The 102,269-nt window shown below is 41.3% G+C and overlaps 2 long non-coding RNA genes across 2 annotated transcripts; both read right to left on the bottom strand.

Annotated features, from left to right (window-relative positions):
- Nucleotides 1-36,142: 36,142 nt before the first annotated feature.
- LOC134640050 (uncharacterized) lies at nt 36,143-37,282 on the bottom strand. The gene is made up of 2 exons (XR_010095398.1): nt 37,210-37,282; nt 36,143-37,041 (listed from the first exon to the last, which is right to left on the bottom strand). It is a non-coding gene; the product is annotated as an uncharacterized LOC134640050 (long non-coding RNA).
- A 1-nt stretch (nt 37,283) lies between these two features.
- On the bottom strand, nt 37,284-84,408 carry LOC135933730 (uncharacterized). Its single transcript, XR_010573917.1, has 3 exons — nt 84,337-84,408; nt 37,722-37,990; nt 37,284-37,332 (listed from the first exon to the last, which is right to left on the bottom strand). It is a non-coding gene; the product is annotated as an uncharacterized LOC135933730 (long non-coding RNA).
- Between the last annotated feature and the right edge of the window lie 17,861 nt (nt 84,409-102,269).

Below are 102,269 nucleotides of genomic sequence, written 5' to 3'. Positions count from 1 at the left end.
ATTCCAAAAAAACTGATTCATGTTTGTGGCTGTAATGTGACAAAATGTGGAAAAGTTCAAGGGGGCCGAATACTTTTGCAAGCCACTGTATATCAGATGATACTGATAACCTAATGCTAATTGCAATAACTATGCAGAGGTCTCTAGGCCTCGACCTTTATGGAGCATGTGAAGTTTGGGGCAGAGTGGACAAAGAAAAGTTTCTCAGCAGGTTCAACAGCTTGCTACAACACAGGCCGATGAAGTATTGCACTCACTCATCCAAACTGGCAAACATGTAACATACACCCTAAGACTGATCCTGCTTTTTACTCCTTTGCTATGATTTCATTTGATATTATGTAGCCTTGGAGACAGTTTGCATAGATTAGAATGTTAGATTGCTGTGATGTCATCAATGCCCGATGTTTTGTTTTAATGTCTTGTGATAGTTCTAAGTGCAGACAAAGTCAGAGTTCAAGTGAGTTTAGTACAAGTTTGAACCAGTTTCTGACATGTGGTCAAAATCTTGGCCGACCTTTACCACACCACGTGCTGTGGGTGTGCGTAAATATCTAGGTGAGTAAAGTCTCCTTTACCTGTTAAATTCATCTTAATTTGGGGCTTTTACTTCAGGTGTTTTGATTCAGTAGTAACCAAGTGATCTTTGTACAAACTGCAGACCGCCACACTGATCCCTGGTTCCTCAGGATAGAGGACAGGACGTCAGATGGGCGAATCAAGAGCTCCAAACGCAAAGATTGTGCCACAGAAAGACTGGAAAAAGCTTCCAAAAGAAGCAAGGACAGCAAAAGTCCAACCCCCGGCCTCAGCCATCTTGTCTTGGAGAAGTGTAAGTGAGACATTCAGAGATTTTTTGTTTTACAGTTATTGATCATCTGTAGGCCTGTGTGGAGTTCAGAGGTCTAATTGGTTTTGGTTTTTGCAGCTGCTTTCAGAAAGAAGAGCAGCAAAGGAAAGTCAAGCAGCGATGGAACAAAACAACCACGCAGTAAAAAGAGCAAGACATCAAGCTCACAGGAGGAGGCCAGCTGCTCCGTCTACGAGTCAGATACACACAGCACATACAAAAGTCACACTAAAGGTAAGAAGTACATAGGTAAGTTCACACCACACCTGCAGTGATAGAGCCTCTTTCCCAAGCTCTCAGAGTTTAGCTGGTATCCATCTGCTAATCACTAGGAAGCTTCTAACAAAGACTGTATGAATGTGTACATTGAGGCAAAGTCAGCTTTCCTACATACAACTAATCACAACCCCTGTGTTAGTTTTGTCTCTCTGTAGAGGACTTTGAAGAAAAATACGAAGAGCAGGATAAGCTGGGTGAAGGAGGCTTTGGGACTGTCTTCTTTGGAAAACGCAGAGAAGACAATTTCCCAGTATGGCTTCTTATGTGTGCACTTTACAATTCTTCTAGTGGCAATCTTTAATGGATAATGTAAATCTGATTATTTGAACGTATTTTTCATTTGTCTGTCAGGTCATAATGAGACAGCTGGTACATGCAGCCGCTGAAATGCAATCCAAGGGTGTCTTCCATCGAGACATTAAGCCAGACAATATTGTGTTTGACACATCGCCTGATCATCCAGCATTTCTATGTGTCAAATTCATCGATTTTGGCATTGGAGTCCCTTTTAGAGCAGAAGCAGTCACACGAAGAAATGGTAGGTCGTCAGCCTCACTGTTTAAATGTCCTTGCCTGCCCACACGCTTAGTGTCCACATGAATTCCTTACCATGAATAATTACTCTCTGGATTTTAGGGACCAAATCAGCCGCTGTAAACTGGCAGGACTTTAATGCCACCACAGCAGATTGCGTCACAGTTTTGCAGCTGGGTGCGGTGATGGATTGGCTGGTACGTCACATCATCCCTGATGACAACAACACATCTGAGATGCACTCTGACATTTCAGAGGGTAAGCTGAATGTTAATTCTTTAACCTGTCACATTATAAAAACTTGAAAAAATCCCCCAAAGAAACCAAATTCCAAGAAATCCAATCATGGAAATGGTTGCACACACTTGTGATTATGCACAGAGGTCCACCCTACCAGCCAACCTCAGATCTCCACGCATGCACAAATGAATGCACATACATCGACACACATTCTGGTATTGATATTTGACATCACAGTAGAGACGCAAATCTGGCATAGCTCTGAGGTCTTTCAGTCCCATCTCTGGCTAACAGGCCAAAAATTAAGTCTACTAGGAGACGGGGGTGTCGACCATACAAGAGGTAGTGGGGTGAAAAGCCTGTTGCCTCATGCCTGGTGCAGTTGTATGCATGTACTATCTGAGGCAGATGCTCTTTCCAGCTGCTCTTTGCCTTCTCCTCCAGTGTCCTTAGCATTTGAAGAAATATCCAATTAAATGGCTCAGCTGGAAATGGGTTGCCATTTGGATGGTATGGTGTTGTCCTTGAGTGAGCATCTCCAGCCAGGTGTCCCCACTTTGCAGTTATTTATTTGTAAAAAATGTTTGGTATCATGTATGATTTTCGTTCCACTTCTCAAGTGTACACCACTTTGTATTGGTCTTTCACGTGGAATTCCAATAAAACTGATTCATGTTTGTGGCTGTAATGTGACAAAATGTGGAAAAGTTCAAGGGGGCCGAATACTTTTGCAAGCCACTGTATATCAGATGATACTGATAACCTAATGCTAATTGCAATAACTATGCAGAGGTCTCTAGGCCTCCACTTTTATGGAGCATGTGAAGTTTGGGGCAGAGTGGACAAAGAAAAGTTTCTCAGCAGGTTCAACAGGTTGCTACAACACAGGCCGATGAAGTATTGCACTCACTCATCCAAACTGGCAAACATGTAACATACACCCTAAGACTGATCCTGCTTTTTACTCCTTTGCTATGATTTAATTTGATATTATGTAGCCTTGGAGACAGTTTGCATAGATTAGAATGTTAGATTGCTGTGATGTCATCAATGCCCGATGTTTTGTTTTAATGTCTTGTGATAGTTCTAAGTGCAGACAAAGTCAGAGTTCAAGTGAGTTTAGTACAAGTTTGAACCAGTTTCTGACATGTGGTCAAAATCTTGGCCGACCTTTACCACACCACGTGCTGTGGGTGTGCGTAAATATCTAGGTGAGTAAAGTCTCCTTTACCTGTTAAATTCATCTTAATTTGGGGCTTTTACTTCAGGTGTTTTGATTCAGTAGTAACCAAGTGATCTTTGTACAAACTGCAGACCGCCACACTGATCCCTGGTTCCTCAGGATAGAGGACAGGACGTCAGATGGGCGAATCAAGAGCTCCAAACGCAAAGATTGTGCCACAGAAAGACTGGAAAAAGCTTCCAAAAGAAGCAAGGACAGCAAAAGTCCAACCCCAGGCCTCAGCCATCTTGTCTTGGAGAAGTGTAAGTGAGACATTCAGAGATTTTTTGTTTTACAGTTATTGATCATCTGTAGGCCTGTGTGGAGTTCAGAGGTCTAATTGGTTTTGGTTTTTGCAGCTGCTTTCAGAAAGAAGAGCAGCAAAGGAAAGTCAAGCAGCGATGGAACAAAACAACCATGCAGTAAAAAGAGCAAGACATCAAGCTCACAGGAGGAGGCCAGCTGCTCCGTCTACGAGTCAGATACACACAGCACATACAAAAGTCACACTAAAGGTAAGAAGTACATAGGTAAGTTCACACCACACCTGCAGTGATAGAGCCTCTTTCCCAAGCTCTCAGAGTTTAGCTGGTATCCATCTGCTAATCACTAGGAAGCTTCTAACAAAGACTGTATGAATGTGTACATTGAGGCAAAGTCAGCTTTCCTACATACAACTAATCACAACCCCTGTGTTAGTTTTGTCTCTCTGTAGAGGAGTTTGGAGAAAAATACGAAGAGCAGGATAAGCTGGGTGAAGGAGGCTTTGGGACTGTCTTCTTTGGAAAACGCAGAGAAGACAATTTCCCAGTATGGCTTCTTATGTGTGCACTTTACAATTCTTCTAGTGGCAATCTTTAATGGATAATGTAAATCTGATTATTTGAACGTATTTTTCATTTGTCTGTCAGGTCATAATGAGACAGCTGGTACATGCAGCCGCTGAAATGCAATCCAAGGGTGTCTTCCATCGAGACATTAAGCCAGACAATATTGTGTTTGACACATCGCCTGATCATCCAGCATTTCTATGTGTCAAATTCATCGATTTTGGCATTGGAGTCCCTTTTAGAGCACAAGCAGTCACACGAAGAAATGGTAGGTCGTCAGCCTCACTGTTTAAATGTCCTTGCCTGCCCACACGCTTAGTGTCCACATGAATTCCTTACCATGAATAATTACTCTCTGGATTTTAGGGACCAAATCAGCCGCTGTAAACTGGCAGGACTTTAATGCCACCACAGCAGATTGCGTCACAGTTTTGCAGCTGGGTGCGGTGATGGATTGGCTGGTACGTCACATCATCCCTGATGACAACAACACATCTGAGATGCACTCTGACATTTCAGAGGGTAAGCTGAATGTTAATTCTTTAACCTGTCACATTACAAGGCTTGAAAATTCTGTTTTCGGTGTTATCTGTCTTTATCTGTATCACTTATGCACACGCAGACTTATATAAACACCAACGTGATAAACTCAAACCCCTCTGTTGTATTTCTGAGCAGACTGCAAGTGTTTTCTGTTGGGTTGTTACTGTCAGAACCATGAAGACCGCCTCACCCTAGAGGAACTTCAGAATCATCCCTGGCTCAAATGACTTATTGATGTCAAGCAAAACAGGGTTACAGAGCAGAAGCTCTAACAGAGCCTGAGTCAGCCTGAGTTATGAATACAGTTGTGGTCTAATGTTTTGTCAGTGGTACAAAGTTTGCTTTTGTGCACTTTGCCACTTCAGTTTGTATTTAGAGCCACAACTGTATACACAACAGACCGAACATGCTCAGCTTTGCCAAAGCTTGCAGGAATTGGAGTTTAATTTGATCAATGAATTATTTCTGAATCAACAAAAAAATGGGCAAATGTAAAGAAATGTATCAATCAGGGAATTAGTAGCAACATTAATTGGACAATCTAAATTTGTTGGTTAATTATTAAATGAATCTGGATAACTCATCCTGCATCTCCTGTGATTTTAAGTCACTGATATTGATTTATTAACGATTATTTGTTTGTACTAATGTGTCACAATTTCCTTGAACGTTAAAGGGTCTGGATTTCTTCTCTTAAGCGCCTCAGGGTGATCATCCTGTCCTGTCAGACTAAGAAATGCAGTTGTGAGTTTTTCATTGCTTCGCCTGCACAAAATACCTAGGCACCAAAAATGGTCCAGCTCTCTCCTGCTGTCCTGTTGTATAAGGCGCACACAATTCACCGTGATGAGAGGATAACTTTTGTCACTGCTCCTGTCCTTGATCCTCTGAGCCACTTAAACACCAAACTACTTGTGCGCTGTAGGGGCTTTTCTAATGGTCGTGCTAAGGAGTCCTTTCCCTCCCATCAGTTGCAGAATGCACTCAGAGTTGTACAACACTGGTGTAAATATCAAGATGATGCAACTTTGAACATATTTAGGTCAACAGACTTTTGACTAAAGTAAGAAGAAAAGTGAATCTAACAAATAATATGAATTGGTGTTAAATAGTTACTAGTTACTAGACAGTAACTAGGCCAGGGGATGCTAATCACCTGCCAAGGGATATTAGTGACTGACTTATTGATGCTAGTTAATAGCTTAGGTATTCTATGTGGTAACCTGGCAAGTAATCACTTGCCTTAAAAGTCTCGCCAGTCCCCTAGGGACACTTGTTGGTGGTATTTATTTGTTCATGTTACAGGCCTTGCTGTAGTGGGCGTGACCACAGATTACAATCCTGTAAAACAGGAGAGATAATGAACAGAGGAAATTTGTTCTTGTTCAGTTTCCCTTTCAGGTGAGGTAACTCTGGGTTGCTCTGACATATAAAATGTGTATTTATTTTCTGGACTCTCTCTGGATTCCTCTGCAGCTGATATGTTGCTCTCAGATTCACTGTTTGATGCTGAGCTTGTGGTGAAATATGACATCATACTGTATGCCTATATGACATCATACTGTATGCCTATATGACATCATACTGTATGCCTATATGACATCAATCTGTATGCCTATATGACATCAATCTGAATGCATATACGATATCAAGCTGTCTCGTTCCAGGACTTCAAGCTGAGTGCATACATGAGACAAGGCTGTATGACATAAATGACACCAAGCTGTATGCCATATATGACATCTGTCACGGCCCAGCGGCACGAGGTAAATGGGATGGACACAAGTGCAAGATCCAAACCGGATTGTTGCTCTCATATTCACTGTTTGATGCTGAGCTTGTGGTGATACTCTAAGCCAGTACTGTACTCTGGCTGTTTCAGAGTTTTCACAGTCACTGGTTTCGTAGGGTTACTGATGTGTTTGACTGGTTTCTTTTGCTTAATGCAGGGGTGTTTTCTGGTCACATACGCCTCAATGTCCTTCTTCATAAAAGGCCAGTAGAAACGGTCCCGTGCCAAGTGAATGACCCTCTCTGCCCTGCGTGACCCAAGTCATCATGGAGATGTTTAAGCACTAGGAGATGATATTGTGCTGGCAGCACAAGCTGCCTTCGCTGAGCCGCTGTACGATGTTGCAGCTGATTTTCCATATGAAGCTTTCCCCACTCGTGCATAAGCTCTCTCACAGGGCCACTGGCTCTCCTTCTGCCATCATTAGTTATTACTGATTTTGTTTCTTTCAGTTTGATAAGTTAACTGATAGAGGGATCCTTCCTTTGGGATTTTACCAGGTCACTGTGACAGGCTGCAATGGTGACATGTTCACAGGTGTCTCTGGCTGGGCATGTTAGGCACAGGGCAGCGACATATGCAGCATCTTGTCTCTTTGCAGACTCACAACCCTCCCATGTAGCCTGAATGGCCTCTCTCGTCAGCTCTTCAGTACACTTTGTGAGGTAGGTGTCAATGTCAAGTGGAAACCGAGAGAATGAGTCTGCATCGATGTTCACCTTCCCCGGCCTGTATTTGACATCAAACCTGAAATCTGCCAGCTCACCTACCCAGCGGTGGCCTACTGCATTCAGCTTTGCAGTACTCATCACATATGTGAGGGGATTATTGTCTGTATAGACCAGGGGTGACCCAGCATTTTTCCAAATACAGCAGCGCTAACCAACATCATTTTTTCAAGTAATATAGAAACTATTTTATATATTACCTTTTTAAACATCCCATTTTTCTTTCTAATGTCATTAAAACAAGTTTGCACATTTGTATAACAACAGTCAGACCTCCAGATCTTTTAAGCGTTCAGTTTTTTTCTCAGTGTCACACATAGATTAGTTTTTGTCTCTTTTAATAAGAAAGTCAAATCTTCAAACCTTAAAGCAATCTTTGTTTCTTTCAATCATTCCAATATTTTTCATCTCCTGTAATATAATTGCAGTTAACCAGGGCTTAGCTACTCTGATCCACAGTGATTTTGGGGGTGTGGATACTTGTTTTTTTTCACAGGTGCAGAGCCTTTTTCTACAAAATTACGAATAAACTGCATTTTTTAAAAGTACCATTAACATTAATGTAGACTGACAAGTAACTCAACATTTAACACAGTGATCAGTAGAGAAGAAAGAAAATAACCCATTTTACAATTTCTAGTTCAGATCAAAATTATTGTTCTGATTAAGGAAACAGTAAATCTGGCCACATTATTGTCCCGATCCTCCAATTTTCCCTTTCCAATGTGACGAAATAAAATTCAACCTTTTTAAATAAAAGCAGATGCACACCCAGATATTTCTTACAGTAAGAATCCTCCAACAACCTTTCAAAAGAAACATTTTTTGTCTTTCCTTAATTTTTAGACCAACTGAATCCACAAACCTGAAGCTGCAGACCCCAAACTAACCAGATTTAATGTTTCCTTAATCAGCACAGTAATTTTTAACTCTTTGTGTGTTATGTTTACTCACAGTTTTGATGCTTGCTTCTTCGACTTGATCCATGATTGGCTCTGCACCATCGCTCTGCTGTTTTCTCTCTCCTCATGCTTCTCCTTTATGCATCCTGTCCTCAGATATAATCCAACCAGCTGCCTCCTTGTTTCCTTCTTGACTTGTATTCGCAAAATTTCCAGTTAAATTAAGAGAAATCCAGAAAAGTTTTCCTGCTTCAAAAGCTCTTCCAATTGCCTGTCTTCTTGTCCTCCTTTAAATGTGCATTTTTGTATATTTGTATTTATTTGACTTCATATTGCCATGACAACATAACACAGAGCATCTTGGTAGATTAAAGCAGGGAGTTCTGTCCTCTGCAGAAATGCTGGTGTTCCATAGTGATGTAAAAGTATGTTAATAATCTTTAAACAGACACTCACTGATCCTGTAAGAGCAGGAATTTAACTACAAACCCTCTTAGTCCCCATCAGTATCATTCATTCTGCTCTGCCGCAATGGTCACAGTGGCTGGTTTAAGTACGTTTGCCCCATAGAAAGCCACTGATGTTCAGTGAGCCCCTTTGATACATATTTAGACCTTCATAATTTTCAGGGTGCATGAGTGTTATATCTCCATCTCATCCTAAATATTTTGCCAACATGTAAAAGGCATACGTCCACAAGATTTTGATTTCTTTAATTTTAATTTAAACTTGTTTTATTCTGTGTTGCATGTTTTGAATAATCTTCTTCAGAGTAGACTTTTGGTGTAAGCTGATAGTGAATGAAAAAAACTATAAAAAGCTGCTGTGGTTTTAATTTTCCAAGAGAGGTAATGCACATAATGCAGAGACGAGCGCACGGGGGATATCCAAATTCTAGGAAGGCAGCCTGCTGCTGTACACAGGCACATCCTTCTCAGTCATAGTTCTTAACAACTTGACTGTTTTCTCAAACCACACAAAGAGTGCTGTTTCCATTCTGGGAAGTCTACTCATTGGTGTAGGCAGCTCTTCAAATTATAAGTAGCTATATATGAGCAGCTATATTAGCTTTGACTTAACATATGTTAAATAGTATACTTTCCTCTTTTAAAATTTATGATGGCTCAAAATTCAAACCTTACAAATTAAAACCCTGAATCATCACCACTTGTGTGAACTACAAGGGTGCCATCATTTTTCTTTTCAATCCATTAAGTACCACATTTTACACACTGAGCAAGAAAGGAAGTAAGCTCTTCATGGTGACCCCAGGAATTTTAATGTATCACTTTCTAGCATACGGCTGACACTGCTCGACATCTTACAGTGCAGTATAAGAGTCCCGCCACAAGGAGACACTGAAGGCTTTCAAACCAACAGTTTCTGCTTCCAAAGCGGCGCCAACCGTCACCACCGATCATCGTACTTATGTAACACAGACCATGGATGCATGTTTGAGTTGATACATCACTTAAAGCCACCACTGTTCAGGCATCACATCTGTCCATTAGGTTTCCCTTTCATACACAACATTTTTATCCCTGGGTACTAACTTTTTTGTTGTTGTTGACTGTTTATTTATTTGTTTGTTTGTTTGTCCGATGCTCCTTTTGCACTGCTAAATAGGCTGTAGCCAACATGATTTATAAAGGGATTATAAAACTAAGAAATTACTGCATTATTTTACCTACTCCTATTAAACTCACTTTCCTAAAAACTGATTGCAGCTTCTGCTTTGTGATGTCAATGTTATGTCTCTAAATGATTTCATATCATTCATGGGAGATATGCTTGACAAATGAGAAGTTAACAAGTCACTGCTACAAGCTGAATCAATTCATTGGGGCGACCTGCGTGTTGTGTTGCATTGTCTGATTTGGTCATAGTGTGTTTTTTTTTATTATTAGTAAAGATAACATACAAATAAAATGCACCATATATTATACATTCAGAGAATAAACATTCCTTACAAATTAACAACTTTCATACATAGGAAAAAATATATATATAAAGATGGGGTCACATAATTTAACAGATTATTAACTCACTAAATCAAAATCTTCCACAAAGGAGACAAAAAAAGCAGCCTTTTTCTTTTTAACTAAAGTCAAAGATTTAACCAACAGGTTTAAGTCGTTTTTCCAGTAAGCTAGTGTTGGTTTGGTCTTAAAAAAACGACATTTATGTATAAATTGCTTGCACAAGATTAATAACACATTAACACCATAATTAGCTTTCTTTTCTTTCAAAAACACTCCAAACATGATCATATTTAAGGTAAGTGGGGTAATTTGAATCCCACTGGAAAAAAGCCAGGTATGAAAATCCAACCAAAATATTTGTATAAAATTGCACAAAAAGAATAGATGGTCCAAATCCTCCTCTTCTGTTTCACAAAATACACAATTACCAGTTTCTATTTTGAATCTATCACCAAGGAGTCTATTTGTCGGGTAAATTTTATTCAAAATTTTAAATTGGACTTCTTTCCCTTTAGGAGGGATAGGGAAGGTGATATAATCAGTTCTTATTTTTTCAATTTCTTCCCTTTGGAAATCTTTTAATATGTAATTACGTCTAAGTAAATTTGGAGAATAAAGGCTCCTTAATGAAGATCTTAGAAACTTATTATTGCATTTAACATCACAAAATCGAATATCATCTATATATAAATGCCTTAACTTGGGGGATATGTCAGAATATATTATATCATTTACAACTATGTTTTTAAGTGACAATGGAATGGATTTTATAACCCGATTAAATTTACTTTTAGAACATTGGATATTAAACTTTTGGCAAAAATCTTGATGTTCTAGAACATGTCCTTCCTCATCTACAAAATGGGCAATTGCCCAAACACCTTTTGATAACCAATCTTGAATAAAAATAGATTTTCTGTTCATTGGTATATATCTATTGTTCCAAATTGGGCTATTATGTGGAGTGAAATTATGTTTAAATAACATTTTCCAATAAAGAAGGACCTGTTTATGGAATTCAGAGAGTTTAACAGGTAGCTTAGTAATTTCAAAGTCACACTTTAGGAGAAAATCGATACCCCCCAATGTGTTAAAGACCTTACTTCTTATAAAAAACCAAATGGAGTGTGGATTATTTAGGAAGGATTTTAACCATTTAAGTTTCAAAACACCATTCATTATATCGAAGTCAATTGCGTTTCCACCACCTTCAATGTATGGTTTAACCAAATCATCTTTAGATATATAATGGCACTTATTCCTCCAAATAAAATTAAAATTCAAGCTATTAATTGTTTTAATAACTTTATTTGATATTGATAAAGAGTAAGCTGGCTATATAAATCTAGATAAACTATCCATTTTGGTTAATAATATTCTTCCAAAAATTGTGATGTCTCTTTGTAACCACTTATTTAAGATTGTCTTACATTTGTCAACATTATCTGAAATATTTACTTTTTCTAAGACTTTGTGATCTTTTGAAATTGTGATGCCCAAATATTTTACCTCCTTCTTCACCTTTATATCGTACAGTAATTGTGAATGACACTCCTTTAACGCCAATAGTTCACATTTATTTAAATTTAACTTTAAGCCTGAAGCTTTTGAGAATGTAGTGATTATTTGTTTTACCAGGGGAATCTGATGTTCATTTTTTAAGAAAAGAGTAGTGTCATCCGCAAGTTGACTAATTATTAAAAAATTATCCATAATCTCAATTCCGGCAACGCTGCTGTTTTTAATTAAAATTGCGAGCATCTCCACAACCATTATGAATAACAGCGGAGAGCTTCCACACCCTTGCCTAATTCCTCTTTTGACGCTAAATCTTTTACCAGTGCCATAGCCTAACGACACAGAGCTATTTATATCATTATACAGTATATCTATTATCTTCCTAAATTTATCCCCAAATCCAAATCGAGTTAGTGTTTCTAAAATAAAAGGATGTTCTACTGAATCGAAAGCTTTATAAAAGTCCAAGAAAAGAATAAAACTGTCATCACTAATTAGATCATTGTAGTCCAGTAAGTCTAAAGCCAATCTGATATTATTATGAATGTTCCTGTCTTTCAAAAACCCTGATTGTGTCTCACTAATTATACTTGAAACCCCTTGTTTGAGCCTTGTCGCAATTGAGCTAGAGAAAATTTTATAATCTGTATTTAATAAAGTTATGGGCCTTAAGTTATCCAATTGTCGTTTATCTTTGTTTGGTTTAGGAATTAATGTAATTAATCCTTGTTTCATGCTAGACATCAATTCTCCCTTTTCAATACTGGCCAGTATAGCTTTGAATAAAATTTCCCTTAAGTCTTCCCAAAGAAATTGGAAGAAATTAACTGTAAGCCCATCTGGACCAGGGGATTTATTAAGCGCCATTTTCTTAACAGATGCATCTAACTCTTCAATTCTAAAGTCAGATTCACAAAATTCCTTAAACGATTCATCAATTTTAGGGATCAGATTATCTATTTGATCAAAAAAGACATCACAATCTGCTTGGGAGAACTGTGAGGAGTATAAATTGGAATAGAATGTATAAGTTTCATTCTCCAAAATTTTAGGGTCGTCACATTCAATGCCATCAATTAACAGGGAAGATATAAAATTTCTTTTCTGTCTGCTCTTTTCTAAATTAAAAAAATATGAGGAATTTCTTTCCCCCTCCTCAATCCACTTGGCGCGTGAACGCACAAAAGCTCCTTCTGCTTTATTTAGGTAGAGCTGATCTAATTTAGTTTGCAACTCCATAAGTTTACTCCTTTCTTGACTATTTAGATCATCTTTACTACAGCAATAAGTAATTTCTTGGAATAATTTACATTCATATTCTCTTTGCTTTCGACTTATGTTTTTACTGAATTGAATACTAAATTCTCTAATTTTGAATTTAATGAATTCCCATTTACTGATATATCCTACAATTAAATGGTCAGCCATAATATCTTTTATAATTTTTTTGACTATGTTGCAGTAATCTTCATTTTGTAAAAGTTTGGCATTGAACTTCCAATAAGTTCTTTTATTTGATTGTCTAATTTCCGATTCAAAGCATAGTTCAATAAAGCAATGATCAGAAAGAGGTACATTTGACATCACAACTTTTACAGTGTGGTTAAGAATGTTGTCACTTCCTAGCCAATAGTCTATTCTAGATTTACAAGCTCCATTTGGTTTAAACCAGGAAAAGCTTTTAATTCCTGGATTTCTTACTCTCCAAATATCTGTCAAATTGTTGTTTATCAAAAAATCTATAATTAGGTTATTTTTTTGTGGTCTACCTGTCCTTGAGGGCCATCTATCAGTCCATTCATCACGAGTCATTTTCCAATCACCACCCATTAAAATATATTCCGTAGGGTATCGATCTTTAAGTTCAAAAATATTTAAAGTTATATCTTCTAACATATTTTTATTCTGACTTTCATTATTATATCCATAAACGTTGACTAAAATGAAAAACAAACTTTCAACTCTCATTACAGCAATCAACCAATGACCATTCAAGTCAGTCCGTTGTATTACAAGATCCCCAGGAAAGTTATTGAATAAAATTGCTACAGCCCCCGACCTCGTTGAGCCATGGCTAAACAGGATTTTGCTACCCCATTGGTTTGACCAAAAAGATACATCACTATCAGATGAATGAGTCTCTTGTAGAAAAATACAGTTTGATTTTTTACCTTTGCAGTACAAAAATAAGGCTTTTCTTTTAACAGATTCTCTTAAACCCCTAACATTTAAAGAACCAAAACAAATGTTAACATTCAACATGAACTATAGACAGAATATCACTCACCACGTGAAAAAAACGAAAAAGAAAAAAAAGTACCACCGGCAGATAGCGGAGGTGGCTGATATCCAGAAATCCTACCAGTGGCTGGACAAAGCTGGTCTGAAAGACAGCACGGAGGCACTAATCATGGCAGCACAGGAACAAGCACTGAGCACAAGATCCATAGAGGCTGGGGTCTATCACACCAGGCAAGACCCCAGGTGCAGGCTGTGTAAAGATGCCCCAGAGACAATCCAGCACATAACAGCAGGGTGCAAGATGCTAGCAGGCAAGGCATACATGGAACGCCATAACCAAGTGGCCGGCATAGTGTACAGGAACATCTGTGCCGAGTATAACCTGGAAGTCCCGAGGTCAAAATGGGAGATGCCCCCAAGGGTGATGGAGAATGACCGAGCTAAGATCCTGTGGGACTTCCAGATACAGACGGACAAAATGGTGGTGGCTAACCAACCGGACATAGTGGTGGTAGACAAACAGAAGAAGACGGCTGTAGTGATCGATGTAGCTGTTCCGAATGACAGCAATACCAGGAAGAAGGAACACGAGAAGCTGGAGAAATACCAAGGGCTCAGAGAAGAGCTCAAGAGGATGTGGAGGGTGAAGGTAACGGTGGTCCCCGTGGTAATCGGAGCACTAGGTGCGGTGACTCCCAAGCTAGGCGAGTGGCTCCAGCAGATCCCGGGAACAACATCGGAGATCTCTGTCCAGAAGATCGCAGTCCTAGGAACAGCGAAGATACTGCGCAGGACCCTCAAGCTCCCAGGCCTCTGGTAGAGGACCCGAGCTTGAAGGATAAACCGCCCGCAGGGGCGTGCTGGGTGTTTTTTATATACACACATATACATATATACATACGCCCTGCCCGTGATCAGGTACCCTGCTGGGGTAATAGGCTGGCCAAAGGAGGAGATAGAAGCCACTGACATAAAGACAAGAAAGCCCCTTACCATGCATGGAGGGTTTCACCCCAAGTCCAGCATCCTGAGGCTGTACGCTAAGTGGAAGGAAGGAGGCCGGGGACTGGTGAGTGTCAGCACCACAGTCCAGGATGAGACAAGGAACATCCACAAATACATCACGAAGATGGCCCCAACTGACAGCGTGCTCAGTTCAATTCAATTCAATTCAATTCAATTTTATTTATATAGCGCCAAATCACAACAAAAGTCGCGTCAAGGCGCTTTATATTGTACAGTAAATTGCACAATAATAATATGAATACCTCAGGCAGCAGAAACCCAAGAAAGAGGAGGAAGGCGAGGAACCATCATGGAAGGACAGGCCCCTGCACGGTATGTACCACCGGCAGATAGCGGAGGTGGCTGATATCCAGAAATCCTACCAGTGGCTGGACAAAGCTGGTCTGAAAGACAGCACGGAGGCACTAATCATGGCAGCACAGGAACAAGCACTGAGCACAAGATCCATAGAGGCTGGGGTCTATCACACCAGGCAAGACCCCAGGCTGTGTAAAGATGCCCCTGAGACAATCCAGCACATAACAGCAGGGTGCAAGATGCTAGCAGGCAAGGCATACATGGAACGCCATAACCAAGTGGCCGGCATAGTGTACAGGAACATCTGTGCCGAGTATAACCTGGTAGTCCCGAGGTCAAAATGGGAGATGCCCCCAAGGGTGATGGAGAATGACCGAGCTAAGATCCTGTGGGACTTCCAGATACAGACAGACAAAATGGTAGCGGTCAGGAAGCAACATCAGGAAGAAGGAACAAAAAAAGCTGGAGAAATACCAAGGGCTCAGAGAAGAGCTCGAGAAGATGTGGAGGGTGAAGGTGACGGTGGTCCCCGTGGTAATCGGAGCACTAGGTGCGGTGACTCCCAAGCTAGGCGAGTGGCTCCAGCAGATCCCGGGAACAACATCGGAGATCTCTGTCCAGAAGAGCGCAGTCCTAGGAACAGCGAAGATACTGCGCAGGACCCTCAAGCTCCCAGGCCTCTGGTAGAGGACCCGAGCTTGAAGGATTAACCGCCCACAGGGGCGAGTGGGGAATTATTTATATATATATATATATATATATATATATATATACATATATATATATATATATATATATATATATATATATATATACACTCAGAAAAATAAAGGTGCCAACTGAAACCAAAAGTGGTTCTTTAGACTGATGCCATAGAAGAACCTTTTTTGGTGCCACAAAGAACCTTTCAAACAATGGTTCTTTGAAGAACCATTTCTTTCAGTCGTTCATTGAAGAACCTTTAATGGTTTTTCAAAGAACCTTTTTTAAAATGGTTCTTTAGAGAACCATTTTTAAAAGCTCCTTCAAATGGTTCTTTAAAAAAAACATTTTAAAGAACCATTTTAAATCTTTCAAAATAAAATGTATCATAAATTGAATTTAGGTAGGATAAAATAAATACGAGCACAGCATAGACATATATTAATGGTTTATTGTCATTTCATAATATACCAAAAGACAAAAAGGCATTTTAACCCTCAGCACCACATCACTACTAATACATGTTACATATTAGTCATTTAAACAGTAATAATTAAACATTTTTACTATACTTTAAATAAATATATATATGAATACTATATCTATAGATAACACAACAATTAATACATGTATTATTTAATTAATAAAACATCAGAAAGTGATAAAGACACATTAGAAATAGCAATTGCTTCATAACAGACGAATAAATCAACACATTTTCATCAGCAGATGTTTGCATAATCTGTAAAAATATTTCAACAAGTTTTTGATTAAAATTATCAATGAACTTCAGCCTTACGTTATGTAAGGTAAGTTTCATGTTGGACTCATGGTTCTTTGTTAGTCCAGTTTAGGACAATGTCTCTGACGTATGTATCATATCAAATATATGTCATATCAAAACAAGCCCACACCTGCAGTTGTTTCAGTTTTTCACATGTGTTTCCTGTCAGCTGGTCAACCGCACTCAGGTGGACATCCATATCAGCCAACCAAACGACAAGCTCCTCCCTTTGTGCTTCAAATCCCTCCCACTCTGAGACAAGGAGCTGAGAGAGAGAAAACAAGGGTCAATTATAAAGAAGAGAGAAAAGTGAAACCATCCTCAGAAGGTCTGACTCGCATACCTGCAGTCGACCTATGATGGACTCCAGTTTGGCGTCATCACAGCGGCGGCCGCACTCCCTCACCAATGCCAGCAGCCGAGTCTGCAGGGTGCCCTGGAAGAGCAGAGTTAATGTTCGACTCTTCCTGGTCAGTCTCTCCAGCTGGGTGAGCCGAGGTTTCCCCTCTCACCGCCGCCTCTGAACACACGAACACAAATTGCATGTGAAGCAGGAGGTGCAGATTTTTTTGCTATTCTTTTCTAAATCCAGGCTTGATAACGTGAAGGTATTTGGAAAACTTTTTTGGCCAGCGGACGACTGTTGCCTCGCAGAAAGTCAAATCAAATGTATGCGATACACAATCAATTCACAAGAACACATTATAAAAAACAAGTCCAGTTCTTGCCTGATTTCAAGTGAATTCTGCATCAAAACAGGGTAACAGAATTAAAATGAGTGTTTGCAGCAAATGTGAGCACAAAGCCTCACTTTGTACAAGCCTGCTATTAAAGTTCTCCTCTATGCAGACAACGTTCCTGTTTTCAAGGCACAACTTGGATCTGCTGTACAAATCTTATGGATACACTCTAAATGAAACAGAAGTTTGCACAACTCCAGATTCTGATCCCTCCACCTAATATGGTCCCAAAAGGCTAACAAATACCCACATAGCAATAGCAATAAAGCAAATGTTGAGGCTTCAAAATACAAAGTCCATAAACCAATGGCTGACATGGGTTTTATCATAAGGGTGATAAATATACAACATATGTTTTTAAGACTAAAAGTATAATACAGATTTTAGTCTGAGAGATTTGATGTTCATTTACCTGCAGATGCACTATACGTGCCTGCTCCGTGGTTTTCCACAACGTTTTGCACATCACTATTTAATACAGGAAGTAGGTGAACTAAAACAAGTCATCTTTCTTTGTGAGAGGACAATATTAATGAAACAAACCTCAATGACATCATAGAGATCCCTAAAGATGCTCCTGCTGCTTTTCTTCCTCCTCATCCTAAGCTTCCTTCTCCTTGTCCTCGACTTCCATCCAATTGTAATTCAATCTAATTGTTTTTCTCCCTCTCGTCTTCCTCATGTTGTTGGAGCTGTGAACAGAATTAATGTGAATCTGAATTGATTTTTGCAAACAAGAAAAATCTACAGCTTTTCGGTCAGAGGTGGTCTTGTGATTTAAGCCGGGTAGAGTAGACTTATGTGTTGATACTGCCTGCTTCAGCTCTACGACTGGCTGCTGAGTGATATTTACACCCTGGCTGGATTACAATCTTTAACCACGTGCTGAACTTTGGCCCAGCGTTGATTTGTCTTGTTAGTATAATGACCTCTCTTGGCTTAATGTATGATGGTGGATAAATGAAATGTACAAAGAAAATTTAACTACAGGGTGTGCCATTTATATGGATACACCGTACTAAAATGGGAATGGTTGGTGATATTAAAGTCCTGTTTGTGGCACATTAGTATGTGTGAGGGGGCAAACTCCTCAAGATGGGTGGTGACCATGATAACACTCAGTAGTCGCCTCATTGTTCTGACACACACAACAAAACTATTGACTACACTACACACTAACTACACAAGATTTGCACTAAACGTCGCAAATCTCTCGCATCTCAAAACACCGCCGTCACTCCTAAAACTTCCCCCTTCCTAAACAACTAAATGCCGCCATATCATTATTTGATTGGTCGACATGGTACATTTTTCGACCAATAGGAAAGGGTTTTTTTGGTTTTGGTTTTGGTTTTGCTCACAGGCGGAGAGTGCTTTCGAGTGTTTTCCTTATAAAACGCCGTTTCTACCGTTTCTTCCCGCAGTAAATATAAACAACGCTAGTATTCAGGAAGAAAACCAAACATTGCAGATATTTTTATCATAACTCTGGTTTTACGTGGCCTATCAACACAATTTAAAAACTGGTATAAAGTCCACACTTTTTCCATCAATTGTTCCGTCTGTCCTGCTCACATCTCCAATGGTTGTACACGTTGTCATTAACGTGGCTTCACTCCACATCAGCCACGCCGCTTTGCTAGCTAAAACACCGGTGCACATAAGGACGCTGTCATAGCCTGTCGACGACGTTCATTAGCAGCGTATATACGAATGTGAATCGCATTATTGGCTGGACTATGGGATAAGGCGGCATCGTTCTAATCCCATACGGGAGCAGCCAGTCACTTACTGACTAACACTGCAAAACAGAATTGTTAAAGTTTTGATTTTAATTTCAATTCAGGTTAGATTTTGTTTTTGTGTGCAGAGACCGTGCCAGCAGTGCGCGATTCCAAGAGAATGAGTCTGCATCAATGTTCACCTTCCCCGGCCTGTATTTGACATCAAACCTGAAATCTGCCAGCTCACCTACCCAGCGGTGGCCTACTGCATTCAGCTTTGCAGTACTCATCACATATGTGAGGGGATTATTGTCTGTATAGACCAGGGGTCGCATGTGGCTCTTTCATCCTTATACTGCGGCTCCGCGTGGCTTGGGACAATACACTTCCATTTAATACTTATCATTAAATTGATAAGTATTTAATGATAAGTATTAAGTTATATAATAAATATAATAAAATTATATTTTATTATTTTTGTTGCTCAAAATAAGCATCGCATAACGTGGAAGCCGGTGTACCCGCCAAAACGCCATGCATTTATCGAGACTTTCAACCTCGGGTAGGCCAAGTATGGAGAAATGTAAGAAAAGAAAAATATCAGAAGAAAATAGAACATTTAATGATGCCTGGGCAGATTCATTTGCATTTACTTCTGACGAGAGTGGCCTACCAGTATGCCTAATTTGTGGAGAGAGACTGGCTAACAATAAAAGGTCAAATGTCGAAATAAAAACACAGCCTTTGCTGAAAAATATCCAGAGGGAGAAGAGAGGAAAAAAGCCTTTTTGGAAGTGATTTGGAAGGCTGATCTGTGGAAACATCAATTCAAGAAGTGGATGAAGTCTGCATATGCAAGTTTTGTGGCCGCTCAGGAAATAGTCAGGCGTGGGAAGCCGTTGACGGACAGAGAATATATGAAGGAATCATTCATTAAGATTTCAGAACACCTATTCGCTGACTTTAAAAACCAGAGTGCACAATCTCCGTGCAGAAAATCAGAGCGATGCCTCTCTCTGCGAAGACTATCAAAGACAGAACCATCAAAATGGCAGAAAATATCACAAGACAGCAAATTAAAGACGTCAGTTCAGCTGCAGCGTACTCAATTGCCTGTGATGAGTCCAAAGACAAAAGTGACAGTGAACAAATAGCGCTGTTTTAGCAATATGTGAACTCTGCTGACCACAGCAAGAAATGATTGAGCTGATAGCACTAAAATGCCAGACACGGGGGAGGACATCTGTGAGGCTGTGATGATTGTTTAAGAGTCAAAGAAATAAAAACAAGCCACCTAGTGTCAGTAGCTACTGATGGGGCACCAAGTATGACTGGAGGGCACAGGGGCTTTGTGGCCTGGCTGCAGAAGTCACTGGATAGAAAGCTGCTGACGTTTCACTGCATCCTGCACCAAGAGGCATTGTGTGCGCAAACCTTTCCTCCAGAATGCACAGAGGCCATAAATGTTGTTATTCAGATCATCAATAAAATAATGGCAAAAGGTTTAAATCCAGAACTGTTCATTACTGGATGAGGTGGAGAGCATTTACCCTGATCTCCTGCTGTATAACAGAGTGTCCAGAGGAGAGGTGCTGAAACGCTTTGCTGCATGTCTGGGAGAGGTGAAAACTTTCATGAGCAGCAAAGGGCTCACCTTTTCTGAGCTGGAACAGCCAGAGTGGCTGAAAAAGCTGCACTTCGTGGACATTACAGCGAACCTGAAGAAGCTGAATACAACTCTGCAGGGGAGAGGAGGCACAGCGTTACACATGCTGGAGGAGGTGTTAGCGTTTGAGTGCAAACTGACAGTTTTAGCCAGAGATTCACAGAGAGGCACACTGTTTCACTTCCCCTCTTTATGGGAGTTCAAACAAGCTCACAAGGTGATAAATTCAGAGCATTTGCAGTCTGCAAACACCATAATTATTTGGGAAATAATTCCACGAGTTCAGAGAGGAAAAACCCACATTATCCTTCCCCGTCACTGCCCTGACCATCGATCCATCCCTGTTAAATGTGACTGGATTTTCAGGTATAAGTCAACCTGATCTGGAGCTGGAGCTGGCTGACATAGCTGACAAAGATATGAGGGTGTCCAAATTCAAACGCTTGACAGAGGATCTTGAAGATGTTGCCCATCAGAAGGCCACTCTTGTTCAGAATCACAAATGGAGTGATACTGAGAACCTTGTTTGAAACATTGAATGCCATCCCCGACACACAAACATGAAGAAATATGCATTTGGAGTCCTGTCGATCTTCAGATCCACATACGTATGTGAGCAGCTATTCTCCACCATGAACTGTGTTACAAACAAACACAACTCACGCCTCACAGACGACAGCTTACAGTCCTGCGTAGATGAAAGTGACTTCATGACGCCCTGATTTGCAGACGCTGTGCGCAGAGGTTCAGGAGCAGAAGTCCCATATTAAACTTACCACGGCAGACCCGACGATGTTTGCATGAACATGCTCTTCAGCATCTCTTTATTGACCACTTTAGTTCACTGAAACTTCAATGCCAGTTTAGTTTAAGACATTAAACTGGTCGCGCTTTGAATCCAATTGATAATTGGAGCTATGCTGGACATAAGCAACTGTGTTAGTGTGACGCCCTGCATATTTGAAGGATTACGATAAACTTCAGTTCTTACTGAATCTATAACATTGCCTTGATCTGCCTACATCATTTTAAAATGCATTTTTTAAAAATAGTTTGTGTTGTTAAATGAGTTTTGTGTCACTGTGCACAGTGAAAAACTCACCTGATGTAGTGGTAAGGCCATGTTCACCACTAGATGGTGACAACCTGGTACAGGTATTTTCTATACGCACTAAATTTCACACTAAAAAGCCTTGGTGGGAATTTTTGTTTGCATAGAAAGTAAAGGAAAAAATGTCTTGAGGTCTTTTTCCAGTGTTTTCAAGATTGTGTTTTTCAGATACACATCAAAGCTTCACACAGACAAACACACACACAAAACAACAAAATATGTCAAATTACATAAGATAAGATAAGATAACCTTTATTAGTCCCACGCGTGGGAAATTTGTTTTGTTACAGCGGTGGAAACTGCAAAGTTACATGGAGAATTAGAAAAAAGAAAAACACTGGAATGGAGTGTGATATCAATAGAAACTGTACACAATAGAATAGAATAAAATAAAATAAAATAAATATATATACAATCAAAAACAATAGAATAGAAATGCTATATACAATTGAGTATAATACAACGATGCCGGAAAAGAGTATTGCACTTACTGTTATTGCTATTGCACATGTGTGGATGGGTGTGTTTGATCAGTTGAAGTCTTTGTTGTGGAGTCTGACAGCAGTAGGGAGGAAAGACCTGCGAAATCTCTCCATCCCACATCGTGGGTGCCGCAGCCTGCCACTGAAGGAGCTGCTCAGTGTTGTCAGAGTCTCTTGCACGGGGTGGGAGATGTTGTCCAACAGGGATGACAGCTTAGCCACCATTCTCCTGTCACTCACCACCTCCACTGGGTCCAGAGGGCGTCCTAGAACACAGCTGGCCCTTCTGATCAGCCTGTTCAGTCTCTTCCTGTCCCCAGCAGAGATGCTGCTGCCCCAGCAGACCACACCCTAAAAGATGGCTGAGGCCGCCACAGAGTCATAGAAGGTCATGCACGTCTCATTCATTTTTTGAGAATCTCCCCACTTTTAGTTTTCATGGAAAATAACTTGTGTTATTCATGGCATGACATCATTTCCAATAACTTTGTCAGGTCAGTAAATAGCTGCCACATAAGTACAAATCTAAATCATACATGTGTATTATAGAAAAAAAAAGCAAAAACCGTTGTGCTGTTTGTTCATAATAAATGGGTAGGGGTGCATAGTCAGTAAAAGTCACCAAGGCTCTGCAGAGCTCCAAACCTCCTCTGCCACAAACAGAAGCATCAAAAATGTGCGCTGGGAGCTTCATGGCATGGTTTTCTACAGCCAAGCAAATCTATATGTATGTGGCCAAGAACCTTAGTCCATGTAGGGTATCTTAGCACAGTTTACTTGTGTCAGTTAGGTCAGCTAGTGGGAGGGCAGAGAGGGCAGCCTTTACATTATTTTATTGTAGAGTGACAGGAACTGCCTATGAGCTTCTAATCAGGCAGAAGTATTGACAGAAAATATATCAAAGGAAATACATTGATGAAAATCAAAGAAGAGAAATATTTATGTGATGTTCCATTTTCCTGAGAACTGATTGGCTGTGATGACTCCTTCAAGTACTACATGCTACTTTGTCCTGCTAGTTAAGCCTGCTGTCTGTTCTCAGGCCTCCTCCTGTTTCACTGACATATATCCATCACCAGAGGGCTCCACCGACCTGCCTGCTGACATCAGAGCACACCCCTGTGTCATGTGACCTGGCTGGAGTTGCAAAGCTGGACTCAGACCTCAGGAAGAGAGATTTTTATCAGTCAGCTGGCAGATGACACAGTGCTCTTCCTTAAAGATGTTTCTCAGGTTTCAGTTGCAATCAGCACCCTTGAGTCTTTCTCCAGAGCATCGGGCCTCTTCCTAAACCGCAATAAGTGTGAACTGCTACCAGTGAACAAGTGTACCGTGTCCTATGTTTCCGGTATCCCAGTGAAAAGTTGTGTAATATATTTGGGAATCGTTATTACCAAGGATATGAATTCTAGGAACGCTCTAAACGTTAACGCTATCATCAACAAAACTCAAAATGTCCTCAACTTTTAAAAAACATGAATCCAAACCCGACAATTAAAATATCTGACATTTATTTTTACACTACATGTTGTTTAGATGAGTTTTTCATATGTGTTTGGTAATATTTGACCTTTCTTCATTATGAAACAATAATCAGAGAAAGGTCTACACAGATTAGTCTTAATATGAAACATTAGAAAGCACAGCAGTGTTATTGCAGCCCCGCCCTCACATTGTGAGCAATGCTGTGACGTTTCTCAGTTACAATAATGTGACATAACTTCTGCCAAGCAGCTTCTGTGTTTGGTAGCGTTGGTGTCACTGTGTCTGTAAACATGATAACTGGAAACAGGCATGTAGAGCGGCCCAGTGTTAACAATCCAGTCAAAGTTTGCCTGACATCCACTGAGGTCATCAAAGTCCGTCCACCGTCTTTCACTTATCAGGGTCGTGGGGGGCTGGAGCCTATCACAGCTGTCATAGGGCGAGAGGCGGGGTCCACCCTGGTTCCACAGGTCGCCAGCCCGTGGCAGGGCTAACACACAGACAACCATTCACACCGATCCCCACTAACTGCATGTCTTTAGACTGTGGGAGGAAGCAGGAGAGAACATGCAAACTGCACGCAAAGACCCCGGCCTGATGAGGTTAGGGTTCTGAGTTCGATACCCTAACCCAGAACTGAACTCAGGACAGAGGAAGGGATGGGTGATGTTCATGTGTGCCCAGGTGTATGATGTGGCTCTTTGCGGTGACACAGTAAAAAATGTGGCTCTTTGTCTCTGACTGGTTGGCTGCCCCAGCCCTGGCCCTTCATGTATTTCAGTAATGTCTTTTTCTCCCGTCTCCTCCTCTTGTTTACATGTTTTCCCCTTGTGACCCATTCCTTCTGTCACGTGTGTTTTCCCCCCAGCCATCATGTTCTGTTTGTGCTTAGTTATGTCCATGTAAATGAAACTTAAAGAATCTTTGGCTCACGTCTTCATCTGGATGGTACAGCATAACCAGGTTAAGTCATCTCTAAAAAAAAAAAGATATTTTTGAGGGTTTTTCAGTGTTTTTAATTATTTGTTTTAATTTTGTTTATTTTTCATTGTTCAATGTGGCCTGGTAAGCATTTTGTCAATATATATTTCATAAGGTCATCGTTAAATATTTACAAGAAATCAGGCATTATACAGTGTGTAAACTTCAGTGCAGTGTGATTTGGATGCTCAGCAGAAAATGTAGCCAGACATCAGCTGGGTTTAGATACATTTCAGATAAGATAACCCTTGTTAGTCCCAGAGTTGGGAAATTCAAATTGTTACTGCAGCAGAGGACACAAGGCAGGAACAAATGAACACATGCAGCATACCTAACAGCAATAATGCTGTGCAAAAATAGAAGAAATATAGACCAAGAAATAGATATGTACTTATATATGTAAGTTTATATATCTATATCTATCTATCTATATATAGATCTATATACATACATATATATGATGCAATAATACAGATTACTAGTAGGAGAAGAATGAAACATTTCATAGTGCAGTGTTTGGGTGTTAATAGGTATTAACAGGTATTGCACACTGATATATGTAAAGACCCCAGTGTGTGCATATGTGGTGTACATTCACTGCTGTTGTGCAGTGTACAGTCTGACAGCAGCTGGAGGGAAAAGCCTCCAAAATCTCCCCTTTGCACACTGTGGGTGCAGCAGCCTATCACTGGAGGGAAAACAGGTTAGTGTTGTCAGGGTGGCCTGTATGGGGTGGGAGCTGTTATCTGACAGAGATAACTACCTCCACTGGGTCAAGAGGGCATCCAAGAACAGAGCTAGTTTTCTTGATCAACCTGTTCAGTTTCTTCCTATCCCCAGCAGACCACACCATAAAACATGGACAATACCACCACAGAGTCCTAGAAGGTCTTCAGGAGCTCTCCCTGCTCCCTTCCAAAAGACTTCTCTGTTGCAAATACAACCGTCTCTATCCTTTTGTGTAGATGGACTCTCTGTTGTTACTCCAGATCAGTTTATTGGTTAGATCACTTATATGAGTCAGCTATCTTAATGCCCATTCTCTGGATGTTCACTGGTGTAGGTGGAGTCCACTACCTGCTCGCTGGTTTTCGGAGTGTTGATCTGGAAGTGGTTCTGCTGGCACCAGTTGACAAAGTCCTCAGTCAGTTCTCTGTATTCCCTGTTGTCCTGTTGTCAGTAAAGTACACCGTGAGGAGATGCTCTCATTGCCCAGTCATTATTTTAAAATAGAGATAGCCTACATAGTTCATACATATGCAAGACTATTATGAGCCAATTAGGAGAAAGCGTTAAATGAGCTGTGGGCCACTGCTGGCACTGTCATCACATTGGAGGGTCACTTTAGTGTTTAAGTAGTATAAAAACAAACGAGAAAAACCCACAAATATTTCAGAAAATGTACGGTTTTGTTTGTTTGCCACTGAATAGTGTTGGAATAAAGTGTGAAAATTATGAAGGATTAAAATATTCCAAGAGCTCAAATTACTTCACCAAAACATGTTTCAATCATATTTTATCAACACAAATTGCACAAGTTTATTGAATATGAAGAACTTGTGTTAATTCAACTCAGTTGTTTAAGCTCCTGCCAAAGTAAAACATCTGTGTGCATTTAGTGTAATAAACTATTAAACCAGAATTACATATTAGGATTTAGCCAAGTGTTAGGATGTAATACAGAGTAGTATTTCTAGTAGGCTTGTTTTGATATGCCTGTTTTCATTTTATTTTCTAAATTTTAAAGAAGGCTTTAGAAAGGTCAAAATAAATCTTCTGTGAGGGCGTATCAGCTATTCTAACAGAATTCATTTTACCAATGCAAGGGTGCATTAGTACCTTGTAATACAACATATCTATTTCATAAAGGGCGAACACAAATTTCCAAAGAGACTTCCTGACAGCTGCCATTTTAAGTATAACCTCTGGTACGGGCACATTCAGTTTGCAGCAGCTATACAACAGTGGCCTCTAGACGTGTTTACACACTATGACCAAATCAGACAATGCAACACAACACGCAGGTCGCCCCAATGAATTGATTCAGCTTGTAGCAGTGACTTGTTAACTTCTCATTTGTCAAGCATATCTCCCATGAATGATATGAAATCATTTAGAGACATAACATTGACATCACAAAGCAGAAGCTGCAATCAGTTTTTAGGAAAGTGAGTTTAATAGGAGTAGGTAAAATAATGCAGTAATTTCTTAGTTTTATAATCCCTTTATAAATCATGTTGGCTACAGCCTATTTAGCAGTGCAAAAGGAGCATCGGACAAACAAACAAACAAATAAATAAACAGTCAACAACAACAAAAAAGTTAGTACCCAGGGATAAAAATGTTGTGTATGAAAGGGAAACCTAATGGACAGATGTGATGCCTGAACAGTGGTGGCTTTAAGTGATGTATCAACTCAAACATGCATCCATGGTCTGTGTTACATAAGTACGATGATCGGTGGTGACGGTTGGCGCCGCTTTGGAAGCAGAAACTGTTGGTTTGAAAGCCTTCAGTGTCTCCTTGTGGCGGGACTCTTATACTGCACTGTAAGATGTCGAGCAGTGTCAGCCGTATGCTAGAAAGTGATACATTAAAATTCCTGGGGTCACCATGAAGAGCTTACTTCCTTTCTTGCTCAATGTGGTACTTAATGGATTGAAAAGAAAAATGATGGCACCCTTGTAGTTCACACAAGTGGTGATGATTCAGGGTTTTAATTTGTAAGGTTTGAATTTTGAGCCATCATAAATTTTAAAAGAGGAAAGTATACTATTTAACATATGTTAAGTCAAAGCTAATATAGCTGCTCATATATAGCTACTTATAATTTGAAGAGCTGCCTACACCAATGAGTAGACTTCCCAGAATGGAAACAGCACTCTTTGTGTGGTTTGAGAAAACAGTCAAGTTGTTAAGAACTATGACTGAGAAGGATGTGCCTGTGTACAGCAGCAGGCTGCCTTCCTAGAATTTGGATATCCCCCGTGCGCTCGTCTCTGCATTATGTGCATTACCTCTCTTGGAAAATTAAAACCACAGCAGCTTTTTATAGTTTTTTTCATTCACTATCAGCTTACACCAAAAGTCTACTCTGAAGAAGATTATTCAAAACATGCAACACAGAATAAAACAAGTTTAAATTAAAATTAAAGAAATCAAAATCTTGTGGACGTATGCCTTTTACATGTTGGCAAAATATTTAGGATGAGATGGAGATATAACACTCATGCACCCTGAAAATTATGAAGGTCTAAATATGTATCAAAGGGGCTCACTGAACATCAGTGGCTTTCTATGGGGCAAACGTACTTAAACCAGCCACTGTGACCATTGCGGCAGAGCAGAATGAATGATACTGATGGGGACTAAGAGGGTTTGTAGTTAAATTCCTGCTCTTACAGGATCAGTGAGTGTCTGTTTAAAGATTATTAACATACTTTTACATCACTATGGAACACCAGCATTTCTGCAGAGGACAGAACTCCCTGCTTTAATCTACCAAGATGCTCTGTGTTATGTTGTCATGGCAATATGAAGTCAAATAAATACAAATATACAAAAATGCACATTTAAAGGAGGACAAGAAGACAGGCAATTGGAAGAGCTTTTGAAGCAGGAAAACTTTTCTGGATTTCTCTTAATTTAACTGGAAATTTTGCGAATACAAGTCAAGAAGGAAACAAGGAGGCAGCTGGTTGGATTATATCTGAGGACAGGATGCATAAAGGAGAAGCATGAGGAGAGAGAAAACAGCAGAGCGATGGTGCAGAGCCAATCATGGATCAAGTCGAAGAAGCAAGCATCAAAATTGTGAGTAAACATAACACACAAAGAGTTAAAAATTACTGTGCTGATTAAGGAAACATTAAATTTGGTTAGTTTGGGGTCTGCAGCTTCAGGTTTGTGGATTCAGTTGGTCTAAAAATTAAGGAAAGACAAAAAATGTTTCTTTTGAAAGGTTGTTGGAGGATTCTTACTATAAGAAATATCTGGGTGTGCATCTGCTTTTATTTAAAAAGGTTGAATTTTATTTCGTCACATTGGAAAGGGAAAATTGGAGGATCGGGACAATAATGTGGCCAAATTTACTGTTTCCTTAATCAGAACAATAACTTTGATCTGAACTAGAAATTGTAAAATGGGTTATTTTCTTTCTTCTCTACTGATCACTGTGTTAAATGTTGAGTTACTTGTCAGTCTACATTAATGTTAATGGTACTTTTAAAAAGTGCAGTTTATTCGTAATTTTGTAGAAAAAGGCTCTGCACCTGTGAAAAAAAACAAGTATCCACACCCCCAAAATCACTGTGGATCAGAGTAGCTAAGCCCTGGTTAACAGCAATTATATTACAGGAGATGAAAAATATTGGAATGATTGAAAGAAACAAAGATTGCTTTAGGGTTTGAAGATTTGACTTTCTTATTGAAAGAGACGAAAACTAATCTATGTGTGACACTGAGAAAAAAACTGAACGCTTAAAAGATCTGGAGGTCTGACTGTTGTTATACAAATGTGCAAACTTGTTTTAATGACATTAGAAAGAAAAATGGGATGTTTAAAAAGGTAATATATAAAATAGTTTCTATATTACTTGAAAAAATGATGTTGGTTAGCGCTGCTGTATTTGGAAAAATGCTGGGTCACCCCTGGTCTATACAGACAATAATCCCCTCACATATGTGATGAGTACTGCAAAGCTGAATGCAGTAGGCCACCGCTGGGTAGGTGAGCTGGCAGATTTCAGGTTTGATGTCAAATACAGGCCGGGGAAGGTGAACATCGATGCAGACTCATTCTCTCGGTTTCCACTTGACATTGACACCTACCTCACAAAGTGTACTGAAGAGCTGACGAGAGAGGCCATTCAGGCTACATGGGAGGGTTGTGAGTCTGCAAAGAGACAAGATGCTGCATATGTCGCTGCCCTGTGCCTAACATGCCCAGCCAGAGACACCTGTGAACATGTCACCATTGCAGCCTGTCACAGTGACCTGGTAAAATCCCAAAGGAAGGATCCCTCTATCAGTTAACTTATCAAACTGAAAGAAACAAAATCAGTAATAACTAATGATGGCAGAAGGAGAGCCAGTGGCCCTGTGAGAGAGCTTATGCACGAGTGGGGAAAGCTTCATATGGAAAATCAGCTGCAACATCGTACAGCGGCTCAGCGAAGGCAGCTTGTGCTGCCAGCACAATATCATCTCCTAGTGCTTAAACATCTCCATGATGACTTGGGTCACGCAGGGCAGAGAGGGTCATTCACTTGGCACGGGACCGTTTCTACTGGCCTTTTATGAAGAAGGACATTGAGGCGTATGTGACCAGAAAACACCCCTGCATTAAGCAAAAGAAACCAGTCAAACACATCAGTAACCCTACGACACCTGGCTGGAGCTGCTCACTCAAGGACAACACCATGCCATCCAAATGGCAACCCAGCTGAGCGATCTAATTGGACATTTCTTCAAATGCTAAGGACACTGGAGGAGAAGGCAAAGAGCAGCTGGAAAGAGCATCTGCCTCAGATACTACATGCATACAACTGCACCAGGCATGAGGAAACAGACTTTTCACCCCACTACCTCATGTTTGGTCGACACCCCCGTCTCCTAGTAGACTTCATTTTTGGCCTGTTAGCCAGAGATGGGACTGAAACACCTCAGAGCTATGCTAAAAAGTGGGTTTTGTGGATGGAAGAGGCTTATCGTATTGCAGCTGAGAACAGCCAGCACTCTAGTGCAAGGGTTAAGAAGAACTATGATCATCACACACAGAACACAGTCACTCTCCAACCTGGTGAGACAGTGTCCTAGTCTGTAACATGAGTGAGAGGGGAGGACCTGGAAAATTGAGACCTTACTGGGAGCAAACTGTGTATGTCGTCAAACAACAAGTGAGTGACAGTCCCATTTACAAAATGTGTTCAGAGACGTAATGTGTTTACTTCATAGAAATCTCCTACACCTCGTGAAAGACCTACCTGTTGACCACTGGGGGACCACTACCACGTAGAGGGAACCAAAAGAAAAGAAGTCATCGTGTTGGGAGACGTGACTGGTTGGAGACACCTGAAAGCAGTGACTGTGAAAACTCTGAAACAGCCAGAGTAGAATAGAATAGCCTTTATTGTCATTGTACAGGGTACAACGAAATTGGAGTGCCACTCCCTTGGTGCAAAATGCAATAATAAATATAATAAAAAAATAGTAAGATATAAAAGGTACAATAAAACAAACATAAGTACTCAACAAAAGTAAGTATGATATTTACAGGATAGCAGCATTAATATAATGACAGTATGACAGTATGAATAGCAGCATAATAATAATAGCATAATATAATGGCAGTGACAATATGGTATGGCTAAGCAGGTTCAATTGTTTTTGTGCTTATTTGCAATGGTGATAGCTCTGGGAAAGAAGCTATCCCTGAATCTGTTTGTTCTGGTTTTATGTGACCTGTACCGTCTGCCTGACGGTAATAGTTCAAACAGTTGATTGCTGGGGTGAGAATGGTCCTTGATGATATTGCCAGCTCTGCTGAGGTATCGAGAGTTTGCAATGACCTCCAGGCTGGGCAGAGAGCAGCCAGTGATCTTCTGGGCTGTGTTGATGACCCTCTGCAGTGCTTTCCTGTCTGCAGCTGAGCACCCTGCATACATGCATTGTTATGCTGTACGTTAGGATGCTCTCTATGGTGGCTCTGTAGAATGTCACCAGCAGCCTCTCCTCCAGGTTGTTCCTCCTGAGCACTCTCAGAAAGTGGAGACGCTGCTGGCTTAGAGTATCACCACAAGCTCAGCATCAAACAGTGAATATGAGAGCAACAATCCGGTTTGGATCTTGCACTTGTGTCCATCCCATTTACCTCGTGCCGCTGGGCCGTGACAGATGTCATATATGGCATACAGCTTGGTGTCATTTATGTCATACAGCCTTGTCTCATGTATGCACTCAGCTTGAAGTCCTGGAACGAGACAGCTTGATATCATATATGCATTCAGATTGATGTCATATAGGCATACAGATTGATGTCATATAGGCATACAGTATGATGTCATATATGCATACAAATTGATGTCAGGTCAGGCATACAGTGTGGTGTCATATAGGCATACAGTATGATGTCATATATGCATACGGTATGATGTCATATATGCATACAGTATGATGTCATATAGGCATACAGTATGATGTCATATATGCATACAGTATGATGTCATATAGGCATACAGATTGATGTCAGGTCAGGCATACAGTGTGATGTCATATATGCATGCAGATTGATGTCATATGTCACCACAAGCTCAGCATCAAACAGTGAATCTGAGAGCAACATATCAGCTGCAGAGGAATCCAGAGAGAGTCCAGAAAATAAATACACATTTTATATGTCAGAGCAACCCAGAGTTACCTCACCTGAAAGGGAAACTGAACAAGAACAAATTTCCTCTGTTCATTATCTCTCCTGTTTTACAGGATTGTAATCTGTGGTCACGCCCACTACAGCAAGGCCTGTAACATGAACAAATAAATACCACCAACAAGTGTCCCTAGGGGACTGGCGAGACTTTTAAGGCAAGTGATTACTTGCCAGGTTACCACATAGAATACCTAAGCTATTAACTAGCATCAATAAGTCAGTCACTAATATTCCTTGGCAGGTGATTAGCATCCCCTGGCCTAGTTACTGTCTACTAACTAGTAACTATTTAACACCAATTCATATTATTTGTTAGATTCACTTTTCTTCTTACTTTAGTCAAAAGTCTGTTGACCTAAATATGTTCAAAGTTGCATCATCTTGATATTTACACCAGTGTTGTACAACTCTGAGTGCATTCTGCAACTGATGGGAGGGAAAGGACTCCTTAGCACGACCATTAGAAAAGCCCCTACAGCGCACAAGTAGTTTGGTGTTTAAGTGGCTCAGAGGATCAAGGACAGGAGCAGTGACAAAAGTTATCCTCTCATCACGGTGAATTGTGTGCGCCTTATACAACAGGACAGCAGGAGAGAGCTGGACCATTTTTGGTGCCTAGGTATTTTGTGCAGGCGAAGCAATGAAAAACTCACAACTGCATTTCTTAGTCTGACAGGACAGGATGATCACCCTGAGGCGCTTAAGAGAAGAAATCCAGACCCTTTAACGTTCAAGGAAATTGTGACACATTAGTACAAACAAATAATCGTTAATAAATCAATATCAGTGACTTAAAATCACAGGAGATGCAGGATGAGTTATCCAGATTCATTTAATAATTAACCAACAAATTTAGATTGTCCAGTTAATGTTGCTACTAATTCCCTGATTGATACATTTCTTTACATTTGCCCATTTTTTTGTTGATTCGGAAATAATTCATTGATCAAATTAAACTCCAATTCCTGCAAGCTTTGGCAAAGCTGAGCATGTTCGGTCTGTTGTGTATACAGTTGTGGCTCTAAATACAAACTGAAGTGGCAAAGTGCACAAAAGCAAACTTTGTACCACTGACAAAACATTAGACCACAACTGTATTCATAACTCAGGCTGACTCAGGCTCTGTTAGAGCTTCTGCTCTGTGACCCTGTTTTGCTTGGCATCAATAAGTCATTTGAGCCAGGGATGATTCTGAAGTTCCTCTAGGGCAGTGGTTCCCAAACTTTTTTTCCTGGGCCCCCCTTTGTTTTACAAGAAAAATGTAATCTGCAATAAATTACAGGCAGTAATAAAATAAACTATTAACTCTTTTATGCTACGTCCACACGTAAACAGCGTTTCGAATCACCGAAAACAGAGATTTTTTAAAACTCCTTTTTTGCGTTTACGTGTGGACGAGGAATACAGAGTTCGTCACGCAACGTCAAAGGTTTGTGCCTTTTTTCACGTCACGCTGTGCGCCATGTTATTGTTTACATGAGATGAATTGCAGAATGGCAGATAGAGACGAAATACTGTTAATCTGACTATCTGCAGTTTTTACACGCAGTTACTGTCCCTCCATTTACAAAGGCAGAGGTGTCACGGTGTGATTATTTTACATGTAGTTGTTTTTTTTCCTGTGTAATAATATTCAACATTGCGATCAATACATTTTTCAAAAAATGCCTCTCTGTGCAAAATGGGTTTAAAAACATAAACAGCTGTGGGATACTGTTTGTCTGTGATTTGAACCAGGGGAACAAATCGTGGCAGGATCAGCCTGATATTATTTTTATCCCGCTGTAACTTTACTGTATAAAGAGCTAACATCTCCAAAATGTCAGGAGTAGTTAGTCATTACAACAAGTGTTTGTGAACTAAAAATCAAAAATGTGGGATACTGTTTGTCCGTGATTTGGAGAGCCCAGCGCGTGCTCCCGACAAAGGGAAAACCAATTCTGCAGGGGAGACCTACCTTGGCACTTGTGCAGGTGAAGCCAAAGGGAAGATATGCTTCACCATATTTTCTAGTCTTTGGCTTACAATGAAGTTGGTTTGGAAACATATTCAGCTATGCTTCATCTCCTGCTTTGCGTTTCTGTGGGCGCCCCGTGCTAGGAATAAGACACGCAGACTTAACATGACTGAACATGACGAACCGACGAGGAACACGTACACTGTGAATACATACAGAGGGAAAAGGGGACTGGAGATGAGACATGGACATAACTAAGCATAAATAGAACATGAAGGCTGGGGGGGAAACACACATGACAGAAGGAATGGGTCACAAAACATGTTTACAAAACATGTAAACAAGAGGAGGAGACGGGAGAAAAAGACTTTACTGAAATACATGAAGGGCCAGGGCTGGGGCAGCCAACCAGTCACAGACAAAGAGCCACATCATACACCTGGGCACACATGAACATCACCCATCCCTTCCTCTGTCCTGCGTTCAGTTTAGGGTATCGAACTCAGGACCCTAACCTCATCAGGCCGGGGTCTTTGTGTGGAGTCTGCATGTTCTCTCCAGCTTCCTCCCACAGTCTAAAGACATGCAGTTAGTGGGGGTCTTCTCGCGCCGTTCGCATTCACACAGAGATGCATTGAAGATCACCTTGTGGTTAGTGCCTTCTATTCGATGTACAGACTGAATAATAACACCTTCTAATTAGTATGCAGCCTGTTCTGTCTCCTATTGGTGCTTTTCCTACGAGTAATCAGTGCTTCATGGCTTACTAAGCTTAACTTTTTTCACAACATTGATAACAAACACACACAAAACAACAACAACAACATATCTTATCTAAAAAAAACTTGATTGGACCACAGTTTTGATGTTCATCCTACATGTTTATTGAGATTGTCTAATGTCTGCGACGGTATCTTCTCCCACGTCTGCGGACACCGGAGGCCTTGTGGGGTCTCCTGCGTCTGCGAACGGGGCGAGAAGACCTCGCATGTTTGCGTCTATACCTGCGTCGTGGCATTGTCCAAACGGCGGTACCTGCTCCACGTCACGGGTTCTATTTATGGACTCACCTGGCAACTTTAGTGATGTCACTGCTGATGTTGTCACTGTTGGTGTGACCTCATGACTCATTCATGCCATCTGAACTGTGGTGTAATTATGAGTCACAGGGGGACGTGAATTTATTCACAAAGTTGATAGATAGTTTGGGTCATAACTCAAAGACACAACGATGCAGTCAAATCATTTGGAATTAAATATCTGTAAATTACAAGATTTAGAGGGTTCTGACATCACATCCAGTCTCTCTGCTGTGATTTCAAATATCAATGCCCAAACCCCACCACCGACAAATAACACAGAACACACAGCCAGTGACGCACCAAACACACACCACGTTTAGTGACCAATAAATCAAGCGCCACAGGTGGTGTAAATGACAGATCAGGGATGGGTAATAATGTTGATTTTTTTTCTGTTCTTGTTCCTTTTTACCAAGCCGGGTTTGTTTGTCCTTGTTTCCCTCTCCTGCAGAGTTCCTCCTGACGGAGTTCATAAGCCAGTCAAAGATCTGCACGTCACAATGGACTGAGATGTCAACTTCCTCCCACCAAAAAAACAAAAAAAAGTAAAGTCGTCATGCAGCATGAGGACAAAAAGTCATACTACAGCTATTGCACCCTCTAATTTATTAGATTCTTTCAATTATGTTTCATAGGGGCCTCGGAGCACTTCTGCAAACTAAATGAGCTGTGCTGGAACTTACACCATCATGTAACCCAAAAAAGGAAATCTCTTATTCATAAAAAGAAAAAAATGTTTGCTTTGATTATTCCTTGAGAAACTGAATGTCACGGTCCTGGGTCGATGGCCCAGTGTTTTCTGTTTTGTTTTATTAATCTTTGATTTCTTGATGTGTCTTTGTTAGTTCTTAGGTTTTGGTTCCGTGTCCCCGCTGTTCTGTGTTGGTATTGTGCCTCTATATAAATAGCATCATAATTTCATATTTTGTCAGCACTTCCTAGTAGTATGTAACTACACCATAAATGTCAGGGTTTGCGTGTTGAGATATGAATGGAGGACCCAAGATGCAGGCACTGCTGATGTGAGTGAGCTTTATTCATGGAGAGTGACATACAAACAAAGGCGAGGGAGGCGAGAAACAAAACTAAGAAAACCTAAACTGGGAAAGCTGAGAACCAAATAACAAACCTGGACACGAGGGAATGGAGTTAAAACACGAAGGATGACAAGCAGGAAAAACAGCATGGAGGAGCACAGACGGACCAGTAACACACACAAGAGGACAAATGCTATAAATTAGTGAGGGCCCGCTTGAAGCTGACGCTCCGGCGCGTGTGTCAAAAAACACCAACACACCGCTTCAGAAGCACTCTGTCGATGCTTGATTCGTTTGGCCACAGTCACGTGATCAGTGATGTCCAATTGTGAATTGTGAATTCCACTGTGTAGAGTGGGCAATCATAATGACGCAGTTCAGTTTTTTTGTAGATTCAAGCTGCTCTTCATATTTTTGACCACCAGATGTCACCAGAGAGGACTGTGTTAAAAAGCTTCCAGTAATGAATCGTTTTTCAACACAAGCTTCAATGCTTCAGAAAGCTTTGTTTGGCCATCACTACTATAAATACACACAGAGGGAAACGAGGAAACTGCACACAGGAGGGGGACACAGCTGAGCCTAATGAATCTGACGAGACTGAGCTGAAAGACGAGATGGATCATTCAAGTACTGTACATGATGTGGGTAGATGCTGTACGTTTATGGGCTGCAGGAGAGGCACAGATTAGGGTATTTGTGCAGACGAGGTTGTTTGGGGTGCCTGCGTGTTTGCCTGCTGGGCCTGAGCGAGCCTCTCATATCTGTGGCCCGGCGGTCTCTTCTCTTGCTGAGGATCTTAACGTAGTTGGCTGGGACGAGCATGTGGTCTCACCGTCCACACTGGCCAGGAGCCAGCCACGCACACGGGGCTGTAGCTCTAAACACGAGGGAGAGGAAAACACTGTGATAGATGTAAACATGGGGCACGCTCACACAAAAGAAGAGCCCTCATCTGTTAGTTGTAAGATAAGGAAAACAAAAATAGAAGGTTTTGGGTCAAAGCACTCAGAATCAAATGTCCCGCAGCCAGTAAAAAGCTCATCACCTTTAGGAGCGAGGTTGAGCATCTCTCCAGCTCGCATAGAAAGCTCCTCCTGAGAAGCAGCTGTCAAGTCATAATCTCCTCTGGCCACCACGTGGTCGTCCTCCTCGCTCGCCCAGTTAGTGTCTAAACCAAGCAAGGAAACTGAATTAACGACATTCATAATTTTAACTGGTCTTAACCAAAAACAAGTCCTTCTGCTTTTCCTTACACTTGTAAAGTAACTAATGGCATATGGAGCTATGGTACCCAATTTATTTGCCACAGAGTTACACAAAGGCACATATGATGTCATACAAGCAGACTCATCTTTACACGTGTACTGCAGCCCTGAACATTACCAGGTTCAGATTCTATTATCAAACTTTACAACAGCAGCCTTAATTACTTTAACTCAAAACAATTAGCACCTGCAGCCACTGTCCTGTGTTGAGTACACCTCTCAAAACAACAAAATGTACTCATGTGAATATGTAAGTGCTTGCTGTTCCATCTCTTCCACCTGCTGCACAAACCTGCTGGGGGGGACGTCTTCAAGGTGAGGTGTGTGTCTGTATCCTCCCAGGCTGTAGCCACCACCATAGCCGCCACCATAGCTGTAGCTGTAAGGCCTGTAGCCACCACAGATGGAGCTCCCATAGAGGCTGTAAGAGGGGAGAAGGAGCTGTTGGATGGACGGTAGGACTGCTGGACCTGACGAGGGGGCACCAGGAGCGCCAACCTGGGCAGGACAGAAGAGCCAGCAGGGGTGGAGGAGCCTGTAGCTTATCCCAAATCTGTAGATCTGTTTGGTGACAACATAAAGATAGAATATCAGTAAAATCCACCCATAATTCATTGCAACATTAATTGAGCAAAGCATTAGTTCGAAACGTCATGGAGTCAAGCTAAACCACAAACTGAATGAACAGCTCATAGAGTGGCTCTCTTCCACAGCGTGTCCTTTGTCCTTTCTCCCTCCCCTCAACCCCAACCAGTCCTCAGAGGCTGCCCCTCCCTATACCTGGTTCTGCTGGAAGTTTCTTCCAGTTAAAATGGTGTTTTTCCTTCCCACAGTCACCAAGTGCTCACTCAAAAGGGTTTTTTTTGATCATTTAGTTTTCTCTGTATTACAATAGGGCCTCCACCTTGCAGTATAAAGTGTCTTGAGGTGACTGTTGTTGTGATTAACGCTATATAAATAAACTGAAATTGAATTGAGTCAACACTTCCTCCTGCCTCATCTCCAGCTCTGCTACTCTTCATCTGTACAGACTGTGGAAAATACACAATAAATTCACCATCAACCAGCAGCTAGTGGCAACTTTTAGCATGGGATGTTTTCTGACATGAGCTGACATTATGAACCAGTCAACACACCTTAAATATCATTATAACAGCTCTGATTGTTCAGCTTCTCCAATCTGATGACCATATTCTCTTAACCGTAAAAAGATATGTTGATATGTCCAAAAAAGATAAAGATGTGTCCAGATTTAATTCCATTTCCTCACTTAAAGCGGAAAAAAGTGTCAGGGTGGGGGGACTGATTGAACTGTGATTGTGGAATTTGCCTCACACAGGTGCGTTCACTATTGCTTGTTTGAGAATACTGCTGTATATATACAAATGCTGACTGTACAAACAAACTGTTGTACATATATTTTTAGAATTATCGGAAAATGTTGAGAAAAAGACAAGAAAAAACAATGACTTGCAGCATCAAGCGGAGGAGTTTAATCTTCTCTGGGTCTCGTTTAGGAGTTTGGGGACAGGTGAGCAGAGGACTGACAGATGAAAAAAAATGAGCTTTCTCTAAGGGTGTTGCCTCTCCCTTAAAGACAGGCTGAGGAGTTCAGCTACTCAAAAGGGGCTCAGAGTAGAACTGCTATTCCTTCACGTTGAAGAGAGGCTGATGAGAAAAGGAGAAAGAGGCCCCAGGGCAGACCCAGGACACTCTGGAGAGGCTATATCTCTCAGCTGGCCTGAGGATGTCTTGGTGTTATCCCAGAAGAAGTGGAGGAGGTGGCTGGGGAGAGGGAGATGTGGGCTTCTCTGCTTAGGCTGCTGCCCGGGTAAACCAGTCCTTGATAAGCAGAAGAAAATGGATGGATAACAATAATAAGCAGAAGAAGCTAAAAGACACAGACACAAATTTAAAATAAAACATTATTAGTTATGAATTGAAAGATATAATTATTCAGCTATATAATAACTCAGCTTATAAATATACATGTAGGCATTTTTTTAAAGTAAATTATCGGGCAAAGGAACTGAGTTTGTTGGCAAACAGCAACAGGAAGACAGCAGCTACATTTTCTTCTGAATTGACAGTTAGCAAGTACAGAACAAACAGAAATGCAATTACAATATTTATTTTATTAATTTAACTTATTACCCAGAACTGCAACAAAACAAACAAACAAAAAACGCTCAATTAACAGAAGAGAGAGAAATCTAGCGAGACACTCTGACTAGGACACGGCCTCAGAGGACCAAACTAGCAGTCAGCCACTTGTACGGCTGTGCAGATAAATAATTAGTTGCCGTTTTTGTTTTGGGGGCTTTTTTTATTCCTGGGACTTCTGATCCTCTCCAAATACACAGGGAAGTACCTGATGCAGCTAGTTTTGGGTACTACCATCACCAAGCATTTACAAAATCTATTAGAGGATAATAAAGTGTTTTCACCAACTTGGCCCAGAAGAAAAACATATTTTAGCATATAAAATAGCAGTCTCTTCCAAACAAGTCCTTTAGCATGCTGATGTTAAAAAATATCATGTAGAGTAAGACAGGCATAGAGAACAGCACTGACTGGGAGAGGCTTTGAACAGATGACATACTCAGTTCAATTCAACATATAAGACTTTAAGAATGCACAAGCATCTATCAAAAACCTATTTAATCTATCATCTGTGATATTATTATATACAATTATAATGTATTGTTCATCTCCCTTAGATAAACAGGCAGCCTTCAGGTATGAAATATTCATTTGTCTACTGTTTCAGTGGCTGATAGTGCCCCACAGGCCTCAATGTGAGTTTGAAGCCATTATAATGTTTAAGTTGTTTAACGATAAACAGATTTTGAATGAAAGCCACGAAACTTCGGTAGCACAAAAAAGTCTATATTCTTTGTGTCCATATGGATCAGTCATATTACCATTATTTCCCCCTAAGGTTGCCAAAAGCACCAAGTTAATACTTGAAAAAACTGCAGCAATACACAAAAATATAATCAATATTCTGTTTACTTGGTGACAACGCCGCTTTTAGCCTTCAATCAGAAAGCCTTAAGTTGGCTAGTTAAGCATCGGGCTAACGTTTAAAGCTTTCACTTTGGAGAAGTAACTCGCATTACTGCTACTGCTGTGTAATCTTGGTTAAATTCACAGCATATTCCATAAATTACCCTGCAATAACTAACTGTTATAATAGCGGCACCGTATTGCATCACACTGAGTGCATTTCAATCATTTATCCCGCGAGTTTGCTAGCTAGCAAAATAATAAAAACGATTTTAAAAATTAGCATGTGTAACGTACACACTCGAGAAAATGATTTACTAGGACTTACGCAAACTCCCCCATTGTGAAAACGTACAAATCCTTCTTGTATTTTTGGTTTTCCAGCAAACACTCATTAAAACGGCCTCCAGGCACGTTAGTGCACTCACCCCCGACTGTTCGGGGAGGGGGTGGGGGGTCACAAATTGAAACAGACTGACGTGCAGAGCTACAAGGCAGCCCAGGCAGAGAAATGTTGCTTTTAGACTTTTTATTTCTCTATCTGATAAGAAAACTATTCAATCAGATAGTTATTTGTGGTGAATGAAATACAGTTTCAAGACGTTTTAAGCACAAAATCCCAAATAGAAGAACTACAATATTAAAATCCAAGATTGTTCAAGGATTTCAAGCACCCGTACGAAACCTGCATATGAAGTTGATGATTGTTAAAATAAAATAGAACATTTTCATCAATTTCTTGTACGAAATGACTATATACAGAAAAGCTCGACATGTTATGCAAAAGAAAAAAAAAACAATTCTCGTAATTGTCAGTTTCGTAATTTCAAAATTCTTCAAAACTAACATTTTCTTTGATTGACTCATATTAAATTTCCTACGGTCAAATTCAGTGTGAACAATATTACACAAACAAACATGTGTGTGTGCGCCTGCGCATACATTAGAATCACTTTGATCCCTTGTGATGCGGTAACTTTGCTTTGATCCTGTATGACTGGTAGCTTTGCTTTGATCCCAAAACCCATAAATACCAGCGCTCACCTATTATACTTTATGGCATAACGGACGTTGACCTGACACCAACCCAAACCCTTTCGAGACGTTTTGAGAACATTTTAGGACAGAAACCAAAACAAGTTCAGTTTTGTTTCTAACCAATTCACAGAGCAAACAGACAGATCGTGGCTATTAAAGTCAACAAGAGCGACCCTGAAATTCTGCAACAGGCAAAACTGACCAAAGAACAATTTCAATACGAGACAGATTATCAGTCCAAGGAAAGTCGATATAAAACCTAAGCGTTTCGATGACCTCGAACATCGACTGAAGGTTAGGCGAGGACCTGAAAATGGCCAACCATTATTTGTTAGTCTAATCAAACAGATGTTGGTCATGTTTCTGAGGTCGGTTTTCTCCTTTTTTATGTTGCTCTTTCAGTTTTTCTCCTGAGATGAGGTATGAAGTGTCTGTGGTGCAGCTGATCTGGTCTGTCTCGAGACAGTCCAGGCTGCACTCACCTGCAGCAGGTGGAGACTCACCAGAACATTCAGACCTCACAAATTTTGTCTTTCTCAACTCTTCTATAAAGGGTTTCTCTCCGGAGGAGGTCCACCTTTATAATGGGTGGCCAGGCGGCCCAGTCTGGGTTTTTTCTGCTTTCTTTCACACGCCTGAGGGGTGGTGCCACACCATCACGAGGGCTGGCTAGGCTTTCGCAGCCTGTGTGAGTGTATGTGTCTGCACGACTGTGTTTATTGTGTTATATATTTCAAAAAGATGCACATCTGCAGTTTCTTTGGTGGATCTGGTCTCGTCTGTCTTGAGACAGTCCAGGTTGCACCCACCTGTAACAGGTGGAGACTCACCAGTACATTCAGAACTCTGAATGTGTGTGCAGTGTGCGCAAAATTTCCATGTTCGGATTTCTTTTGGGGAGTTTATCTCTGGATGTGTGTAAATGTATGTGCATTCATGTGTGCCTGCGTGGAGTCCTGAGGTTTGCTGGTAGGGTGGACGTCTACGCATAATCACAAGTGTGTGCAAACATTTCCATGTTTTAATTTCTGGGAATTTGGTTTCTTTGGGGGAGTTTATCTCTGGATGTGTGTAAATGTATGTGCATTCATGTGTGCATGCGTGGAGATCTGATGTTGGCTGGTAGGATGGACCTCTATGCATAATCACATGTGTGTGCAAGCATTTCCATGTTTGGATTTCTTTGGGGCGGTCCACCAATGTTAAGAGCGGTGAGGCGGCCCACTCCCGGTTTTTCCTGCTTTCTTTCCCGCACCTGGAGGGCGTCGCAACCTCCTCATGAGGGCTGGCTAGTTTTTGGGAGTGTGTGTGTGTGTATGTATAACTGTGCTTATTGTTTTGTTTATTTCAAACAGATGCGTGTCCTCACCTCTGCAGTGCTGCCGTCTCCTGTATCCCGGCATGTTTCTAAGGCAAGTTTTCTCATTTTTTATGTTGTTCTTTTGGTTTTTGTCCTGAGATGAGGTTTGAAGTGTCTGTGGTGCACCTGGTCTGGTCTGTCTTGAGACAGTCCAGGCAGCACCCACCTGTAACAGATGGAGACTCACCAGAACATTCAGATCTCACAAGTTTTGTGTTTCTCAACTCTTCTGTTGAGGGTTTCTCTGAGAAGGGGAGGGCAGTGTGGCCTGGGGGAGGTCCACCGATATAAAGGGTGGCCATGTGTGTGTATCTGTTAATGTCTAGATGTGTGCAGACTTATGTGCATTAAGCCTGCGTGTCTTATTCCATCATGTGTCATGTATCACTCCAAATCTCACTACCTTTAACTGATAATAACTGTTTGCTTAGTGTTATGTCTAAAAGGTATTACACAATCGCCTCTAGTAGAGGATCACGTTTGTTTTCCACTGATAATGGATTTTTACATGACTGACCAATGATTGTGGAGCACATCCATGTAGGAGCAAACTTAAATGTTTAAAAATGTTCAAAACTTAAGATATTACATTTCTGAAGTATGACGGAAGGAAAAAGTTACATTATTTCATATTTTAAAAAAATCCAATTTCATATGATCAAATTTATGTCAAAAAGTTCATATTTCTTCCCTCCTATGTCATGTGTGAGTACTGTACTGTAAATGTCATATATATCAGATGATACTGATAACCTAATGCTAATTGCAATAACTATGCAGAGGTCTCTAGGCCTCCACTTTTATGGAGCATGTGAAGTTTGGGGCAGAGTGGACAAAGAAAAGTTTCTCAGCAGGTTCAACAGCTTGCTACAACACAGGCCGATGAAGTATTGCACTCACTCATCCAAACTGGCAAACATGTAACATACACCCTAAGACTGATCCTGCTTTTTACTCCTTTGCTATGATTTAATTTGATATTATGTAGCCTTGGAGACAGTTTGCATAGATTAGAATGTTAGATTGCTGTGATGTCATCAATGCCCGATGTTTTGTTTTAATGTCTTGTGATAGTTCTAAGTGCATACAAAGTCAGAGTTCAAGTGAGTTTAGTACAATTTTGAACCAGTTTCTGACATGTGGTCAAAATCTTGGCCGACCTTTACCACACCACGTGCTGTGGGTGTGCGTAAATATCTAGGTGAGTAAAGTCTCCTTTACCTGTTAAATTCATCTTAATTTGGGGCTTTTACTTCAGGTGTTTTGATTCAGTAGTAACCAAGTGATCTTTGTACAAACTGCAGACCGCCACACTGATCCCTGGTTCCTCAGGATAGAGGACAGGACGTCAGATGGGCGAATCAAGAGCTCCAAACGCAAAGATTGTGCCACAGAAAGACTGGAAAAAGCTTCCAAAAGAAGCAAGGACAGCAAAAGTCCAACCCCAGGCCTCAGCCATCTTGTCTTGGAGAAGTGTAAGTGAGACATTCAGAGATTTTTTGTTTTACAGTTATTGATCATCTGTAGGCCTGTGTGGAGTTCAGAGGTCTAATTGGTTTTGGTTTTTGCAGCTGCTTTCAGAAAGAAGAGCAGCAAAGGAAAGTCAAGCAGCGATGGAACAAAACAACCACGCAGTAAAAAGAGCAAGACATCAAGCTCACAGGAGGAGGCCAGCTGCTCCGTCTACGAGTCAGATACACACAGCACATACAAAAGTCACACTAAAGGTAAGAAGTACATAGGTAAGTTCACACCACACCTGCAGTGATAGAGCCTCTTTCCCAAGCTCTCAGAGTTTAGCTGGTATCCATCTGCTAATCACTAGGAAGCTTCTAACAAAGACTGTATGAATGTGTACATTGAGGCAAAGTCAGCTTTCCTACATACAACTAATCACAACCCCTGTGTTAGTTTTGTCTCTCTGTAGAGGACTTTGAAGAAAAATACGAAGAGCAGGATAAGCTGGGTGAAGGAGGCTTTGGGACTGTCTTCTTTGGAAAACGCAGAGAAGACAATTTCCCAGTATGGCTTCTTATGTGTGCACTTTACAATTCTTCTAGTGGCAATCTTTAATGGATAATGTAAATCTGATTATTTGAACGTATTTTTCATTTGTCTGTCAGGTCATAATGAGACAGCTGGTACATGCAGCCGCTGAAATGCAATCCAAGGGTGTCTTCCATCGAGACATTAAGCCAGACAATATTGTGTTTGACACATCGCCTGATCATCCAGCATTTCTATGTGTCAAATTCATCGATTTTGGCATTGGAGTCCCTTTTAGAGCAGAAGCAGTCACACGAAGAAATGGTAGGTCGTCAGCCTCACTGTTTAAATGTCCTTGCCTGCCCACACGCTTAGTGTCCACATGAATTCCTTACCATGAATAATTACTCTCTGGATTTTAGGGACCAAATCAGCCGCTGTAAACTGGCAGGACTTTAATGCCACCACAGCAGATTGCGTCACAGTTTTGCAGCTGGGTGCGGTGATGGATTGGCTGGTACGTCACATCATCCCTGATGACAACAACACATCTGAGATGCACTCTGACATTTCAGAGGGGAAGCTGAATGTTAATTCTTTAACCTGTCACATTACAAAAACTTGAAAAAATCCCCCAAAGAAACCAAATTCCAAGAAATCCAATCATGGAAATGTTTGCACACACTTGTGATTATGCACAGAGGTCCACCCTACCAGCCAACCTCAGATCTCCACGCATGCACAAATGAATGCACATACATCGACACACATTCTGGTATTGATATTTGACATCACAGTAGAGACGCAAATCTGGCATAGCTCTGAGGTCTTTCAGTCCCATCTCTGGCTAACAGGCCAAAAATTAAGTCTACTAGGAGACGGGGGTGTCGACCATACAAGAGGTAGTGGGGTGAAAAGCCTGTTGCCTCATGCCTGGTGCAGTTGTATGCATGTACTATCTGAGGCAGATGCTCTTTCCAGCTGCTCTTTGCCTTCTCCTCCAGTGTCCTTAGCATTTGAAGAAATATCCAATTAAATGGCTCAGCTGGAAATGGGTTGCCATTTGGATGGTATGGTGTTGTCCTTGAGTGAGCATCTCCAGCCAGGTGTCCCCACTTTGCAGTTATTTATTTGTAAAAAATGTTTGGTATCATGTATGATTTTCGTTCCACTTCTCAAGTGTACACCACTTTGTATTGGTCTTTCACGTGGAATTCCAATAAAACTGATTCATGTTTGTGGCTGTAATGTGACAAAATGTGGAAAAGTTCAAGGGGGCCGAATACTTTTGCAAGCCACTGTATATCAGATGATACTGATAACCTAATGCTAATTGCAATAACTATGCAGAGGTCTCTAGGCCTCCACTTTTATGGAGCATGTGAAGTTTGGGGCAGAGTGGACAAAGAAAAGTTTCTCAGCAGGTTCAACAGGTTGCTACAACACAGGCCGATGAAGTATTGCACTCACTCATCCAAACTGGCAAACATGTAACATACACCCTAAGACTGATCCTGCTTTTTACTCCTTTGCTATGATTTCATTTGATATTATGTAGCCTTGGAGACAGTTTGCATAGATTAGAATGTTAGATTGCTGTGATGTCATCAATGCCCGATGTTTTGTTTTAATGTCTTGTGATAGTTCTAAGTGCAGACAAAGTCAGAGTTCAAGTGAGTTTAGTACAATTTTGAACCAGTTTCTGACATGTGGTCAAAATCTTGGCCGACCTTTACCACACCACGTGCTGTGGGTGTGCGTAAATATCTAGGTGAGTAAAGTCTCCTTTACCTGTTAAATTCATCTTAATTTGGGGCTTTTACTTCAGGTGTTTTGATTCAGTAGTAACCAAGTGATCTTTGTACAAACTGCAGACCGCCACACTGATCCCTGGTTCCTCAGGATAGAGGACAGGACGTCAGATGGGCGAATCAAGAGCTCCAAACGCAAAGATTGTGCCACAGAAAGACTGGAAAAAGCTTCCAAAAGAAGCAAGGACAGCAAAAGTCCAACCCCAGGCCTCAGCCATCTTGTCTTGGAGAAGTGTAAGTGAGACATTCAGAGATTTTTTGTTTTACAGTTATTGATCATCTGTAGGCCTGTGTGGAGTTCAGAGGTCTAATTGGTTTTGGTTTTTGCAGCTGCTTTCAGAAAGAAGAGCAGCAAAGGAAAGTCAAGCAGCGATGGAACAAAACAACCACGCAGTAAAAAGAGCAAGACATCAAGCTCACAGGAGGAGGCCAGCTGCTCCGTCTACGAGTCAGATACACACAGCACATACAAAAGTCACACTAAAGGTAAGAAGTACATAGGTAAGTTCACACCACACCTGCAGTGATAGAGCCTCTTTCCCAAGCTCTCAGAGTTTAGCTGGTATCCATCTGCTAATCACTAGGAAGCTTCTAACAAAGACTGTATGAATGTGTACATTGAGGCAAAGTCAGCTTTCCTACATACAACTAATCACAACCCCTGTGTTAGTTTTGTCTCTCTGTAGAGGACTTTGAAAAAAAATACGAAGAGCAGGATAAGCTGGGTGAAAGAGGCTTTGGGACTGTCTTCTTTGGAAAAAGCAGAGAAGACAATTTCCCAGTATGGCTTCTTATGTGTGCACTTTACAATTCTTCTAGTGGCAATCTTTAATGGATAATGTAAATCTGATTATTTGAACGTATTTTTCATTTGTCTGTCAGGTCATAATGAGACAGCTGGTACATGCAGCCGCTGAAATGCAATCCAAGGGTGTCTTCCATCGAGACATTAAGCCAGACAATATTGTGTTTGACACATCGCCTGATCATCCAGCATTTCTATGTGTCAAATTCATCGATTTTGGCATTGGAGTCCCTTTTAGAGCAGAAGCAGTCACACGAAGAAATGGTAGGTCGTCAGCCTCACTGTTTAAATGTCCTTGCCTGCCCACACGCTTAGTGTCCACATGAATTCCTTACCATGAATAATTACTCTCTGGATTTTAGGGACCAAATCAGCCGCTGTAAACTGGCAGGACTTTAATGCCACCACAGCAGATTGCGTCACAGTTTTGCAGCTGGGTGCGGTGATGGATTGGCTGGTACGTCACATCATCCCTGATGACAACAACACATCTGAGATGCACTCTGACATTTCAGAGGGGAAGCTGAATGTTAATTCTTTAACCTGTCACATTACAAAAACTTGAAAAAATCCCCCAAAGAAACCAAATTCCAAGAAATCCAATCATGGAAATGTTTGCACACACTTGTGATTATGCACAGAGGTCCACCCTACCAGCCAACCTCAGATCTCCACGCATGCACAAATGAATGCACATACATCGACACACATTCTGGTATTGATATTTGACATCACAGTAGAGACACAAATCTGGCATAGCTCTGAGGTCTTTCAGTCCCATCTCTGGCTAACAGGCCAAAAATTAAGTCTACTAGGAGACGGGGGTGTCGACCATACAAGAGGTAGTGGGGTGAAAAGCCTGTTGCCTCATGCCTGGTGCAGTTGTATGCATGTACTATCTGAGGCAGATGCTCTTTCCAGCTGCTCTTTGCCTTCTCCTCCAGTGTCCTTAGCATTTGAAGAAATATCCAATTAAATGGCTCAGCTGGAAATGGGTTGCCATTTGGATGGTATGGTGTTGTCCTTGAGTGAGCATCTCCAGCCAGGTGTCCCCACTTTGCAGTTATTTATTTGTAAAAAATGTTTGGTATCATGTATGATTTTCGTTCCACTTCTCAAGTGTACACCACTTTGTATTGGTCTTTCACGTGGAATTCCAATAAAATTGATTCATGTTTGTGGCTGTAATGTGACAAAATGTGGAAAAGTTCAAGGGGGCCGAATACTTTTGCAAGCCACTGTATATCAGATGATACTGATAACCTAATGCTAATTGCAATAACTATGCAGAGGTCTCTAGGCCTCGACCATTATGGAGCATGTGAAGTTTGGGGCAGAGTGGACAAAGAAAAGTTTCTCAGCAGGTTCAACAGGTTGCTACAACACAGGCCGATGAAGTATTGCACTCACTCATCCAAACTGGCAAACATGTAACATACACCCTAAGACTGATCCTGCTTTTTACTCCTTTGCTATGATTTAATTTGATATTATGTAGCCTTGGAGACAGTTTGCATAGATTAGAATGTTAGATTGCTGTGATGTCATCAATGCCCGATGTTTTGTTTTAATGTCTTGTGATAGTTCTAAGTGCAGACAAAGTCAGAGTTCAAGTGAGTTTAGTACAATTTTGAACCAGTTTCTGACATGTGGTCAAAATCTTGGCCGACCTTTACCACACCACGTGCTGTGGGTGTGCGTAAATATCTAGGTGAGTAAAGTCTCCTTTACCTGTTAAATTCATCTTAATTTGGGGCTTTTACTTCAGGTGTTTTGATTCAGTAGTAACCAAGTGATCTTTGTACAAACTGCAGACCGCCACACTGATCCCTGGTTCCTCAGGATAGAGGACAAGACGTCAGATGGGCGAATCAAGAGCTCCAAACGCAAAGATTGTGCCACAGAAAGACTGGAAAAAGCTTCCAAAAGAAGCAAGGACAGCAAAAGTCCAACCCCAGGCCTCAGCCATCTTGTCTTGGAGAAGTGTAAGTGAGACATTCAGAGATTTTTTGTTTTACAGTTATTGATCATCTGTAGGCCTGTGTGGAGTTCAGAGGTCTAATTGGTTTTGGTTTTTGCAGCTGCTTTCAGAAAGAAGAGCAGCAAAGGAAAGTCAAGCAGCGATGGAACAAAACAACCACGCAGTAAAAAGAGCAAGACATCAAGCTCACAGGAGGAGGCCAGCTGCTCCGTCTACGAGTCAGATACACACAGCACATACAAAAGTCACACTAAAGGTAAGAAGTACATAGGTAAGTTCACACCACACCTGCAGTGATAGAGCCTCTTTCCCAGGCTCTCAGAGTTTAGCTGGTATCCATCTGCTAATCACTAGGAAGCTTCTAACAAAGACTGTATGAATGTGTACATTGAGGCAAAGTCAGCTTTCCTACATACAACTAATCACAACCCCTGTGTTAGTTTTGTCTCTCTGTAGAGGACTTTGAAGAAAAATACGAAGAGCAGGATAAGCTGGGTGAAGGAGGCTTTGGGACTGTCTTCTTTGGAAAACGCAGAGAAGACAATTTCCCAGTATGGCTTCTTATGTGTGCACTTTACAATTCTTCTAGTGGCAATCTTTAATGGATAATGTAAATCTGATTATTTGAACGTATTTTTCATTTGTCTGTCAGGTCATAATGAGACAGCTGGTACATGCAGCCGCTGAAATGCAATCCAAGGGTGTCTTCCATCGAGACATTAAGCCAGACAATATTGTGTTTGACACATCGCCTGATCATCCAGCATTTCTATGTGTCAAATTCATCGATTTTGGCATTGGAGTCCCTTTTAGAGCAGAAGCAGTCACACGAAGAAATGGTAGGTCGTCAGCCTCACTGTTTAAATGTCCTTGCCTGCCCACACGCTTAGTGTCCACATGAATTCCTTACCATGAATAATTACTCTCTGGATTTTAGGGACCAAATCAGCCGCTGTAAACTGGCAGGACTTTAATGCCACCACAGCAGATTGCGTCACAGTTTTGCAGCTGGGTGCGGTGATGGATTGGCTGGTACGTCACATCATCCCTGATGACAACAACACATCTGAGATCCACACTGACATTTCCGAGGGTAAGCTGAATGTTAATTCTTTAACCTGTCACATTACAAAAACTTGAAAAAATCCCCCAAAGAAACCAAATTCCAAGAAATCCAATCATGGAAATGTTTGCACACACTTGTGATTATGCACAGAGGTCCACCCTACCAGCCAACCTCAGATCTCCACGCATGCACAAATGAATGCACATACATCGACACACATTCTGGTATTGATATTTGACATCACAGTAGAGACGCAAATCTGGCATAGCTCTGAGGTCTTTCAGTCCCATCTCTGGCTAACAGGCCAAAAATTAAGTCTACTAGGAGACGGGGGTGTCGACCATACAAGAGGTAGTGGGGTGAAAAGCCTGTTGCCTCATGCCTGGTGCAGTTGTATGCATGTACTATCTGAGGCAGATGCTCTTTCCAGCTGCTCTTTGCCTTCTCCTCCAGTGTCCTTAGCATTTGAAGAAATATCCAATTAAATGGCTCAGCTGGAAATGGGTTGCCATTTGGATGGTATGGTGTTGTCCTTGAGTGAGCATCTCCAGCCAGGTGTCCCCACTTTGCAGTTATTTATTTGTAAAAAATGTTTGGTATCATGTATGATTTTCGTTCCACTTCTCAAGTGTACACCACTTTGTATTGGTCTTTCACGTGGAATTCCAATAAAATTGATTCATGTTTGTGGCTGTAATGTGACAAAATGTGGAAAAGTTCAAGGGGGCCGAATACTTTTGCAAGCCACTGTATATCAGATGACACTGATAACCTAATGCTAATTGCAATAACTATGCAGAGGTCTCTAGGCCTCCACTTTTATGGAGCATGTGAAGTTTGGGGCAGAGTGGACAAAGAAAAGTTTCTCAGCAGGTTCAACAGGTTGCTACAACACAGGCCGATGAAGTATTGCACTCACTCATCCAAACTGGCAAACATGTAACATACACCCTAAGACTGATCCTGCTTTTTACTCCTTTGCTATGATTTAATTTGATATTATGTAGCCTTGGAGACAGTTTGCATAGATTAGAATGTTAGATTGCTGTGATGTCATCAATGCCCGATGTTTTGTTTTAATGTCTTGTGATAGTTCTAAGTGCAGACAAAGTCAGAGTTCAAGTGAGTTTAGTACAATTTTGAACCAGTTTCTGACATGTGGTCAAAATCTTGGCCGACCTTTACCACACCACGTGCTGTGGGTGTGCGTAAATATCTAGGTGAGTAAAGTCTCCTTTACCTGTTAAATTCATCTTAATTTGGGGCTTTTACTTCAGGTGTTTTGATTCAGTAGTAACCAAGTGATCTTTGTACAAACTGCAGACCGCCACACTGATCCCTGGTTCCTCAGGATAGAGGACAAGACGTCAGATGGGCGAATCAAGAGCTCCAAACGCAAAGATTGTGCCACAGAAAGACTGGAAAAAGCTTCCAAAAGAAGCAAGGACAGCAAAAGTCCAACCCCAGGCCTCAGCCATCTTGTCTTGGAGAAGTGTAAGTGAGACATTCAGAGATTTTTTGTTTTACAGTTATTGATCATCTGTAGGCCTGTGTGGAGTTCAGAGGTCTAATTGGTTTTGGTTTTTGCAGCTGCTTTCAGAAAGAAGAGCAGCAAAGGAAAGTCAAGCAGCGATGGAACAAAACAACCACGCAGTAAAAAGAGCAAGACATCAAGCTCACAGGAGGAGGCCAGCTGCTCCGTCTACGAGTCAGATACACACAGCACATACAAAAGTCACACTAAAGGTAAGAAGTACATAGGTAAGTTCACACCACACCTGCAGTGATAGAGCCTCTTTCCCAGGCTCTCAGAGTTTAGCTGGTATCCATCTGCTAATCACTAGGAAGCTTCTAACAAAGACTGTATGAATGTGTACATTGAGGCAAAGTCAGCTTTCCTACATACAACTAATCACAACCCCTGTGTTAGTTTTGTCTCTCTGTAGAGGACTTTGAAGAAAAATACGAAGAGCAGGATAAGCTGGGTGAAGGAGGCTTTGGGACGGTCTTCTTTGGAAAACGCAGAGAAGACAATTTCCCAGTATGGCTTCTTACGTGTGCACTTTACAATTCTTCTAGTGGCAATCTTTAATGGATAATGTAAATCTGATTATTTGAACGTATTTTTCATTTGTCTGTCAGGTCATAATGAGACAGCTGGTACATGCAGCCGCTGAAATGCAATCCAAGGGTGTCTTCCATCGAGACATTAAGCCAGACAATATTGTGTTTGACACATCGCCTGATCATCCAGCATTTCTATGTGTCAAATTCATCGATTTTGGCATTGGAGTCCCTTTTAGAGCAAAAGCAGTCACACGAAGAAATGGTAGGTCGTCAGCCTCACTGTTTAAATGTCCTTGCCTGCCCACACGCTTAGTGTCCACATGAATTCCTTACCATGAATAATTACTCTCTGGATTTTAGGGACCAAATCAGCCGCTGTAAACTGGCAGGACTTTAATGCCACCACAGCAGATTGCGTCACAGTTTTGCAGTTGGGTGCGGTGATGGATTGGCTGGTACGTCACATCATCCCTGATGACAACAACACATCTGAGATGCACACTGACATTTCAGAGGGTAAGCTGAATGTTAATTCTTTAACCTGTCACATTACAAAAACTTGAAAAAATCCCCCAAAGAAACCAAATTCCAAGAAATCCAATCATGGAAATGTTTGCACACACTTGTGACTATGCACAGAGGTCCACCCTACCAGCCAACCTCAGATCTCCACGCATGCACAAATGAATGCACATACATCGACACACATTCTGGTATTGATATTTGACATCACAGTAGAGACGCAAATCTGGCATAGCTCTGAGGTCTTTCAGTCGGATATCTGGCTAACAGGCCAAAAATTAAGTCTACTAGGAGACGGGGGTGTCGACCATACAAGAGGTAGTGGGGTGAAAAGCCTGTTGCCTCATGCCTGGTGCAGTTGTATGCATGTACTATCTGAGGCAGATGCTCTTTCCAGCTGCTCTTTGCCTTCTCCTCCAGTGTCCTTAGCATTTGAAGAAATATCCAATTAAATGGCTCAGCTGGAAATGGGTTGCCATTTGGATGGTATGGTGTTGTCCTTGAGTGAGCATCTCCAGCCAGGTGTCCCCACTTTGCAGTTATTTATTTGTAAAAAATGTTTGGTATCATGTATGATTTTCGTTCCACTTCTCAAGTGTACACCACTTTGTATTGGTCTTTCACGTGGAATTCCAATAAAATTGATTCATGTTTGTGGCTGTAATGTGACAAAATGTGGAAAAGTTCAAGGGGGCCGAATACTTTTGCAAGCCACTGTATATCAGATGATACTGATAACCTAATGCTAATTGCAATAACTATGCAGAGGTCTCTAGGCCTCCACTTTTATGGAGCATGTGAAGTTTGGGGCAGAGTGGACAAAGAAAAGTTTCTCAGCAGGTTCAACAGGTTGCTACAACACAGGCCGATGAAGTATTGCACTCACTCATCCAAACTGGCAAACATGTAACATACACCCTAAGACTGATCCTGCTTTTTACTCCTTTGCTATGATTTCATTTGATATTATGTAGCCTTGGAGACAGTTTACATAGATTAGAATGTTAGATTGCTGTGATGTCATCAATGCCCGATGTTTTGTTTTAATGTCTTGTGATAGTTCTAAGTGCATACAAAGTCAGAGTTCAAGTGAGTTTAGTACAATTTTGAACCAGTTTCTGACATGTGGTCAAAATCTTGGCCGACCTTTACCACACCACGTGCTGTGGGTGTGCGTAAATATCTAGGTGAGTAAAGTCTCCTTTACCTGTTAAATTCATCTTAATTTGGGGCTTTTACTTCAGGTGTTTTGATTCAGTAGTAACCAAGTGATCTTTGTACAAACTGCAGACCGCCACACTGATCCCTGGTTCCTCAGGATAGAGGACAGGACGTCAGATGGGCGAATCAAGAGCTCCAAACGCAAAGATTGTGCCACAGAAAGACTGGAAAAAGCTTCCAAAAGAAGCAAGGACAGCAAAAGTCCAACCCCAGGCCTCAGCCATCTTGTCTTGGAGAAGTGTAAGTGAGACATTCAGAGATTTTTTGTTTTACAGTTATTGATCATCTGTAGGCCTGTGTGGAGTTCAGAGGTCTAATTGGTTTTGGTTTTTGCAGCTGCTTTCAGAAAGAAGAGCAGCAAAGGAAAGTCAAGCAGCGATGGAACAAAACAACCACGCAGTAAAAAGAGCAAGACATCAAGCTCACAGGAGGAGGCCAGCTGCTCCGTCTACGAGTCAGATACACACAGCACATACAAAAGTCACACTAAAGGTAAGAAGTACATAGGTAAGTTCACACCACACCTGCAGTGATAGAGCCTCTTTCCCAAGCTCTCAGAGTTTAGCTGGTATCCATCTGCTAATCACTAGGAAGCTTCTAACAAAGACTGTATGAATGTGTACATTGAGGCAAAGTCAGCTTTCCTACATACAACTAATCACAACCCCTGTGTTTGTTTTGTCTCTCTGTAGAGGACTATGTAGAAAAATACGAAGAGCAGGATAAGCTGGGTGAAGGAGGCTTTGGGACGGTCTTCTTTGGAAAACGCAGAGAAGACAATTTCCCAGTATGGCTTCTTATGTGTGCACTTTACAATTCTTCTAGTGGCAATCTTTAATGGATAATGTAAATCTGATTATTTGAACGTATTTTTCATTTGTCTGTCAGGTCATAATGAGACAGCTGGTACATGCAGCCGCTGAAATGCAATCCAAGGGTGTCTTCCATCGAGACATTAAGCCAGACAATATTGTGTTTGACACATCGCCTGATCATCCAGCATTTCTATGTGTCAAATTCATCGATTTTGGCATTGGAGTCCCTTTTAGAGCAGAAGCAGTCACACGAAGAAATGGTAGGTCGTCAGCCTCACTGTTTAAATGTCCTTGCCTGCCCACACGCTTAGTGTCCACATGAATTCCTTACCATGAATAATTACTCTCTGGATTTTAGGGACCAAATCAGCCGCTGTAAACTGGCAGGACTTTAATGCCACCACAGCAGATTGCGTCACAGTTTTGCAGCTGGGTGCGGTGATGGATTGGCTGGTACGTCACATCATCCCTGATGACAACAACACATCTGAGATGCACACTGATTTTTCAGAGGGGAAGCTGAATGTTAATTCTTTAACCTGTCACATTACAAAAACTTGAAAAAAATCCCCCAAAGAAACCAAATTCCAAGAAATCCAATCATGGAAATGTTTGCACACACTTGTGATTATGCACAGAGGTCCACCCTACCAGCCAACCTCAGATCTCCACGCATGCACAAATGAATGCACATACATCGACACACATTCTGGTATTGATATTTGACATCACAGTAGAGACGCAAATCTGGCATAGCTCTGAGGTCTTTCAGTCGGATATCTGGCTAACAGGCCAAAAATTAAGTCTACTAGGAGACGGGGGTGTCGACCATACAAGAGGTAGTGGGGTGAAAAGCCTGTTGCCTCATGCCTGGTGCAGTTGTATGCATGTACTATCTGAGGCAGATGCTCTTTCCAGCTGCTCTTTGCCTTCTCCTCCAGTGTCCTTAGCATATGAAGAAATATCCAATTAAATGGCTCAGCTGGAAATGGGTTGCCATTTGGATGGTATGGTGTTGTCCTTGAGTGAGCATCTCCAGCCAGGTGTCCCCACTTTGCAGTTATTTATTTGTAAAAAATGTTTGGTATCATGTGTGATTTTCGTTCCACTTCTCAAGTGTACACCACTTTGTATTGGTCTTTCACGTGGAATTCCAATAAAATTGATTCATGTTTGTGGCTGTAATGTGACAAAATGTGGAAAAGTTCAAGGGGGCCGAATACTTTTGCAAGCCACTGTATATCAGATGACACTGATAACCTAATGCTAATTGCAATAACTATGCAGAGGTCTCTAGGCCTCGACCTTTATGGAGCATGTGAAGTTTGGGGCAGAGTGGACAAAGAAAAGTTTCTCAGCAGGTTCAACAGGTTGCTACAACACAGGCCGATGAAGTATTGCACTCACTCATCCAAACTGGCAAACATGTAACATACACCCTAAGACTGATCCTGCTTTTTACTCCTTTGCTATGATTTCATTTGATATTATGTAGCCTTGGAGACAGTTTGCATAGATTAGAATGTTAGATTGCTGTGATGTCATCAATGCCCGATGTTTTGTTTTAATGTCTTGTGATAGTTCTAAGTGCAGACAAAGTCAGAGTTCAAGTGAGTTTAGTACAATTTTGAACCAGTTTCTGACATGTGGTCAAAATCTTGGCCGACCTTTACCACACCACGTGCTGTGGGTGTGCGTAAATATCTAGGTGAGTAAAGTCTCCTTTACCTGTTAAATTCATCTTAATTTGGGGCTTTTACTTCAGGTGTTTTGATTCAGTAGTAACCAAGTGATCTTTGTACAAACTGCAGACCGCCACACTGATCCCTGGTTCCTCAGGATAGAGGACAGGACGTCAGATGGGCGAATCAAGAGCTCCAAACGCAAAGATTGTGCCACAGAAAGACTGGAAAAAGCTTCCAAAAGAAGCAAGGACAGCAAAAGTCCAACCCCAGGCCTCAGCCATCTTGTCTTGGAGAAGTGTAAGTGAGACATTCAGAGATTTTTTGTTTTACAGTTATTGATCATCTGTAGGCCTGTGTGGAGTTCAGAGGTCTAATTGGTTTTGGTTTTTGCAGCTGCTTTCAGAAAGAAGAGCAGCAAAGGAAAGTCAAGCAGCGATGGAACAAAACAACCACGCAGTAAAAAGAGCAAGACATCAAGCTCACAGGAGGAGGCCAGCTGCTCCGTCTACGAGTCAGATACACACAGCACATACAAAAGTCACACTAAAGGTAAGAAGTACATAGGTAAGTTCACACCACACCTGCAGTGATAGAGCCTCTTTCCCAAGCTCTTAGAGTTTAGCTGGTATCCATCTGCTAATCACTAGGAAGCTTCTAACAAAGACTGTATGAATGTGTACATTGAGGCAAAGTCAGCTTTCCTACATACAACTAATCACAACCCCTGTGTTAGTTTTGTCTCTCTGTAGAGGACTTTGAAGAAAAATACGAAGAGCAGGATAAGCTGGGTGAAGGAGGCTTTGGGACTGTCTTCTTTGGAAAACGCAGAGAAGACAATTTCCCAGTATGGCTTCTTATGTGTGCACTTAACAATTCTTCTAGTGGCAATCTTTAATGGATAATGTAAATCTGATTATTTGAACGTATTTTTCATTTGTCTGTCAGGTCATAATGAGACAGCTGGTACATGCAGCCGCTGAAATGCAATCCAAGGGTGTCTTCCATCGAGACATTAAGCCAGACAATATTGTGTTTGACACATCGCCTGATCATCCAGCATTTCTATGTGTCAAATTCATCGATTTTGGCATTGGAGTCCCTTTTAGAGCAGAAGCAGTCACACGAAGAAATGGTAGGTCGTCAGCCTCACTGTTTAAATGTCCTTGCCTGCCCACACGCTTAGTGTCCACATGAATTCCTTACCATGAATAATTACTCTCTGGATTTTAGGGACCAAATCAGCCGCTGTAAACTGGCAGGACTTTAATGCCACCACAGCAGATTGCGTCACAGTTTTGCAGCTGGGTGCGGTGATGGATTGGCTGGTACGTCACATCATCCCTGATGACAACAACACATCTGAGATGCACACTGACATTTCAGAGGGTAAGCTGAATGTTAATTCTTTAACCTGTCGCATTACAAGGCTTGAAAATTCTGTTTTCGGTGTTATCTGTCTTTATCTGTATCACTAATGCACACGCAGACTTATATAAACACCAACGTGATAAACTCAAACCCCTCTGTTGTATTTCTGAACAGACTTCAAGTGTTTTCTGTTGGGTTGTTACTGTCAGAACCATGAAGACCGCCTCACCCTAGAGGAACTTCAGAATCATCCCTGGCTCAAATGACTTATTGATGCCAAGCAAAACAGGGTCACAGAGCAGAAGCTCTAACAGAGCCTGAGTCAGCCTGAGTTATGAATACAGTTGTGGTCTAATGTTTTGTCAGTGGTACAAAGTTTGCTTTTGTGCACTTTGCCACTTCAGTTTGTATTTAGAGCCACAACTGTATACACAACAGACCGAACATGCTCAGCTTTGCCAAAGCTTGCAGGAATTGGAGTTTAATTTGATCAATGAATTATTTCTGAATCAACAAAAAAATGGGCAAATGTAAAGAAATGTATCAATCAGGGAATTAGTAGCAACATTAATTGGACAATCTAAATTTGTTGGTTAATTATTAAATGAATCTGGATAACTCATCCTGCATCTCCTGTGATTTTAAGTCACTGATATTGATTTATTAACGATTATTTGTTTGTACTAATGTGTCACAATTTCCTTGAACGTTAAAGGGTCTGGATTTCTTCTCTTAAGCGCCTCAGGGTGATCATCCTGTCCTGTCAGACTAAGAAATGCAGTTGTGAGTTTTTCATTGCTTCGCCTGCACAAAATACCTAGGCACCAAAAATGGTCCAGCTCTCTCCTGCTGTCCTGTTGTATAAGGCGCACACAATTCACCGTGATGAGAGGATAACTTTTGTCACTGCTCCTGTCCTTGATCCTCTGAGCCACTTAAACACCAAACTACTTGTGCGCTGTAGGGGCTTTTCTAATGGTCGTGCTAAGGAGTCCTTTCCCTCCCATCAGTTGCAGAATGCACTCAGAGTTGTACAACACTGGTGTAAATATCAAGATGATGCAACTTTGAACATATTTAGGTCAACAGACTTTTGACTAAAGTAAGAAGAAAAGTGAATCTAACAAATAATATGAATTGGTGTTAAATAGTTACTAGTTACTAGACAGTAACTAGGCCAGGGGATGCTAATCACCTGCCAAGGGATATTAGTGACTGACTTATTGATGCTAGTTAATAGCTTAGGTATTCTATGTGGTAACCTGGCAAGTAATCACTTGCCTTAAAAGTCTCGCCAGTCCCCTAGGGACACTTGTTGGTGGTATTTATTTGTTCATGTTACAGGCCTTGCTGTAGTGGGCGTGACCACAGATTACAATCCTGTAAAACAGGAGAGATAATGAACAGAGGAAATTTGTTCTTGTTCAGTTTCCCTTTCAGGTGAGGTAACTCTGGGTTGCTCTGACATATAAAATGTGTATTTATTTTCTGGACTCTCTCTGGATTCCTCTGCAGCTGATATGTTGCTCTCAGATTCACTGTTTGATGCTGAGCTTGTGGTGAAATATGACATCATACTGTATGCCTATATGACATCAATCTGTATGCCTATATGACATCAATCTGAATGCATATACGATATCAAGCTGTCTCGTTCCAGGACTTCAAGCTGAGTGCATACATGAGACAAGGCTGTATGACATAAATGACACCAAGCTGTATGCCATATATGACATCTGTCACGGCCCAGCGGCACGAGGTAAATGGGATGGACACAAGTGCAAGATCCAAACCGGATTGTTGCTCTCATATTCACTGTTTGATGCTGAGCTTGTGGTGATACTCTAAGCCAGTACTGTACTCTGGCTGTTTCAGAGTTTTCACAGTCACTGGTTTCGTAGGGTTACTGATGTGTTTGACTGGTTTCTTTTGCTTAATGCAGGGGTGTTTTCTGGTCACATACACCTCAATGTCCTTCTTCATAAAAGGCCAGTAGAAACGGTCCCGTGCCAAGTGAATGACCCTCTCTGCCCTGCGTGACCCAAGTCATCATGGAGATGTTTAAGCACTAGGAGATGATATTGTGCTGGCAGCACAAGCTGCCTTCGCTGAGCCGCTGTACGATGTTGCAGCTGATTTTCCATATGAAGCTTTCCCCACTCGTGCATAAGCTCTCTCACAGGGCCACTGGCTCTCCTTCTGCCATCATTAGTTATTACTGATTTTGTTTCTTTCAGTTTGATAAGTTAACTGATAGAGGGATCCTTCCTTTGGGATTTTACCAGGTCACTGTGACAGGCTGCAATGGTGACATGTTCACAGGTGTCTCTGGCTGGGCATGTTAGGCACAGGGCAGCGACATATGCAGCATCTTGTCTCTTTGCAGACTCACAACCCTCCCATGTAGCCTGAATGGCCTCTCTCGTCAGCTCTTCAGTACACTTTGTGAGGTAGGTGTCAATGTCAAGTGGAAACCGAGAGAATGAGTCTGCATCGATGTTCACCTTCCCCGGCCTGTATTTGACATCAAACCTGAAATCTGCCAGCTCACCTACCCAGCAGTGGCCTACTGCATTCAGCTTTGCAGTACTCATCACATATGTGAGGGGATTATTGTCTGTATAGACCAGGGGTGACCCAGCATTTTTCCAAATACAGCAGCGCTAACCAACATCATTTTTTCAAGTAATATAGAAACTATTTTATATATTACCTTTTTAAACATCCCATTTTTCTTTCTAATGTCATTAAAACAAGTTTGCACATTTGTATAACAACAGTCAGACCTCCAGATCTTTTAAGCGTTCAGTTTTTTTCTCAGTGTCACACATAGATTAGTTTTCGTCTCTTTCAATAAGAAAGTCAAATCTTCAAACCCTAAAGCAATCTTTGTTTCTTTCAATCATTCCAATATTTTTCATCTCCTGTAATATAATTGCTGTTAACCAGGGCTTAGCTACTCTGATCCACAGTGATTTTGGGGGTGTGGATACTTGTTTTTTTTCACAGGTGCAGAGCCTTTTTCTACAAAATTACGAATAAACTGCACTTTTTAAAAGTACCATTAACATTAATGTAGACTGACAAGTAACTCAACATTTAACACAGTGATCAGTAGAGAAGAAAGAAAATAACCCATTTTACAATTTCTAGTTCAGATCAAAGGTATTGTTTGATCTTGTTTGATCTTAATACTGATTAGTCCCCATCAGTATTAAGGAAACAGTAAATTTGGCCACATTATTGTCCCGATCCTCCAATTTTCCCTTTCCAATGTGACGAAATAAAATTCAACCTTTTTAAATAAAAGCAGATGCACACCCAGATATTTCTTACAGTAAGAATCCTCCAACAACCTTTCAAAAGAAACATTTTTTGTCTTTCCTTAATTTTTAGACCAACTGAATCCACAAACCTGAAGCTGCAGACCCCAAACTAACCAAATTTAATGTTTCCTTAATCAGCACAGTAATTTTTAACTCTTTGTGTGTTATGTTTACTCACAGTTTTGATGCTTGCTTCTTCGACTTGATCCATGATTGGCTCTGCACCATCGCTCTGCTGTTTTCTCTCTCCTCATGCTTCTCCTTCATGCATCCTGTCCTCAGATATAATCCAACCAGCTGCCTCCTTGTTTCCTTCTTGACTTGTATTCGCAAAATTTCCAGTTAAATTAAGAGAAATCCAGAAAAGTTTTCCTGCTTCAAAAGCTCTTCCAATTGCCTGTCTTCTTGTCCTCCTTTAAATGTGCATTTTTGTATATTTGTATTTATTTGACTTCATATTGCCATGACAACATAACACAGAGCATCTTGGTAGATTAAAGCAGGGAGTTCTGTCCTCTGCAGAAATGCTGGTGTTCCATAGTGATGTAAAAGTATGTTAATAATCTTTAAACAGACACTCACTGATCCTGTAAGAGCAGGAATTTAACTACAAACCCTCTTAGTCCCCATCAGTATCATTCATTCTGCTCTGCCGCAATGGTCACAGTGGCTGGTTTAAGTACGTTTGCCCCATAGAAAGCCACTGATGTTCAGTGAGCCCCTTTGATACATATTTAGACCTTCATAATTTTCAGGGTGCATGAGTGTTATATCTCCATCTCATCCTAAATATTTTGCCAACATGTAAAAGGCATACGTCCACAAGATTTTGATTTCTTTAATTTTAATTTAAACTTGTTTTATTCTGTGTTGCATGTTTTGAATAATCTTCTTCAGAGTAGACTTTTGGTGTAAGCTGATAGTGAATGAAAAAAACTATAAAAAGCTGCTGTGGTTTTAATTTTCCAAGAGAGGTAATGCACATAATGCAGAGACGAGCGCACGGGGGATATCCAAATTCTAGGAAGGCAGCCTGCTGCTGTACACAGGCACATCCTTCTCAGTCATAGTTCTTAACAACTTGACTGTTTTCTCAAACCACACAAAGAGTGCTGTTTCCATTCTGGGAAGTCTACTCATTGGTGTAGGCAGCTCTTCAAATTATAAGTAGCTATATATGAGCAGCTATATTAGCTTTGACTTAACATATGTTAAATAGTATACTTTCCTCTTTTAAAATTTATGATGGCTCAAAATTCAAACCTTACAAATTAAAACCCTGAATCATCACCACTTGTGTGAACTACAAGGGTGCCATCATTTTTCTTTTCAATCCATTAAGTACCACATTTTACACACTGAGCAAGAAAGGAAGTAAGCTCTTCATGGTGACCCCAGGAATTTTAATGTATCACTTTCTAGCATACGGCTGACACTGCTCGACATCTTACAGTGCAGTATAAGAGTCCCGCCACAAGGAGACACTGAAGGCTTTCAAACCAACAGTTTCTGCTTCCAAAGCGGCGCCAACCGTCACCACCGATCATCGTACTTATGTAACACAGACCATGGATGCATGTTTGAGTTGATACATCACTTAAAGCCACCACTGTTCAGGCATCACATCTGTCCATTAGGTTTCCCTTTAATACACAACATTTTTATCCCTGGGTACTAACTTTTTTGTTGTTGTTGACTGTTTATTTATTTGTTTGTTTGTTTGTCCGATGCTCCTTTTGCACTGCTAAATAGGCTGTAGCCAACATGATTTATAAAGGGATTATAAAACTAAGAAATTACTGCATTATTTTACCTACTCCTATTAAACTCACTTTCCTAAAAACTGATTGCAGCTTCTGCTTTGTGATGTCAATGTTATGTCTCTAAATGATTTCATATCATTCATGGGAGATATGCTTGACAAATGAGAAGTTAACAAGTCACTGCTACAAGCTGAATCAATTCATTGGGGCGACCTGCGTGTTGTGTTGCATTGTCTGATTTAGTCATAGTGTGTAAACACCTCTAGAGGCCACTGTTGTATAGCTGCTGCAAACTTTTTTATTTTTTTTTATTTTTTATTTTTTATTATTAGTAAAGATAACATACAAATAAAATGCACCATATATTATACATTCAGAGAATAAACATTCCTTACATATTAACAACTTTCATACATAGGAAAAAAAAATATATATAAAGATGGGGTCACATAAATATTCCATCTATTATTATGGGGAATGTGAGATCTCTCCCCAAAAAAGTAGACGAACTGGCAGCCCTTACCCGACATCAGAGGAGCTACAGGGAGTGCAGCCTGATGTGCTTCACAGAGTCGTGGCTAACTGCGCTAACTCCGGACTCACACGTAAACATGGATGGTTTTCATCTGATCCGGGCCGACAGAACAACGGAGAGCGGTAAGAAGAGAGGAGGGGGTCTGGCTGTGTTTGTGAACGATAGATGGTGTAACTCTGGGCATTTATCTATCAAAGAGACGCTATGCTGTAAGGACATTGAGCTGCTAGCGGTTAGCATGAGACCGTACTATCTACCGCGAGAGTTTACACACGTGATTATGATAGCTGTGTATGTCCCGCCCTCTGCTAGCGCTGCAGCAGCCTGTGAGGTCCTGCACACCGTAACAAGCAGACTCCAAACACAGCACCCTCAGGCCCTTTTCCTGATCTCTGGGGACTTTAATCACATCTCCCTGTCCTCCACTCTCCCCACCTTCACCCAGTATGTTACCTGCCACACCAGAGACAATAAAACATTGGACTTATTGTATGCCAACACCAAGGAGGCATACAGCTCATCACCTCTCCCTCCCCTGGGGGGCTCAGATCACAATCTGGTTCATCTCCAGCCTGTGTATAAACCTCTAGTACACAGAGAACCAGTAGTGAAACGCACAGTTAGGAAATGGTCGGCAGAGACTGAAGAGGCCCTGAGGGACTGTTTCCGTTCTACTGTGTGGGACAACCTCTGCAGCCCCCTGGAGGATGACCTCAACAGCATCACAGACTGCATTACGGATTACATGAACTTCTGTGTGGACAACACCGTACCCATCAAAAAGGTACGGTGTTTTTCTAACAACAAGCCATGGATAAATCCTGAAATTAAGGCTCTCCTCAAGGAGAAGAAGAGAGTCTTTAGAGCTGGAGACAAACAGGAGCTGAGAGTTGTTCAGAAGAAGCTGAAATGGAAGATAAGGCAGGGGAAGGAAAACTACAGGAGGAAGATGGAAGAGCAGCTGCAACAGGACAACATCAGAGGGGTTTGGAACAGCCTGAAGACAATCTCAGGACAAAAACCAACCCCCCAGGCTGCAGGAGACTTGGGGTGGGTGAATGACCTAAATAAATATTTTAATAGGTTTGATCAACCACCCACCCCTCCCACAGCATCGTCCCCCCTGCTGCAATCTCCTTCATCTTCAGGGACTGCCTGTCCTTCATCTCAGGACTTCACACCTCTCAGCTTCACACCTCCCAGCTCCCAGTCATTACACCCACCCCCGGCTTCTGTGGACTCCAACATACACACCCCTCCCCCAAAACCCCCTCTCTCCATCTCAGCACTTCAAGTGAGGAACGAGCTTCGCAAGATCAAGGTGCGGAAGGCTGCAGGTCCAGATGGCGTCAGCTCCAGGCTCCTGAGGTGCTGCGCAGATGAACTGTGTGGCATCCTAGGTTATCTGTTCAACCTGAGCCTGTCACTGGGGAAAGTACCACAGCTGTGGAAGACCTCCTGTGTGGTACCGGTACCAAAGACCTCCCATCCCAAGGACCTCAGCAGCTACAGGCCGGTAGCCCTCACATCGCATCTGATGAAGACCCTCGAGAGGTTGGTTCTAAACCGTCTGCGCCCCCTGGTGAGGTCTTCATTGGATCCGCTGCAGTTTGCTTACCAGCCTGGCATTGGGGTGGAGGACGCCATCATCTACCTCCTGCACCGAGCTCTGACTCACCTGGAGAAGCCTGGAAGCACTGTGAGGATCATGTTCTTTGATTTCTCCAGTGCTTTCAACACCATCCAGCCACGACTTCTGAGGGACAAGCTGGAGCTATCGGGAGTGGACCACCACATGTCCCAGTGGATACTGGACTACCTCACAGAACGTCCACAGTATGTGAGGTCACAGGGCTGTGTCTCTGACACGCTGGTCTGCAGTACGGGGGCCCCACAGGGAACTGTGTTGGCACCGTTCCTCTTCACCCTCTACACTGCAGACTTCTCCATCAACTCCCCACGCTGCCACCTACAGAAGTTCTCTGACGACTCTGCCATAGTCGGCCTCATCACAGGTGAGGACGACTCAGAGTACAGACAGTGGACTCTGGACTTTGTGGACTGGTGTCAGCAGAACCAGCTGCTGATCAACGCCGGGAAAACCAAGGAGTTGGTGGTGGACTTCCGGAGACGCAGACCCACCACACTGACACCGGTGAACATCCAGGGAGTGGACATTGAGATAGTGGACTCGTATAGGTACCTGGGTGTTCACCTGAATAATAAACTGGACTGGAGCCACAACACTGATGCTCTTTACAGGAAGGGTCAGAGCAGACTCTACCTGCTGAGGCGGCTGAGGTCATTTGGAGTCCAGGGAGCGCTTTTAAAGACCTTCTATGACTCTGTGGTGGCATCTGTCATTTTTTACAGTGTGGTATGTTGGAGCAGCGGTTTATCGGCAGCTGAAAGGAAGAGGTTGGATAAACTCATCAGGAAGGCCAGCTCTGTTCTGGGATGCACCCTGGACCCAGTGCAGGTGGTGGGAGACAGAAGGACTCTGGCCAAAATAACATCTCTGATGGACAGAGTCTCCCACCCCATGCATGTAAATGTTGCTGAACTGCAGAGCTCCTTCAGTGACAGACTGCTGCATCCTAGATGCATGAAGGAGCGTTTCCGCAGGTCCTTCCTCCCTGCAGCTGTCAGACTGTACAATCAGAACTGCTCCCAACAAACATAGATGTTTACATCAGCACTGTAACTGCAATAAGTTAATTAACCGAGTTGCACTACAACCTGGTTTGCCTCTTATCTGTAGTTATTTTTATTTAATTTAATAACTGTACAATACTCTGTATATAGTAACCATTGTCCTTAATGTAAATATTTAAGAAAAATTGTGTATGTTTCTGTTCTGTGTCCTGTGTACTGTTTGTTTGTATATGTGTCTTTTTGCTGCTGTTACAACCAAATTTCCCCTTGTGGGACAATTAAAGGATTATTCTATTCTAATTTAACAGATTACTAACTCACTAAATCAAAATCTTCCACAAAGGAGACAAAAAAAGCAGCCTTTTTCTTTTTAACTAAAGTCAAAGATTTAACCAACAGGTTTAAGTCGTTTTTCCAGTAAGCTAGTGTTGGTTTGGTCTTAAAAAAACGACATTTATGTATAAATTGCTTGCACAAGATTAATAACACATTAACACCATAATTAGCTTTCTTTTCTTTCAAAAACACTCCAAACATGATCATATTTAAGGTAAGTGGGGTAATTTGAATCCCACTGGAAAAAAGCCAGGTATGAAAATCCAACCAAAATATTTGTATAAAATTGCACAAAAAGAATAGATGGTCCAAATCCTCCTCTTCTGTTTCACAAAATACACAATTACCAGTTTCTATTTTGAATCTATCACCAAGGAGTCTATTTGTCGGGTAAATTTTATTCAAAATTTTAAATTGGACTTCTTTCCCTTTAGGAGGGATAGGGAAGGTGATATAATCAGTTCTTATTTTTTCAATTTCTTCCCTTTGGAAATCTTTTAATATGTAATTACGTCTAAGTAAATTTGGAGAATAAAGACTCCTTAATGAAGATCTTAGAAACTTATTATTGCATTTAACATCACAAAATCGAATATCATCTATATATAAATGCCTTAACTTGGGGGATATGTCAGAATATATTATATCATTTACAACTATGTTTTTAAGTGACAATGGAATGGATTTTATAACCCGATTAAATTTACTTTTAGAACATTGGATATTAAACTTTTGGCAAAAATCTTGATGTTCTAGAACATGTCCTTCCTCATCTACAAAATGGGCAATTGCCCAAACACCTTTTGATAACCAATCTTGAATAAAAATAGATTTTCTGTTCATTAGTATATATCTATTGTTCCAAATTGGGCTATTATGTGGAGTGAAATTATGTTTAAATAACATTTTCCAATAAAGAAGGACCTGTTTATGGAATTCAGAGAGTTTAACAGGTAGCTTAGTAATTTCAAAGTCACACTTTAGGAGAAAATCGATACCCCCCAATGTGTTAAAGACCTTACTTGGTATAAAAAACCAAATGGAGTGTGGATTATTTAGGAAGGATTTTAACCATTTAAGTTTCAAAACACCATTCATTATATCGAAGTCAATTGCGTTTCCACCACCTTCAATGTATGGTTTAACCAAATCATCTTTAGATATATAATGGCACTTATTCCTCCAAATAAAATTAAAATTCAAGCTATTAATTGTTTTAATAACTTTATTTGATATTGATAAAGAGTAAGCTGGCTATATAAATCTAGATAAACTATCCATTTTGGTTAATAATATTCTTCCAAAAATTGTGATGTCTCTTTGTAACCACTTATTTAAGATTGTCTTACATTTGTCAACATTATCTGAAATATTTACTTTTTCTAAGACTTTGTGATCTTTTGAAATTGTGATGCCCAAATATTTTACCTCCTTCTTCACCTTTATATCGTACAGTAATTGTGAATGACACTCCTTTAACGCCAATAGTTCACATTTATTTAAATTTAACTTTAAGCCTGAAGCTTTTGAGAATGTAGTGATTATTTGTTTTACCAGGGGAATCTGATGTTCATTTTTTAAGAAAAGAGTAGTGTCATCCGCAAGTTGACTAATTATTAAAAAATTATCCATAATCTCAATTCCGGCAACGCTGCTGTTTTTAATTAAAATTGCGAGCATCTCCACAACCATTATGAATAACAGCGGAGAGCTTCCACACCCTTGCCTAATTCCTCTTTTGACGCTAAATCTTTTACCAGTGCCATAGCCTAACGACACAGAGCTATTTATATCATTATACAGTATATCTATTATCTTCCTAAATTTATCCCCAAATCCAAATCGAGTTAGTGTTTCTAAAATAAAAGGATGTTCTACTGAATCGAAAGCTTTATAAAAGTCCAAGAAAAGAATAAAACTGTCATCACTAATTAGATCATTGTAGTCCAGTAAGTCTAAAGCCAATCTGATATTATTATGAATGTTCCTGTCTTTCAAAAACCCTGATTGTGTCTCACTAATTATACTTGAAACCCCTTGTTTGAGCCTTGTCGCAATTGAGCTAGAGAAAATTTTATAATCTGTATTTAATAAAGTTATGGGCCTTAAGTTATCCAATTGTCGTTTATCTTTGTTTGGTTTAGGAATTAATGTAATTAATCCTTGTTTCATGCTAGACATCAATTCTCCCTTTTCAATACTGGCCAGTATAGCTTTGAATAAAATTTCCCTTAAGTCTTCCCAAAGAAATTGGAAGAAATTAACTGTAAGCCCATCTGGACCAGGGGATTTATTAAGCGCCATTTTCTTAACAGATGCATCTAACTCTTCAATTCTAAAGTCAGATTCACAAAATTCCTTAAACGATTCATCAATTTTAGGGATCAGATTATCTATTTGATCAAAAAAGACATCACAATCTGCTTGGGAGAACTGTGAGGAGTATAAATTGGAATAGAATGTATAAGTTTCATTCTCCAAAATTTTAGGGTCGTCACATTCAATGCCATCAATTAACAGGGAAGATATAAAATTTCTTTTCTGTCTGCTCTTTTCTAAATTAAAAAAATATGAGGAATTTCTTTCCCCCTCCTCAATCCACTTGGCGCGTGAACGCACAAAAGCTCCTTCTGCTTTATTTAGGTAGAGCTGATCTAATTTAGTTTGCAACTCCATAAGTTTACTCCTTTCTTGACTATTTAGATCATCTTTACTACAGCAATAAGTAATTTCTTGGAATAATTTACATTCATATTCTCTTTGCTTTCGACTTATGTTTTTACTGAATTGAATACTAAATTCTCTAATTTTGAATTTAATGAATTCCCACTTACTGATATATCCTACAATTAAATGGTCAGCCATAATATCTTTTATAATTTTTTTGACTATGTTGCAGTAATCTTCATTTTGTAAAAGTTTGGCATTGAACTTCCAATAAGTTCTTTTATTTGATTGTCTAATTTCCGATTCTAAGCATAGTTCAATAAAGCAATGATCAGAAAGAGGTGCATTTGACATCACAACTTTTACAGTGTGGTTAAGAATGTTGTCACTTCCTAGCCAATAGTCTATTCTAGATTTACAAGCTCCATTTGGTTTAAACCAGGAAAAGCTTTTAATTCCTGGATTTCTTACTCTCCAAATATCTGTCAAATTGTTGTTTATCAAAAAATCTATAATTAGGTTATTTTTTTGTGGTCTACCTGTCCTTGAGGGCCATCTATCAGTCCATTCATCAGGAGTCATATTCCAATCACCACCCATTAAAATATATTCCGTAGGGTATCGATCTTTAAGTTCAAAAATATTTAAAGTTATATCTTCTAACATATTTTTATTCTGACTTTCATTATTATATCCATAAACGTTGACTAAAATGAAAAACAAACTTTCAACTCTCATTACAGCAATCAACCAATGACCATTCAAGTCAGTCCGTTGTATTACAAGATCCCCAGGAAAGTTATTGAATAAAATTGCTACACCCCCCGACCTCGTTGAGCCATGGCTAAACAGGATTTTGCTACCCCATTGGTTTGACCAAAAAGATACATCACTATCAGATGAATGAGTCTCTTGTAGAAAAATACAGTTTGATTTTTTACCTTTGCAGTACAAAAATAAGGCTTTTCTTTTAACAGATTCTCTTAAACCCCTAACATTTAAAGAACCAAAACAAATGTTAACATTCAACATGAACTATAGACAGAATATCACTCACCACGTGAAAAAAAGAAAAAAGAAAAAAAAGTACTACATGCTGAGCTCCTCAGACCGCGAACAAGTTTCCACTATTTCAGTTTTTGTCATTTTTAGTTCTCCTGTGTTTCTTCAACTTTGCGTCCATCAATGAAGGCATGTGGACCACGAAAGTAGGCTCGTTTACCCGCACGTCTTGCCTCCTCCACCAGAGGCCATAGGCGCTGTCGATCTTGTATGTCCTCCTGCGGCAACATCTCTGCAAAGCTGATGCCTTCTTGTTTGCAGATTGAAGAATCTTTGGTGCGCCTCCACAATTCTTCTTTGATTCGCCTTTGTGTGAATAAAATAATGATGTTTCTGTTTCTGCCATCAACTCGTTTCCCTAAGCGATGAACAATATCAACGGCCTCTTCTAAGTTCAAGTCAGGGGCAATCTTCTGAAGCGTTTGCAAAACCTTCACTCTAATGTTTTCGTCTTTGTCTTCCTTCACCCCTTTCAGCTTTAAGCACCACCTCATTCGGTAGCGCTCTTGTTCTCTCACTCTTCTTTTCAAGTCTTCGTTTTCTTTAAGCAGCTGTTCATTCGCATTTGCCAGTTTAACAACTTTCAGTTTGCAATCAACTATCTCTGCAGCATTAAACTCCACAGCCTTAGCCAAGCTGGCAACCATAGCTGCACTTTGTCTGTTTTGTTCCTTGATATCTTCCAGTTGTACTTCAAATTTCTTCTCAAGTCCCAGAATGGCTTCAAAAATAGTTTTATTGGAGATATCATCTTCCTTCTCTGAAGATTTTGTTCTTTTCTCCTCCGGCGGTTGTTTTGATGGAGTTGGCGGCGCAGAGTCTGCTCCCCGTTCTCGCTTGTTTAGGCTCACGTTGGCAGCTTCAGTGCTAGCATAGCCATGGTCACTGACTTTAGCATGCGAAGACGTCTTAACATTGGGGTTTGACGGCACAAATTGCAGCTTTGCATTCTTAATAACCTTTTGGGCATCCATAGTTGTAATTCGAGTGGAAAGAGAATAAAGTTCCTTAGCAAATTTTGCGGTCTTTCGGAGCTCCTGAAAAAACACGGCCGTTCAAGCTGCCATCTTGGTGCCACCGCTGCTGCAAACTGAATGTGCCCGTACCAGAGGTTATACTTAAAATGGCAGCTGTCAGGAAGTCTCTTTGGAAATTTGTGTTCGCCCTTTATGAAATAGATATGTTGTATTACAAGGTACTAATGCACCCTTGCATTGGTAAAATGAATTCTGTTAGAATAGCTGATACGCCCTCACAGAAGATTTATTTTGACCTTTCTAAAGCCTTCTTTAAAATTTAGAAAATAAAATGAAAACAGGCATATCAAAACAAGCCTACTAGAAATACTACTCTGTATTACATCCTAACACTTGGCTAAATCCTAATATGTAATTCTGGTTTAATAGTTTATTACACTAAATGCACACAGATGTTTTACTTTGGCAGGAGCTTAAACAACTGAGTTGAATTAACACAAGTTATTCATATTCAATAAACCTGTGCAATTTGTGTTGATAAAATATGATTGAAACATGTTTTGGTGAAGTAATTTGAGCTCTTGGAATATTTTAATCCTTCATAATTTTCACACTTTATTCCAACACTATTCAGTGGCAAACAAACAAAACCGTACATTTTCTGAAATATTTGTGGGTTTTTCTCGTTTGTTTTTATACTACTTAAACACTAAAGTGACCCTCCAATGTGATGACAGTGCCAGCAGTGGCCCACAGCTCATTTAATGCTTTCTCCTAATTGGCTCATAATAGTCTTGCATATGTATGAACTATGTAGGCTATCTCTATTTTAAAATAATGACTGGGCAATGAGAGCATCTCCTCACGGTGTACTTTACTGACAACAGGACAACAGGGAATACAGAGAACTGACTGAGGACTTTGTCAACTGGTGCCAGCAGAACCACTTCCAGATCAACACTCCGAAAACCAGCGAGCAGGTAGTGGACTCCACCTACACCAGTGAACATCCAGAGAATGGGCATTAAGATAGCTGACTCATATAAGTGATCTAACCAATAAACTGATCTGGAGTAACAACAGAGAGTCCATCTACACAAAAGGATAGAGACGGTTGTATTTGCAACAGAGAAGTCTTTTGGAAGGGAGCAGGGAGAGCTCCTGAAGACCTTCTAGGACTCTGTGGTGGTATTGTCCATGTTTTATGGTGTGGTCTGCTGGGGATAGGAAGAAACTGAACAGGTTGATCAAGAAAACTAGCTCTGTTCTTGGATGCCCTCTTGACCCAGTGGAGGTAGTTATCTCTGTCAGATAACAGCTCCCACCCCATACAGGCCACCCTGACAACACTAACCTGTTTTCCCTCCAGTGATAGGCTGCTGGCCCCAACTGACCGAGTGCTCAGTGAATACCTCAGGCAGCAGAAACCCAAGAAAGAGGAGGGAGACGAGGAACCATCATGGAAGGACAGGCCCCTGCACGGTATGTACCACCAGCAGATAGAGGAGGTGGCTGATATCCAGAAATCCTACCAGTGGCTGGACAAAGCTGGACTGAAAGACAGCACAGAGGCACTAATCATGGCAGCACAAGAACAAGCTCTGAGTACAAGATCCATAGAGGCTGGGGTCTATCACACCAGGCAAGACCCCAGGTGCAGGCTGTGTAAAGATGCCCCAGAGACAATCCAGCACATAACAGCAGGGTGCAAGATGCTAGCAGGCAAGGCATACATGGAACGCCATAACCAAGTGGCCGGCATAGTGTACAGGAACATCTGTGCCGAGTATAACCTGGAAGTCCCGAGGTCAAAATGGGAGATGCCCCCAAGGGTGATGGAGAATGACCGAGCTAAGATCCTGTGGGACTTCCAGATACAGACGGACAAAATGGTGGTGGCTAACCAACCGGACATAGTGGTGGTAGACAAACAGAAGAAGACGGCTGTAGTGATCGATGTAGCGGTTCCGAATGACAGCAATATCAGGAAGAAGGAACACGAGAAGCTGGAGAAAGACCAAGGGCTCAGAGAAGAGCTCGAGAGGATGTGGAGGGTGAAGGTAACAGTGGTCCCCGTGGTAATCGGAGCACTAGGTGCGGTGACTCCCAAGCTAGGCGAGTGGCTCCAGCAGATCCCGGGAACAACATCGGAGATCTCTGTCCAGAAGAGCGCAGTCCTGGGAACAGCTAAGATACTGCGCAGGACCCTCAAGCTCCCAGGCCTCTGGTAGAGGACCCGAGCTTGAAGGATAAACCGCCCGCAGGGGCGTGCTGGGTGTTTTTTATATACACACACACGCCCTGCCTGTGATCAGGTACCCTGCTGGGGTAATAGGCTGGCCAAAGGAGGAGATAGAAGCCACTGACATAAAGACAAGAAAGCTCCTTACCATGCATGGAGGGTTTCACCCCAAGTCCAGCATCCTGAGGCTGTACGCTAAGTGGAAGGAAGGAGGCCGGGGACTGGTGAGTGTCAGCACCACAGTCCAGGATGAGACAAGGAACATCCACAAATACATCACGAAGATGGCCCCAACTGACAGCGTGCTCAGTGAATACCTCAGGCAGCAGAAACCCAAGAAAGAGGAGGAAGGCAAGGAACCATCATGGAAGGACAGGCCCCTGCACGGTATGTACCACCGGCAGATAGCGGAGGTGGCTGATATCCAGAAATCCAACCAGTGGCTGGACAAAGCTGGTCTGAAAGACAGCACGGAGGCACTAATCATGGCAGCACAGGAACAAGCACTGAGCACAAGATCCATAGAGGCTGGGGTCTATCACACCAGGCAAGACCCCAGGCTGTGTAAAGATGCCCCTGAGACAATCCAGCACATAACAGCAGGGTGCAAGATGCTAGCAGGCAAGGCATACATGGAACGCCATAACCAAGTGGCCGGCATAGTGTACAGGAACATCTGTGCCGAGTATAACCTGGTAGTCCCGAGGTCAAAATGGGAGATGCCCCCAAGGGTGATGGAGAATGACCGAGCTAAGATCCTGTGGGACTTCCAGATACAGACGGACAAAATGGTGGTGGCTAACCAACCGGACATAGTGGTGGTAGACAAACAGAAGAAGACGGCTGTAGTGATCGATGTAGCGGTTCCGAATGACAGCAATATCAGGAAGAAGGAACACGAAAAGCTGGAGAAATACGAAGGGCTCAGAGAAGAGCTCGAGAAGATGTGGAGGGTGAAGGTGACGGTGGTCCCCGTGGTAATCGGAGCACTAGGTGCGGTGACTCCCAAGCTAGGCGAGTGGCTCCAGCAGATCCCGGGAACAACATCGGAGATCTCTGTCCAGAAGAGCGCAGTCCTGGGAACAGCTAAGATACTGCGCAGGACCCTCAAGCTCCCAGGCCTCTGGTAGAGGACCCGAGCTTGAAGGATTAACCGCCCACAGGGGCGAGTGGGGAATTATTTTTATATATGTAATACTCTGATAAATATCAGTGGTATTTATTTTGTATTTTTTTTTCATGGGAATAAGTTAAAGATAAAATTACAGTTCATGGTGAAGCTAAAATTTGCATAAATATTTGATATAAATAAATGTATTAAAATGCATAAATAGTTGTGTTTGAAATCAGTTACTTTAAAACATAATTTCATGGAATGTGAATGTCTTTAAAAAGAGAAGAGGTTTAAAAATTATTTTCTTACGCTACGTTATGTGAGTTCATGACCTTGAGTTTTTTTTCACTTCTGGGGGGAAAGACTCGAGAACAAGAGAGGAAAAAGGGAGTAATGTGAAAATGGTGTAGACAGAGCAAAGACTCCGGGACTGCGTATGTCACCAATGTTGAGGTTGTTCAGCAACAACAAACCAACAGACTGTGGACTTCCCGGTATTTACTCGGAGCGTTTGAGCTGGGCTTTCCGTATCCATTTGTGCTTGGTGAACACGAGGCAAGTTTGGTTACGTTAGCTAGCCGGAGCTAGGCTAACGCCACGGTCCTTGCTGAAGGAGATACCGCCTGAACGGACAGCAGGAGTTTTGAGAGTCGTCTCGGGAGAGAGTCGTTGACGGAGGACGATTCGCTACTACCGAGGGAACCGGAGATTCGTTGCTAGCTGCTGCGAGCGGAGACGGTTGCTACCGCAACGAGCGAGTGATTCATCGGGTGCGGCCAAGACTTCATGGATACACGGAGGTATCGTTATTAAAAAGAGCTCCAACTAAAGCGCGCCAACAAAAACAGACTAAGAGTGCACTCAAAATAAAATTAGACAGTTTGAGAAAAGAGAGATTAAAACCTATCCCCCGGGGTTCTATTTTATTTTCTATATTCGTTCTTCTTCATAAAAAAAAAGGGTTTGAATGTGAGTTTCCTGCAAATGTTTAATACATTTTCTAAAACTGAGATCTCGTGTTGGTTTTATTGCATGGTGTTTTAACATTTAAGTATTCAGATACATAAGCGTTTACAGGCCAAGTGTATTTCCCATAGCCTCCAATTGATTATTTAGACGTGAGAATCATACGATACCCTAGACTGATATTTACTTTTCGAGATGTATCTTTTATCACAGAATGTTTAACCAGGGTTAAGACTTCACCCGAAGGCATAAGGTGGGTTTTATTACACGAGCCGGTGGTAAAAGTGTTACATTTTTGGGGGCTCGTCCGGGATAGATGTATTTTTGTTATGACTGACCTGGTTTTCCTTTATTCAACAAAGAGAGGGAATTAATTTTTTTTTTTGAGATTGCTAAGGTAATTATTTTCATTGCTAATAACAGGGAATTGTCAAGTGTGGTTACATTTATTGTGAGATCTTTTACTGTTTGAGCTAAAAAGAAAAATGGAAGCCGTTGAAATTGAAGCCTGGTGCAAAAAGAAGCAGTTAGCTTATGAACATGCAGTTGTCTTTAGTGATGTGGACCCAGATGTCACAGATGCAGTTCTGCTATCAGCTTTGAGTCAGGTCAAAGTATTTGGGAAATCCGAGATAGTTGACCGTTGTCTTGACGTAGCTTCTAAGACACAGTTTGTACTGATCAAGACTTCAACTGACTTGACCAATCAAACCTTACCTGGTGTTGTTGGACTTCCTGGGGAGGCTGGTCCATGGCCGGCTCATGTGCTCACTGCTCCTGCAGATAATGACGGGTTTCAATCTAAGCTAATGTTATTCCTGAAGACTGAAGGTAAAACTCTTACTGATGTTAGTGGCTTACTTCAGCCTTCACCCCTTGACGTGAACACTGCTCTGATACATGCCATCAGTTCCTTAGTGGATAAATGTAACACCACATCTGTTGATTCTCAGAGCTATCGTAAGCTGCGCATGTTCTCTGGTGTGAAACCTACGCCCAATGGGGAGGAAGAGTATGATGCCTGGGCAGAGCAGACAACACATCTGCTAGAAGAGTGGCAGTGCAGTGACAATATAAAGAAACAGAGGATAGTGGAAAGTCTGAAAGGTCCAGCTGCTGACATTGTAAGATTCCTAAGAGTGCAGAAGCCCACTGCAACTTCATATGACTACATGCAAGTTTTGGAGACAGCTTTTGGAACAACTGAGAGTGCATCCGATCTTCTGGTGAAATTTAGACATACATACCAAAATGTTGGCGAAAAACTGTCTACTTACCTGTTGAGGCTGGATAAACTGCTGCACTGTATTTTCAGAAAAGGAGGCGTGGCACTGTCTGACATGAATCGATTACGGATGGAGCAGGTTGTGAGAGGAGCACTGCAACAAGACATGATTGCACTTCGTCTTCGTATGACTCACAAGCTGCGAGAACCTCCTTCTTTCAGTGAGTTGCTAAAAGAAGTAAGGGAGGAAGAGGATATGCTCCAAAGCAGAAACGATCTTAAGAACCCAGTAATGTCACAGTCTGTAATTCCTGTTTCCAAGTCGGCACCTGAACAAGAAGTCGATCCTGAAGTAGCAAAGCTGAAAAAAGAGATAAGTGTCATGAAAGCTGAGATGCTTAGTCTTAAAGCTGCTACAGTCGCATCACATCCAGACACCCAGATTCCACAACTAGAAATCCCTGCCAAGACACCTTACAAAAAAAATGCTACCCCACAAAGGTCTGGCTATCAAGAGGATAAACCTGGAATATTTTGCTATAGATGTGGGGAGGATGGACATTTTAAGAGAGAATGTGAGGGTGAAGAAAACCTACTCAAAGTCAATAAGCGCCTCATTAAACTGACAAAGAAATCGGGAAACTACCGCGGGATCCAGTAGAGGAACGGCCTGGCATCCCGGTGGTTGTAAAACGTTCCACCAAGTGCAGCAACTTAGATGGAAAAGTGAACGACAATGTACCTGCAGGCTTAGTGGGCCCTAGCTCTGTAGTGTCAGTACAGATTGAAGGCATTTACTCTAAAGCCATACTCGATTCTGGTTCTCAAATAACCCTGCTGTACAGATCCTTTTACGACAGATATTTGACACACCTGCCATTGACGTCTATCGACACTTTGGCGATATGGGGTCTTAGTTCCGCCGAGTACCCTTATGATGGCTATTTGTCACTTAGGCTGGAGTTTTTGGAAGCAGACGTAGGCGTGAGTGAGACCATTGATGCACTTGTGTTGGTATGTCCCGACCCAGTTGTGAGAGGTGAAGCTTCCCTGCTTGTTGGCACAAACACACCCACTGTGAGGCGATTGCTTAGCCACTGCAGTGAAAAGGGAGGAGAAAGCTTTGTGAGATCCATGCACATTCACCCGGTCTTCAGAAAAGTTTTCAGTGAGATCTCAGTTCTGCCACCTGATACTGATAATAACCAGAGAGGAACTGTGTGGTTCACTCAAACCAAACCTGTCACCATACGGCCTGGGGGAGTCGCCAAAGTGACTGGGGCACCAAAGTTTCAGGGAGTGCTGAGCACTCAGACAATCCTTGTAGACTCGCCTGATGACCCTGCGAACGAGTCACGGTTTCCCGATGGACTCCTGGTGAGACCAGAGTTGCAGACCTCCACTGGTGTGACGGCCAAAAGAATTACTGTTCTAGTTAGAAACATGTCAGCACGGGAAATTACCTTGACCAGAGGGACGCCAATAGCTCATCTGTTTCCAGTCGACGTTGTGTCATCTCCACCTGGGAAGGAAGAGTCTGAAGTTGAGTCACCTGGAAAGTTGAGCTCCTCTTCTTTCAACTTTGGAGACTCACCAGTTCCTAAGGAGTGGAAAGAAAGATTGGTGACAAAAATGATGGAACGGAGTGAGGTTTTCTCTCTGCATGAGTTTGATGTAGGATGCAGTAAGAGCACCCAGCACACTATCAAAACCACAGAGGACAAACCATTTCGTGAGAGGTCTCGTCGGCTGCCGCCTGCAGACGTGGAGGCATTGAGACAGCATCTATCGCAGCTAAAAAACGCTGGTGTTGTTACAGAGTCACGCAGTCCTTATGCCTCACCCATTGTGGTCGTGAGGAAGAAGAATGGGAAAATAAGGATGTGTGTGGATTTCCGGACTCTAAACCGCCGCACTGTCCCAGACCAATACACGGTGCCAAGAATTGAAGATGCTTTGGCCTGTCTCAGTGGAAGCAAGTGGTTTAGTGTGCTTGATCTTCGGAGTGGATATTATCAAGTGCCTATGGCAGACTCCGACAAAGACAAGACAGCATTCATTTGCCCGGCTGGATTCTTCCAATTTGAAAGAATGCCACAGGGAGTGACAGGGGCTCCTGCTACGTTTCAGCGGGTAATGGAACAGACTGTTGGAGACATGAACTTGCTTGAGGTATTGGTTTATCTCGATGATCTCATTGTGTTTGGAGCAACGCTTGAGGAGCATGAGACCAGGTTGCTAAAGGTGCTTGACCGTTTAAGGGACGAAGGACTGAAGTTGTCACTGGATAAATGCCAGTTTTGTCAGCCATCAGTAACTTATGTTGGACACATTATATCTCAAGATGGGGTATCTACCGATCCAAAGAAGACTGAAGCTGTAACCACATGGCCGAGACCCAACACTGTGACTGCATTACGGTCATTTCTTGGATTCTGTGGGTACTACAGGCGCTTCGTGAAGGATTATTCCAAGGTAGCTCACCCATTGAACCAACTGTTGTCCGGTTACCCCCCAGCTGCAAAGAAGAAAGCAAAGGAAAAGCAGGATAGCACTTACCTTAACCCCTCAGAGCCTTTTGGTGGTCGATGGAGTGAAGAATGTGAAGCAGCCTTCGAGGAGCTGAAGCGACGACTTACCCAAGCTCCTGTGTTGGCTTTTGCGAATCCTCAGCTACCTTATGTGCTACATGTAGACGCTAGCCGGGAAGGGCTAGGAGGAGTGTTGTACCAGGATCAAGGTGAAGGATTGAGACCTGTGGCTTTCGTCAGTCGGAGTTTGACTCCTTCAGAGAAGAATTACCCAGCCCATAAATTGGAATTTTTGGCGCTGAAGTGGGCGGTAGTGGACAAACTGCATGACTATCTGTATGGGACCAAGTTTGAGGTGAGGACAGACAACAACCCTCTGACATATGTGCTAACGTCTGCCAAGCTAGACGCGACGGGTCACCGTTGGCTTGCTGCTCTATCTACATATGACTTCAGTCTCAAGTACAGATCAGGAGTCCAAAACATTGATGCCGACGCTCTCTCTCGCCGCCCACATCCGAGTTCAATACACAAGTCAGAGTGGAACGACATTCCTGCAGCAGGCGTGAGGGCCATGTGTCAAATGTCTGTGGTGATAAAGCACAGAAATCCACACTCTGGAAGAGCCATTGACCCTTTTGGCACTTCTCCACAAGCTATCCCACAAGCTTATTGCAATCTGGCTTCTTTGAGTGTTAAAAATATGCCCTTTGTGAGTCTTACTGAGTTGTCAACCGCTCAGCGGGAAGATCCTGGCATAGGACAAGTGTGGTCAGCTCTGAGTAATGGCAATAGCAACCAAGTTGACAAGACCAAGCATCCAACTTGCTCTTTGCTGTTGAGAGAGTGGGACAGGTTAAAGATGCAGAAAGGAGTGGTGTATCGCATTGTAACTCCTCCAGGTAAATCACGCTGTTCTCAGTTGGTACTACCAGAAAAGTACAGAACCACCGTACTGAAATCACTGCACGATGACTCAGGTCATTTGGGCCTCGACAAGACATACGGCCTGATTAAAGATCGGTTTTACTGGCCTCGGATGAAGTCAGAGATTGAAGAGTATTGCAAGTCTTGTGAGAGGTGCATAAAAAGAAAGACTCTACCCAAGAGAGTTGCACCTTTGTCGCATTTGCAAAGTGATGGACCATTTGACCTCGTTTGTATGGACTTTCTGTCCATTGAGCCTGATTCGAGCAACACAGAAAATGTTCTGGTCATTACTGATCACTACACTCGCTATGCTCAAGCTTTTCCAACAAAAGACCAGAAAGCCTCTACAGTTGCAAAAGTGTTGCTGGAGAAGTATTTTGTTCATTATGGATTGCCACAGAGGATGCACAGTGATCAGGGCAGAGATTTTGAAAGTCGTCTTGTCCATGAAGTTTTGAGTTCACTTGGAGTTGAAAAATCAAGAACGACGCCCTATCATCCTCAAGGAGACCCCCAACCCGAGAGGTTTAATAGGACATTGTTGGACATGTTAGGGACTCTGGAACCGAACAAAAAGAAAAAATCGAGTCAGCACATTGTTCATTTGGTTCATGCTTATAATTGCACTCCTAATGAAGCTACAGGATTCTCTCCCTATTTTCTTATGTTTGGGCGTGAAGCCAGATTACCTGTGGATCTATGTTTTGAGACTTCCAGTGATGGCACACAACAGAAAACTTACCTCAAGTACGTTTCTGACATGAGGAAGGAGTTAAAGGCTGCCTATGAACTAGCAGAGTCCGTCGCTGCCAAGCAAAATGATAACAATAAGCAGAGGTATGACAAAAGAATCAGATTCACACAGTTGTTACCTGGAGACAGAGTCTTGCTACGAAACCTCGGCTTACAAGGGAAGCATAAACTGGCCGATCGCTGGGCGTCAAAACCATATGTTGTGGAAAGCAAGATGCCGAACCTACCAGTGTTCCGGCTGAAACCTGAAGATGGTGATGGACCAATCAAGATCCTCCATCGAAATCACCTACTGCCTCTTGGGAAGAGGATATGTCTAGATCCTGAATCCCATACGGATCTTACACCTACGAGGAGAGTTCTTCGACGGAGAAAACAGAAAGAACGCACAGACAAGCCTGAAGAGGAAAAGACACTATCACAGAAAACGCCAGATAAAGACTCTGAAAGAGAAGGAGTTACACCCAGTGATCAAGTTGAAAAAGAGTACACTGACTCAGAGGATGAGGACTATGGACTTTGGTATGATTCAACCGTTGAACCTCTCAGAAACAACATGGATGATGATACTCTGGAACCATTCAGTCTGGATTTGGATATTTCCTTAAGCGACTTGACTGAACAACCAAAAACAGTTGAGCTGGGAGTAACGCAGGAATGTGTGGAGGAACCTGAAATGGACAGTGTAAATGAATTTGAGTCTACTGAGACAACCGAAACTGAACTACCAGAGACTTGCGAGAATCACGAAGAGACTGACAAAGACAAAACACTGACTGAAGACATTCTCTTGCCAGAAGAAGACACTGAACTTAACTCTGAGACTAATCCTGACTTTGACATTAAGACCCGACCTCAGAGGTTAAGGAGGGCTCCTTTAAGGTTAACTTATGATGAACCAGGTCATCCCAGTGTTGTAGCAGCCCCTACAGTGAAATATGTCTCTTGTATTTACAAGTGGATAGGTACACCCATCTTTGCTTAGTTGTGTGTTTTACTCACCAGTTGTGCCATAATGGTTTATGTTTTCAAGGTACAAAGTCATGAGGGCATGCTTTTATTTGGTGGGGGGAGAGTGTAATACTCTGATAAATATCAGTGGTATTTATTTTGTATTTTTTTTTCATGGGAATAAGTTAAAGATAAAATTACAGTTCATGGTGAAGCTAAAATTTGCATAAATATTTGATATAAATAAATGTATTAAAATGCATAAATAGTTGTGTTTGAAATCAGTTACTTTAAAACATAATTTCATGGAATGTGAATGTCTTTAAAAAGAGAAGAGGTTTAAAAATTATTTTCTTACGCTACGTTATGTGAGTTCATGACCTTGAGTTTTTTTTCACTTCCGGGGGGAAAGACTCGAGAACAAGAGAGGAAAAAGGGAGTAATGTGAAAATGGTGTAGACAGAGCAAAGACTCCGGGACCGCGTATGTCACCAATGTTGAGGTTGTTCAGCAACAACAAACCAACAGACTGTGGACTTCCCGGTATTTACTCGGAGCGTTTGAGCTGGGCTTTCCGTATCCATTTGTGCTTGGTGAACACGAGGCAAGTTTGGTTACGTTAGCTAGCCGGAGCTAGGCTAACGCCACGGTCCTTGCTGAAGGAGATACCGCCTGAACGGACAGCAGGAGTTTTGAGAGTCGTCTCGGGAGAGAGTCGTTGACGGAGGACGATTCGCTACTACCGAGGGAACCGGAGATTCGTTGCTAGCTGCTGCGAGCGGAGACGGTTGCTACCGCAACGAGCGAGTGATTCATCGGGTGCGGCCAAGACTTCATGGATACACGGAGGTATCGTTATTAAAAAGAGCTCCAACTAAAGCGCGCCAACAAAAACAGACTAAGAGTGCACTCAAAATAAAATGAGAAAAGAGAGATTAAAACCTATCCCCCGGGGTTCTATTTTATTTTCTATATTCGTTCTTCTTCATAAAAAAAAAGGGTTTGAATGTGAGTTTCCTGCAAATGTTTAATACATTTTCTAAAACTGAGATCTCGTGTTGGTTTTATTGCATGGTGTTTTAACATTTAAGTATTCAGATACATAAGCGTTTACAGGCCAAGTGTATTTCCCATAGCCTCCAATTGATTATTTAGACGTGAGAATCATACGATACCCTAGACTGATAGTTACTTTTCGAGATGTATCTTTTATCACAGAATGTTTAACCAGGGTTAAGACTTCACCCGAAGGCATAAGGTGGGTTTTATTACACGAGCCGGTGGTAAAAGTGTTACACACATATATATATATATATATATATATATATATATATATATACACTCAGAAAAATAAAGGTGCCAACTGAAACCAAAAGTGGTTCTTTAGACTGATGCCATAGAAGAACCTTTTTTGGTGCCACAAAGAACCTTTCAAACAATGGTTCTTTGAAGAACCATTTCTTTCAGTCGTTCATTGAAGAACCTTTAATGGTTTTTCAAAGAACCTTTTTTAAAATGGTTCTTTAGAGAACCATTTTTAAAAGCTCCTTCAAATGGTTCTTTAAAAAAAACATTTTAAAGAACCATTTTAAATCTTTCAAAATAAAATGTATCATAAATTGAATTTAGGTAGGATAAAATAAATACGAGCACAGCATAGACATATATTAATGGTTTATTGTCATTTCATAATATACCAAAAGACAAAAAGGCATTTTAACCCTCAGCACCACATCACTACTAATACATGTTACATATTAGTCATTTAAACAGTAATAATTAAACATTTTTACTATACTTTAAATAAATATATATATGAATACTATATCTATAGATAACACAACAATTAATACATGTATTATTTAATTAATAAAACATCAGAAAGTGATAAAGACACATTAGAAATAGCAATTGCTTCATAACAGACGAATAAATCAACACATTTTCATCAGCAGATGTTTGCATAATCTGTAAAAATATTTCAACAAGTTTTTGATTAAAATTATCAATGAACTTCAGCCTTACGTTATGTAAGGTAAGTTTCATGTTGAACTCATGGTTCTTTGTTAGTCCAGTTTAGGACAATGTCTCTGACATATGTATCATATCAAATATATGTCATATCAAAACAAGCCCACACCTGCAGTTGTTTCAGTTTTTCACATGTGTTTCCTGTCAGCTGGTCAACCGCACTCAGGTGGACATCCATATCAACCAACCAAACGACAAGCTCCTCCCTTTGTGCTTCAAATCCCTCCCACTCTGAGACAAGGAGCTGAGAGAGAGAAAACAAGGGTCAATTATAAAGAAGAGAGAAAAGTGAAACCATCCTCAGAAGGTCTGACTCGCATACCTGCAGTCGACCTATGATGGACTCCAGTTTGGCGTCATCACAGCGGCGGCCGCACTCCCTCACCAATGCCAGCAGCCGAGTCTGCAGGGTGCCCTGGAAGAGCAGAGTTAATGTTCGACTCTTCCTGGTCAGTCTCTCCAGCTGGGTGAGCCGAGGTTTCCCCTCTCACCGCCGCCTCTGAACACACGAAAACAAATTGCATGTGAAGCAGGAGGTGCAGATTTTTTTGCTGTTCTTTTCTAAATCCAGGCTTGATAACGTGAAGGTATTTGGAAAACTTTTTTGGCCAGCGGACGACTGTTGCCTCGCAGAAAGTCAAATCAAATGTATGCGATACACAATCAATTCACAAGAACACATTATAAAAAACAAGTCCAGTTCTTGCCTGATTTCAAGTGAATTCTGCATCAAAACAGGGTAACAGAATTAAAATGAGTGTTTGCAGCAAATGTGAGCACAAAGCCTCACTTTGTACAAGCCTGCTATTAAAGTTCTCCTCTATGCAGACAACGTTCCTGTTTTCAAGGCACAACTTGGATCTGCTGTACAAATCTTATGGATACACGCTTAAAGCAAACAGAAGTTTGCACAACTCCAGATTCTGATCCCTCCACCTAATATGGTCCCAAAAGGCTAACAAATACCCACATAGCAATAGCAATAAAGCAAATGTTGAGGCTTCAAAATACAAAGTCCATAAACCAATGGCTGACATGGGTTTTATCATAAGGGTGATAAATATACAACATATGTTTTTAAGACTAAAAGTATAATACAGATTTTAGTCTGAGAGATTTGATGTTCATTTACCTGCAGATGCACTATACGTGCCTGCTCCGTGGTTTTCCACAACGTTTTGCACATCACTATTTAATACAGGAAGTAGGTGAACTAAAACAAGTCATCTTTCTTTGTGAGAGGACAATATTAATGAAACAAACCTCAATGACATCATAGAGATCCCTAAAGATGCTCCTGCTGCTTTTCTTTCTCCTCATCCTAAGCTTCCTTCTCCTTGTCCTCGACTTCCATCCAATTGTAATTCAATCTAATTGTTTTTCTCCCTCTCGTCTTCCTCATGTTGTTGGAGCTGTGAACAGAATTAATGTGAATCTGAATTGATTTTTGCAAACAAGAAAAATCTACAGCTTTTCGGTCAGAGGTGGTCTTGTGATTTAAGCCGGGTAGAGTAGACTTATGTGTTGATACTGCCTGCTTCAGCTCAACGACTGGCTGCTAAGTGATATTTACACCCTGGCTGGATTACAATCTTTAACCACGTGCTGAACTTTGGCCCAGCGTTGATTTGTCTTGTTAGTATAATGACCTCTCTTGGCTTAATGTATGATGGTGGATAAATGAAATGTACAAAGAAAATTTAACTACAGGGTGTGCCATTTATATGGATACACCGTAATAAAATGGGAATGGTTGGTGATATTAAAGTCCTGTTTGTGGCACATTAGTATGTGTGAGGGGGCAAACTCCTCAAGATGGGTGGTGACCATGGTAACACTCAGTAGTCGCCTCATTGTTCTGACACACACAACAAAACTATTGACTACACTACACACTAACTACACAAGATTTGCACTAAACGTCGCAAATCTCTCGCATCTCAAAACACCGCCGTCACTCCTAAAACTTCCCCCTTCCTAAACAACTAAATGCCGCCATATCATTATTTGATTGGTCGACATGGTACATTTTTCGACCAATAGGAAAGGGTTTTTTTGGTTTTGGTTTTGGTTTTGCTCACAGGCGGAGAGTGCTTTCGAGTGTTTTCCTTATAAAACGCCGTTTCTACCGTTTCTTCCCGCAGTAAATATAAACAACGCTAGTATTCAGGAAGAAAACCAAACATTGCAGATATTTTTATCATAACTCTGGTTTTACGTGGCCTATCAACACAATTTAAAAACTGGTATAAAGTCCACACTTTTTCCGTCAATTGTTCCGTCTGTCCTGCTCACATCTCCAATGGTTGTACACGTTGTCATTAACGTGGCTTCACTCCACATCAGCCACGCCACTTTGCTAGCTAAAACACCGGTGCACATAAGGACGCTGTCATAGCCTGTCGACGACGTTGATTAGCAGCGTATATACGAATGTGAATCGCATTATTGGCTGGACTATGGGATAAGGCGGCATCGTTCTAATCCCATACGGGAGCAGCCAGTCACTTACTGACTAACACTGCAAAACAGAATTGTTAAAGTTTTGATTTTAATTTCAATTCAGGTTAGATTTTGTTTTTGTGTGCAGAGACCGTGCCAGCAGTGCGCGATTCCAAGAGAATGAGTCTGCATCAATGTTCACCTTCCCCGGCCTGTATTTGACATCAAACCTGAAATCTGCCAGCTCACCTACCCAGCGGTGGCCTACTGCATTCAGCTTTGCAGTACTCATCACATATGTGAGGGGATTATTGTCTGTATAGACCAGGGGTCGCATGTGGCTCTTTCATCCTTATACTGCGGCTCCGCGTGGCTTGGGACAATACACTTCCATTTAATACTTATCATTAAATACTTATCAATTTAATGATAAGTATTAAGTTATATAATAAATATAATAAAATTATATTTTATTATTTTTGTTGCTCAAAATAAGCATTGCATAACGTGGAAGCCGGTGTACCCGCCAAAACGCCATGCATTTATCGAGACTTTCAACCTCGGGTAGGCCAAGTATGGAGAAATGTAAGAAAAGAAAAATATCAGAAGAAAATAGAACATTTAATGATGCCTGGGCAGATTCATTTGCATTTACTTCTGACGAGAGTGGCCTACCAGTATGCCTAATTTGTGGAGAGAGACTGGCTAACAATAAAAGGTCAAATGTCGAAATAAAAACACAGCCTTTGCTGAAAAATATCCAGAGGGAGAAGAGAGGAAAAAAGCCTTTTTGGAAGTGATTTGGAAGGCTGATCTGTGGAAACATCAATTCAAGAAGTGGATGAAGTCTGCATATGCAAGTTTTGTGGCCGCTCAGGAAATAGTCAGGCGTGGGAAGCCGTTGACGGACAGAGAATATATGAAGGAATCATTCATTAAGATTTCAGAACACCTATTCGCTGACTTTAAAAACCAGAGTGCACAATCTCCGTGCAGAAAATCTGAGCGATGCCTCGCTCTGCGAAGACTATCAAAGACAGAACCATCAAAATGGCAGAAAATATCACAAGACAGCAAATTAAAGACGTCAGTTCAGCTGCAGCGTACTCAATTGCCTGTGATGAGTCCAAAGACAAAAGTGACAGTGAACAAATAGCGCTGTTTTAGCAATATGTGAACTCTGCTGACCACAGCAAGAAATGATTGAGCTGATAGCACTAAAATGCCAGACACGGGGGAGGACATCTGTGAGGCTGTGATGATTGTTTAAGAGTCAAAGAAATAAAAACAAGCCACCTAGTGTCAGTGGCTACTGATGGGGCACCAAGTATGACTGGAGGGCACACGGGCTTTGTGGCCTGGCTGCAGAAGTCACTGGATAGAAAGCTGCTGACGTTTCACTGCATCCTGCACCAAGAGGCATTGTGTGCGCAAACCTTTCCTCCAGAATGCACAGAGGTCATAAATGTTGTCATTCAGATCATCAATAAAATAATGGCAAAAGGTTTAAATCCAGAACTGTTCATTACTGGATGAGGTGGAGAGCATTTACCCTGATCTCCTGCTGTATAACAGAGTGTCCAGAGGAGAGGTGCTGAAACGCTTTGCTGCATGTCTGGGAGAGGTGAAAACTTTCATGAGCAGCAAAGGGCTCACCTTTTCTGAGCTGGAACAGCCAGAGTGGCTGAAAAAGCTGCACTTCGTGGACATTACAGCGAACCTGAAGAAGCTGAATACAACTTTGCAGGGGAGAGGAGGCACAGCGTTACACATGCTGGAGGAGGTGTTAGCGTTTGAGTGCAAACTGACAGTTTTAGCCAGAGATTCACAGAGAGGCACACTGTTTCACTTCCCCTCTTTAAGGGAGTTCAAACAAGCTCACAAGGTGATAAATTCAGAGCATTTGCAGTCTGCAAACACCATAATTATTTGGGAAATAATTCCACGAGTTCAGAGAGGAAAAACCCACATTATCCTTCCCCGTCACTGCCCTGACCATCGATCCATCCCTGTTAAATGTGACTGGATTTTCAGGTATAAGTCAACCTGATCTGGAGCTGGAGCTGGCTGACATAGCTGACAAAGATATGAGGGTGTCCAAATTCAAACGCTTGACAGAGGATCTTGAAGATGTTGCCCATCAGAAGGCCACTCTTGTTCAGAATCACAAATGGAGTGATACTGAGAACCTTGTTTGAAACATTGAATGCCATCCCCGACACATAAACATGAAGAAATATGCATTTGGAGTCCTGTCGATCTTCAGATCCACATACGTATGTGAGCAGCTATTCTCCACCATGAACTGTGTTACAAACAAACACAACTCACGCCTCACAGACGACAGCTTACAGTCCTGCGTAGATGAAAGTGACTTCATGACGCCCTGATTTGCAGACGCTGTGCGCAGAGGTTCAGGAGCAGAAGTCCCATATTAAACTTACCACGGCAGACCCGACGATGTTTGCATGAACATGCTCTTCAGCATCTCTTTATTGACCACTTTAGTTCACTGAAACTTCAATGCCAGTTTAGTTTAAGACATTAAACTGGTCGCGCTTTGAATCCAATTGATAATAACAGAGCTATGCTGGACATAAGCAACTGTGTTAGTGTGACGCCCTGCATATTTGAAGGATTACGATAAACTTCAGTTCTTACTGAATCTATAACATTGCCTTGATCTGCCTACATCATTTTAAAATGCATTTTTTAAAAATAGTTTGTGTTGTTAAATGAGTTTTGTGTCACTGTGCACAGTGAAAAACTCACCTGATGTAGTGGTAAGGCCATGTTCACCACTAGATGGTGACAACCTGGCACAGGTATTTTCTATACGCACTAAATTTCACACTAAAAAGCCTTGGTGGGAATTTTTGTTTGCATAGAAAGTAAAGGAAAAAATGTCTTGAGGTCTTTTTCCAGTGTTTTCAAGATTGTGTTTTTCAGATACACATCAAAGCTTCACACAGACAAACACACACACAAAACAACAAAATATGTCAAATTACATAAGATAAGATAAGATAACCTTTATTAGTCCCACGCGCGGGAAATTTGTTTTGTTACAGCGGTGGACACTGCAAAGTTACATGGAGAATTAGAAAAAAGAAAAACACTGGAATGGAGTGTGATATCAATAGAAACTGTACACAATAGAATAGAATAAAATAAAATAAAATAAATATATATACAATCAAAAACAATAGAATACAAATGCTATATACAATTGAGTATAATACAACGATGCCGGAAAAGAGTATTGCACTTACTGTTATTGCTATTGCACATGTGTGGATGGGTGTGTTTGATCAGTTGAAGTCTTTGTTGTGGAGTCTGACAGCAGTAGGGAGGAAAGACCTGCGAAATCTCTCCATCCCTCATCGTGGGTGCCGCAGCCTGCCACTGAAGGAGCTGCTCAGTGTTGTCAGAGTCTCTTGCACGGGGTGGGAGATGTTGTCCAACAGGGATGACAGCTTAGCCACCATTCTCCTGTCACTCACCACCTCCACTGGGTCCAGAGGGCGTCCTAGAACACAGCTGGCCCTTCTGATCAGCCTGTTCAGTCTCTTCCTGTCCCCAGCAGAGATGCTGCTGCCCCAGCAGACCACACCCTAAAAGATGGCTGAGGCCGCCACAGAGTCATAGAAGGTCATGCACGTCTCATTCATTTTTTGAGAATCTCCCCACTTTTAGTTTTCATGGAAAATAACTTGTGTTATTCATGGCATGACATCATTTCCAATAACTTTGTCAGGTCAGTAAATAGCTGCCACATAAGTACAAATCTAAATCATACATGTGTATTATAGAAAAAAAAAGCAAAAACCGTTGTGCTGTTTGTTCATAATAAATGGGTAGGGGTGCATAGTCAGTAAAAGTCACCAAGGCTCTGCAGAGCTCCAAACCTCCTCTGCCACAAACAGAAGCATCAAAAATGTGCGCTGGGAGCTTCATGGCATGGTTTTCTACAGCCAAGCAAATCTATATGTATGTGGCCAAGAACCTTAGTCCATGTAGGGTATCTTAGCACAGTTTACTTGTGTCAGTTAGGTCAGCTAGTGGGAGGGCAGAGAGGGCAGCCTTTACATTATTTTATTGTAGAGTGACAGGAACTGCCTATGAGCTTCTAATCAGGCAGAAGTATTGACAGAAAATATATCAAAGGAAATACATTGATGAAAATCAAAGAAGAGAAATATTTATGTGATGTTCCATTTTCCTGAGAACTGATTGGCTGTGATGACTCCTTCAAGTACTACATGCTACTTTGTCCTGCTAGTTAAGCCTGCTGTCTGTTCTCAGGCCTCCTCCTGTTTCACTGACATATATCCATCACCAGAGGGCTCCACCGACCTGCCTGCTGACATCAGAGCACACCCCTGTGTCATGTGACCTGGCTGGAGTTGCAAAGCTGGACTCAGACCTCAGGAAGAGAGATTTTTATCAGTCAGCTGGCAGATGACACAGTGCTCTTCCTTAAAGATGTTTCTCAGGTTTCAGTTGCAATCAGCACCCTTGAGTCTTTCTCCAGAGCATCGGGCCTCTTCCTAAACCGCAATAAGTGTGAACTGCTACCAGTGAACAAGTGTACCGTGTCCTATGTTTCCGGTATCCCAGTGAAAAGTTGTGTAATATATTTGGGAATCGTTATTACCAAGGATATGAATTCTAGGAACGCTCTAAACGTTAACGCTATCATCAACAAAACTCAAAATGTCCTCAACTTTTAAAAAACATGAATCCAAACCCGACAATTAAAATATCTGACATTTATTTTTACACTACATGTTGTTTAGATGAGTTTTTCATATGTGTTTGGTAATATTTGACCTTTCTTCATTATGAAACAATAATCAGAGAAAGGTCTACACAGATTAGTCTTAATATGAAACATTAGAAAGCACAGCAGTGTTATTGCAGCCCCGCCCTCACATTGTGAGCAATGCTGTGACGTTTCTCAGTTACAATAATGTGACATAACTTCTGCCAAGCAGCTTCTGTGTTTGGTAGCGTTGGTGTCACTGTGTCTGTAAACATGATAACTGGAAACAGGCATGTAGAGCGGCCCAGTGTTAACAATCCAGTCAAAGTTTGCCTGACATCCACTGAGGTCATCAAAGTCCGTCCACCGTCTTTCACTTATCAGGGTCGTGGGGGGCTGGAGCCTATCACAGCTGTCATAGGGCGAGAGGCGGGGTCCACCCTGGTTCCACAGGTCGCCAGCCCGTGGCAGGGCTAACACACAGACAACCATTCACACCGATCCCCACTAACTGCATGTCTTTAGACTGTGGGAGGAAGCAGGAGAGAACATGCAAACTGCACGCAAAGACCCCGGCCTGATGGGGCTAGGGTCCTGAGTTTGATACCCTAACCCGGAACTGAACTCAGGACAGAGGAAGGGATGTTCATGTGTGCCCAGGTGTATGATGTGGCTCTTTGCGGTGACACAGTAAAAAATGTGGCTCTTTGTCTCTGACTGGTTGGCTGCCCCAGCCCTGGCCCTTCATGTATTTCAGTAATGTCTTTTTCTCCCGTCTCCTCCTCTTGTTTACATGTTTTCCCCTTGTGACCCATTCCTTCTGTCACGTGTGTTTTCCCCCCAGCCATCATGTTCTGTTTGTGCTTAGTTATGTCCATGTAAATGAAACTTAAAGAATCTTTGGCTCACGTCTTCATCTGGATGGTACAGCATAACCAGGTTAAGTCATCTCTAAAAAAAAAAAGATATTTTTGAGGGTTTTTCAGTGTTTTTAATTATTTGTTTTAATTTTGTTTATTTTTCATTGTTCAATGTGGCCTGGTAAGCATTTTGTCAATATATATTTCATAAGGTCATCGTTAAATATTTACAAGAAATCAGGCATTATACAGTGTGTAAACTTCAGTGCAGTGTGATTTGGATGCTCAGCAGAAAATGTAGCCAGACATCAGCTGGGTTTAGATACATTTCAGATAAGATAACCCTTGTTAGTCCCAGAGTTGGGAAATTCAAATTGTTACTGCAGCAGAGGACACAAGGCAGGAACAAATGAACACATGCAGCATACCTAACAGCAATAATGCTGTGCAAAAATAGAAGAAATATAGACCAAGAAATAGATATGTACTTATATATGTAAGTTTATATATCTATATCTATCTATCTATATATAGATCTATATACATACATATATATGATGCAATAATACAGATTACTAGTAGGAGAAGAATGAAACATTTCATAGTGCAGTGTTTGGGTGTTAATAGGTATTAACAGGTATTGCACACTGATATATGTAAAGACCCCAGTGTGTGCATATGTGGTGTACATTCACTGCTGTTGTGCAGTGTACAGTCTGACAGCAGCTGGAGGGAAAAGCCTCCAAAATCTCCCCTTTGCACACTGTGGGTGCAGCAGCCTATCACTGGAGGGAAAACAGGTTAGTGTTGTCAGGGTGGCCTGTATGGGGTGGGAGCTGTTATCTGACAGAGATAACTACCTCCACTGGGTCAAGAGGGCATCCAAGAACAGAGCTAGTTTTCTTGATCAACCTGTTCAGTTTCTTCCTATCCCCAGCAGACCACACCATAAAACATGGACAATACCACCACAGAGTCCTAGAAGGTCTTCAGGAGCTCTCCCTGCTCCCTTCCAAAAGACTTCTCTGTTGCAAATACAACCGTCTCTATCCTTTTGTGTAGATGGACTCTCTGTTGTTACTCCAGATCAGTTTATTGGTTAGATCACTTATATGAGTCAGCTATCTTAATGCCCATTCTCTGGATGTTCACTGGTGTAGGTGGAGTCCACTACCTGCTCGCTGGTTTTCGGAGTGTTGATCTGGAAGTGGTTCTGCTGGCACCAGTTGACAAAGTCCTCAGTCAGTTCTCTGTATTCCCTGTTGTCCTGTTGTCAGTAAAGTACACCGTGAGGAGATGCTCTCATTGCCCAGTCATTATTTTAAAATAGAGATAGCCTACATAGTTCATACATATGCAAGACTATTATGAGCCAATTAGGAGAAAGCATTAAATGAGCTGTGGGCCACTGCTGGCACTGTCATCACATTGGAGGGTCACTTTAGTGTTCAAGTAGTATAAAAACAAACGAGAAAAACCCACAAATATTTCAGAAAATGTACGGTTTTGTTTGTTTGCCACTGAATAGTGTTGGAATAAAGTGTGAAAATTATGAAGGATTAAAATATTCCAAGAGCTCAAATTACTTCACCAAAACATGTTTCAATCATATTTTATCAACACAAATTGCACAGGTTTATTGAATATGAATAACTTGTGTTAATTCAACTCAGTTGTTTAAGCTCCTGCCAAAGTAAAACATCTGTGTGCATTTAGTGTAATAAACTATTAAACCAGAATTACATATTAGGATTTAGCCAAGTGTTAGGATGTAATACAGAGTAGTATTTCTAGTAGGCTTGTTTTGATATGCCTGTTTTCATTTTATTTTCTAAATTTTAAAGAAGGCTTTAGAAAGGTCAAAATAAATCTTCTGTGAGGGCGTATCAGCTATTCTAACAGAATTTATTTTACCAATGCAAGGGTGCATTAGTACCTTGTAATACAACATATCTATTTCATAAAGGGCGAACACAAATTTCCAAAGAGACTTCCTGACAGCTGCCATTTTAAGTATAACCTCTGGTACGGGCACATTCAGTTTGCAGCAGCTATACAACAGTGGCCTCTAGACGTGTTTACACACTATGACCAAATCAGACAATGCAACACAACACGCAGGTCGCCCCAATGAATTGATTCAGCTTGTAGCAGTGACTTGTTAACTTCTCATTTGTCAAGCATATCTCCCATGAATGATATGAAATCATTTAGAGACATAACATTGACATCACAAAGCAGAAGCTGCAATCAGTTTTTAGGAAAGTGAGTTTAATAGGAGTAGGTAAAATAATGCAGTAATTTCTTAGTTTTATAATCCCTTTATAAATCACGTTGGCTACAGCCTATTTAGCAGTGCAAAAGGAGCATCGGACAAACAAACAAACAAATAAATAAACAGTCAACAACAACAAAAAAGTTAGTACCCAGGGATAAAAATGTTGTGTATTAAAGGGAAACCTAATGGACAGATGTGATGCCTGAACAGTGGTGGCTTTAAGTGATGTATCAACTCAAACATGCATCCATGGTCTGTGTTACATAAGTACGATGATCGGTGGTGACGGTTGGCGCCGCTTTGGAAGCAGAAACTGTTGGTTTGAAAGCCTTCAGTGTCTCCTTGTGGCGGGACTCTTATACTGCACTGTAAGATGTCGAGCAGTGTCAGCCGTATGCTAGAAAGTGATACATTAAAATTCCTGGGGTCACCATGAAGAGCTTACTTCCTTTCTTGCTCAATGTGGTACTTAATGGATTGAAAAGAAAAATGATGGCACCCTTGTAGTTCACACAAGTGGTGATGATTCAGGGTTTTAATTTGTAAGGTTTGAATTTTGAGCCATCATAAATTTTAAAAGAGGAAAGTATACTATTTAACATATGTTAAGTCAAAGCTAATATAGCTGCTCATATATAGCTACTTATAATTTGAAGAGCTGCCTACACCAATGAGTAGACTTCCCAGAATGGAAACAGCACTCTTTGTGTGGTTTGAGAAAACAGTCAAGTTGTTAAGAACTATGACTGAGAAGGATGTGCCTGTGTACAGCAGCAGGCTGCCTTCCTAGAATTTGGATATCCCCCGTGCGCTCGTCTCTGCATTATGTGCATTACCTCTCTTGGAAAATTAAAACCACAGCAGCTTTTTATAGTTTTTTTCATTCACTATCAGCTTACACCAAAAGTCTACTCTGAAGAAGATTATTCAAAACATGCAACACAGAATAAAACAAGTTTAAATTAAAATTAAAGAAATCAAAATCTTGTGGACGTATGCCTTTTACATGTTGGCAAAATATTTAGGATGAGATGGAGATATAACACTCATGCACCCTGAAAATTATGAAGGTCTAAATATGTATCAAAGGGGCTCACTGAACATCAGTGGCTTTCTATGGGGCAAACGTACTTAAACCAGCCACTGTGACCATTGCGGCAGAGCAGAATGAATGATACTGATGGGGACTAAGAGGGTTTGTAGTTAAATTCCTGCTCTTACAGGATCAGTGAGTGTCTGTTTAAAGATTATTAACATACTTTTACATCACTATGGAACACCAGCATTTCTGCAGAGGACAGAACTCCCTGCTTTAATCTACCAAGATGCTCTGTGTTATGTTGTCATGGCAATATGAAGTCAAATAAATACAAATATACAAAAATGCACATTTAAAGGAGGACAAGAAGACAGGCAATTGGAAGAGCTTTTGAAGCAGGAAAACTTTTCTGGATTTCTCTTAATTTAACTGGAAATTTTGCGAATACAAGTCAAGAAGGAAACAAGGAGGCAGCTGGTTGGATTATATCTGAGGACAGGATGCATAAAGGAGAAGCATGAGGAGAGAGAAAACAGCAGAGCGATGGTGCAGAGCCAATCATGGATCAAGTCGAAGAAGCAAGCATCAAAACTGTGAGTAAACATAACACACAAAGAGTTAAAAATTACTGTGCTGATTAAGGAAACATTAAATTTGGTTTGTTTGGGGTCTGCAGCTTCAGGTTTGTGGATTCAGTTGGTCTAAAAATTAAGGAAAGACAAAAAATGTTTCTTTTGAAAGGTTGTTGGAGGATTCTTACTGTAAGAAATATCTGGGTGTGCATCTGCTTTTATTTAAAAAGGTTGAATTTTATTTCGTCACATTGGAAAGGGAAAATTGGAGGATCGGGACAATAATGTGGCCAGATTTACTGTTTCCTTAATCAGAACAATAACTTTGATCTGAACTAGAAATTGTAAAATGGGTTATTTTCTTTCTTCTCTACTGATCACTGTGTTAAATGTTGAGTTACTTGTCAGTCTACATTAATGTTAATGGTACTTTTAAAAAGTGCAGTTTATTCGTAATTTTGTAGAAAAAGGCTCTGCACCTGTGAAAAAAAACAAGTATCCACACCCCCAAAATCACTGTGGATCAGAGTAGCTAAGCCCTGGTTAACAGCAATTATATTACAGGAGATGAAAAATATTGGAATGATTGAAAGAAACAAAGATTGCTTTAGGGTTTGAAGATTTGACTTTCTTATTGAAAGAGACGAAAACTAATCTATGTGTGACACTGAGAAAAAAACTGAACGCTTAAAAGATCTGGAGGTCTGACTGTTGTTATACAAATGTGCAAACTTGTTTTAATGACATTAGAAAGAAAAATGGGATGTTTAAAAAGGTAATATATAAAATAGTTTCTATATTACTTGAAAAAATGATGTTGGTTAGCGCTGCTGTATTTGGAAAAATGCTGGGTCACCCCTGGTCTATACAGACAATAATCCCCTCACATATGTGATGAGTACTGCAAAGCTGAATGCAGTAGGCCACCGCTGGGTAGGTGAGCTGGCAGATTTCAGGTTTGATGTCAAATACAGGCCGGGGAAGGTGAACATCGATGCAGACTCATTCTCTCGGTTTCCACTTGACATTGACACCTACCTCACAAAGTGTACTGAAGAGCTGACGAGAGAGGCCATTCAGGCTACATGGGAGGGTTGTGAGTCTGCAAAGAGACAAGATGCTGCATATGTCGCTGCCCTGTGCCTAACATGCCCAGCCAGAGACACCTGTGAACATGTCACCATTGCAGCCTGTCACAGTGACCTGGTAAAATCCCAAAGGAAGGATCCCTCTATCAGTTAACTTATCAAACTGAAAGAAACAAAATCAGTAATAACTTATGATGACAGAAGGAGAGCCAGTGGCCCTGTGAGAGAGCTTATGCACGAGTGGGGAAAGCTTCATATGGAAAATCAGCTGCAACATCGTACAGCGGCTCAGCGAAGGCAGCTTGTGCTGCCAGCACAATATCATCTCCTAGTGCTTAAACATCTCCATGATGACTTGGGTCACGCAGGGCAGAGAGGGTCATTCACTTGGCACGGGACCGTTTCTACTGGCCTTTTATGAAGAAGGACATTGAGGCGTATGTGACCAGAAAACACCCCTGCATTAAGCAAAAGAAACCAGTCAAACACATCAGTAACCCTACGACACCTGGCTGGAGCTGCTCACTCAAGGACAACACCATGCCATCCAAATGGCAACCCAGCTGAGCGATCTAATTGGACATTTCTTCAAATGCTAAGGACACTGGAGGAGAAGGCAAAGAGCAGCTGGAAAGAGCATCTGCCTCAGATACTACATGCATACAACTGCACCAGGCATGAGGAAACAGACTTTTCACCCCACTACCTCATGTTTGGTCGACACCCCCGTCTCCTAGTAGACTTCATTTTTGGCCTGTTAGCCAGAGATGGGACTGAAACACCTCAGAGCTATGCTAAAAAGTGGGTTTTGTGGATGGAAGAGGCTTATCGTATTGCAGCTGAGAACAGCCAGCACTCTAGTGCAAGGGTTAAGAAGAACTATGATCATCACACACAGAACACAGTCACTCTCCAACCTGGTGAGACAGTGTCCTAGTCTGTAACATGAGTGAGAGGGGAGGACCTGGAAAATTGAGACCTTACTGGGAGCAAACTGTGTATGTCGTCAAACAACAAGTGAGTGACAGTCCCATTTACAAAATGTGTTCAGAGACGTAATGTGTTTACTTCATAGAAATCTCCTACACCTCGTGAAAGACCTACCTGTTGACCACTGGGAGACCACTACCACGTAGAGGGAACCAAAAGAAAAGAAGTCATCGTGTTGGGAGACGTGACTGGTTGGAGACACCTGAAAGCAGTGACTGTGAAAACTCTGAAACAGCCAGAGTACAGTACTGGCTTAGAGTATCACCACAAGCTCAGCATCAAACAGTGAATATGAGAGCAACAATCCGGTTTGGATCTTGCACTTGTGTCCATCCCATTTACCTCGTGCCGCTGGGCCGTGACAGATGTCATATATGGCATACAGCTTGGTGTCATTTATGTCATACAGCCTTGTCTCATGTATGCACTCAGCTTGAAGTCCTGGAACGAGACAGCTTGATATCGTATATGCATTCAGATTGATGTCATATAGGCATTCAGATTGATGTCATATAGGCATTCAGATTGATGTCATATAGGTATACAGTATGATGTCATATAGGCATACAGTATGATGTCATATAGGCATACAGATTGATGTCAGGACAGGCATACAGTATGATGTCATATATGCATACAGTATGATGTCGTATGATGTCATATATGCATACAGTATGATGTCATATATGCATACAGTATGATGTCATATAGGCATACAAATTGATGTCAGGTCTGGCATACAGTGTGATGTCATATAGGCATACAGTATGATGTCATATATGCATACGGTATGATGTCATATATGCATACAGTAAGATGTCATATAGGCATACAGATTGATGTCAGGTCAGGCATACAGTGTGATGTCATATGTGCATGCAGATTGATGTCATATGTCACCACAAGCTCAGCATCAAACAGTGAATCTGAGAGCAACATATCAGCTGCAGAGGAATCCAGAGAGAGTCAGAAAACAAATACACATGTGCGCTGCTTTTCGGTCTGGTTACTACCGTTTATGTCAGACACCGGTACCCATCCCTACTGATGACCATATTCTCTTAACCTTAAAAAGATATGTTGATATGTCCAAAAAAGATAAAGATGTGTCCAGATTTAATTCCATTTCCTCACTTAAAGTGGAAAAAAGTGTCAGGGTGGGGGGACTGATTGAACTGTGATTGTGGAATTTGCCTCACACAGGTGCGTTCACTATTGCTTGTTTGAGAATACTGCTGTATATATACAAATGCTGACTGCATAAACAAACTGTTGTACATATATTTTTAGAATTATCTGAATATATTAAGAAAAAGACAATAAAAAACAATGACTTGCAGCATCAAGCGGAGGACTTTAATCTTCTCTGGGTCTTGTTTACAAGTTTGGGGACAGCTGAGCAGAGGACTGACACATGAAAAAAATGAGCTTTCTCTAAGGGTGTTGCCTCTCCCTTAAAGACAGGCTGAGGAGTTCAGCTACTCAAAAGGGGCTCAGAGTAGAACTGCTATTCCTTCACGTTGAAGAGAGGCTGATGAGAAAAGGAGAAAGAGGCCCCAGGGCAGACCCAGGACACTCTGGAGAGGCTATATCTCTCAGCTGGCCTGAGGATGTCTTGGTGTTATCCCAGAAGAAGTGGAGGAGGTGGCTGGGGAGAGGGAGATGTGGGCTTCTCTGCTTAGGCTGCTGCCCGGGTAAACCAGTCCTTGATAAGCAGAAGAAAATGGATGGATAACAATAATAAGCAGAAGAAGCTAAAAGACACAGACACAAATTTAAAATAAAACATTATTAGTTATGAATTGAAAGATATAATTATTCAGCTATATAATAACTCAGCTTATAAATATACATGTAGGCATTTTTTTTAAAGTAAATTATCGGGCAAAGGAACTGAGTTTGTTGGCAAACAGCAACAGGAAGACAGCAGCTACATTTTCTTCTGAATTGACAGTTAGCAAGTACAGAACAAACAGAAATGCAATTACAATATTTATTTTATTAATTTAACTTATTACCCAGAACTGCAACAAAACAAACAAACAAAAAACGCTCAATTAACAGAAGAGAGAGAAATCTAGCGAGACACTCTGACTAGGACACGGCCTCAGAGGACCAAACTAGCAGTCAGCCACTTGTACGGCTGTGCAGATAAATAATTAGTTGCCGTTTTTGTTTTGGGGGCTTTTTTTATTCCTGGGACTTCTGATCCTCTCCAAATACACAGGGAAGTACCTGATGCAGCTAGTTTTGGGTACTACCATCACCAAGCATTTACAAAATCTATTAGAGGATAATAAAGTGTTTTCACCAACTTGGCCCAGAAGAAAAACATATTTTAGCATATAAAATAGCAGTCTCTTCCAAACAAGTCCTTTAGCATGCTGATGTTAAAAAATATCATGTAGAGTAAGACAGGCATAGAGAACAGCACTGACTGGGAGAGGCTTTCAACAGATGACATACTCAGTTCAATTCAACATATAAGACTTTAAGAATGCACAAGCATCTATCAAAAACCTATTTAATCTATCATCTGTGATATTATTATATACAATTAAATAAATATTTAAGAAAAATTGTGTATGTTTCTGTTCTGTGTCCTGTGTACTGTTTGTTTGTATATGTGTCTTTTTGCTGCTGTTACAACCAAATTTCCCCTTGTGGGACAATTAAAGGATTATTCTATTCTAATTATAATGTATTGTTTATCTCCCTTAAATAAACAGGCAGCCTTCAGGTATGAAATATTCATTTGTCTACTGTTTCAGTGGCTGATAGTGCCCCACAGGCCTCAATGTGAGTTTGAAGCCATTATAATGTTTAAGTTGTTTAACGATAAACAGATTTTGAATGAAAGCCACGGAACTTCGGTAGCACAAAAAAGTCTATATTCTTTGTGTCCATATGGATCAGTCATATTACCATTATTTCCCCCTAAGGTTGCCAAAAGCACCAAGTTAATACTTGAAAAAACTGCAGCAATACACAAAAATATAATCAATATTCTGTTTACTTGGTGACAACGCTGCTTTTAGCCTTCAATCAGAAAGCCTTAAGTTGGCTAGTTAAGCATCGGGCTAACGTTTAAAGCTTTCACTTTGGAGAAGTAACTCGCATTACTGCTACTGCTGTGTAATCTTGGTTAAATTCACAGCATATTCCATAAATTACCCTGCAATAACTAACTGTTATAATAGCGGCACCGTATTGCATCACACTGAGTGCATTTCAATCATTTATCCCGCGAGTTTGCTAGCTAGCAAAATAATAAAAACGATTTTAAAAATTAGCATGTGTAACGTACACACTCGAGAAAATGATTTACTAGGACTTACGCAAACTCCCCCATTGTGAAAACGTACAAATCCTTCTTGTATTTTTGGTTTTCCAGCAAACACTCATTAAAACGGCCTCCAGGCACGTTAGTGCACTCACCCCCGACTGTTCGGGGAGGGGGTGGGGGGTCACAAATTGAAACAGACTGACGTGCAGAGGTACAAGGCAGCCCAGGCAGAGAAATGTTGCTTTTAGACTTTTTATTTCTCTATTTGATAAGAAAACTATTCAATCAGATAGTTATTTGTGGTGAATGAAATAGTTTCAAGACGTTTTAAGCACAAAATCCCAAATAGAAGCACTACAATATTAAAATCCAAGATTGTTCAAGGATTTCAAGCACCCATACGAAACCTGCATATGAAGTTGATGATTGTTAAAATAAAATAGAACATTTTCATCAATTTCTTGTACGAAATGACTATATACAGAAAAGCTCGACATGTTATGCAAAAGAAAAAAAAACAATTCTCGTAATTGTCAGTTTCGTAATTTCAAAATTCTTCAAAACTAACATTTTCTTTGATTGACTCATATTAAATTTCCTACGGTCAAATTCAGTGTGAACAATATTACACAAACAAACATGTGTGTGTGCGCCTGCGCATACATTAGAATCACTTTGATCCCTTGTGATGCGGTAACTTTGCTTTGATCCTGTATGACTGG

The sequence above is a fragment of the Pelmatolapia mariae genome, linkage group LG13 (genome assembly GCF_036321145.2).
Source record: "Pelmatolapia mariae isolate MD_Pm_ZW linkage group LG13, Pm_UMD_F_2, whole genome shotgun sequence".
Classification (NCBI taxonomy): domain Eukaryota; kingdom Metazoa; phylum Chordata; class Actinopteri; order Cichliformes; family Cichlidae; genus Pelmatolapia; species Pelmatolapia mariae.
This window is presented reverse-complemented; position numbering and strand designations above follow the sequence as displayed.